Raw genomic sequence first — 144,179 nt, 5'->3', positions numbered from 1 at the left:
GTGACAATTGTAAACATTGAAACTGTCAAAGTAAAAGATGTTTTTGATACTACTACTTAGAACATCAATCCCCTTATAGAGGAAGATTTGAAAATGATACTTGTCTAGTCCACTCTCCAGTCCAAATTATGTCACAACCCTATATTGATGAAATATAGAAGAAAAAATCTATAACTGTAGGGGAGGAAACAAAAGAAACATCTATAATCACTCCTCAAGTCACAAGTGTACAACCTTCACAACCCATTGTTGTATATCAAAGGAAGGAGACAATATGTTGTATTTTCAGTACACTGATGTAAGGCACTCAAGTCTCAGAAAATGCACAAGAAGCTGAAAAGACAAGGTTGAGACAGTTGGAGTAAACAAGGTTGAAACACTAGGTAATTATGGGACTCAAGGTCAAATAATCCAAATAGATGTACCTGCAACTTTAGCACAAGAGCAAGGTACAACTAAAACCACAGAGACAAAAAAGGACAAGCTTGAAGAGACTATTTTGACACCTAAGCCAAAGAAGTTAGTAGCAATCTAAGCACTAGTGAGATTACTAGAATTTGGTACTCCTTCTAGTCAAACTCTTCAGAAGCTGAGCACAAATGCTTCACCATTACAATTCTTAGTGCTAAGTCTTAGCTCATCTAAGGCAAAAGAGGTAACTAATTATGGAGATATCAGCCTAGATAAAGAGATTGTATTGCAAAAATTTGATTATGCAACAATAACAATTGAGCAAATGGGTATACTACAAGAAGCCCTAGCAAAGAAGAAACATCAAGAACCGCTCAGAAGGGAGCATAGATAGAAGAAATCTTTGATTGATATCAATTTTTTTTTCTTAGATGCATTTAGTCTTCCTGTAGACACCTAAATTTGATTACACTGCTTTGGTAATCCTATTTAGTTATCTCTAAAGGCATCATTAATTAAATTCTTATTTAATTAATCCTTTGCCATCCCCTAGCTGATTAATTTAATTAATCATCTATAGTCCTAATTGATAAATCAAATAACCTATTATTTATCAATTAATCCTATTCTTCTATCTAATTCCAAAATCCCCATTTATCAAATAAATCTATTTGATAAATAAAGCCCTCAAGTCTAAAATCCCCTAACTTATTCATAAACCCCCTTTTTAGCCTAATCCACCCCATCCACCCATAATAACTAAGCTTAGCCACTAACTCACCCACCCTCATGACTGCCATCCACTTGTAAATCTCTAACATCCCTACTCTAATCCTAAACCCAAGCCTACTCCACCCCCTAATGTTGTCACATTCCCTAAGTAAGCTTAAGACTTTCCTAAGCTAAGAAAAGTCAACAATCTCAACTCCCTCCAAAATATCCCAACCAACCAACAATGAATGCTCTTAAAAAAGCCATAAAGACTCTTACAAGCTCTTACAAGCCATAATGAAGGATCTTTGTGAAGATATTATCCCTTGAAGGGTCACTCCCTGATTGGTGCTAAACAAGCACAATCCATGTGCTCACTTTTGAGTGCATCCTAGCCCTCCTTAAGCTTTCAACTTTCCTTCCATCTTAGCCCTCCATCCCTCAAGCCCCTAGCCTATAAATTTAATCCCCTCCCAAGCCATTTCATCACAATCTTGGAGCTAAAGTTATAATGCCCTTTTGAGAGCCAAAAGCCATCAACCATACCCTTATGATTCCAAATTGAGAGCTCACAAAGCTACCAATTTGTCATTTTCCATCTCCATTGAAGCTAGTTTTTGAGAACCTTGAGCATACATCCTAATCCATTAGACTCATCCCCAAATCAAGTGATCATTCTCATTGGGAGAGCCATTCCATGGCTCATATTCTCATTTAAGGGTTTCACTTTGTCTCTCATATATGTTATCGTTTTTTATGCTAGTTAATGCTTTTTTTTTTGAATAGATTAGTATTACTTGCTTACATATTTTTCATATACACTTCCTACTCCAAATGAAACCAAGCCAATCATTGAACAATTGACCAATATAGTGGAAAGAGTAAGTGATAGAGACCTAGATGCTAATGTCAAACTATTAGAATGATTTGAAAAGAAGTTTCAAAACAAGGTAAATGAGAAGATATCTAGTGATATTGCACTAACATAGGTTGTATTAGAGACTAAGATGGATAGTGTGAAGAAGGTACTAGAGAACATTTTCTCTCTATACACCAAATTGTGTAATCCTACACTCTTCACACAACAGATAAGGAATCACATCCTGATTTTGGAGAGCCAAATGTAGTCCTTTGGTGCAACATTGTCCATGTCTCCAACTCAAAGTGAGAAACACTTTAGGACCCTATTGCAATCCCAAATTCAGTTAGCATCATTACAAGCAAATGAAGCCAACATAGGGGCTAAACTAGTCAACATCCAAGAGACATTGATTCCTCACATGGATATTTTACACAAGGAACTAGGTTATGCATAAAGACTTATGAAGAAAGACCCCAATCATTCTACATTAGATGGCTTAGTCCACCTTGTTGTTGAGTTGGCCCTCCAAATTAAGTCTTTGGAGGTAGCTTGTGATAATTGGGATGCAAATCTTAAAATTATACTTGAGGTCCATAAATCATTTTTGGACAAATACACTATTAGTGTATAACTCATTGACATTAGTGTCAAAAAGGGGAAGTAAGAGAAACGAGAGTAATGGTAGTAAGATTCATGGTGGAGCAAGCAGAACAAAGAGATATCTATCTAAGAGGGAGTAAGAATAGAGAAAGAGTATCAACTGATGCAAATCTACTCAGTAGGAGAAAGATTTTGATACAGAGTACAATATAGAATAGATCAAAGAACTCAAGGGGAGTTACATATCAAACAACTTAGGGGGAGTTATGAAAACTTGAGGTACAGGTCACATGTCGCAAAATTTTGACATTTTGAAATTTTGTATAGAAGTAAAATAGACATCTATGTTATGCTCGTAAGAATAAGATCATTAATGTATGACCAAGTGTTTTTGACACTCATGTCAAAGGGGGAGATTGTTAATCTCATATTAGTTTTGACAAGTGAGTTCCTATACACTTAAGTCATTTACTTAGTTCATCCTAAACAAAGTAAAATATGCCAAGTACAACATATAAGTAAGAGCATGCCAAGTAAAAAGTGAGTGCTAAGTCACTCATGTGCGAGTCACTCAAGTGTCGAGTAGTTAGTATGTGTTGAGTGATTTAGAAACCAAGCAAGTACTACATGCTAAGTCATTCAATTGCCAAGTGATAGCGTTGAAGTCTTAGTTAGTGCCGAGCATGAGGGACTTCAAAAGTTGAGTAACATATTTTTGTCATAGTTGTTTGTATTGGCACAAACTACTATATAAACCAAATTTTGGGCCAATTTAAGGATTGAATTATGATATTGATGGGGACACAACCCAAGAACAAAATGGACAGAACAGAAAAAGGGAAATTGTATTGACTAAAAAATAAACTAGTACATTCAGTATAGAGAAAATAAACTTCAAAACATGCCCTAAGGGCTTACAATAGCATGAATCTGGAGATAATTTCTCCTTTCAGCACCTCCTCTCAAACTCCACTCTGAACTGCCTTTTACAATGCTAGGAATCTCCTTAAATAGACCCCAGAGGGTTAAGGACTAGGAGTACATTCTAGAAAGTGCTAGCAGACATCCACCGACCAAATAGAAGGTTCGAGAAGCTATGTTAGAAGTCGGTGCAAATCTAGAAGAATCCAGAAATGGTAACCAAACTTCCAGGAGGCATAACTTTTGAACCGTAGCTCCAATTGATGAACCATTTACATTTTTGGAAAGCTCTCGAAGTGCTCTATAGTTCTATGGACCAGCTTCACTTGTCCCCCATTTTTTGGCCCTTTTCAATGTCATTTAATGCCCCTAACTTGACTTTGAAGCATTCTTAGGAGGTCTCCAAAACCTGAAAAACTACAATAACTTTCAAACTGTGGGGCCTTTTGACCTGATTCTTTTTCTGGAATGCTCTAAATTAAAATTACATTCATCTAGCCAATTTAAACCTCCTAGTTCACCAAAATCATGGCCCAATTACATGGTCCTATTTTTTTGGGATTTTCTAGTTCACTGATAGTGGAACTGTGAGAGTTGGAACCTTTAAATGGGTATCCAAAAATGAAGACACATGAAACATAAACTAAGTCTAAGTACATTTTTTTGGTGACACAGGATTGCCCTTATACCTCTGGATGCTCCTGCATCAGACACCCAGGGTAGATTGAAAAGTGATCTTGTCACTTTATGAGTGGTAGAGGAAATCCCAAATGGAAAACCTCAGCTGTTGAAATCCAAGTTGAGTCCTCGATCGGTCGTCCTTTCCATTTGACCAAGTACTCTTCATACTGCCTATTTCTGGTACTCCTACCCACACAATGATCTAAAATGTCTTCTATCTCCTCCTTCTTAGAAGCAGGAATTGGACATGGTTCTAACACCAGCTCCTCATCTACACCATCATCATGATACTCTGTTAAATCTGCAATGTTAAAAATGGGAGAAATGTGAATACCATTTGGCAGCTCCATCTGATATGCATTTCCTGAGTCATGTTTCTTCAAAACTTTGCAGGGGCCAAATTTTCTCATTTTCAGCTTGTTGTAAGTACCGGTTGGAAATCTTTCTTTTTGTAAGTGCACCATGACTAGATCTCCTACTTGGAATTCCTTATGTCTTCTCCTTTGATCAGCCCTAGCTTTATACTCTTGATTCATCTTGGTAATGTGTGCTTGAAACTCCTCATGTAGACGCTTGATATGTTCAGCAAATTCCTCAGCTTCAACACTTGTCCTCTCCCCTTGTTCTATCTTCCTCAATTCTGGTGCAGTCCTTGGGCTATTCCCATATACAATTTGGAATGGTGATTTTCCAGTACTCCTATTTATAGAGTTATTGTAAGCAAAATCTGCTTGTGGTAGAATCAAATCCTATCCCTTGGGCTTATCCCCAACTAAACATCTTAGCAAATTGCCTAGACTTCTGTTTACCACTTCTGTTTGGCCATCAGTCTACGGGTGATGCGTGGAACTGAATTTTAGGTCTGTTCTCAACTTCTTCCACAATGTCCTCCAGAAATACCCCACAAATTTAGTATCTCTGTCAGAAACTATACTCCTTGGGAGACCATGTAGTCTCACCACCTCTCAAAAGAACAAGTCTGCAATATGGACAACATCATGAGTTTTGTGGCATGGAATGAAATGTGCCATTTTGGAGAACCTATCAACCACAACAAATACTGAGTCATTACCCCTTTGTGTCCTTGGCAATCCAAGAACAAAATTCATACTTATGTCCTCCCATGGCCTTGGTGGAACAGGCAATGGCTGATATAGGCCAGTATTGTGACTAAACCCCTTGGCAACTTGACAAACCTGGCAACTCTGTACAAACTTCTTCACATCCTGTAAAATTTGAGGCCAAAAATAATGTTCTCTAAGAATGGAAATGGTCTTATATTGACCAAAATGTCCTTCCATCCCTCCACTGTGTTTCTCCTTAATCAAATTTTCCCTCATGGAACTCCTTGGAATGCACAATTGACTACCTTTGATCAACATGCCATCTTGAATCAAATAGTCTAACCACTTGGTTCTATCTACAACAACAGGTTCTTTACAAGCTTTCCATGCTTCAACAAAATAAGGATCCTCAGGGTACAAATTCTTGAGTTCATCAAACCCAACTACTTCAACCTGCATTACTGTAAGCAACAACTGTCTCCTACTTAGTGCATCTGCAACCCTGTTAGATTTTCCACTTCTATGCTTCAACACAAATGTATAGCTCTGCAAGAACTCTACCCACTTCATATGCCTCTGATTCAATTTACCTTGGCTATTTAGGTACTGTAATGCCTGATGATCAGTATACAAAAAAAATTTCTTTGGCAATAAATAATGCCTCCATTTCTTTAAGGCCTGAACTATTGCATAGAACTCTTGATCATAAACATAATACTTCTTCTTTGCATCATTCAATTTTTCACTAAAATATGCAATAGGCTTACCTTCTTGGCTTAATATAGCCCCAATAGTCCTTCCACTAGCATCACAATCCACCTAGAAAACCTTTCTAAAATCTCGAAGTGCCAACACGGGTTGTTTTGTTACCTTCTTCTTTAGCAATTCAAAACTTCTCACAGCTACTGCAGTCCATTTGAACTCTTTTCTATCCCCTCTTATTGTATCAGTTAGGGGTGCACATATGCCACTGAAATTCTTAATAAACTTCCTATAAAAACTAACCAGACCATGAAATGATCTTACCTCAGTAGCAGACCTTGGAGTAGGCCATTCCAAGATGGTGTTTACCTTCTTTGGATCCATTTTGAGACCTTCGAGTGATATAACAAACCCCAAATAGACTAACTCCCTTTTTGCAAAGATACACTTCTTCAGATTAATTAACAGTTTCTCTTCCCTTAGCCTTTCTAGGACACTACAAATATGCAGTAAATGTTCTTCCAAAGTCTTGCTGAAAATTAAAATATCATCCAAATAGACAATAACAAATTTTCCCAAGAACTTCTTAAGTACCTCATTCATGAGCCGCATGAAGGTGCTTGGGGCGTTCGTCAATCCAAAGGGCATGACTAACCACTCATAAAGACCCTCCTTGGTCTTGAAGGCTATTTTCCACTCATCTCCTTCTCGAATTTGTATCTGATGATAGCCACTCTTGAGATCTATCTTTGTGAAATACTGAGCTCCACTCAGGCAGTCCATAAGATCATCCATCCTTGGCAAAGGAAACCAGTACTTGATGGTTATCCTATTTATAGCTCAAGAATCTGTACACATCCTCCACTCTCCATCCTTCTTTGGTGCGAGTACTGTAGGTACTACACATGGACTAAGGCTCTCTCGAATCAAGCCCTTCCTCAACAGCTCCTAAACCTGTCTATTTAGCTCCTCTATTTCAGTAGGAGTCATCCTGTGAGTAGCCTTGTTAGGAAAACTAGCTCCTGGAATCAGATCTATTTGATGACTGATTTTCCTTACTAGTGGAAATCCATCAGGAACATTATCAGAGATAATATCTCCAAACTCCCCTAGTAAATCTGAAACTTCAAGTGGTATTTCACTACTACCTTCTTTATCTTTCCTAGGAATCAAAGCATAGCACATATGCTGATGTTTCATGCCATCTAAAAACTTCCTTTCATCAACAAGACAAATCCTAGCATTGCTACATACCTTTTCACCTTCCTTTTTCATGGGCTTCAATTTGTGGTGAAATCCATCCTTTGTTAGAGAGTATGTGTTTGCATGTCCATCATTTACTGCATGTCTATCAAACTGCCATGGTCTACCCAACAATAGATTGCAAACATCCATCGAAATAACATCACAGAGAACTTCATCATGGTAACTCCCAATTTTGAATTTCATTAAACATTGTTCACTTACCAGGACCTTATGATCATCTTTTACCCAAGCAATCCGATAGGCCTGGGGATGTTTCTCCCTTTTGAGCTTCAACTTAGAGACCATCTCTTCTGATACCAAGTTATCAGTGCTACCACCATCAATGATCACGTCACAACATTTATCCTTACACTTAGATCTGGTATGGAACAAACTCCTCCATTGTCCTGGTTCAATCTCACCACTTAGTAGCAATCTTTCATTTACCAAGGTCTCTCCTCTTTTTGCATCCTCTGAATGTGATGATTGTGCATCCTCATCCACATGATCAACCCTAGCTTGGCCCTCAGCTCTCCTATCTGTCCTTCCTTGTCATTGAGGTCATTCAAAGGCACGATGACATTCTTCATTGCAATGGAAATAGGTACCACGAAAGCCTCCTCTTCCTTGTCCACGTCCTCTACCTCTTCCTCTCTGATTTCCAAAGTCTTGATCATGGGAGCGGTTGAAACCCTCATTCTTTTGGTTCCTGCTAGTACTCACATCTTCATTTTTCTTTTGGGTTTCATTGCGATCTCTAGATGATCTACCGCTTCCCCTTCCTCCTTGACTGCGCCCTCTTTGTCTTCCTTTAAACCTTTTATTCAGCTTCTCTTCAACTTGTAGGGCAAACTAGTATGCCTCTTCAATGCTGGTCATTCTTACCAGACTTAATTCCTCTTGGATGCTAGGTCGCAACCCACTGATATAACGAGCAACCTTCTCCTTATTTGCTTCTGCATGCCCTGCTCTAATTAAGAGTCAATAAAATTCCTCTATATATTCTTGGACTGATCTTCTTGCTTGCTTTAACCCATGCATCTTTTTAAACAAATCAAGCTCATAGTCCATAGGAATGAACTGCTTCTTCAATTTGTCCACCATGCGATCCCATCTTGTGATCTTCTCCTTTCCTCTTCTATTTCTTTCTAATTGGACCTCTTGCCACCAGATTTTGCCATGGCCTTTGCAAACTTAACCCTATCCGTGTCCCTGATATCCTCATACTCAAAGTATTTTTCCAGTTCATTGCTCTAATCGATCAACTCATCTGGTTTCAGATTTCCTGAAAATACACCTACTTCAATTGTAGGTCTTTTTCCAAACTTAGTAATGGCCCTAAAAAGCCTTTCCTCTGCATGATTTATAACTTCCCCATCAAATTCCCCTTATGGTCCCATTTCATCTTCTTCGTTGTCATCATCACTTTCATCACCTGCGGCCACAGTTGCCACTCTACGGAGCTCCTCCGGCAATGCTTGTACCTGCCTTTGGAGGGCTCTAACCTCCTCAAGATTAATAGCTCTAGCTCTTCCACCATGCTCTCTTCATGGAGGCATCTTCTTAACTCAAACCCACAACCACACAGTCATGGTTCAAACTACCTCACAGTCGGCACTCTGTCTACACACTCAGGAAAATCAGCTCTGATACCACTTGATGGGGACACAACCCAACAACAGAATGGACACAACAGAAAAAGGAAAATTGTATTGATTGAAAAATAAGCTAGTACATTCAATATAGAGAAAATAAACTTCAAAACATGCCCTAAGGGCTTACAATAGCATGAATCTAGAGATAATTTCTCCTTTCAGTACCTCCTCTCAAACTCCACTCCGAACTACCTTTTACAATGCTAGGAATCTCCTTAAATAGACCCCAGAGGGTTAAGGACTAGGAGTACATTCTAGAAATTGCTAGCAGGCATCCACCGACCAAATAGAAGGTTCCAAAAGCTGCATTAGAAGTCGGTGCAAATCTAGAAGAATCCAAAAACGGTAACCAAACTTTCGGGAGGCATAACTTTTGAACCGTAGCTCTGATTGATGAACTGTTTACATTTTTGGAAAGCTCTCGAAGTGCTCTATAGCCCTATGGATGATCTTCACTTGTCCCCCATTTTTGGCCCTTTTTTAGGTCATTTAATGCCCCTGACCTAACTTTGAAGCATTTTTAAGAGGTCTCCAAAACCTGAAAAACTGCAATAACTTTCAAACCATGGGGCCTTTTGACCTGATTCTTTTTTTGGAATGCTCTAAATTACAATTACATTCATCTAGCCAATTTACACCTTCTAGTTCACCAAAATGATGGCCCAATTACATGCTCCTATTTTTTTGAGATTTTTTAGTTCACTGATAGTGGAACTATGAGAGTTGAAACCTTTAAATGGGTATCCAAAAATGAAAACACATGAAACAAAAACTAAGTCTAAGTACATTTTTTTGGTGACACAGGATTGCCCTTATACCTCTGGATGCTCCTGCATCAGATATTTTGTTGATAAGGATGAATCTTAATGAGAATCTCGATGTATTACATGCATCCAATCAGGTATAGGGAAGGTTTAAGCAACAATATAGATGAATTGAAATCATTGATTCATACCTAACCCTAAGTCACCTAGTTCTTCTTAAGGAGGACAAACCCTAAAATTTTTATGAATGATCAAAGAGAAGAGAGTTTTCATGTGCAAACAAGACATTCATGGTGACTAAGGTATTATGATCTAAATTACATTGCACAATCAATTAAAGGAGAACAAAGGAAGGAAATAGTGAACAACATAGAGATATTTGATCAAGAAGGATCAAGTACACAACAAGATAGAGGTAATCTAACATCAAGCAATAGAGTGCTAATTGTAGGATCAATGATGAGACATTCTAATAGGTGAACCAGTCAAATCTCTTAACAGAGTAGTCCTAACAGACTGTATTAAAATCCTCTAACAAGATGCTTGCTTAATTTCTAGTTGAAGTCCTTTAACTAGACACACTTCTAACAAGGTGTTAAAAATCCTTAATAGGGTAAGACCTAACAATTTTTGTAAGCTTTTAATAGGGTAGATCTTTCACAAGGTAAATCATGTTTCATGATCAAACATTGTATCCTTCATTAGATACACTTTATTATTGTAGTAGTGAAGATTTGTGGGTGTCATCCCCACCATAGTTTTACCTTCTCATTGGAGGGTTTCTAGGTAATCAATTCTTGTGTCATATATGTGTGAATGCTTACTTGTTTACATATTTTAGATGTATATTCTTTAGATGGCATTTTAATTTACTTGTTAATTTGTGAGATGGATGTATGGTGAATATTTTTATGGGTTAAATTTTAAAGCATTGATTCACCCTCCCTCTTAAAGTTTACCTTTCCTATTATAATTTCAACACTTTTATGTTGCATTGGGATGCATACTACATGCATCCTCTCAAGCTTGTTTTTGGTTGAGTGTTATTTTTCTTGTGTTCTCATTTAGCCATTGTGTTATGATCTTCATGATGGTGGTGCACCACACATGAGCACATGTGTGTGCATTTGTTGGGTGACTTGCAAGGCCTAAACTTTCAATTGTATTTTGGTAGAGTTATGTTCATTTGGGTTTAGGTTGAGAATATGCATACCTTCAGGCACTCATCATTGGATGAGTATGGGTAGGGTAGGGTAGCATGGAGGGGGCTTCTTTCTTGTAGCCCAGTGACTATTATGTCTAGAGGGTTGGCATGAAGAAGTTCTAACAAAGTGATAACTAAATAAATTAACTAGGTAATAAAAGGATAGAGTGTGAGAGCCTTCTATTGGGGAGCTAAATCCACATGATATTTAGCTTGGGCTACCTGATGCCAAGAGATTTATCCTCTCATGTGTCCCTACATACTTACCAATTTAGTGTCTGACCAGGACCTCTTGTACTTGAATTATCTCATGATCTTGGTTTCAGTCATCTTTACTATCTAGCGTGAATGTTAGCCATTTATGTTTTTTTTATGTGTGTTTTTGGTTAGATCATTATCTACATTAGCATAGTGGGAGTGAACCTATGGATTTTATGTGGTTGGGAGGAATAGCTACCTATACCACTATTGGAGACCAGTGTATAGAGAGAGTCTATTATTCCAGTGCAACCAAAGCTTCATGTTTGAATTGGTATACTTGAGATTCTAGATTATGCTTCCTTGTGATTTATTCTTTCATTGGAATGCTTGATTATCATGTTTACATGATGTAAGTCTATTTGACACATTCTTATATTATGATTTTTAGCATATGATTAGATGATGTGGTTTACTTAGTTAGAGTATCTATTGCTTTACTAGATTAGCATGTTAGATTTCCTTGTTCTTATGATGCTATTACATTTTAGTAGTGAAGCCCTCATAAGAAAGCTTCGACTATGTTGGTGTTTGAAAATGTTACCTATTTCCAATTACCCTGATGAGAACAAGATGCATCTAGGGGCAGCTAACTCCCATTATCAACCCATCCATTCAGACACCAGGCCAACTATAAGGCTATACTCCTTCTGCACTTTCGGCTCTGCAAAACCTACGCGGGTGGACCTATAGATTCTTTATATGGTACCGGTTGTCAAAGCATACACTGAATCTAATGCAAAGCAGATAGAAACCCTTATTTCTCCTAATAACTTATGAAATAACGTATATCTGCAGTAGCTAGATGCAAAACAATGAAATTCATAAGCTGAGTGAGGGCATTCTTTTTAGAGCTCTTCAACATGAAAGGGAAATTCATTTGATTAAAGATGTTGATTCAACAAAACTTCAAAAATGCAACAGTATAACCAGTGATCCTATAACTGATCAGTGCCTACTCCATTGGGCAATTCCATGAATTCAAAACATACATCTGTGACATCAGGGTGTATCTCATATACCCAGACATCAGATCTATCCAACCACCTTGTGATTCAGACATCAGTGTTCATTTAGGTCTCATTCTCACAAAATATCCTTCTCAAACAACCAGTAACCTTGTTTAAACATATTGAGCATTTACTTGGCCCTTTGGTCCAACAGCAAAATACATCAAACATACAACCTGAAAGGGATGCAAATGGGTCTCAAATCTTTGTTCCAAAACCACATAAGACTTACAGATTGCTGAGACAGGAGACAAGAACCAAAACAAAAGTAGTGAAATTGTTGCTCATATGTATTCCTTTCCTTGAAACTATACATTCAGATGCATAAAATTAAAACATGAAACAACCTAATATCTCATAACTATCTATATTATCTCTACAATGCTGTTCACATGAGAGTTCTGCTGAAGAAAATGGTGTCACAGTCATGGAAACATGTCAAACTACTGGAACCAATGGTCTCACAGTGCAAAAACTGGAATCCCCAATGGTATCACAGCAATGAACTTTTCCTTCCCAAAAACTGGAACCCCTAAAAAGTGAAGAAAGAAAGAAAGATATAGCAAGAAATGAATTCCCGGATCTGATATGCAATTGCCAGGTGTCCACTTGAAATCCAATCCTCTATAACTGAAAAATCTCTTTCTTCCCTCTCTCTATCAACTGGCAGATCAAATCTTCATCATTATACCTCTCAAAGGCATCAAAATATCTGAAAAAGTAATGATGAAAAGATGCAACTGATTCTTGATGCATTCATGGTAAGAAGTGAAAAACTAGTTACAATGTGATTTCAAGAAGCCAAGGAAACAACCTCAAATTGATTTTCTTGACCTTAAGATTGCAACTAACCCCTAAAACCATTCTCTAACCAATCTTAATTATCACTGAAGAACTCAGCCTGTTCTGTCGCCAATGCCTTTGATTTCACAAATTGTCCTATAACTTGAACCAAGAAGCACCTGTGCAAAAAGAAACTCCAGATTTGGAAAGTTCAGGTTCTCCCGGTTCCAACGGTATATTGGAGTGCCTAATTCGGTTAAAAATTTCCCCAGATATGGTCGTTTGAAAATTAGGCCTCTGTTTATGTCTCTATGACAATATTTCACAAATATATGAACTTTCAAAAGTTAAAACTATATCAGAAGTTCAAACTTTATTTAAAAAAAAAAAAGTCCATGTCAGTTTCTTGGCAAAATAATTTTAAAATGAAAATTTTAAAATCATTTTATTTTTTCTAGCCTCTTTAATTTCGGGTCAACTCCAGGTTTGACCAATGCCACGTGTCACTTTCTGATTGGTTGTTGACTCTTGCCGGATTCCTGAGTTTTCCGACGACCTCGCTATGTCGCTAGCCGGATTTTTCAAGATTTTTCGGCAAGCGACATAGCGACCTGCCGGATTTTTGACTTTTTCGGCCGTCTATAAGCTGCTGACGTCATCATTTGGGCATGCATTTTCTTTCAAAATTTACTTCACTCCTTCTAGCTGACTGGGACCCACGTGCACCTACCTTGCCTTTTCAAAATGCTTTGTCTTGTTGACACTATATGTTTGGGTGCAAAAGCATATAAAGACTAAAAATACTTCCCACTTGCTCAATGTGGGATAATGTTCTTCAATGGTTCTTGCTCTTTGTGTTTGCTGTGATTGCTAAATGCATGAGTTTTCTTATTTCAAACATGAAACTCCATCTTGCTGGTCGTTTTTGCTATGAATCTACACACTTTTCATTGTAATGGTCATTTCTTATGCACATGGTCATTTAAAATGCTGCTACTCCCTTCAAAAACATGGCTGCACCTTTAGAGAAGCCATGGGCTTGAAAAATGGGGGTTCTTTGATTCCTTTTTTATGCACATATGGTCTTTTATTGATTGCTTGCTGCAAAAACGTGAATCACATGCTACCTTGAGCTTTGTTTCACCAACAAATTTGTTCATTTCTCTAAAAAACGTGGATGCTTCTTCCTCTGTGGATGTTTGCTGCTGTCCTCTTTGTTTTCTCCAGACATGGAGCACATCTTCTATGTTGAAAACTACCTCTCAGCTGCAACTTTCAAATTGAGACTACAATGTGGGAGAGAGCAACCTTTATGCAATCTTTTCCTTAATTCAATGTGCAAACTCACAACAAAAGGCTTCATTGTGCTCGTGGATTTTAATTGATGTGGAAATTTCTTGATTAATACTGTCTTTTGAAATTGCCGGCAAATCAGCATCATATTGTGATCCTCTAAACCTCTTTAATGGAACACTTTCCAAATTCTCTCTTTCTTGAATTTTCACATGCTTCTTGTATTTTGCTTTTAAGAAACCATTTCCACCATTTACTTTGTCATAAGATTGAATCATATGCATAATGATCATCAATTCATTATTTTAAACTCACTTTTAATCAATTATACAAATTGTGAATTAGTGTCTGGAGGCCTGCCGGTTGTAATTAAAACTTGATCCAATCAAGTTACCAAGCCACGAAAATCGGCATGAGTGTTCAATCCTGCATACTCTATCACACTGCAAATTTTCCACCCATGATGGATTCCCAGTCAAGAGATTCTAATTGCCGAACATCCATACTTCAATTATTCTGCAGGCAAACAATGTTAAAAAACATAAACTGGGCTCGGGTTCGGCATTATAAACTGGGTTATTGATCACTTGGGGTTTTGAAAACTAGGATATAAGTTCTTTGCCATGAAGAGAATATAATTCCATGTTTTGGGCTCATGAAGAATCACAGGGCACATTTGGCGAATTTCCGAAAATAGGCACTTGGAAATTTTAACTGGCAAATGTGTCCAAAAGTGATTTTTGGCAAATGTACGGACATAAGAAAGTATGCAAATGGATTCATCATGACTTAAGAACTGGCATACTTCAAGGATTTCTAGGACACAACACAATGGTGCAATCCATTTAGGCTAGCCAATCACACGATCAAAGTTATAACATGCCGAACAGGGGTACGGATCAATCTGGATACCGTAGCCGTAACAAAACAATGCAAACTGGGTTTTTGATCATGTTAGCAAACTGATCAAATGGATTTGACATGATCTCAAAATTGGAACATATGAAGTGTCTTACCCCTAGAACACAATGCAAAAAGGATTTTTTCATTTGGGTCAACTGGGTCAAAGACATGATTGGTTGAACAGGGCTTCCCAGAATTGTGATCAACTAGTTAAATGCACAAAACAGTAAATGACCAACTTTGCGGGGTGCAAAACCTAGTCAAACGGATTCGAAAAGACTTGAAAATTGAAACATAGGTTCTTTGTTATACACACTAAACATCCCCAAAGTGACTAGTCATGACACAGTCCTGGGTAAAAGATATTCAGATGCAAACTAGGCCTCTGATCGCTATTTGACACTTGGTAGAATTGCAAATTTTGACACTAGCTCAAAATGGGACTTCACAGAATGATTCGGGATGGCAAAATAACATTGTGGATCATATGCATATGTCAAATGAAAGGTGTTAAGCCACTCAAACACCATCTAGGCCTCAAGCTACCAACTGACCACATGCATAAAAGGCACTTTAGGACATGATTTTCCAAAATTTTCAAAATGTGACTAAAAATGAAGCATGCAATTTTTAGTCCCAACAGACTATCTGGTTGGCAATTTGGGATGTTACACATGAGGGATGGCTAGGACCTTCAAGGTGTCATGCCTGACCACTACTTTGGTTAATTTCATATTAAGACTTTAATATTACAAGTATTTATTTGATGTTACATTCTATTATCTGTTGAATTTGGTTGAGGATGTCCAAGGGATGTGTATTGTGGTTGAAGTTTTATTAGAAGTTAGCATGATAAATGTTTAACAAAACAATATAGATACGTTTAAATAAAACATGGTGCGTGCCTTTGGAATTTAGAAATTTTGAGTGATGTATGATTAAAAGGATTGATTTAATATATATTATTGAGGATAACATATTCATTTGTTATTTTATGTTCATAGTTGTATATCCTTGTAACAGAGAGTTTATTTATTTCATTAGGTAAATACATTATTTTAACTAGTTTTGATTTTATAACATTAAATCTTTTGAATATATTTATAAAAATTATTTACCTTAAGTATGCTTGCTTATGTTATTGAGAATTTGGATACCCTAACAATATTAATTTACACTATGGTGTATTGAGAGCGAATATGAAGCCCACGACTTTTATAATACTTTCAAGCTGATTATCATGTAAGAAAAAGTTTGGCAAATATGTGTTAAGGATTTATATCCCTAATCTCTATGGTTTCACATGCTCTAGTAATAAAGAGTTCTGCATTGTTTTGATCATGCCATATAATGTGGCAGAAGAAGAGGAAGCCGTATGCATGACTCTGTGTTGTTGCAGATGCATTCATTACTTTTTTTGTTGAACTTTTATAGCACTTAAGGTTTTAGTCGGCTCGTATAGCTGGTAAGGGGTTTTGTTTGTTGTTATGGAAAGGAAATTTATCCATTTTTTTCTCTGTTCTGTTGCACATCTGTAAGTTAATGCCAAGATATTGGCATCATGAAGGGGTTTTGTTTGAAGGAGTTATGAGCATATGAGACTGAGCAAGATGGGGTTTCTCAGCAAAAGTTTTGGTTGATATTGTTTGAATCATCTGCATTACTCCATTTCGAGGATGTATTTGAGTTGGTTGTGTTGGCAGCGTGGTATTTGTTTTGGATTCGTAGCCTTGACAAGTAACCTGTAGCAGAGTTCTGTTAGTCTACTATGATTTGGTAGGGGGCTTTTCTTTTCCCTAATCTATCTTATTTTGTATGGGTTATCTTGAAATTCGTAAATAATGCTATTGTTGAAAATGATAAAAGTTGACACCCAAGCATGGGTGTATGCAAGGTTCAACACGATGATGCTAAGTTTTGCATATATCCATACTTGAGTGTGGGTATAGTGTTTTCTCTTTGATAACATTGAACACATTTGGGGTTTTGTTTTATAATGTGGAATTTGTATCAATGTATTAGGATCCATATTTATCAAGTTGATCTCTGTGAGAATCATGCCTCTGTGATTAGTAATACTATTGTGCTATCAAAGTATTGCATTTGGTTTTTGGGCATAGATGAAATAGAGTAAATAAGCTTGGGTTTGAACGTTCTGTTAGTCAGGTTGTAAATAAGTTATGTTCACAGTCAATTACCCTGATGAATATACGAACTAGGGTAGGGTATGTTAATAAAAAAGTTTTGGGAAAACTTTGGTTTGAATAGTAAGTTAAAAATTAAATAGTCTTCTCATATTCACCAGTAGATTCATTTTATTGTATAAAGGAAAATATATTTGGCTTTTCATCCAACAAGTCGCAGGTAATCTTTGTGCAGTAGCTTTGTTGCGAAATTAAACCTGCATTGTAACAAATAGTTATGCATGGATCTTAAACAAGGTTGAATCAACATTATATCAGTATAGTTTGACATGCTTATTGAACTGCTGAAAAATTTCTTATAGAACAGCTGACACCCTGTTTGAAATACAATTTGGTTTGAATTCCTTAATAGTTGCACAGGGTAAGTTAGTATGCTAATCTTGAGTTAGAAATTATATTTGGCAATTTGGAAATAAGTTTATTTGAATATATGGTATCATTGATTATGTTCTTTTTGTTTAAAAGAATTGATAGAGCTTATACCAAACGGTAAACTGAATGTTGTGGAAATCTGTTATGATGTATAAATTTAATTTGTTATGAAGTTCTTTTAGACATACCAATATATATATATATATATATATATATATATATATATATATATATATATATATATATATATATATATATATATATATTATGCTTTTTGAGATGAAAATTTTATAAATTAGAAGATATTATTCTAATGATGTTATTCTATCCATTACTGAAATGAAAAATTGTTTTCAAATAAAGGAAGGATTATGATGTATGATGATATAATTTATTTTAAATAGAAGTATCATATTTATTTTGGTTCTAATATCCTAGTCTATTCAACAATAAGTTAAGATGATTATTTCAGTAGGAAGATGTGTTATAGTATTAAGATTTCATAAATACCATTAAGTTGAGTTAGCAGTTTAATGGTTATTACGCCATCTTGGTATTATAAGATTTGTTCCTATTGCTATAATGATCTAAATTTACCTTTGAAAGATGTCAGAATAAGATAGGTTGCAAATGGATTAAAAAATGTAGTATCATGTGGTATACGAATTTGATACCTTATGCATGTGCATTCTTAGTAAATCTATTTGATGTGTGTTTTAAGAAAAGTCGTAATGAGCATATATCGGGGTGGCTGAATCTGGTTAATTCTTTTCAGTTATTTAATTCAGTGATAACATTAAAATGAATTGGGTGGGTTAATTTCAAATTATAAGTTAATTGGCCTACCTATGACTTAAACCCATATGATTAAGTACGGACAATAAGGCAAGTCTCTATTACGTCGTATGACGAGTATAATAGAGAGTACCACTATGAGAAATCTAAGGGCATACCAAACATGGATGCAGAATCTTGGTACCATAGTGATGACACCTCAATACATATATGAATCATTACAAGATTTTCTTAGTGCGAGTTTAATTTTTGCAATGATAAGTAAATGTTACTTCTTGCATAGTAATTTTTGGAACTGCATTATGTTAAGTAGTTCTGATATTTGTAGTATGTTTATGTATATGTAAATCTTAACATTTATGCAGGTGGTTGACATTTTTTTTAACTTAGTGTGTACTGAGCCCTCCCCTTCTTTTGTTGTGTTGCATTTCTATATGTTTTACAAGTGCTTTGAGTCAATTAACAAGTAGCTAAAGATGACTATTGAAGTTATTCCTTGAATCAGTATTTAATCTCTAGTAGGGTTCATATGTTGGACATTAGTGATTAATAATGATGTTGTACTTCATTATTGTACTGATCTCAAAATGTATTCGCATCATTATATATATATATATATATATATATATATATTTGACGATATCTACTTGTATTTGTATTTGATGAGTTGTTGTTAAAAAAAATACGTTCATTATTCTTGGTCTTTGTTTTCTTATCTTTTGGTTATGCTTAGTGTAGCATTACACAAGGTCTCATAATGTTATTATGGTTTTTAGGAACCACACAAGAGTTTAGTTATTTTTGTACATAGCAATGTTTCTTTCAGTACATTTTCTTATACTGCTAGGGTTTATATGGTTAGTTGTATTTTTGTCTTGCTACTCTTGTGTTCAATTGTCCAAGCCTTGACTTGTGGATCTGGTACTCCCCAGATGTGGAGATTCTAAATCTCTATTTTATCCCTTTGAATATTCTTGAGATGTTTCTTTCTTGGGTGACAGTGTTCTAGCATTAGGCGATACTTATAAAGTGTCGCACACCTAAAGGAGAAAAATTGTATGATACTAGAAATTATCACATGCCTTTAGGGAAAATTTCATATGATATTGAAAAGTATCACACATGACCTTAGAAACTCTATCACCCTTATCCTAAAAGTATTGCACAACCATTGGAAAATGTCATACAATACTAGAAAGTATCGCCTATGCTATATGAAAGTATTGATTAGGTTTGTGAGAAAACCTACTTGGGTGACCAATAGACACTTTCCAACTTGATTGAAAGGTTTTGAGAGGTGATTGGGATACCCATTGAGAAGTTCTTGAACCCTAGTGTTTGACCTTTTGAATTTGGGATGTTTTGGATTCAAATGCATTTTGTGACTTTTGTAGTTTGTCATTTCTAGTTAGTAGTGGCATTTGGAGATCCATTGGTGTTGGATGTTTTTTTAGTCTTCCATTTTGATCTTTGTGATACTTGTATGTTGATTTCCATGTGCATCCATACTTGTTTTAAATTTTTTTTATCTTGGCTTATATTTATCCTTGTTCTAAGGATCTTTGGGTGGGGAATTATAGATTACATCAAGAAGCTAAAAGATCAAATTGAAACTTTAAGAACTAAAAGGAAATAACTATTTGATCAAATTAAAGATTTAGATTTAGATATCAAATTAAATAAGGAAGATCTGAAAGATAAAATGTCATGCCCAAACTACGAGGGCAAAAACACACAAATTTTTTATTTATTTAATAATAATAATAATAATAAGGTTCTCGAAGGTTTAAGAATTTGATTCGCAAGAATGCATCTACTATGTTCATCTTAAGATTAAGCTTGTGGGAAGAAATACATGATAAAGTTAAATCCTTGTTATTAAATTTATATCAACATTTGATTCGTTAATTACATTGATATTACCACAATGTATCAAGATTATTCTAATATCGATCGATGGAATATAAGTACAACTATTTCAACTATAACTAAACCCAATTTTAAAACTAAGTATAATTAAATTGATGATCCATTGAAAAAATGATGATAATGATAATAAAATACATAGCTACAAATTGAGTTAGCTAGAATATAAACTAAATTTACTAAGACAATTTATAATTGCAACATAACCAATAACTTTTTCCTTACCAATGAACATTAGGGTTACACTAATTAAACCTTTACTAACCACCAAATTTTAAATCTAAATTTATTTGGAATAAAAATTTTCAAAGGTAATAACAATATAATTAATTTTACTATGTTTTAAAGACTTTAGTCCAAAGTCTAATCTCACTTAAGAAGAATGCATACAATAGAATTAAACTTGTTATCGGTTATACTATCTATATTTTAATTCATAATATTCCCCAACATACCTATAACAATCTTATTTATTAATTTATCCTTTACAATTAATAAATAAATACTAAAATCAATTTAATAATCTATAAGTTAGTTAAAAACTTCATTTAAAACTATTACCAAATTCAAGTTCAACATTAAAATGCAATATAGAGATCCATCTAATTTAACTCACAATATTATAACACTAGTTAATGTAACACTAAAATTGTTTAAAAAAAAAAAAAAAAAAAAACTCTAATTCTAAATTAAAACCTTTAACTTAGGACTACTTTAATATTTAAACAATAAACACACTAATGAGTACTAACACCTAAACTAACAATTATAATCTAAATATAGGTTTTAAAGTAATCCTTAATTCAAAATATAACAATCTAAACTTTATTAACAAAAACTAAACTATCTTAACTATAAGATTTCTATGATACTAAGCTAACTAACAAACTATACCCAATACTAAACTTACTAACCTAAACATAATATACTAACTATAAATTACATACTAAAACATCCTAAATTAACCAAACTTAATATGGAAGAAAGACAATGTACAAGAAGTCTAATTAATATCTTAGAATCTCATCAAATTTATAAAGTGATTAAAATCTAATTAATAAATTAAAAGTATCTAATCTAAACTAACCATAAAAATTCTACCCACAAAACAATAACACTACCTATACATACCCACACCCCCCCCCCCCACTATCCTAGACCAAGTGGGCTAGCTACCCACGTCTCCCCCACATCCCAATGGGCAGTGCACTGCCCTAGGTCTATAGTATGCAGACCTGTCCCCCTCAAAAGCCTTGTGTGAGTGAGGAGAATGGAGTCAGCGGTTGGGAGAAGAAGTGAAGGCATTATTGCCTTTTGCAATAATTTTCTTTTAAAAAAAATGTAAATCTAATAGGACCAATTGCAAATTAATAAACCAATAGATTTAATTATCCATTTGACCCACAATGCAAGAATTGATTTAATTTCAATAATCATGAAACTAAATTCTCCATTCAAAATATGATTTTCTTGTTTTCAACATATAATGAAACATGAAGTTTTTGCCTAATTGAATCAACAACATTTCCATCCTATTTTTGATGTGCATTCATCTAATTGAAGATTTCTCGATTAAATCTCATGATAAACAAACATACTCAATCTCCATTTTTTATTTGCAAACCTGATTCAAAGGCTCAGCCAAGAAAGAACCAGGAAGAGAACTCGGCTTCGTTGCCATTACAACAAAGTTTGAAATACAAATTACATAGGATTTTAATCTCAAATTACAACAATTTAATTAAATTTCCTTCATGACCCTCATCAAGGGTTCCGTAACAATTTTTGCAACACATTTCTAAGAATTGTGGAGAGAACAAAATCTGATCAGGTGACCACAAGCATGACCAAGAATAGGTCAAACATGCATATTCATACAATAGGATTCACAATGAATCAACATTAGGGAAAGGTAGATTCTTCCAACCAGGAGAAGTCAAGCACAACACCAAACAAATGCCCAATCGGGGCTATAAACCAAGAACTTCCATTCTTCCATTTCAGCATACCATAATCATACAAGGTTTGTGCTGACAGGTAGGGGCCCATAACACCCTACCCTTTCTCCCTCTTCTCATCCTGAGAAGAGACTCTACACTAGTTGGAGTCCAACTAAACAAACCTTTCCCAAAATTGGTCACTTCTGCCCTATCCAAGGGTGAGTAATACCAAAACACCCATGCAAGAAAATCTCAAAATTTCAAACATAAACATGAGAAGAAATCATCCAAAATAACATGGTTTTCAAATCTTCCCAACATACCCACAAACATACAAACATTCAAACAACAATAAGGTAACATAAGCATGAAACAAGAATGAAATCTAAACAAGGGAGATGACAATTCCTACCTTCACAAAGAGGTAATGGCAATGAACAAGTTTGAGTAGAGCTTTCCCCTTCCTTGCTCCAATCTTCCAAGACTCCTCTCTAAATGTAGAGATTGGGTAACAAACCCAACTAGTCCAAGAAGGGCCTCTAAATAAGCCTCAACTCAACCACCAAAGGGATTGATAACTTCTCCCACCTACTTACAATTCTAGAAACTCCTAACTCAACCCTCACTATGGTTAAACACTAAGTGGAGGTGGGGTGATGAAACTCATGGTAGCCATAGTCAATTTTCGCACAAAGGCAAAAAGAGACTTTTTGAGTGACCTCAAAAGTCAATAAAAGGGGCTTAGGGGTTGGAAAATACCCCCAACCCATACCCATACCCCTTGGGTACAAATATTCCATGTTTTAAAGCCTTAGGAATAGGTTTAGAGCCAAACAAAAGCTAGGAATAAAATAGGACCATCTAACAACTCTAACAATGTAGATCAAGCACTAATTCAGATTAGGGATGACTAAACTCGATTAAGGACCCAATTAGCAAAAGGATACTAACTTAATCCGACTTAGGTCCAAAGTTTACATAGCTAACCCTAATCAAAAAACTAAGGAACATAAACAATTCATGTGTGTCAAGTGACACCATAAGAACATAGTTACGAACATAACATTTATTGATCATAGAAAGATACATACATACATCTCACAATACAATACTTGAATTACATACAACAAGGTTTCCAAAATTAGCACATAGAGATCAATTTTGTTCCTCTGTTAATTTTCTCGGCTAAAATATCTGCACACTCATTGCACACATTAGTAGTCCCATAAAATGACATGTACATATATACATACGTATCAGAAATTCACATAAATTCAAACATACATCAATTAGGGTTTCTTCAATCCTACTTAATTCTTAACCATTTAAAATCTCTTAAATCAAAGTATCAATCTTACATTTATTGATTTCATCAACATACATATACATAAAACATTAAATGATAAACATCAAATATCTGAAAATAACATCACACAACATCAAAATAATATAATATGTTCAAGTATCTAATAATGTCTCGACATCTCGAGTCGTGAGTATCAAAATGATAAAGTAATGTAACAACTAAGGCTACGAAGGGTCGGGGCGAGGCCTCACATAAAATTACTAAATTAAGCATTCAACTTACCAAGGTGAAGTTAGAACTCAATGATTCAAAAATTAAATACAAAGAATATGAGAAATCCAATAACATTGTGAAAGGATAACTTGTTGAAACCAAGCTATATCTTGATAAATTATATTCAAATAAAACTAAAATTGATGAGCAGTTAATGACACATAAACCTAAAGGAGATATGATAGGTATTGGATACATTGAAGGATAATCTTTTAAGAAGTTAGAGATAATAGTTGAACATGAACCTAAAGAAGAACCTTATAAACTAGAAGTTCAAATTGAGCAACCTAGAGAACAAAGGACATTATTCAAAGATAGATGTTATACATGCAATAAGTATGGACACATGAAGAAGGATCAAAAAGGTAATTTGGATGCAAAACCCCTTGTTATTATTTTGATTACTTTATTTAAGGATACAAATCACATGAATGCAAAAAGCTTGATTAGAGATCTAGTGTGAGAACAAATGAAAGAGATAACATGATAATAAATGTAACAACTTTGGATAGATTGCCAAATATTTGAGCTTGCAAGTTATTCAATTTGTGCCAAGGTATGAACATTTAGTTATTAAATATCACATTTGTAATAATTTGGGACATATAACTATATTCCATAGATTCAATGTATTTTTGAATTCAACGAGGACACCTAAAGTTAGAATAAACAATTATATTAGAGGAAGAAATGCAAGCACTAAAAGATCAAAATATGAGTGCATATATAAGACATTTGTGAGAGAAGGGTGTCTTGAAAACACAAATATATAGAAAGAAAAAGGACATGAATGTGCAAAGAATAAGATGGATGTAGTGCTTGGTATTGAACCTTCCACTTTTAATTAAATAACTATCATAGATATAAGAGGAGCACTTCACTAAAAAAATATTTGACACTGAAATCAATGAGATAAAGTATGCAAAGTTAACTAAATGTATGATAGACATTATAGATCCTTCATATAAGTTCATAGTTGTGAATTCAAAGAATTAGAAAATTGTTGTGACTTTGGCATGTTTTGTGAGTTCTATCAACTTTTTGTACTTGCACAATATACATTTAATGCTTATGAGTTTAACAAACAATTTAACTACAAAATTGGAGTTATTCATCACAACTTGAGCTATTTGAGATCACATAGAGCACTGAGCAAGGAAGAAGAGAGATTTGGAAGCACTGGTGATGATTTTAGTTGATGCCCTAGCAAGATTGATATAAGGTATTTTACATTCAATGAATTTGTTGTAAGCACTTAATTGGAGTTACTTTTGAAGCTAGTATATAATGGATAAGGCTCAATTATACAATGTCAAAGAGAGACCTAGGTATCTATTTAAGAAGAACCCAAGAAGTACCCTACTAGTCTATTTTTGCAAACCCTAGAAGAAGTCTTACATGTTGAGCACATTAAAACTTACATACATTGCAAGCTGAAAACTATTGGTTGTTGGCTCCCAATTTAACAAGATCGGAACTACCTTATGGAATGAAAAATATACTAGGGAATATCTAATTCCCATGACAAGAACACATTAACCAAACTAAGGACCAAATAATAAGGTAACAATCCTTCTACTCTTCAGACTTTGCAAGGCCTAGGCAAGTAAATCTTGGATTCACATAAACATGAGTAGTGCTAAACATATTCTAGAATTCAAACAAAGAAGAAAATACCTCAATTATTCTATACTTATGCAATACAATAGGTATGCTATAACTAGTTGCAAAACCTATGAATTCACAACTAAGTGATGATTTAATTTCAACTCTTAAACATAAAGGGACATAAATTTTTGATAATTTGAAGATTTCAGCAAGAACCACAACCCAAACAACAAAGAAAATGTAGATACTATAGCTATGATCAATTCTTTATCCATGAGGGTATGGAATCATGAGAAACCAAGTCATTGTACTATGAATTTATGAAATAAGTTCATATCTATGAGATGAAGCCTTGCAACACATCACAATAGTCAATCTAACTAAACCTACTTATCAAATCCCTATGCAATACTAACAAATCACTAATTTCCAACAAGAAGATAAACCAATTTCTTAGATTGAAGCATGAAAGAAAAATGGGTATCTCATAGGAAGACAATGAGAAAAATTAAAAATTTCTTCATTTCATTTTCAAAACTCAACTAATTTACACATTGGAGAGATCCAAACCAAAATGTATTTTCATTGAAAATCTAGCTACTCCTGATTTCAATGACAAGAAAATCAAAGATTCAAAACCTAAAAATACATGACAATAGATCTAACATGTTTTCTCCACAGGAAACTATACATATGCTGTTCAATACAAGGAAAATGATAGAATCATAGTAATGGAGACTTTGTTAGATTGTGGTGACTAATGAGGGAAGTACTATACATACTCCATAATTCCTTGTCAGGGTGCTGTATAATTTTTTTTTGGGTCGTATTTTATTGAGATTTTGGACTAACATGTAATTATTAATTGTAACCCTAAAAGGGTAAAAATACTTGTATAAAAGGGCTTAGGGTTAGGGATTTTTTCATAGTTGTGATGCAAAAATTGGTTCTTGCAGCAATATTGAGTTGTAAGGGATTACAAATTGTAATTAGCTTGTAATTACTAGATCATAATAATATCAAACTTGTTCTTTAGTGGATGTAGCCTAGGGATTGGGTGAACCATGTTACATCTTGGTGTCTTGCGTTCTTTTCTATGTGATCTATTATTTTCTGATATTGGTTATATTTGCATGTAATTGTTATTTTTGTTCGTGGTTTAATCCTAAAAAGTGGTATTAGAGTGAGGTTGTTTTTTAGTTATTCTCTATAGGAAAGTCTCACAGTTGAGTGGGAGTGATGGCAGACGAGGGTAAGCTGAGGGTTGATAGGTTTAATGGGTAGAACTTTTAGTTATGGAAGATGTAAATGGAAGACTATCTTTATTAGAAGGATTTATGGAAGCCATTGGAAGGCAAAGCCAAGAATCAAAGATCTATGTCAAATGATGAATGTATCTTTTAGATAGAAAGGAACTTGGAAGCATTCAATTATGCTTAGCACCATCAATGGCATTTAATATTACAAAATAAAAGACAACAGAAGAGTTGATACAAACCCTAGCGAAACTGTATGAAAAGCCCTCCACTTCAAGCAAGGTATTTTTTATGAAGCATTTATTTAATATGAAAATGGAAAAAGGTGGATCTATTAAGGACCATTTAAATGAGTTTAATTCTATTACTAGTCAATTATCTTCTATGGGTATCAATTTTGATGAAGAAATTAGGGCTCTCTTGCTTTTTTGTTCTTTTCTTGAAAGCTGGAATGGCTTGGTAACAACTATGAGTAATTATGTTCCCAGATCTAGTAACCTAAAATATGATGATGTGATTAGTGTTATTTTGAGTGAGGAAACATGTAGAAAATCCTCAGGTGGATCTACATTTGGAAGTGCTTTGAATGCACAAAGTTGAGGTAGAAAAACTGAGAGAGGAAGTAATTCTAAAAATTGTGGGAAATCAAGGGGAAAGTCAAAGGGGAGGAGGTCTCAATCGAGAGGACTGAATGACTGCTGGTACTATGGGAAACTAGGGCACAAAAAGAAAGATTGTTGGAATCAAAAATAAAATAAAAGAGATAAACTAGATGGAGATAAGGAGGCAAATATTTTAAGTAACAAATTCGAATAGGATACTTTGCTTCTATCTTTAGAAAGTGTTGATGATTCATGGGTTTTAGATTTGGGTGCTTCATTTCATGCTACACCTCATAGAGGTTATTTCATTGATTATGTCCAAGGGGATTTTGGACTTGTTTATTTGAGGGAAAATTAACCCTATTAGATTGTTAGAAAGGGAAAAGTTAAGATTAAGTTGCATAATGGGAATCATTGGCTACTACATGAGGTAAGACATGTTCTAAGGCTGAGTAGAAATTTAATTTTAGCAAGTTAACTCGGTGATGAGGGTTGTGTAGTTACTTTTACTGATAAAAATTGGAAGGTTACAAAAAGTTCCCTTGTAGTAGCAAAAGGTGTGAAAGTAGATACCTTATATCTTTGTACAAGTCAAATTGTTCCTTCTACTTTAATTATTTTAGAGAAAAATAAATGTTCAGGAATAGTTGTTGTAGTTGAGCAAGGAGAACAAATAGCTACTGTAAATTGTGCTACAACATTGTGGCACAAAAAAAATGGGCACATGAGTGATAAAGGTATGAAAGTACTTCATTCAAAGAAAGTTCTACTAGGTTTAAAATGTGTTAATATGGATTTCTATGAAAGTTGTGTGTATGGAAAACAAAAGAGAGTGAGTTTTGTAAAGACTAGGAAGGAAAACAAACAGGAGAAATTAGAGCTTGTGCATACCAATGTATAGGGACCATCTTAGGTATTTTTCCTTTGAGGCTCTCATTATTATGTTACATTTATTGATGATGCAACTAGAAAGGTATGGATTTATTTTCTTAGACAAAAATCTGATGTATTTCAAACTTTTAAGAAATGAAAATGCTTGGTTGAAAATTAGATTGGAAAGAAATTAAAATGTCTTAGATTTGATAATGGAGGTGAGTATTGCAGTCATGACTTTGAAAATTATTGCTCCACTAATGGTATTCATAAACAAAAAACTATTTCAAGGACTCCATAGGAAAACAGAGTGGCTGAATGCATGAACAAGACTATAATGGAGTGTGCATGGAGCATGAGGTTGCATACTGGGTTGCCCTTACACATGTGGGTGGAGGCTATTAATACTATTGTATATTTGATTAATAGAGGTCCCTCTACTCCTTTGGGTTGTGGTATTCTAGAGGAAGTATGGACTGGTAAGAAGGTGAGTTATTCTTTTCTCAAAACCTTTGGTTGTGAAGCATTTGCTCACATAGATTAAAAAAATAGAACCACGCTAGAAGCTAAGTCAAGAAATGTGTATTTGTTGGACATGGTATTAATGAATTTGGTTATAGGCTTTGGGATTTTGAAAATCATAAAATTGTAAGAAGCAGTGATGTCAATTCAATGAGAAAGTGTTGTACAACAATTTGTTGCAGCAACATGAAAAGAAAGAAGATGATTATGTAGTGATAAATGATACTCCAAAAGATGATGTTTTGGCCATTCCTCATGATGTACAACAACAACACCAACACCAAAAAATACCACACACACTAGTGAATGTTAGATGCTCAACAAAGTAGATTAGACCTTCAAAATGATTTTCTCCCTATTTGTATTCTATTTTATTTAAATATGTTGGTCAACCTAAATGTTATGATGAAGCTATGTAGGTGGATACTAAGATTTAGTGGGAGTTTGCAATGAAAGAAGAAATGGACTCTTTGCTAAAGAATAAGACATGGGATTTATGCAAGTTGCCTGCAAGTAAGAGGGATTTATAGAATAAGTGGGTTTATAGGTTAAAAGAAGAGGATGAAGGTATGAAAAGATTTAATGCCAAGTTACTTGTAAAAGGATTTTCACAGAAAAAGAGCATTCATTTTGATGAGATATTTTCTTCTATTGTTAAGGTGACTTCTATCTATACTATTTTAAGTATTGTGGCTACTGAAGATTTTCATTTAGAGTAGTTTGATGTTAAAAAAAACTTCCTTCATGGTGATTTGAATGAAGAGATATATATGGCTCACCCATAGGGATTTGAGGTAAAAGGTAAGGATAACTTAGTGTGCAAATTGAATAAAATTTTATACGGCTTGAAACAAGCACTTCAGCAATAGTATTTGAAATTTGATAGTTTCATGTATGAGCATGGATGTTGCAGGTGTCATTTAGATCATTGTGTTTATTTTAAAAGGTTGAATGATGATAGCTAAATTATTTTATGCTTATATGTTGATGATATGCTTGTAGTTGGGTCTAACATGGATCATATTAAGGTGCTAAAATTCTAGTTAGCACATGCATTTTCTATGAAGGATTTAGGGGTAGCAAGACAAAATTCTTGGTATGAAGATTTGTAGAGATAGGAAGAACAGAACATTGATGCTATCTCAGGATGATTATGTGGAGAAGTTGTTGTAACATTTCTCTATGGAGAATGCTAAAGTTGTTAGCACACTTTTACCTAGTCTTTTGAAGTTGACTAAGGAGATGTGTCCCAAGACACAAGAAGAGGAAGATAAGATGTATAAGGTACCCTAGGCTTTAGCTATAGGAAGCTTGATATATGCTATGGTATTTACCAGGCCAGATATTGCACATGAAGTGGGAGTTGTTAGCAAGTATATGAGTCATCTTGGAATTGAACATTGGAATGCAATCAAATGGATTCTTAGATATTTGAGAGAAACATCCAATAAGTGTTTACACTTTGGGGGCTCTACTATTGATTTATAGGGCTATGTTGACTCAGATTTGGCAGGGGATATTTATATCAAGTAGAGTACTACATGTTATGTCTTTATTATTGGTGGGGCAGCCATGACCTAGGTTTTTAGGTTATAGAAGATTCATGTTCTATCCACTATAGAGGCAGAGTATGTTACTACTACAGAGGAAACCAAGGAGATGATATGGCTTTAGTTCTTCTTAGAAGAATTGGGACATCCTTAGAAGGATAATTATTTATTTATAGATAGTTAGATTGTCATTCATCTTGCAAAGAATTTAGCTCTGCATTCTAAAACAAATCAGATATAGTTGTGGTACCATTTCATTCAATCCATTTTGGAGGATGGATACTTAAAGCTAGACAAGATACATACAGATGAAAATCTAGTGGATATGTTTACCAAGTTAGTGACAAGGGAGAAGCTAAATTCCTCTTCATCTTTGGTTGGTCTTCTAGACTAAACATGAATAAAAGAACAATAGGGTCTAGGGTGGTTTGATCCAATGGGAGTCTCATGGAGTAGCAATATAGCTATAGGATTAGTTTTCAAGTGGGAGATTATTGTTTAGTGTAGAGCCTGATCAGTCCACAAGTAGGAGATTGTTAGATTGTGGTGATTGATCAGGGAAGTATTATACATACTCCATAATTCCTCACTGGGGTTCGAGCCCTATTTTATCAAGATTTTGAGCTAACATATAATTATTAATTGTAACCCTAAAGTGGTAAAAATACTTGTATAAAAGGGCTTATGGTTAGGGATTGTTTCGTAGTTGTGATGTGAAAATTGGTTCTTGTGGTAGTATTGAGTTATAAGGGATTACAGATTATAATCAGGTTGTAATTACTAGATCAAAATAATATTGGACTTTCTATTTGGTGGACATAGCCCAGGGATTGGGTGAACCATGTTAAATCTTGGTGTCTTGTGTTCTTTTTTGTGTGATCTACTATTTTATGATATTAGTTATATTGCATGTAATTGTTATTTATGTCCATGGTTTAATCCTAATAGTCTTGTCCAATCAGTTGGAACCAAACCTAGATAAAGAAAGAAAAAAAAATGTAGTAAAGAAGAGAATCCCATATCCAATTTGATGATGCCATGTGTCCACTTCATTTTCCATCCACTTCTAAAGAAAATCCTTTCTCCTCTCTCCCCAACTAAAATTGGATCAAATCTCATCATTTGGTTGCAACAACTTGACAAAATATCTCCAAAATGATGAGAAATACAAAAGAAGAGAAAAATATGCTCCTAAAACCCCAACAAAAATGTCCATCAAAGTGTTGGAATAGAAAAATAATGCTGCTAAAATACTCCTCACCAAGTTTGGCCAATACTTAGATGGGGGATTTGCAAACTTAAATCTCTTACTACCACAAAGATGCCATATAAAAAGCTAAGAGAAAATAGTTGAAAAATGCTGTTGCTAAACAAGCCTAAGAATATCTCTTTACCATTAAGAAATGCACTCATTTTATCAACAAAAATGAAAAGTTCATTCTGAGAGCTTTTCAATGATATATGATAATGATATACTTTCTCACTAGTTGAAGTAGAAACCCCTCTTTGGAAAACACACAATGAAGAAAATGCAGGGCCCTTCACATTCTAAAACTTTCATCTTGTTCTATAGTTAAAATTTTTATAATAAGAACACATTCTATTTAAGAATTGATGGCAACCTAATTGGTCCAAAATTTTAAATGGAAGCCCCCACTTACTTTTCTTCTAATTTTAATAATTCTTTTCACATTTTGGATGTGTGCTCACCTTATGACAAGATTATTTTATATAGGGTTTTAAACTTTAGTTTTCCATCCAAACTACTCAGGTGGTCAATCATTTTGATTTCTATGTGGAAATATGAGATTGGCTCACAGATTCATCACCACCACCTCACTACACAATCATCATTCCTCCAAGACCACTCCATGTCATCACCACAAGAAACTTTCTCATTCACCTTCAAATCATTGTCATTGACACATCATCATGTTCCTAATGAGTGACTATTGGGCTCACTTGTTCCCTATATGAGACTTGGTGTCAGTCTCCTGAAGCTACCACATGCCATTCACTAGTTTGTCACACTTGCCACCTAAGATGCCATTGGGTGCTCATTGGTTGCATGTATGAGACTTGGTGACCTCTCATATTTTTTCATGTTTGACACACCATTTTGTGAGAATGCGTGATTAAGCCATGTATGAATTTTGCTCTTTCACCACTACTAGGACCCACCTTCCATATAGTGGGAAATTACATTTCCACATTATTTTTATAAAATCTCAGAATAATCCATGATTGGGCAATGTCATTTTCTCATCTAGTCCTCTTCACTTTACCTCTAGATGTGCAATTAATTAATCAAAAATTTAGTATTTGTCAGCGCCAAAGCAACCTTCTAGGGTCCTATCACCACATTTTGTTTGCCCCGCAAAATTTCAAAATTCAAATGTTACCCCGCCCAACGATCGCCTCCCTAATTAGTAATATTTTAATACCAATGGAAATATTGAAAAATACCAAGTTCCAAACCTTATAACATATTTTGTGCAGCCCGTAAGCTCTCTGCTATCAGATCAAAGGAGACCAACGGATGGCACCATCGCGCTATGGAAAAGATGCACGATATTTATGATAGCGAGATGATGCCCTGATGACATGTTGCCATGGTGTGTCCACATTCAGCGAGCAGGTTACAATGAAGGGCGGGTTGGAAAAGTTCTGCAGTGCCGTAGGCACTATGTCATTATTGCGTGTTGGCTGAGAAATCTTCATAGCGACATAGTGCCTGACGGAAAGGTCTAGCAGTGGACAGGTCACGTCACTGGGAAAGTTAGCGACGGGCAGTTAGTTTCACGATGGAACGAAAAGTCCAAAAGGCAGCAAGGCACCATGTCGCCATCAGAAAACTCATGAGTTTTTCGATAGCGACATAGCACCTAGCTGGCCGAAGGTTATTTCTATGGTGAGTCCTAGTGTCAGCGGCAAGGTTCATGGCAATGGAAGAGATCAACAGTGAGAGCTTCAGGCAAGTGGTTGGGTCCCATTTTATACCTCATCTGCCCAGTTGGTGGAGTCTGATGCCATGGTGGCAAATCAAAGGGAGCCACATGCAAGAGAGAGGATATGTCATCAGTTGGGCGCTATGGTGCTATGGGAATTTGACCTCAATTTTTTTTATAGCGACATGGTGCCTAGTGAACATGTGGCCGCTCCATGGGGTCAAGTCTTGAGTCTACTAGGGTGGTGCTTCATTGGACCAATGATGAACTGCCACATATGCCAAGTCAAAACACAGAAGTGTCATCGAACCAGATCTTCAACGCGGCTAGCGTAGTCAAGGGTTAAGTCCTCCACCGTCAGATTTGCAAAGATCAAGGGCAGGCACCATTGCGCTATGACAAATTGCTCGGGAGATAACATTGGTGACATAGTGCTCAGGTGCCATGTGTCCCAGTGGGACCATATTTTCATGCAGCCAGTGCAATAAAGAGGGGCAAATTGTTCATGGCCGTCAGATCAAGTCAGATTGACGGCAGGCACCATCGCGCTATGGGAAAGTTGCATGAGATTTACAATAGCGAGTTGACGCCTAGTGGGCATGTGTCCTCATGGGACCAGGTCTTGCCAAAGAATGTATGCTAAAGATGGCCAGGTGTCATTCGAGCATGGTGCAGTTGTTGAGGTGGTGCTAGGTATGAGGGGCCCAGGGTAAGAAGCAAGTACGACACATGACGAGTCTTCACAATCATCAGATCTACAAAGATCAACAGACGACGATGTATCACTATGAAGAAGCTGCACGATGTATATGTTGGCGACATAGCGCCCTGATGACACGTGTCTCACTGGATCGATCAAGATTGACGGTCGATGACTGGCAGTTAGTGTAACCATCACATTTAGTATTAATATTTGAAGGGTGGCGCTGTTAGTTCAATAAAGGTGGTCAATTGCAGGAGGACTTCCAGTATTATCTCTTTCAGCCATCAATGTGCATGCGCATCCATCTTGCCCCTCATTGGTGTATTGTTGATATCTGTGGCTTGCATACTGTATCTATTTTTGACCTATTGGATAATATATAAGTGAAATCCTCCCTTTCCTTATGTTATTTAGTATGGTTTCCTAATCTGTATATGGTTATTGATCAACACAAGTCTGGGTGTGTATGTATTTTGAATGTTATCTTAGTTTTGTAGTGCATATATGGGCAGAAATGAAGTCTAAATACTCTATTTTGGTGCATCACCTCCTTCGATTAGACTAGGTGGATTTGCTTTTTTGCTCTTCTTCTCCCTTTTCCTTTCCAAGAGTAGATAGGTGTGCCCTGATAGTAAGAGGAAGCCGGCCTTCTCCGGAGACTCAACCTCGCAGTTCAAGTCCCACAGCTTGGAGGTTGTTTCCATGTTTCACTAGGTTGTCCTTGCGCATAGGCCTTGGACAAGGGTGCAAACCTAAGTGATGACAGTTTTTGGAATGCCTGGTGGGACACTTTTTTCCTAACAAATTTAAAGTCTACTAGTGTTAAGAAGAAAGAATTTCTAGAGATTAATGCTGAAGAGGTAGTGCCGGCTTTAGTATTCAAGCCTTCAAGAGGCTGATCCTTCAAAGTACTTGGCGACTCTGAACATCAACAAATCTGGTTCCAGGCCAAAGTTTCAGAAATTCATGCCCAAAGCTGAAATAAGGGCGTCTTCTAGAGGTAAATTTCAATATCAAAAGCTTTCTCTTTCGAATCTTAGAAGGAGGACTAGAACTTCATTATCACCAATTAGGGGTGTAATAACAGTTAATATACCTGTAAGATCTGTCTCTACTCCTGCTGTTTCTCGAACTCAGCCTAGATTGCCATCAACACTCATCAATAGAACACTTGTTTGCATGGAACAACCAAGAGTTCATGGGTTTCCCACCTTTAATGGTGGAATTTCTCTATTGTTAGCCCAAAGACATGATATACCAGTATCTGCACTAAAAAGTATACTTGATTTTACTGGTGAAACTTCCATCTCCCCTTTAGAGCATATCCAAGAAGTAGCAAATGTCTATAATATTCATGGTATCATAGAGGATGATGTTGCTATTAGACTTCTAGCCTCTTCTTTAAAAGGAAAAGCATTATAGTGGTATAGAGGCTTAGCTCATGGTTCTATAACTGATTGGGATGGACTAGGAGCAGGACTATGCAAACATTTTGAGGATAAGAGTGACCATTTGTCACTTTTAGAGCAGCTGACTACAATTAAAAGAGCCCCCCATGAATGTATGACTGATTTTAATTATAGATTTTAAAAGACATGGGATAGAATATCCACTACAGTGAAACCTACACTTGGTAATGCCTTCTTACATTACCTTAGAGCTTTTAATAGCGATATTGCTACTACGATCCAAACTATGGGAGGAGATACCTTGCCTAATGCTTATGAGATAGCCATAAAACCTGAGAACATCTTGATACAAGGAGGAAAATTGGCTCCAAGGCCCCCTATGCCTTTCTTTCCTGATGTTCCCAACCACCAACCAGCAATGACCCCTCTTCCTACAACTTCTCCATCACAAGCCCTTACTCTAGTTCCTCAAGCTTCCACATCCTCAAATGGGATAGATGAACTCAAAGAGATGCTCCAAGGTCTAGTGCTAAATATAGATAAGAGAGGGAAGACCTTGGATAAAAAATTGCAAGAGCAGGGGAGGGAGTTGAAGGACCAAGGGAAAAGATTAGAGGATAGTCTCTCTATGATAGAAAAAATGAGTAAGAAAGTGGTGGCCTTAGAAAGACAGCAAGCTCAAGGTGGCAAGCCTCCCCAATTGCAATATCAAGCTCCAAATGGTGGTAGGTCTCCTAATCAGTGGAATAGCTCTTTTGATTAGGGTAGGAAAAATAGTCATGCTTCTGCTTCAAGCTCAAATCAGAACAGAGCTATAGTCCCTCAAAATAACTTGGCCCAAGATCAAGATTTCTATCCTTCCTGCAACTATTCTTATACCTATTGCATGTGCTAGAAGGCAGAATCTTATTTGCCCCTAACTAACTAAGAACCTGTAGCAAAGCAATCATACAAGAAGGATCATCCCAAGGAGGCCTCATATATTCAAGGACGTGATGATTTCTCTTTCATGAATCATTAGATTGGGGAGCATTGTAATGTAAACCAGGATTCCGTTGCTCATAACACAAGAAGTAAGAAGAGAGCTATGGAATATGCTGCCCCTCCTTCTCCTAAGTAGGCCTCAACTTCAAGTGCTACACCTCATGTGCATGCAGAAAATGAACAAACAAGTACTTCACAGCAGAAAAAGCAAGATTCTAGAAAGAAAGATGCAAGTGATCCTTATGTTGCCCCATCTCAACCTCTTATAAGTGCAGCCCCCAAAGTTTCTACCAAAGTTCCTAGTACACCATTTAGTGTGGTAGAGAAAATGAAGAAGACCAATGTGAATATTTCTATGTGGGATGCTGTTGCTACCATACCAATGTAGAAGAGGATGCTGCAGCAAAAATTAGAGAAGATTGAACCCAAGGATCAGCCATCTACCATGGAGAGTTCCACAAGTCTAGTACAACCGGCAGGGGATCTGGAGACAAGTAAAAAGGTTAGACCTCCTCCATTCTATATTTCTCTGATTATAGGGGGCAAATTAGTCCACAATTGCATGATAGATTCAGGGGCTAGTAGCTCAGTAATGCCTAGGTATGTTGTTGATGCTTTAGGAATGAAATATGAGCCCATTGTTAGGGATGTGTTACAATTAGATGGTAGTACTGTCAAAACTGTAGGCATCCTTAGGAACATGGAGATGGCCCTACATGCATGCCTTGGTTGCACTATGATTCAAGACATATCTATTGTTGAAGTCAAGCCCTATTTTGCTATCTGTCTTTCAAGAGACTTCACTGCTCAAATTGGTGGATTCATATCTGCTAATTGGTCATATATGTCATTTAAGACTAGATATGGAGCCAATGCCTCAATCAGAGCAGAACCTCAAGCCCTTCATCACACTAAATCTTATAACCCCAATCCCATCAACATGAATTGCCCTATTCTAGAGATGGATGAAAATGACATAGTAAATGAGCCTACCACTTCCATAGTGGAGATTCCTGATTTCTTCTTGGATGAGTGGGCTAATGCATATCAGTTTGAGTCTATGTTAGAGACTCTTGAGACAGGTCTTAGTACATGGAATATGGAGTATGTACTTTGATGGCTCAAGGAATAGAAATGGATTAGGGGCTGGTGTTATGCTGATCTCTCCTGCACAAATAAGATACTACTTCTCCTTTAGGCTCCAATTCAGTTGCACCAATAATGTGGCCGAGTATGAATCTTTGATTCAAGGTCCCTTACTTGCCCAAAAGAGAGGAATTCAAGCCTTGAGAGTATATGGGGATAGTGAGTTGGTAGTTAATCAAGTGAGAAACTAGAATATCACCAAAAATGGCCTACTCAAGTCTTACAAACACAGAGTCTGGGATTTTCTTGAGGGCTTCAATGCATTTAATATTTAGAGCATTCCTAGGAAAGAAAATAAACATGCTGATAGACTTACAGCAGTGGGTGCATCTTATGATGTACCAGGGAATCTTGAGGAAGAGAAGAAGTAACAAATAAGGTTGGTAGTGAGGCCTACCATCCCTAACAACAACACTCATTGGCAGGTGTTTGATTCTGATGAGAAAATTGTGAGTTTCTTGTAGAATGAGGCATAATTCTTAGATAGAAACTAATCAAGACTGCAAGATCAGTATGGTGATCAGATCATTCATCTTAGTTCTAACAAGTTGCCCAAGGGTCTCATTACCTTGGAGAGTGTCTTTAATCCTGATGATCAAACAAGAGGCAAAAGAATGAGTCTAGCTGCAAAAAAGGATGATTATGCCCCAATTACAATTGCTGATGGAAAATTTCTGAATATGGGGAAGGTATGTTCTGAAACTGAGCAAGAAAACTTCATCCATCTATGTCAAGAATTTAATTATGTATTTGCTTGGACATATGATGATTTAAAAGGGTTTGACCCTAGTTTGTTTCAACATACCATAGATTTAATTAATAAGGCCAAACCAGTGAGGCAAAAATAGAGACCAGTGAATCCTAAGATTGAACCTCTAATGAGAAAAGAACTATCCAAGTTGATTGAGGCTAATATAATATTTCCTATCAAACACTCATCATGGGTAGCTAACCTTGTCCTTGTAAGGAAGAAAAATGGAGAAATTAGAATATATGTGGACTTTAGAGACCTCAATCAGACTTCTCTTAAAGATCAACATCCTCTCCCTTCCATGGAGAAAATTCTATCCAAGGTCAGTGGGTCAAGGAGATTCTCTTTTCTTGATGGATTCTCTGGTTATAATCAAGTGTTGGTTAAATAATCTGACAGGCATAAGACAACATTTACTACTAAATGGGGTACCTATGCTTATTGCAAGATTCCATTTGGGCTAACAAATGTAGGTGCCACATTCCAAAAGGCAATGGAGATGGCCTTTAAAAAATTAATTGGCAAATTTGTCTTAGTATACCTTGATGATATAACTGTATATTCAAAGAAAGTAGAAGATCATTTTGATCATCTAAGATAGGTATTTCTAAGATGTAGAGAGTTTGGGGTTTCCCTTAACCTAGCCAAGTGCGCCTTTGCTACAAGCCAAGGAAAATTATTGGGACACATTGTATCTAAGGATGGGCTGACCATTGATCCAGAAAGAACAAAGGCAATACTTGCCTTTCCTCTTCCTAAACACAAGAAGGGGCTGCAAAGTTTCCTTGGTAGAATAAATTTTGTAAGAAGGTTTATTCCTAATCTTACTATCATGGTGAAACCTCTTACAGCTATGCTTAAGAAAGGTATGGTCTTCTCATGGACCAAGGAAGGGAAGGAGAGTTTTGAAGAGATCAAGGCAGCCATAGCCTCAGCCCCTACTCTCATGAATCCAAATTTTGAGAAAGATTTCATCCTCTACACTATAGGTGGTGAGTCAAGTATCTCTGCTATCTTGACTCAAACAAATGAAAAGGATGAGGAGTAGCCCATAGCTTTCTTTAGTGAAGGGCTCAAGGAATATGAAGATAAGTATAGCTTTTTTGAGAAGCAGGCCCTTGCGGTCATTAGAGCCTTGAAGAAATTCAAACACCTCTTATCCCACAATAAGATCCATTTCTTGGTGCCCCATGCCAGTGTAAAAGACTTCCTGTTAAGAAAAGATATTAGTGAGAAGAGAGCTGGATGGATCACTAGGGTAATGGAATATGATGTTGATATTCAGATTACCAAGCTGGTAAGGGGAAGAGGATTGTGCAAAGAAATTTTATCAAACCACGATTTAGATGAAGAGGCTGCTATGGTAATAATAGAGTAGCAGGAGGTAAGAAACATTGATGGTCCAAGGAACTGGATAAATGATATGAAGAGCTTCTTATCAGGGAATGGATACCCTCAGGGATTGGACAGAACCAAAAGGAGACAATATAGAATGCAGTCTATTCCCTATGTTGTAATTGATGGTATCCTATTTAGGAGGGATTTTAATGGGATCCTATTGAGATGCATTGAAGAGGATTAGGTTGAAAGGATGATTAAGGAACTTCATGATGGCCCTGATGGTGGCCATTTCTCTGCAAGAACAACTGCCATGAAGAACATGAGGGCTGGTTATTATTGGCCATCTCTGTTCCATGATTGTTATAGATATGTGAGAAAATGTGAGAAATGTGCTTTCTTTTCAGACTAACAAAGGCTTGCAGATCTCCTCCTTCATCCTATTCAGGTGAATCAACCCTTTACCCAGTGGGGGTTGGATTTTATAGGCCCCATTAATCCTCCATCTAGTGCAGGTCATAAATGGATTTTGGCTACTACTGATTATTTCACTAGATGGATAGAGACAGTTTCTTTGAAGGATGCCACATTACCATCAGTTGTTAAATTCCTTGATGTAATTATATCTAGATTTGGTGCTCCTTCTACTATCATTTCGGACAATGACAAGTCTTTTGTTGGAAGCCAGATTTGTGCATGGGCAATGAATCATAATATCTAACTGAGCACATCATCAAATTACTATCCCGAGGGTAATGGTTTGGCCGAGTCTTCCAACAAGAATCTAATCAGGATCATGAAGAGGACAATAGAAGACAATCAGAGGGTCTAGCATAAGAAATTAAGAACTGCTCTATGGGCCGATAGGATAACACCCAAGAGATCTATTGGAAGCCAGACTCCTGATCTCATTGGAATTCCCATCCTTGGAGTTGGCTCATAAGCTGGAATTGATTGAAGATAATGCCATGTCAGTAAGAATGGCAGAGCTGATTGAATTAGAAGAAAAGAGAAATAAGGCTATGCAAACCCTAGAGACACATCAGTAGTACATGAAGAAGAATTTTGATAAGAAGGCTAGGGTTAAGACCTTCAGAGAAGGAGATTTAGTTCTAAAGTGGGATTCAGATAGAGAAAAACCAGGAAGACAGTCCAAATTTGATGCACTATGGAGCGGCCCCTATCTGATTGCTAGTTGCAAATAGGCTAATGCATTTTAGTTAAGCAGGCTAAATGGAGAGATTTTTCCCATTCCAGTCAATGGGATCTATCTAAAGCCCTATTTCTAAAGATTTGAGAATCCATGTACATAAGTAGTCTAGTTCTTTCTATTGTTTCCTGCTTTTCAATAAGTGCGCATACACATGGTTCTCTCTTTGAGTTGCTAGCTTCTAAAGTTTTGACACTTTTGAGGTTACAGAGGCAGAGCTAGGGTTTTCAATGTTTTTTTTTCCTCGTAGAAGGTTAGGGTTTTTTGTAGTTCTTAGATTTGTACCTTCCAGATCCATTTTTTGACTCCATAGCCCAATGGATGTTTTCGCAGGCACTGGTCTAATCCATAGCAGGCTTGCATCCCCTGTGAGTCGCCAGAATGTTACCACATTTTGTTTGCCCCGCAAAATTTCAAAATTCAAATGTTACCCTGCCCAACAGTCACCTCCCCAATTAGTAATATTTTAATACCCATGGAAATATTGAAAAATACCAAGTTTTGAACCTTATAACATATTTTGTGTAGCCCGTAAGCTCTCTGCCATTAGATCAAAGGAGACCAACGGATGGCACCATCACACTATGGAAAAGATGCACAATATTTACGATAGCAAGATGGTGCCCTGATGAGACGTTGCCATGGTGAGTCCACATTCAGCAAGCAGGTTACAATGAAGGGTGGGTTGGAAAAGTTTTGCGGCACCGTAGGTGCTATGTCACTCTGCGTGTTGATTAGGAAATCTTCATAGCAACATAGCGCCCGACGAAAAGGTCTAGCGGTGGGCAGGTCGTGTCACTGGAAAAGTTAGCGATGGGCGGTTAGTTTCACGATGGGCCAAAAAGTCCAGAAGGGGGCAAGGCACGATGTTGCCATCGAAAAGCTCATGAGTTTTTCGATAGCAACATAGCACCCGCCCGGCCGGAGGCTATTTCTACGGTGAGTCCTCGTGTCAGCGGCAAGGTTCGCAGCAATGGAAGAGATCAACGATGAGAGCTTCAGGCAAGTGGTTGGGTCCCATTTCATACCTCATCTACCTAGTTGGTAGAGTTCAGTGCCATGGTGGCGAATTGGAGGGAGCCACATGCAAGAGAGAGGACATGTCATCAATTGGGCGCTATGGCGCTATGGGAATTTGACCTCAATTTTTTTCATAGTGACATGGCACCTAGTTGACACGTAGCCACTCCATGGGGTCAAGTCTTGAGTCTGCCAGGGTGGTGCTTTGTTGGACCAATGAGGAATTGCCACATATGCCAAGTCAGAATATAGATGTGTCGTGGGACCAGATGTTCAACATTGCCAGTGCAGTCAAGGGTTAAGTCCTCCATCGTCAGATCTATAGAGATCAAGGGTAGGTGCCATCACGCTATGAGAAACTACTCGAGAGATAACATTGGCGACATACTGCTTGGGTGCCATGTGTCCTAGTGGGACCATATTTTCATGCAACCAGTGTAGTAAAGAGGGGCAGGTCGGCGACAGGTGCCATCGTGCTATGGGGAAGTTGCACGAGATTTACAATAGCGAGTTGGCGCCTAGTGGACGCGTGTCCTTGTGGGACCAGGTCTTGCTAAAGAATATACACTAAAGATGGCCAGGTGTCATTCGAGCATGGTGCGGTTGCTGAGGTGGCGCCAGGTATGAGGGGCCCAGGGTAAGAAGAAAGTATGACACATGATGAATCTTCATGATTGTCAGATCTGTAGAGATCAATGGACAACATCGTATTGCTATGAAGAAGCTGCATAATGTTTATGTTGGCGACATAGCACCCTGATGACATGTGTCTCACTGGCCTGATCGAGATTGACGGTTGATGATTGGCAGTTAGTATAACCATCATAGTTAGTATTAATATTTGAAGGGTGGCGCCGTTAGTTCAATAAAGGTGGTCAACCACGAGAGGACTTCCAGGGTGGCAAAAAAATAAAGAGTATCATTGGCCCACATGGCCCAGCTGGCTTGTATAGCCTGGTTGACTGTTTGACTTTGACAGATTCATGAGACCAGGAATGATAAGAGATCAAAGTTTTGCCACGAATATGATCGTGTGATTAATTACCACCAACTTAGAATGAATACCAGGTCCAGAAAGACACTCCATACATCTAGTCAATCTATCTACTATGTTAAGAAATGTTGTGGCACCATTTTTGTCTTCTCTAGGCTCTCTCTCAGAGAAATATCAGATATTTCTTGGTATGTAAACCATTTTCAAATCAAATCTTTGATTGGATTCCTAGGGTGAGAAGTTAATGCTAGTAGGTGAGAAGTAAATGTAATGCAAAAATCCTCAGTTATGCTTGAACTATAAAGGCAATTTTGTGATCTTTTTCTAGGGTCGACTCTTTTTTATTTCTTTTCTACTACTTGTAGATCTGCAGTGTAAAATTCCCTTTATCTTTGAGCTATATAACATTTTGTATCATCTATTTCAGCCATCAATGTGCATGCGCATCCATCTTGCCTCTCATTGGTGTATTGTTGAGATTTGTGGCTTGCATACTGTATCTATTTTTGACCTATTGGATAATATATAAGTGAAATCCTCCCTTTCCTTGTGTTATTTAGTATGGTTTCCTGATCTGTATGTGGTTATTAATCAACACAAGTCTAGATGTGTATGTCTTTTGAATGTTATCTTGGTTTTGTGGTGCATATATGGGCAGAAATGAAGTCTAAATACTCTATTTTGGTGCATCACCTCCTTAGATTAGACTAGGTGGATTTGCTTTTGTGCTCTTCTTCTCCCTTTTCCTTTCCAATAGTAGATAGGTGTGCCCTGATAGTAAGAGGAAGCTGACCTTCTCTGGAGACTCAACCTCGTAGTTCAAGTCCCACAGCTTGGAGGTTGTTTCCATGTTTCACTAGGTTGTCCTTGCGCATAGGCCTTGGACAAGGGTGCAAACCTAAGTGACGACAGGTCCACATGAAAGCACATTTTTTGTGACACTTAACCATCACGTGTTTGTGTATAAATACATTGGAAGAGAAACCTGCAAAACCAATTTGGGATAAATGATTCTACCTTTCTCTAAAAATTATATACCCATGAACACCTAAGAATTCCTTATTACCACTCCCAATTGTCAAGCTCTTTCATTTTATCACTTATCTATATAGCTTTATCATTATAATTGTGCCTAGAGTCCTCAACTAGAAGTGGATCCCATTTATTCATACCTCTACAAATGATCAGTTTCCATATAATGTTAAACAAAATTACTCTGATAGAAATCAAACTTTATGAATCCCCTGTGATGAGCATGTTCAATGGTATACAAGAAATCAACATTATTCTTGTATAACCCACACATGAGACTTTGTAAAATGTTAAGGTCAACAGAAACAAATCCATTTTTCTTTTTGCATTTTTAGGCTAAAGAAATATCATTTCATACTAATGAGAGGGTTCACCTTTTATCACATCTCCCATACACCCCATTCTGAAGTTGATATAACATCCTCTCACATCACACATATTAGAATTTATAAAGGCTAAATGACCTCTAGAAAATTAGGGGGGGCATATGTTATTTTGTGGACATCTCCCACATGGATGATATTCCCTTTTCCCTTTTTGGCTATGTGAGCATTTGACACTTGGGCAGGCTGCTTTACAATATGGAAGACAATTGAAATGATCCTTTTGTCTTATCATGTTTACATGGGTAGATTGGAAAAATAAATTAATAATGGATGTTCTATTTCTTTATATATTTCCACTTGGGCACAAATGAAACATCCCCCTTTAAAACAATCCTTATCACACAAAGATCTCGTTGCACCACTTTGGGCGTTCAACTTTCTCAGACAACTATTATAATGGAAACACAATTTCCATTCATATTTAGGTTTCATTCGATTGTTAAAAGATCATAACACATTATCTCATGAGAAAGGGTTTAGACAAAAACTTCCTAAGAAAAACCAATGATGAAGTGGTCCTCACCATGTGCAAGTCATGAGACCTCCTTGGTATGCTCAATTCCATACTTTATTATTCACTGTGTGCATAATCTCACATGCCCATTGGCTCTTGAATAATGATGTGTGCATGCTAAAAAACTTTGTTTACATGACCAAAATGATTTCATCCTTTTGATTCAAACACACCATTATTCTTAGACATCATCTCTAGCATTCTAATGAAATCAGTTAGGCCCTACAATGGGTCTAGCTAAACAAACTTTTTGTTTTCAAACACCTAAACTGTCAAACTAATCCACTTATCTCATCTCATTGATTGGACTCAAAATTAGCCATTGGTTGATAAATTAGAACTCATTAATTCTTACCTTTTTTGAAAAAGTGTCACTTTTGTGTTAGCAAGCCCTAAAACTGGTGTTATAAACTAACAAGATCACCTAACTTGACCCTGTTGTTCATCACACCTATTCTTTTTTCTACAAAGATTCATTCTAAAAATTCTCATCTCATGAAAACACTTTGGTCAAAATATTTTAATAGAATATTTGCATTTGGATTTGACTTCAAAAACTAGTCAAATGGTCACTTAGGGAAATTAAATTTTGGACATAATATTAATTTGATATGGAGAGTATGAGGCTGAAATTTGGGATAATTAAATATAACTAGATGCATTTGGTAGGCTTCCAAAGTTTGCTTCCAAAAATTGAAGAATTGGGTAGAATGGTGAAAGAAGGATTTTAGCAAATGGAATGCACCTAGAAAAGTGTGCATATAGAGTTGTGAGAACTTGAAAATTGACACACTTGAAGTATTTTTTGTATAGAACATAGGAGTGAAATTATTGTGGGTGTAATTGTCATGGATTCAAAGTTACAACATCTCAAATAGGCCTCCTGACCAATCTAAAAATATGATTATTAGTAAAAATTTAGATATTGCAAACATAATCACGTTTGAAAATTGATCGAATAGATTTGTCACAAGTTCAAACCAAGAAAATAGGAAGTTTTTGACCTCTAGAATGTAATGGTGAAGAAAATTTCACATTTTGGTCAACTTGGTGAAAAATTATAGTCGGTCAAAGAAGACTTCTTGGATTTCTAAACAAAGTGCAGCAACAAGACAACATATAAACATCTAACTTTGGGAAACTCACAACTCTACAAAAATATGTTGAAATAACTTGAAATTTGAAAACATAAGTTCTTTTCTATGCATGCTAAACATTCTCAAAGTGGTAGGTGCAAGATATTCAAATGCAAACTAGCCCACTGAACACTATTTGATACTTACACAAAAATATAGATTTGACAAGTGCTCTAAATGATATAAAAAATTTAAACAAAAAACTTGATATGCATATATATACTAAATGCAAGACAACAAATACTTGAAGCATATCATAGGATTCAAAATGGAAACCTAATACTTAGGCACAAAAAACATTTATAGGGGTACTCTTAGCAAAGTTTTCAAATATGGTACTCAAAATTCTTTCACACTTTTGAGTCTCAACAGTGGCTCTATCAGGGGATGCATGCCGCATGTGGGCATGACAAGAATTCAATATCACTTGGTAGAGAAAACCATACCATGAACTCTATTCAAAACATTTTATTGAAAGCAAGAAACACCTACTTCTAACTATACAAATGATGGCCCTATGTAGTGCCTCTCCCAGTTAACTTTTGTAAGTCATCCTGATGGATGCAACTTTATTGATCTCTCCTTGAGAAGGGATCATGTTTGGGACTATGAGTAGTCTACACCATTGAGGTGATCAGAGTTATGTTACTATATTAGTTTCTTTGATTATGCTTATGGCTAATTTATGAGATTATGATGCTATTTATGGTTCACTGAGGTTTGTGCCAGTAGTTACCAGGATTGATGTGGTATCATGATGTTGTTTCATAATTACCTTGAGACATGTACAAAGATTGCACCATGTACTATTACCATGCTACATTGGAATAGGTTCCTATAGTAGTGGTTAGTCATATTTATGACTGTGTTCTCTTATGTGTTGTGCCTTTCCATGCTATTTAAGAAACCATTATCAAATGCTTAAATAATTAGAAATGGATTGTCCATGTTGGTTTCATTGGTTTTGTGTTGTGGATATTCACTTTGTTATGTTTTGATCTAAGAGAAATGTTAGAAATGCTTTAGAGTAACTAGGGGGGTGAATTAGTTATTCAAAGTCTAAATGTCCTAATAAACTTTTTCACCAAGTAAAGTGAGCTCATTAAACTATTCATCCATTCAAGCTTTAATTTTCCTACTTTAGCAAGTTACTATAAAATCAACATACAAGAAATACACATGAAGAATCAACACATAACACAGTGATTTACTGGAAAACCAATTTGGGAAAAACCACTAGTAACATGCTACTCAATTCTCACTCTTCTGAAGTGATGCCCTATGAAAGGCTTGCCTTATTAAAGGCTACAACACTATGAGGCCTCACCCTAACCCATCATAGCATAGTGATACATTATTATTATTTTGATACTCATGACTTGAGATGTCGAGATATTAATGGATAGTTGAACATATTATATTATTTCATGTTGTGTGATGTTTACTTTCAGATATTTGAGTTCATCATTTAATGATTTATGAACATGTATGTGGGTGAAGTAATTAAATGAAAGATTTAACACTTTGATTACATAATGGTAATGATTAAGAATATGAGTAGGAAGAGAGAAACCCTGATTGATTGATAGATGTATGTTTTAATTTATGTGACTTCCTAATATGTATATACATATGTGTATGTGATTTTGTGGGACTATTTATGTGTGCAATGAGTGTGAAGGATATTTTAGCTCAGAAACTCGATGGAGGAACGAAACTGATCCCTATGTGTTATTTTTGGAAACCTTGTTGTTCGTAACTTAATTTTAGTGTGAGATGTATGAATGTATCTTTCTGTGATTAGTAAATGTTAATGTTTTGTAACTATGTTCTTTAGTGTCACTTGACACTCATGAATTTGCATATGCATTCCAGCATGCTAGTTAGGGTTAACTGTGTAACCTTTGGACCTAATTCGAATTAAGTTAGTGTCATTTTTGCTAATTTATTTTTAATCGAGTTTAGTTACGTTAATTCGAATTAGTGCTTAATCTGCATTTTGTGAGTTGTTAGATGGTCCTAAATATTCCTAGCATTTGTTTGGTCCCAAATCAATTCATAAGGCCTTAAATCATGAAACCTTAATACCCAAGGGGTATGGGTATGGGTTTGGGGCATTTTCCACCCCCTAAGCCCCTTTTGTTGACTTTTGAGGTCACTCAAAAAGTCTATTTTTTCCTTTGTGCGAAAATTGAAAGTGGTTACCATGAGTTGCATAACCTCAACTCCACTTAGAGGTTAACCTTAGGTTTGTTTGAGTTAGAAACTTCTAGATTTTTAGGTGAGTGGGGGAAGTTATGGCCCTTTTTGGTGGTTGAGTTTGTATCTTATTTAGAGGCCCTTTTTGGAGTAGTTTTGGTTGTTACCCAATCTCTATTTTTATAGAGGAGTCTTGGAAGATTGAAGGCAAGGAAGGAAAAGCTCTTCTCAAAATTGTTCATTTTACCATAACCTCTTTGTGAAGGTAGGAGTTCTTCATCTCCTTTGTTCAGATTGTTACTGCTTGTTTCATCCTTATGCTATTGGGATTTTTTATTGGTATTCTTGTATGTATGTTGGGTATGTTTGGGAAGGATTGAAACTATGTTTTCTTGAGTGCTTTTCTTTCATGTTTTTGTTTGAATTTCAAAGTTTTCTTGTATGGGTGTTTTGGCATTACTCACCCTTGGATAGGGCATAAGTGGCCAATTTTGGGAAAGGTATTCATTTGGACTCCAACAGTGTAGAGTCTCTTCTCAATATGAGAAGAGGGAGAGAGGGTAGGGTGTTATGGGCCCCTACCTATCAGCACAAACCTCATATGAGTTTTGGCATGTAAAAAATAAAGAACAGAAGTTCTTGAGTTATAGCCCCGATTGGGCACCTATTTTGGTGTTGTGTCTGACATCTCCTATTGGAAAAATCCACCTTTCCCTAGTTTTGATTCAATGTTGAATCTTGTTGTGAAAACCTAGTATGGATATGAATGTTTGATTCTGTCTCCTTGTTATGCTTGTTTGTCTCCTGGTTAGATTTCATTCCCTTCACGATCTTAGCAATGTATTGCAAAAAATGATATGGATCCCTTGATAAGGATCATGAAGGAAATTTAATTGGATTGTTGTAATTTTGGGATTGGAATCCTAGGTAAATTTTATTTAAAAACTTTTTTGTAATGGTAACGACGTCGAGTTTTCTTCTTGGTTCTTTCTCGGTGGAGCCTTTGAATCAGGTTGCCAATAAAATAGTGATTGAGTATTATTGCTTCTCATGAGTTTTTTTTTTTGTATTTTTTGGTTATATGGATGCATATCAAAAATAAGATGAATTGATGATGTTCAAATTAGGCAAAATTCAAGTTTCATATATGTTGAAATGAAAATTATGTTATGAACGTAGGTTCAGTTTTGTGATTATTGAAAATAAAACAATTCTTGCATTGTTGTTAAAATGGATCATTCAAATTCTTGGTTTATTTAGATTGTAACAAGTCCTATTGGATTTATTTAAAAAAAAAATATAATCCCCTTGGCTAATAAACCAACTTGAAAATCTGTACTTAGAAAAATAAAGAATTCAAAAAAAAAAATTGTCCCAAGAGAGTAAAAACTCTTTGGTTTTTGTATGGGAAAAAAATTAATTCCCCCTTTGGTAATAGAGAATCTTTAAAGATTCCCCTATATATTCTTGTTGAATAATATAAATAAATTATCAAATGGATGAATGAATATAAAATAAATAATATCAATCAAAAAAAAAAAAAAAACATATAAAACTAACTAATATCTATTTTCTACCAAATAAACTTTTGCATTAACTTCTCCTTACCTTGGTGCCAACTCATGATATGGGCTTGAGAGAGTTTTAAAAACAAAGTCAATACTATCATTTATTGGGTGACATCACCCTTGTACATCCCATAGAATTTCATAGCCTTTCAAGATCATGTAGTTTGACATGATTAAGGGAAAGTTGTTTAAATCTTGTTGAAGTCTGATAATGTGTATGGAGGTGCATGTAATTGTTTTATGTGTATGCAAACTGCCTTGTTTAAACTTTGGTCGCCCACCTTGGAAACTGCATTGAATTCATTTAATCCTATCCCCATTGTCCTTGGGTTTCTCTCCTTGGAAGTTTCATGGGTTTTAAAGTGGGGCACGCCTACCAAAGTGCACCTAGTTAGTGCTTGGGTAGCACATCCCAGTCTTGTCTGCTTGTGGTAGGAAGTAGGGTGTAGGAAGGAGGGTGTAGGGTATAGCATAGGGCGGCGTGGGTTAGTGGTAGGTATGGTTTATGTTTGAGTTAATTTAATTAAGTTTAGAGTTTAGTATTATGTTAATTTTTAATTTAATTTAGTTTAAGATTTAGTTAGATTTAATTTAGGTTAGTGTTAATGCTAGGTTAGTATTAATGATAGGATAGTTAGTATTTAGTTTAGTTGATTTGATTATTTAATTGTAAGGTTAGTTATAAATTTTGATTAGTTAGAACTTATGATAGTTAATTTTGATAGTTTAGTTTTTATTTAAAGTTTTTAAATTTGATTAACATCAATGTTTAAATGATTAAATTGTTCTATAGTCAAATATTGATTGATAGTTAAGTGTTTATTGAGTAAGTATATATATGTTTGTTTTTCTTTTTATTATATTGTTAGTAAGTATTAAAATTTTAAAATCTTAGTAGATTTAATGATCGAGTAATAGATTTATGACATTTGATTTATTTTTATTTCCTAGTTATATTTAATTTATATTGTTAATAAAAAAAAAATCAAAATATCATTGTAACCTTAAGGGAAATAACGAAATCAAAAGTTGATAGCAATTTAATAATGAATAAGTAACTATAGAAATGGATTTCTTCTCATAATTATAAACTTAAGATGTATGTAGTAAAACTATTCTAGCAATTGCAAATTCAACTCTTAAACTTTAGTGAACCTTATTATTATTAATTTGATTTATTTTTATTTTTTGTGTTTTTTCCCTTGAATTTTGGGCATGACAAACACACTGTTAAATGTGACCTAGTTAAAGGATTTAACTACTCTGTTAGAAGTGGGCCTAGTTAGAGGACTTTAGAACATTCACTTAGAATGCCACCCTGTTAAAGGATTTACAAATGGTTGTTAAACAAACCTAAGTCCATAGGATTTTACCCTAACTGGTACAATTGTTAGAGAGTAACAACAAGGGCTTTTGACCCGATACAACTCACAACTTAACTTGCAAATTTTAGATCTTTGTTCAGCTCTCAACATTGCCTAGCTATCAATCTTTGTAGCTTTGATATCTTGTCCCCCTTTCAAAATTTATCTCCTTGAGTTTTCATGCTTGATGTACCAGTGCAATCTCCTATATGGCCACTTATCAAAGCAAAGTCTCTATGCTCTATTCTTCCTTTTCGACGCCTTCTCCTTAACACCCTTCAAAAACTTTAACCCAACGAATCTTGCTTCTTGACCTATGACTCCTTAAATAAAAGTTTGGAAAACTTTTCTTGCTCTTAATCTTCCCACTTTTAGTTTTAGATTCAATGGATTAGATAGGATTCAATGAATCCACCTCATATCTTTTTCCTTCTAGAAACATCTTGAAGAATCTTCCTAAATTTTCCCAAAATAGTTTACCTAAAATTTTGTGCATCCAGCTCATCATCCTTATCCTCCATCTGGTTCAAAAAATTTAAGGTAACAAACTTGTTAGCTCCAATCTGTTGAATCTTTGACTTTTCAAATAACGCAGCAGCTTAGCACTATTTAAATTTTGGTGCTTGACACATACTATGTTACTTGGCACCAACTACATTTTATTGATGCTCAACACCTACTGTGGATTCACTTGGCATCCACTAAGTTTTTTTTTCTGATGCTCAACATCTATTATGTGCTTGGCACCTAAACTTGCTCGGGTCCTTCTATATCACTTAGCACATACTAGATTTTTCATTTTCTTAACACTAATTGAAAATCTACTCTGCATGAACTAGCTTGCTTGACATTTACTAATGAACTTAGTCAAGCTTTATAGATAGCCTTATTACAACTTATTCTTCTAGAGTTTCTAGGTGTAGCCAACCTTTATATCTTCAAGTATATTATCAATAAATCATTTTATCATTGTCTTAATTGATCCTTATACTTCATTACAAAACCATAACTCAACCTTTCCTTTAGGTGCTTTTGTTAGATCTTGTTGATTAAATCCTCTTCATCAATCAACTAAGTGATAGTACTTGGATCTTATAAGAAATTTTCATTCTAGAAAATAGTAGGTTTGATATTAGTGACAAAAAAATGATTGAAAACATTTTTTATCAACAATATCCCTCTTTGCAAACAATTTTCTTTCTTCAATAATGATCTTTCCAGCTAGATTCCAACAATTGATGGCAAACCAAATTGATCAACCAAGTTATCAAAATGCTAACTAGGTTAAAATAGTTAAACAAATGCCAAAAATAAATTTTGTTACCATTATTGTTTTCATCAGTTTTTACATCTTCCTCTTTGCTAATACATTGTCTTCTCTTTTCTTTTTGCTCTACTCTCTCTGCTTGATGCTTGTCTACATTATTTTCTCTCTTTGAGATGTTGTTTCCTTTCTCTTTCCTTTCTACTATTTATTCTCCCTCTAATCAATTCTTGTATGACTCCCTCTTTTCTGTAGCTTACCACTTTGATCAATTCTGCTCTTCTTAACTACTATTTCTTTCTCTTACTATTTGTTCCTTTAAATGTGCCATTTCTCCCTCTGCACATTATTTCTTCCTTTGTATGCATTGATAAGTTTCTACTATTTGATATCAATTACTTCTTCCTTTGTCCATTTGATTCTATAGATTTGATTAGTTTTTTCTATTTCTCCCTCTTTGACAACAATGCTAAAGACATATTATTTCAACATCTTATCATGTACGTGTAGCATTTGTAGGAACTCCAATTTCTCCCTCTGTCACCTTACTTGTGACTTGTATAGAACTTTAGTACTTTGATTACTTCAGGAAAAATCCTAAAGTAAGTATCCTCTGCATCAATTTATATTATTTCAACAATCAGCTCATTTGATGCATGATAGTTTTGTTGTTGCTCAAATAGCCTTGAATAGGGGTATCATTCCTAACTTACCTCTAAGATACTCAAATGCATCTTTAGGTAATGCTTTTTTGAAGATGTCAGCAATTTGTTCCTTTCAATTGACATATTCCATCCTCACTTGCTTGTCTTACACCAATTCTCTTACATAGTGATACCTAATTGCAATATGCTTCATTTTGGCATGCATCATAGGATTATTTGATATGTTGATGGCACTTGTGTTATCACAATAGAGTATCATAGGTTCAATCATCTCTTCCTTCATACCTTGCAAAAAATGTTTGATCCATACAATATTTGTGTAGTTGATAGAAATAATAACATATTTAGCTTTTGCTATGGGCTGTGAGGTACAACTTTTCTTTTTGCTAGTCCAAGTGAATAATATTTTACCTAAGAAAAGTGCTCCTCCACTAATGCTTTTTCTGTCATCAATATTACCTCCCCAATCTACATTAGTGTAGGCTTTCAACTCAAACGTTTCACTCTTCTTGTAATATAAGCCAAAGTCATCTGTTCCTTTTAGGTACCTCAGTATCTTTTTTATTGCCATAAGATGATTTTCTCTTGGATTTGTAAAAAATCTTACCACTATTCCAATAGCTAATGCAATTTCTAGTCTACTATGCACCACATACTACAACTTTCCAATCATTGATCTATACAGTGTTTGATTCACTTTGGTTGACTCATCATTCTTAGATAAATTATGTCCTATTACCATTGGTGTACTGACTAGTTTTGAATCTTCTAAGCCAAATGTCTTGAGTATTTCCTTGATATATTTTGATTGGGTCACAAATATGCCATGTTTCATTTGATGTACTTGAAATCTAACAAAGAATTTGATTTTTCCAAACATTGACATCTCAAACTCATGTTTCATTTGATCAAAAAAATCTTTGCATAGGGCATCTTTTCCTCCAAATATTATATCATCAACAAAGATTTTAGATATCAAAATATCTTTACCTTTTTTTTCTTTGACATATAGGTTGTTGTTGTCATTTATTGTCTCAAATCCTATCTTCACAAAATATTTGTGTAGTCTCTCATACCATGCTCTAGGTGCTTGCTTCAAACCATAGAGTGCTTTATGTAGTTTGCAAACCATTTCTTTCTTGTTGTCATCAAAAAATCCCTTTGGTTGTTCTATGTAGACTTCTTCTTCTAGTATGCCATTCAAAAAAGTAGACTTTACATCCATTTGGTAGACCTTAAAACCTTTATAGGTAGTATATGCAAGTAGTGTTCTTACTCCTTCCATCCTTGCAATAGGGGCAAATGTTTCCCCATAGTCTAGTCTTTCTTCTTGTGCATAACTTTTGCAGACTAGTCTGGCCTTATTTCTTGTGATCTCACTATTCTCACCTAGCTTGTTCCTAAACACCCATTTGGTACCAACTACATTTTTATCAGCTAGTCTTTGAACTAAGGTCTAGGTTTTATTCCTCTCTATCTGATCTATTTCTTCTTCCATAGATTTATGCTAATAATCATCTTGTAGTGCCTCTTTCACTATTTGGGTTCAATCTTTCTCAACATACATGATTCATTCCTTAGTCTATTCCTTGTCATTGGTCTAGCTTCCTTACCATAAATAATTTGTTTAGCAAGGTGATATCTTCTCACATACTTGGATAGTCTTGGTTCTATCCTTCTTTTCATGTTTGTTCTTTCATCTTCAAAGTCACTATGTACATCTCTTTTAGGTATTTCATCATCTCTTTCATCTGTACTAATTTCAAAATTAGAATATGCATTATCTTCATTCTACAACTTGACTTCTAAATGCAACTTGGCATTCACTAGTTGTGACTTAGATTATACTAAAATTTGTTGTTGATTTCCAACTTGATTGGCAGCTTCATCTTTAGCAGGCATTCCTTAATAGAAGTATACAAAGGATTTGTATTCTTCTAATTTCTTAGTTACATTAACCTACACTTCTCCATGCTCATTAAAATTTACATTTTCACTCTCCACAATCTTGTTAGTGTTAGTATTCAAACACTTATATGCTTTACTTCTAGTGGAGTATCCAAAGAATATACCTTCATCACTTTTTGAATAAAACTTTCCATATCTGGTATCTTTAAGAATATAGCATCTACAACCAAATACTTTGAAATTTTTTACATTTGGTGAGTGACCATACCATAATTCAAAAGGTGTTGCATTTGTAGCTTTCTTGACTTGTAATCAATTTAGGGTGTAGATAGTTGTACTTACAACTTCTCTCTAGAATTTTAGTGCAACATTCTTCTCCATCATTAGTGTTCTAGCACAGTCTATTACTAACCTATTCCTTCTTTTTGCAATGCCATTTTGAGATGGAGTTCTTGGTGCTAATGTCTACCTTTTGATTCCTTTTTCATTGCAAAATGTCTCAAATACTTTTGATGTAAACTATTGGTGTTTTAAAATGCTGGAGGGTTTTAAATTATCCTAATGAGAATATGACATGTCTAGTGATAACTAACTCCCATCTACAATACATCATTTTAGACACTGAGCCAACTATAAGGTTTAACCCTTCTTCTACTTTAGGCTCTGCAAGACCTAGGTGGGTAGACCTCAGATTCAATCAATATCGTACCAGTGCAAAACATATCCCTAAATCTAAAAAAGTAGATAAAAACCCCTTATATCTCATAATAACTCATGAAATGACACAAATATATAGTAGCTAAATGTAAATCTATGAATCTCATAAGCTGAGTGAGGGTTAAACTGTTCTAGCTCTTCAATATAAAATTCTAAAGATGATTTGAGTTTGATTTACTTTTATGCGGGTGGGGAAAGTGGATGAAAACTAGGTATGAACAACAAACTTATGATCCTACAACAAATTAGTGCCTCATCCATTGGGCAATTCATGAATCTCCCTCATGCGCTTTGAATATCTAGAACACAATTCTCATGCCAAGACTCCAGATCTATCCATGTACCTTGTAAATTGGATATCAATGTTCAATTTAAATCTCATTCTCACCTGATATCCTCCTCAATAAACCTGCCACCCTATGGAATCTCTAAAGCATTTACATAATTCATTGAATTACAAGCAACAATGAAGCAACATACAACATTAAGGGACTGCAACTATGATTTAGGCTCTTTGTCAAAGACCATAAAACATCATAGCTCAACTGAGAAAGGAGACAAGATTTAAACTGAAACTAAACACTTGTTCCTTGTATTAATTTCATTGAAATAATACATAAAAATGCATGAAATTAACTCACAAAGAACCTAATAAACCAGACTATTCAATGAACAAATGTTGTCATATAAGAGAGAAAATGGCGGGAATGAGAAGCTAATGGGATGGTAAGGGGGTATGATAGCCAAAGCAAAGCTTCATGGTCTAGAACTAGCACATCCCAATTCTTCCATTCAGAATTCATTAATTCTAGGGCTAGTTCTACTATCTTCATACTAGAGAAACTTTCAAATATTTTTCAACCCCTACAAAAGAGAAGAATAAAGTATAAATGTCAAGAGGGAAATTCTTGGATTCAACTTGCAATTGACATGTGTCCCCTTTGAATTCCTTCCTAAAAAACTAAAAAAGCCTCTCTCTACCTTCTCTCTATAACTGCATATCTAATCCCATCATTTGGCCTCTACAAGATAGAAATATCTAAAAAAATCATCATGAAAGAATGTAACTGATTTTTAATGCCAAAGTCAATTCATGGTAAAAGGTGAAAATCAGTTCAATGTGACTTCTAGAATGCAAGAAAATTATAAATGATGATTTTCTCCACATTTAGACCCCAACAAGACTTTAGAATTTCCCTCTAACAAACTTTGATGCTTAATGATGAAAAACACTTGTTTTGTTGAGAATGCCCCAAAATCTACAAATTGACCTATAGCATGAACCGGTGAACACCTGTACAAAAACCAACTTTAGATTTAGAAAATTCATCTAGTTTCAATTTTGGTGGTATATTGGAGCACCCATTTTGGTTTAAAAATGCCCCTGTTATGGCTTCTGAAGTTGAAGTTCTCAATCAGAGGTTCTCATTAAAAATTGCAAAAAATTATCCTTATATATATAGTTTCAAACTATATGATAAATCAAATTTTATTTAAAAAATCTACCCCTGTACGTGAAAAATTTGAGAAAAATAAAATTTTATTTGAGACCTTTAAAATTTCTCAGCCTTTCAATTTGGGTCAAAGCTAGTTTGACCATCCTTGACAAGTGGTGAGTTTTGATTGGTTTTGACTTGCATAGCTGGGTGCCACATGTCACCATGTTATTGGTCCTACTCGCCACCACGTCAGCATGCCATGTCATGGTCACTATGTCGCTATGTTAACTGGCATGCAACTTTACCTTAATGACATAGCAACATCTGTTGGATTTGCCACATGGCACAATTTGGTTCATCATTGTAAACTAATCAGCACGTCATAGCTTGCCTTGGAATTTGTGCCACGTGGCATCTCATGGTTGGATCAATCATTGCCATGTCATCATCTTGTCACTGCATTCACTATCTGGCTGCTACTTGTCATTCAACAACTCACTGACACCCCCACATCACTACCACATAGGACCCATACTATCTTGCCAAATTTTGAAGTTTTTTAGCAATTGGCTACGTTGCTAGCCAAAAAACCTAGAATTTTCTAGCTAGCGAGGTAGCAACTAACCAGATTTTTGACTTTCCCAGCATCTTGAATCTATTGTTGTCATCGATTTGTGCATGCATTTTTGTTCAAAATATGTTCTCTAACATCCTCTAGCTATCTTCACATCTGACGTGTGCCCAGGGCCCACTTTATAACTCTCAGCTTCCAAAAGCCTCCATTTTCACTTCACGTTACGTGATGAGTTGTATTACATTTTAAAAACTCTAAATACGCCTCACAAGAAATGTGGGATTTATGTCTGTAAATGTTTTTTCCTTACTCTTTGATTGTAATTTTTTTAATTTTTCGTGGCTTTTCTTTTTTCATGGTGTGGGCCACTCTTTAACATGTCTACCCTTACCTCTTTCCATGTGGGTGTCTTTAAAATGCTAGAATTCCTCTTTTCTTGGCATCTTCCATTGAGCGTATTGGACCTCAACTTTTTGTTTTCAAAAGGTTTCTTTGTTTGCTCATGGCGTGAACAATTTTTATTTCCTGTCTTTAAAATGGCACCTTCATTTTCTTGGACTGGCATATGGAGCCCCTTTCTAAACTGTGGTCTACCCTTGCTTTCTTCCTGACATGAGCTCCTTCCTTGGTTGCTCTTTCTATTGTGGACACTTTTGGTAAATCTTCTATGCTTGCATGTTTCTCTTTTTCACATGCGTTGACTGTTGTTACAAAAGATGCCCATGTTCACAAAACATGGATGCCCCTCCTTATTTTGGCATGAGGCTCCTCATATATATGCCATGGCTTTCCTGCTACATGCATTTCTTTGGCCAGCTCCTTGCTTTAATACGTGGGAGTCCCTGCTTATGCTGTCCCTTTGTTTGTTGGGTGTGGTAGTTTGAATTGCATGTGGAGGTTTTCTATAATGCATGATATGCTTTTCTTGCAATGGGTTCCTTGCATGAGCCTGTAGGTTGTTCTTTCTAACATGGCAGGAGGCTTGTTTTTGGCATATTCTATCTTTGATTACCATCCTTCCCTTGCATCATGGGTTGCCTCATGCTAGCCAGTAGCTTTATCTACTACATGGGCCTTTCCAAATTCCAAGGCTACCCCCTTTTTATTGCATGGAGAGTTTTTATTTAATGTCTAGCCCCTGCTCTTTGTTTTGCAGGCCTTCTCCCTTTTTAAAAATAAAATAGAGATCTCCATTTGCACAAGAATCTTTGTTGTAATCTCTTTTATCAATGCCATAGGGTTCTTGAAGATGCCTCCTCTTGAGTACCTTTCTTTATGTGCGGATTCTATTCTTTATTAGCCGTGGTAAGCAAAACCATGGCATCCACAATTCATCTTACATACCAGAATCACTATTAAAAATCCTAGGAAGCAAAACCACAGCCTCCAACAATTCATAAGTTAGTGATAGGAAGTCATATGAACAATCAATACTGCATCTTTGAGTATATGAGCTGCTCAAAGTCTTGGTTGATAATCTTTGGTTTGCCTTTCATGTGGACCAATGCGTGTTTTTTTTTATTACATGTTGTGGCTATATTAAACCCACGATTTACCAAATCTAAACTTTTGGGCATTCTCTCTGTACCCATATTCAGTGAATTTTCATTTTCCTCGAGGGCAGGCATAGGATTTAGCGATTCCTCCACATTCTATTTTCATACTGGGTTGCACATATTTTACTCAATGGTTGTCATTCTATTGGAAAAATACTTTGAGCCTAAGCAAAGATCAATACTTATATTAAGCTCCAAGTTATTTAAAACTTTGGAATCCCTTTCATCATGCTCAAAGATTTCTTTTACTATCCTTGTGAATTAGAAAACCATACAGTTGACTTTGATCTACAAAACTTTGCATTCTCATTTAGATGATGTAATAATCAAGTATATCATATTATTATTATTCAAACATCCTCCATTTCCAATCCATATCTCAACATCCTGATGAAATTAGTTTGGCCCAAAAGTGGGTTTGGCTAATTTTTTTTTCATTTTTGGGCACCTGACAATTGTATCTGATCTATTGCTCATCTCAGACTAATTAGAATCAAAATTGAGCATTGAACCATCAATTAAAACTCACTTTAATACTGATCTACAAATTGTCAAATTGGTGCCAAAAGGTGAATTGACTAGCCTTAAAAATTGTTCCAAACTTCTGACCAAGCCTTGAAAATTGGCACACTGATTCTCTGTCCACATACTCCTACCCTATCAAATTTTGTCTCATGAAAAATTTAGGGTCAAAAGATATTGACCAAAAAAGTTGACCACTCATAATTACCTGCAAGCAAACCCATTAGAAAACAATAAATTGGGTTTGGAATCTACTCTAAAAACTAGGCAAATGAGCACTTAGGAAAACAAAACTTGGGGCATTGGTTCTTTGTCATGAGGACATTATGGATTTGTGATTTGGGCTCATGATGAATAATTGGGTGCAAATAGTGAGTGGTCAAAGTAGGTTAGTTGGATTTGCATGACTAGAAACAATGACAAGATAACAATTTTTGCAAATGGAAATAACCTCGAAAAGTGTGCATAAAGATTCATCATGACTTACAAATTGACACACTTGGAGGACAATACAGTGGTACAATCTATTTGACTTGACCTATCATAGATCAAGAGATATAACATCATGAATAGGGCTACTAAACAATCTGCAAATACTGACACTAGTAAAACTTTAGAAATTACGTTTGGAATTGCATTTGAAAACTAATCAAATGGATTCGTCATAAGCTGAAACTTGAAACATAACAAGTCTCTGATGTTTCTAATGTAACACAATAGGAATTTCAATATTTTGGTCAACTGGTCAAAATTTATAACACGTCAAATAGGGCTTCCAAAAAATTTGCACAATTACACAAAAGCATGAAATAGTAACTAACCAACTTTGAGGGATTCAAAACCTAATCAAACAAACTTGAAAGGACTCAAAATTTGAAACATAAGTTCTTGGGTATGGAAAATAGATATTCCCAAAGTGGAAAATCACAAAATATTTTTGGGTGCAAGATATTTAGATGCAAACAAGGCCTCCTATCGCTGTTTAACACTTTGGTGAAAAATGTAGATTTGACATTTGCTCAAAACAGGACTTTGCCAAATGACTCAGAACAACAGTTTATCATCGTAGAACATGTGGATGGGCTAAATGAAAAGTGTTAGAAACATCAAACACCTCAAGGGTCTCAAAGGTACAACTGGGTACACATGCATTTATGGGGCTTGATTTGACTCAAAATTCCAAATAAAAGCTCAAAATGAGAACTCAATTTTGAGTGCCAACATAAAATCTCCTCCTATGTCTGATCTTAGGCACTTCAAACTCTTTCCTATTTCCTTCTCAACTCTGGCCAAATACCACTTGAACATTTGAAATGCATTAGATTTTTTCTTTAAGAACATGGCAGTCATCATCCTAGAGTAGTCATCCATAAATAGCATTATGTATCTATCTCCTTGGTAGCTTTGCACTTCTATTGGGCCACATAAATCAGTATGCACTAAGTCAAGTACTTCTTTGAAAGTGTATGTTTTGCTTTTGAAACTTGACTTGGTCATCTTTCCTAGTTGATGTTGTTTGCACATTGTATTTTTAGGCTTTTTCAGCTTAGGCAAACCTCCAACTTTCTTCACTTTGCTGATGCTAATCAGATTATCATAGTTGACATGACATAGCCCTCTATGCCATAACCACACATCATCAAATCTAACAACAAAACATGATGCATCTTCCATAGCTAGGTAAAACAAATTACTCCTAGTTTGTTCTCCTTTTCCTATCAGATTTCCATTAGTGTCATAGATTTTGGCAGCTTTGTTTCCAAATTCTACTTTGCATCCTACATTGCCTAATTGTGACACACATAGCAAATCGTAGTTCAAAACTTCAATATAGTATGCATTATCACATGAACTTTTCTCTATAAGTTTAATTGAACTTTTTCCTTTGATTAAACATGGAGCATTATTTCCAAATCTAACACTATTTCCAACATACTGAGTAAAGGTAACAAACTTACTTTTGTCTCCTGTCATGTGATGTAAGCATCCACTGTCTATAATCCATTTGTCATTTTTGTTCACATAGATTACTAGTGTTGTTGCTTCATCTTCATCTGATTCATCCTTCATGGCTGCATAGACTACCTCGTCATCTTTTTCATCAGAATCCTCTTTTTCAATAATTTAGCACTTTTTGCCTTTGTCTTTGTAATATCTACTATCATCTCTTCTGTTCTTGTTCTTATTTCCTTCTTTGAAGTTCTTTTTCTATGTGCATCTTGCAGAAATATGTCCTACTTCATTGCAATTAAAACAAATGATAGGAAGCTTACCTTTGAATTTATCTTGGCCTTTGTGAAATCTTCTAGTAAGTAGTGCTTCTAATTGTTCCACATCTTCTTCATCTGTGCTGCTATCATTGGATGCATACTTTACCTTTTTCTTCTTCTTCTTCTTTGATTTCACCTCTTCAGTATCTTTCAATGATATCTTGGCCTTGAAAGTAGATTCAATATTCTCAGGTCTATAGTTATCAAATTTGGACAACTCAAATGCAGTAAGTCTTCCTACTATTCCTTCAAAAGTTAGTGTGTTTCCTAGCACACATCTTAATTCTTGTATGGCTAAAACTCTAATAGCATTGATGGAGAGCAAGGTTCTTAAGAATTTTCTATTGATAGTATCATCATCTAAATGACCACCCAAACTTCTTATTGCACTTACTACTTCTTTCATTATAGAGGCATATTGACCAGCATTCTCACCTTCCTCCATTTTCATGTCATCAAACTTTCCTCTGAGGCTTTCTCTTTTCTCTTTGAAGATTCTAATCTCCTCCATAGATATCAGTCAAGGCTTTCCACATATTGAATATAGAGTTACATCCCTTGATGTCATCAAATCCAACATAGTTGAGGGTAGAGGAAATCTACAACATTGCATTATTATGCTCCTTCTTTTTCTTCATTTCTTCTATAGTGGGTATAGCTCGATCAACATGTTTCACTTCAATTGAGGTTTATTCATGATCAATTATTGATCCAAGATATAGCTTCATTAACCTTTGCCATGCAGTGAAGTTATCTCTGTTGAGCTTGGGAACTTCTCTCTTGGACATCTTGATCTTCTTGCTTCTAGTACCTTTAAACCAAATCAACAGATGGCTCTAATACCAATTATTAGAAATTCTTTAGAATAACTAAGAGGGGGGGGATTGGGGGGGTGAATTAGTTATTCAAGGTCTAAATATCCTAATAAAATTTTTCACCAAGTAAAGTGAGCCCATTAAACTGTTCATCCATTCAAGCTTAAACTTTCCTACTTTAGCAAGTTACTATAAAATTAACATGCAAGAAAAACACATAAAGAATCAATAAATAACATGGTGATTTATGTGGAAACCCAATTTGGGAAAAACTACTAGTAACATGCTACTCAATTCTAAATCTTCTAAAGTGATGCCCTATAAAAGGCTTGCCTTGTTAAATGCTACAACACACTGTTAAATGTGACCTGGTTAAAGAATTTAACCACCCTATTAGAAGTGGGCCTAGTTAGAGCACTTTAAAACATTCACTTGGAATGCCACCCTATTAAAGGATTTATAAATGGCTATTAAACCAACCTAAGTTCGTAGGATTTTACTCTAACTGATACAATTGTTAGAGAGTAACAACAAGGGCTTTTGACCTGATACAACTCACAACTTAACTTGTAGATTTTAGATCTCTATTTAGCTCTCAATATTTCCTGGCCTTCAGTCTCTACAACTTAGATAGCTTGTCCTCCTTTCAAGCTTTGTCTCCTTGAGTCTTCATGCTCGATGCACCAATGCAATCTTCTATATGGTCACTTATCAAAGAAGAGTCTGTGTGCTCTATTCTTCCTTCTTGGTGCCTTCTCCTTGACACCCTTCAACAACTTCGACCCAATATCTCTTGCTTCTTGACCTATGACTCCTTAAATAGAAGTCTAGAAAACTTTTCCTATTCTTAATCTTCTTGTTTTTAATTTTAGATAGAATGTATTAGGTAGGATTCAATGAATCTACCCCATATCTTGTTCCTTCTAGAAACATCATGAAGAATCCTCTTGAATTCACCCAAAAATGATTTACCTAAAATTCTGTCTCTAGCCAATCATCCTTATCCTCCATTTGGTTCACAAATTTCAAGGTGACAAACTTGTTAGCTTAGATTTGGTGAATCTTTGACTTTTTAAAGAATGCAATAACTCGAAACTATTGAAATTTTGGTGCTTGACACATACTGTGTTACTTAGCACCAACTACATTTTACTGATGCTCAACACCTACTATGGATTCACTTGACATCCACTAAATTTTTTTTTGATGCTCGACACCTATTACTTGCTTGGCACCTGAACTTGCTCAGCTCCTTCTGTATCACTTGGCACACACTAGATTTTTCATTTTCTCAACACTTACTAAAAATATGCTTAGCATGAACTAGCTTGCTTAGCATCCACTAATGAACTTAGTCAAGCTTTATATACAACCTTGTTACAACTTATTCTTCCAGAGTTTCTAGATGTAGCCAACCTGTGTATCTTCAAGTATATTATCAATACATCATTTTATCATTGTCTTAACTGATCCTTATACTTCATTACAAGACCATAATTCGACCTTTCCTTTAGGTTCATTTGTTACATCTTGTTGATTAAATCCTCTTCATCAATCAACTAAGTCATAGTACTTGGATCTTATAAGAAATTGTCATTCTAGCAAATAGAAAGTTTGACATTAGTGATAAAACAATGATTGAAAACATTCTTTATAAAAAATCTCCCTCTTTACAAACAATCTTCTTTGTTCAATAATGATATTTTCAATTAGATTCCAACAAGATATTTATTACTTATGTTATGTTTTACATTTGAGAGATCTTGAGGGTCAGATGTTATACTTTTATTTTCATATCATAAATGTTAGATTACTATGTTGTTTAGTTGATCATATTGCATGATGATGCCATTTTGAGATGATAGTGTGTTTTATGATAATATCTAGCTATCTGGTATTTGGACATATCCCTTGTTATGTTATGTGATGGATTTAATGCTATGGTTATTTACTTCATTCCTGTGTTGTTATGCTTTATGTGAATGTGAGTAATGTAAATGGATTATTTTAGTATAATTAAATAAATGGTTAAATTAGGTGATTTAATGCATTTATTGCTTCAACTATATTATTATATGCAATTGCACTTGATCATTTTGTTTAGTGTGTAGGATTTATATCCTCAGTAGTGACACATGGAGTTAGTGATTCAACCATTCATATTTTATCAATGTCATCCTTGTATGGTTGGCGTATCCTCATTTTAATTGTTTAATTAAACTTTTCATTGATTATTAAATCTAAACTCATTTGCATTATATGATTAGATCAGAAAGCATGTCTATGCATTTAGAGGTTTGCATTGTCATGCAAGTTGTGAAAAAAATTTCTTTATTTTTGGGTTTTTGGGCTTTTAATTGATTTATTTTAATTTTGGAAACTTTTACATAGATGAATTCCTATTACTATGAATATTCTATTTTCATTTGGGTCAATTTGGGATTTAACTGGGTTGGTTGGTTATTTTCCTTAATTGATTATTCACTAAAAAAGTGAATAAGTATCCAAAAAAGAATTTAGTTCCTCACTTCTCACTTTTGAATTAAAAAGTTGGAGAGTAAAACCCAAAATCCTCTACATGAGGATTTACTATTTTGTTTTTTGTGAGAGCTATGGGTGTGGGATTGTGATAAGATTGAGCTCGTTTGATCTAGCTTTGAGAGACTTTGGATTGCCACAATTTTGGGCTACTTTTGCGAGGTTTTTATTTTATGATTTAGATTCCCATTTTGCCCTTTTGGCTGTGAGGTAGGGCTCTCCCATTTTATTATTTTTGCTTCATTTTAGTTTCTATTTTTGGTAGTCATTTGTTGGGAGGCTGAGAACTAGTGTTCCCTTCCATTTTTGTTTGTTGGTTCTTCTTAGTTAGATAGGTATGAACATTTTACCTATTTTTAGAATGGGGGTTTGGGGTTTTATGCCATTATGCTAGCCATTTTTGCATACAGTATCTGAACCCAAATTTTATTGAATTTTTATGGTTTTTGTTCCCAAAGACCAAATGAGTTTTAATTTTGAAGTTTTTTAGTTTTGGAAATTTTTATCTCATTTTGCATGCTGCCTTGTTTTCTTAGCTTTTCTTGGCATGAGTTTGGTTGTGGACTTGGATCATCTATTTGGATATCAAATAGACCATTGTTTCACTTTTATGTTTGCATTGGGATGCCTGTCGCATTTGTACTCTTGACCTTGTATTTAGTTGAGTGATTTTATACCTAGTGTTATTATTTCTTTTAGACCCTTGTTATTTTTTTATGGACACTAGGATTCATGTAGAATCCATACTCCCAGATTGAGGCTTGTTGAGTGAGTTCATGATGTTTGGTCTTGTTGCATCATTGGGATTCATGTAGAATCCATACTTCTAGATTGAGGTTGGTTGAGTGATTTCATGATGTATGATTTTAATTTGTGTAGAATCCATTCTCTCAAATTCGTGTTTGATTGAGTGATAGTTTCCTTGTGTTCTCATCCAATCTTTGTGTTATGATCTTTGCGATGGTGGTGCACAACACATGAGTATGTGCGCATACAGTTGTAGAGTGAATTGTGAGTCCTAACTTTTTGTGAAATTTCTAGAAGCTATGATCATATGGGGTTAGGTTGGGAATATGCATACCTATGGGAACTCATCCCTGGATGAGCATGGGTAGGGTAGGGTAGCATATGGAGGGGGCTTCTATCTCTAAAGCCTGATGCCTATTTCTTGAGGGTTAGCATGAAGAAGTTTTAATTAAGTGATAACTAAATAAAATGTTGAGTGGTAATAAAAATTAAGAGAATAGAATGTGTGTGTGGGGCCCTCTATTGAGGAGTTGAAATGCATGATCTGAGCTTGGGCATGTCAATGCCAAGTGACTCTTCATGATGTCAACCCCTACTTAGAAGCCCATTGAGTGTCTGACCAGGACCTATAGTTTATTCATTATCTTTGTCCTTGGTTTCAGTCATCATACTATTTGGTTTGTATGTAAGCCATGGATGTTGTACTTTATGTGTGTTTATGGTTGGATCATTATCTTAATCAGCATGGTGAGAGTGGACTTATAGGTTCCACATGGTTGGGAGGTGTAGCTACCTATACTACTACTAAAGACTAGTATACAAAGATGGTCTTTTGTCCCAGTGTGACCATGGTTGGATGTTTTCACTTAGTACTTTGGGTTTTGGAGTATACTTTCTTGTGATTTATGCTTTCATTAGAATGCTTGTATATCATGTTTAGATGATGTTACTTAATGATGCATTTCCTTATTATGATGATTAGAATATGATAGATGATGTTATCTAGTTTTGTAGGATTATCTTATGCTTTACTTCTAGCATGTTAGATTTCCTTATGCTTATATTGTAGCACATTTTAATAGTGACGTACTCATTTGATAGAACTGATGATCTGGTCGGTAGTTTGAGATGTTACATGTAGGGGATGGCTAGGGCCCATGATAGTCTTATGATGTTATTATGGTTGGGAGGAACCACATACTTAGTTTGGTTGTACTATTCATTGTGATGTTATTTTTGTTTATTGCGATGTTGTTTTAGTACATTGTGATGTTCTTGCTACACTTTCCCTTCACTGCTTGTTAGATGGTTAGATTGTGTTTCCATCTTTTAGTATTGTGTTTGAGTGTTTAAGCCTCAAATTATGGATCTAGTACTCCATAGTGTGGAGGTTTTGAACTCTATTTATCTCTTTAGTTTGTCCTTAGAGTTATTTCTTGCATTCCTAGGTGACCATGTGTTAGTATGGGGTGATAAAATTTAGTGTCACATGCCCAATAGAGATCTATGGTACAATCCCTAATTTTATCGTATGTCTCTTAGAGAAATGTCATGCAATACTTTCTAGTATCACACCCCCATTAAAGTAGTGTCATATAATACTTGTAAATTATCGCACACCCCGTAGAGAAATGTTGCCCAAACCATGAAAGTGTCACATCTCTTCTTGTGAAAGGTTGTATGATACTAAAATGTATCGCCTAGTGCTGATTTAAAGTATCACTTGGTAATTGTAAAAACTGGTAATTGAAACTTAGGGGAATTCCCTTAAGCTTACAAAATCTAGGATGAAATGAAATATGGGTCCTAGCTACTAGGCCATGTTAGGTACCCATGTACATAATGATATGCAATCTCCCATAAAGTGGGGAAAGAAGAAAAACCTCATGGAAAAAACCCTCCCCCAAAAAGAGAGATAAATAGGGATGCATGGATGGATGGAGTAATTAGGACCCCCCATTATGACATACATCCAGTATATACATAAGAGAATGATGAGAAGAGGAAGAGAGACATGATAGGCTCCTCCCCAAAAGAAGAATTCCGGCCAGTGACTGCTTCAATGAAGAAGCTAATCCAAGACTACAGAATGGTGTTCCTCCCCTTAGGAAGAAACAATGCTAAGGGTACAAATTAGATGCTTCTGTTGTGTGTGGAAAGAATCCCATGGAAAAGTGATGTCTCTGAAACTTGCTCAACTAGCTGAAGAACCTATCCCAAAGAACTGTCTGTCTCTGGAACTAATGAAGAATCTTGCTACAACTATTGATCATAAGTATCCACAATCACTTCAACCAATGAGGATCAATCATGTAGAGAATGAACATGAGAGTTGGATGGATCCCTCATGATAACTGAAGAAGGTAGTTCTACATTAAGAAGAAGAGGAAAATCATGAATACTGTCCCCCAAATTTGTCACTAAACCTGTATCTAGAAGACTAGATGTACCTTTCTATTCTGGACCTATCACTATGATGATGTATGCATGTGGACTGAACTGATGAAGTGACCTCTCATTAAAACTGTTGATAGAACCCCACGTGTTTGAATCTGTTGAAGCACTATCGCTGGTGTCACTACTAGTATCCACACTATATGATGTGTGAAGAGTAGAGGACAAGCTTGGTAAACTTTCCTCAAAGTGTACATCCTTCTCCACTAATATCTGATGTGTCTTAGGATCTAGAAGTCTATATGCCTTCACACTATCTTCATAACCAATGAAGGTACAAGGCTGAGATGATTGTACCTTGCATCCCCTGGAATATCTCTTTGCCCATGTAGGACAACCAAAGACTCTAAAGTGTGTGACAATAGGTTTTCTGCCACATCATGCCTCAAAAGGAGTTTTACCATCTAAGGCTGGATGAGAAGAATGATTAAGAATGTGAGTAGCACTAGAGATTCTTTGATAACAAGGCCTTTGAAGGAGACTTGGGTACAAAATGTGAGAAAGAGTACAACCTCTTGTTATTATTCACTTTCCCCACTGCAACCAAGGAATCATCTTTAAGATTGTGCACTTTTACTAAGTCTGGAAGGAATTCAACTCTATTTCCATCTTCAAGGTGAGTGATTTGGTAGATTGATAGCAGATTTGAATTTAGGTTTGGAACATAGAGAACCTCTTGAAACTCTCCATTTTCCATCTCTATGTTTCCTTTTCTTTCAACTTCCATTTTGCTATCATTTCCCATGAAGATGTGTAGTACCTTGGACTGCTTCATTGAAGAAAAATCCTCCTTTGAAGAACCCATGTGATATGAGGCACCTAAGTCAAATATTCATTCTTTGGAAGAGTTTGTATTAGCCATGAGTGCTTGCCCTTTGCCCTTTGAATCTAAAGACAATCCTTTGTCATTGTAAGCATTAGGCAATGGAACATTATGTTTCTTCATGATGTTGATCAACTCATTAATCTTTTTGAGATAACACTCATGCTCTTCATGACCCAATTTCTTGTAATAAGCACACTTCTTCTTCTCCTTATTGTTATTCACTTTCTTTTTTGAATTTGAGGACTTGCCTTATTGATTGGATTGTGGTGTTGTCTTTTCTGCATCCTCAAATTTGCTCTTCCATTTCTTCTTACCCTTTCCTTTATTTGAATATTGTGTAGTTGAATTTTGAGAGTCCTTATTAGCCACCAATTCTTTGGATTGAGGTGTTTTGAGAATCCCCATTGATTTCAACTTCTTTTCTTCATCATTCAATAGTTTAACATATTTATCAAAAGTGACTTTCTTGTAGTCTGACCCTAAGGTAGTCTTTGAGGTGTTAAAAGAAGATACAAATGTGGAATTCTTTGATGGCCGTTTGTTATGGATAAGATAGATCAATCTATCATCTTTTATAGAGCTCCCATAATTAGTAAGCTTTGTCCTTAATTCATTCACCTTAATGATCAAATCTTGGATTGAGTCATATGACTTAGGATCTAATGATACAAGCTCATCTTTGATTTTGAACACATCCTCTTCAGACACTTTACCATAAAGGTTTTAGAGGGTGTCCCAATTTTCCTTGGATGTAGTACATTTCTTGATCTAATACATGATCTTATCATCTACCCCCAAACATATATCACCTAGGGCTTTCCTATCCATGGCTATCCAAGTTGAAATATCACTTTCTAATGCTGTATGGCCCACTAGTTTAGGAAGAGTACCATCAACATATTGTGAAACTCCATTATGCATTAAGTGATACCACATTTTGAGTGACCACGAAGCATAGTTATGAGGAGTTAATTTAGGAAACTTAAAGTTTCCGATAATGCAAAAAATGAAAGAAAAGTGCAGAAAAGAGAGAACACAACACCAAGAACACCCCCCCTTTTTACTAAATCAAGAACCCCCCCCCCCAAAATAGATGCTTTGGGAACTTTATCAGTAGTGCAATTACAATGAGCCACTTAACAAATTTAGCCTTTGTGAACTTTTGATTTTGCTTGTTACAACCTCTATATGGAGTACAAATCTAAAACTTTACAATGTGCTACAATTTTGAAGCATTACAAAGCAAAGAGAGGCCCTATTGTTGAAGTGACACTTTTGTCCATAGAACCCTATAATCTAATACTAGATTTGAATAGTAGATAACAAAATATGCACTTTCAAAAAAAATGAAACCTATTTTCAACTCCAGATTTTCCCGTACAAAGCATTTGAAGTTGTAAAATGCAGGATTATGTAGGTACAGTCACCAAAAAATGCAACTTTTGAACAATTCATGTACCAAAACTAGAAAATAGCTGTACCACTAAAAAATTTAAAAAATTCTACCCAATTTCAAAAAAAAATTGTACCTAATTTGGAGTCCGAATGTGCGAGTTATGGCCTCCTAAAGTCGGATTGCAAAAATTGAAATGAATCTGGAGAGGGGTTGCATTAGCGAATATTGGAGTTAAATTTGATGGTCATATAACCATCAAAATAGTTATAATTTGGCCTATTTTGACATCTAGATGGGCATCAAATTTCAAACATGAATTGATGATGTCAGCAAAAAGCCCCTGATGACATAGTAGACAAGCTGTCAATCCATACTATATGGATCCATACGAAGTGCACAAATTTTTTTTGGTGTGGTAGGGTGACTGGGTAGCTAACTCAATAGATTAGGTGGATGCTAACTTAGACCATGTGTCTTCTTATGTGGCAGTTGACTCAGATGGCTCTGTTTGCGTGGGCGTGTCAGATGACACAACGTGTCGGTGTTTGCTGGAGGGTAGTTGCAGATGTTGTCGGTGAGGTTTAAATCTGCAGGTCTTGGGTTATTTTATCATCACCAAAATGAATAGCGACCACTAGATTTGAAGTTTGCATTGATGAAAAAGCCTTTGAAACTGTCAAACTTCCAAAGTAATATCCCACATTTGTGGGTGGGGAAGTCTATAGGTTTTTTAAATTGTATAGTGCTCATAGAGTATGTCGAAGCATAGTCCCGCTAGAAGGGTATTGGAAATCATTCCCCAAGTTTGGATTGGCTAGTCACTAGGACAGAATCCTTTGTTGGAAATGTGTAGGTGCTTGGGCCGGTGGAAAGGGAAAATTTTATAGAGAAATTACAGAGTATGGCCCAAGAATAGCAGTACCTGCAATATGAATAAATACCCCAAGTTGCAAGTCAGGGCCTTCGAGTTTTGATTTGCAAATTTTTTTTGCCTCACGATCAACTTTCACCCTATATAGGCAAATTTATAGTTGATCTTCACTGAATCAATGCTCTGGATGCAATGGTGAGGTCAGATCTGGCTCTAGACACTCCTAATTTCTGTGGATCCTTTGGATTTGTGTCGAGGTGCTGAAGCATGAATGGTCTCGAACAACTATGTTTAGAGAATCTCCCTTAGCTTTGATACCATGTAAGAATTTGGCTTAGTCCAGAATTCACCCAAGAACTAAAGAACTCAACACAAGTACATAATAGACCAAAATAGATAGAGTATGATCAGAATGATGATATTCATTCAATATGCTAGCTTAGCCAACTTGAGAGTACACTAGAAGTGCCTATATATAGATGCTATACTATTATGTTGTTCAGTTTATCATATTTGCATGTTGATGCTATTTTGAGATGATAGTAGATCTATGATGATATCTACTTTTATGGTTTATTGGACATATTTGCTGATTATGCTATGTGATGGATTTTATGCTATGGTGATTTACTTCATTCATGTAACTTTAGGCTTTCTATGAATGTGAGTGATGTAAATGTATTAATTAGGTATTTCATACATGTTTCTTTGGCTATTATATTAAATGCAATTGCACCTGATCATGTATTTTAGTGTGCAAAATTTATATCCTTGGTAGTGGCACATGGAGATAGTGATTCAGCTATTCATATTTTACCAATGTCATCCCTATATGGTTGACGTATCCTTATTTTAATTGTTTTAATTAAAACCATTCGGTGATTGGTAAATTTGAACTCATCTACATTATGTGATTAGACCAGTGAGCATGTTTGTATATTTAGAGGTTCGCTCTGTCCTGAAAGTTACTTAGTGTTTTCTGTGATTTTGGGTGTTAAATATTTTTGGGTTTAATTTCTAGTAGTTTTTCCTTAGGTGAATTATCACTACAGAGAATAACCTATTTTTGTTTGAGTTGATTTAGAGTCTAGCTACTATAGTTGGTTGTTTGCCCTAATCGACTATTTACTCAAAAAGTGAATAAGTGTTGAAAGAGGAATTTAATTCCTCACTTTTTCTATTTTGGGATTTTAGAATTTGGAGAGCATTTCCAAAATCCTCTTCTGAAGGATTTGTCTTATGTTCATTTTGGGAGCTATGAGTGTGGGTTTTTTTTGCAAGATCAGTCTCGTTGGATCTGGCTCGGGGAGTTCTTACTTTGTCGATACTTTTAGTAGTTTTGGTAAGATATTTATTTTGTTCTATGAGTTTTAGTTTTGGCCCATTTTTCTATCAGGTAGGGCCTTCCCATTTTATTATTTTAGCTTCATTTTAGCTTCCATTTCTTATAGTAGTATGTTAGGAGCCTAAGAACTAGTGTTCCCCTTCATTTCTATTTGCTGGTTCTGCCTAGTTGGTTAGGTATGAATGTTTTCCCTATTTTTAGGATGATGGTTTGGGATTTTGAGCCATTATGCTAGCCATTTTTTTCATACAGTGTCTAAATTCATTTATTTTTGGATTTTCAAGATTTTTATGACCAAAGGCCAAATGGGTTTTAATTTTAGAATTTTTCCAAATTTTGGGATTTTTACCTTATTTTGTGTGCTACCCTATTTTCTTAGGTTTTCTTGGCACAATGTGGGGCATGGACCTGAATGATTCATTTAGATATCAGTTAGACCAGTGTTTCCCTTTTATGTTGCATTAGGATGCATGCTAAGTCTATCCTCCTGAGTCTATTTTTAGTTGAATGACTTTCTACGTTGTGTTCTCATCCGGTCATGTTGATCTTCAAGATGGTGGTGTGCCACACATGAGTACATACACATACATTTGTTGGGTGACTTGCAAGGCTTGATCTTCCATGGTATTTCTAGAAGTTATGATCATTAGGGTTGGGTTGGGAATTTGCATGCCTACGGGAACTCATCGTTGAATGAGCATGGGTAGGGTAGGGTAGCGTATGGAGGGGCTTCTATCCTACAACCTGGTGACTATTTCCCATTGGTTGGTAGAAGAAGTTTTAAATAAGTGATAACTAAATTAAAAAATTTGGGTGGTACTAGTTATAAGACAATAAAATGTTTGGGTTGTGTGCCTTTTGTTGAGAAGAGTTGCTACCTAGGCTATGCACCTTCTGTTGAGAAGAGTAGCTTCAAATACTAGCTTGGGCTTCTCAATTCTAAGTGACTCTCCATGATGTCAACCCCTACTTAGTAGCCCATTAAGATGTTTGACCAAGACCTGTAGTTTATGCATTATCTATGTCTTGGATTCAATCATCATACTACTTGGCATGTGTGTTAGCCATGGATGTTTTTGTGTGTTTGTGGTTGGATCTTTATCTTCATTAGCATGGTGAGTGTGGACCTATGGGTGCCACATGGTTGCGAGGCATATCTACCTATACCACTACTAGGGACTAGTGTACAGAGATGATCTTTCATCCTAGCGTGACTGTTGTTGGATGTGTTCACTTGGCATTTCAGGTTCTGGAGTATGCTTTCTGGTGATTTATGCTTTCATTGAGATGCTTGTATATCATGTTTAGATGATGTTATTATTGATGCATTTCCTTCTATGATTATTAGTAGGTGATAGGTGATGTTATCTAGTTGTAGGATTATCTTATGCTTTACTTATTGCATTTTATATTGCCTTATGCTTATGCTATAGCATTTTTTGTAGTGACATCCCTATTATGATAGTACCGCTGATCTGATCAGTGGCTTGGGATGTTATGTTTGGGGGATGGCTAGGACCCACGATTGTCTTATGATGCTATTAATAGTTGGGAGGAACTACTTAGCTTTTTTGCACTACTCATTGCGATGTTATTTCTATTTACTATAATGTTTCCCTTCTATTCTATACTTTGATGTATGATTATATGGTTAAATGTTACTTCCAAAATTTTGTCTTTTAGTTTTGATTTGAGCATTCTTGCCTCAAAAAGTGGATTTGGTACTCCTTACTGTGGAGGAACTTCGTTCTTATATTTCTTAGCTTTTTACTACTTTTCTTTCTTGCATGTTGATTTCAGATCTCACGCAAGAATGCACTTTCTCATGGAAGAATGCAAGTCTTCATGTGGCATGTTGGGTTTCTTCATGTGGCTTGGCACTTTCTTGCACCAAAACCTACACTAGTCTTAGGGTGTCTTAGTGGTATAGCTAGGCACTTCCTCATGTGAAAACACACTTCTTGGCATAAAAAGGCATTTCTTCATGCATCATGATGCACTTATTTGCATAGAATTATAGCAAAGAATGTTCATGCATGAAAAACTAGGGCTATTCAGGCTTGTCAAAGAAAAGTTCAAAAGTTGGTTTTGGACACCCTTTTAGGTTTAACACCTTCCTAGTTAAAAATAGATCTCCTAAGGGGTTTAAAATATTTCAAAAGTTGGTTTTGGACATCATTTTAGGTTTTACACTTCCTAGTTGAAAATAGATTTCTTTAGGGGTTTAAAATATATCATTTAAGTATGAGTTGACATATATTTAATTCCTTATATTTAAGATATATTTTAATATATGTGTTGAATCTTTTGAGATAGGTTCCAGACCTCTACAAGCTAAGATAAAGATTCTAGGAAATTTTAGGGCTTTAGAAATTCAAACTTAGCCAATTTTTAGGAGTCAACATTTTCATTTTAGCTTGGTTGATCTCTTATGTTTTCTTGTTTATGTTTTGGTTAGTAGTGGTGTTTGGATGATTGTCAGTCTTCCATTGTGATTGTTGTGATCTGTGTATGTTGTCATGTGCACTTACACTTGTTTTTAAAAAAAAATATCTTGCTTATATTTCATCCTTGTTCCAAGGATCTATGGGCGGGGCATTACATATTTCCTCCTCTTTACTTGAGATTACACTTGAAATCTCATCAAATTCACATTCATCACAAGACATATCATCTTTAGTGATGTTAAACTTTTCTTCCTTTACATGCACATTGTCATAAGGAGAAAAACCAGTCATGTACTTATCTTCTAGATGTTTGCATTCATCTATTTTATGAGACTATGATACCTCTTCTTCATAATCATAAGGCATATCATCATGAGAAGATTCTTCATATTCACAAATAATTTTAGCACTTTCACTATCACTGACAAAAGAATCAATATGACTAACATCTTCAAGAATAAGTGCATCATTCCTTTGTATCAATTCAAAAATATAGTAAAATCATATATGACACAAAATAATTTCTCAAAAAATTCTAGGCTTTTCCTCTCAAGATGAATGACTCAGATATCATTCTATGCACTTCTATGGACAACTTACAGGGTTGTAATATGACAAATATATGCATGGATGCTACACAAATTTACGATGAAAATTTTCAGCACCTCTAAACAAGATTTTTCTTTCTATTGTATTAAAAATATTTTAGATTCTCAAGGTTTGTCTACTAGCAAAGCCCAATACTGATTTAGGAGAATCATAGGCTTTCTTGCAATCCTACATTGTTGGAGGTATTTGGGCTAAGTGTTATGTACTCAGTCACCAAATAGTGGTGCTCGATCATTGAAGGGTCTCATTGTGGTTGAGGAACTTGGTAGATATAATTTCCTTGACACATGTTATGCTTGATAGGTGTTGGTTGCTCAAATTGTATTAGGTTGCTCAACATTCACTGCATGCTCAACATGTGTTGGTAGCTTGACATGCACTAGGATCTTGATAATACTTGGGAGTTTGCTAATTCTCGGCTTTGTCTTTCTAATGCTTGGCTTGGTCTTGCTTCATGTAGTTTCCAAGTTGTCTATAAGCTAACTTTGGGTATTTAATTTGTCTATGAGTTGACTTTCTGTGTTCAATTTTTGTTGTAGCTGACTTGTTGCTCAACATATATTTAATGTAAGGGATTTCATTTAATTTGTAATGATCTGGGCTAACTTGTGGCTGAGTTAGGTATAAGTAGTAGGTCTTGTGGAGTCTTTAAGTCATTATGATCCATCTTGGAGAAGAGGATGTGAACTTTGAAGGGCTAGTAGCTATGGCTTGAGAACTAGAGGATTGTTTGGTGGACCAAAGGGTACAAGTGTGGATTCTTCTTGGTGTTCTTATCTAGTTGTAGATCTAGACTAGCTAGGATTGGGATTGTAAATTGGATCTTGTGGGATCTTGGAGAACTATCATTGTAATTACTATTTGTATTTGGCCCTAACCTAGAAGGCTTTATAGTTAGGCATATTGCATGTAATCAATTATATCTATGAATAAAGTCTTATGATTTGGTATTAGATCTCGCATTGTTGTTGCTTTATTGTTATGTTTCCACTATGTTGTTATTTATTAGGGGATATGAAATCTCCTTTGGGGATTCTCATGCCCTTCACTAAATTAGGTGGTGTCAAAGCCTAGTTGTTCCTAAGTGTATAGATAGATTGTTGAAGCTGAGACAATTTACACCAGGACTTGAGTGATGGCTGGAAGAGAAGGTTGATCTACTAAAGTTGATTGATTTTCTAGATTTGTGGATCTATTTCTTATGGTTTATAATTTTTTTGGAAGATGCCTTCGAGAAGATTGGACTCTAGGGAAATTGGTGATTTTAGTGATGCTATGGAGGAAAGGATATCAGAGAAAACTAAAGAAGAATTCATATATGAGATTGCATTAATGGAGACTAACATGATTGCTAAGATTGTGAGTAATTTAGGTTGTGTACTTAGGAATATGGTTATGAGGAAGTTTTTGAAGACTTTAAAATTGTTGGAGGATAGAGCTGATCATGTGGAGAGACCTACTGGAACTAGGGATGGTCAGTTTTCTAAACCTAGATCTCAGTTGAAGCTGCATCATAAGATGGAGTTTTCTAATTTCTTAGTTAAATTGACTCTTGAAGACCTAATTTATTGGATTGATGAATTGAAAGACTAATTTTAGCTTGAGGATATTGAGGATCTACTTAGAGTGAGGTTGGCACAAAATAAGTTGAAAGGACATGGTGTTATTTGGTGGAAATAACTAAAAAGAGATAGAGAGGAGGAAGGTGAGATGAAGATCACTAGATGGAGGTTGATGATGACTAAAATGAAGCCTAAGTTTTATTCCCACAAATTATGAACTTGAGTTGTTTAAGAGGTTACAAAATCTAAAATAGATGGATATGACTATGAAGTATTATACTGAGGAGTTCTACAAGTTGACTATTCAATTTGGGCATAAAGAATTGTCAAAGGAAAAAGGTAGCTTGATACATTAATGGGTTGAGATTCAATTTTTAGGATGAGGTCAGTATGCTAAATATTTATTCATTTAAGGATGCTTATTAGTATTCTCTAAAGGAAGATGATAAGTTGAAGAGGAAAACTCAAGGTAATGCTAGAGGGAAGGAAAAGTAAGATAGCTTGGTAAAGGCTAAACTAAGTGTAGAAGGTGAACTAAAACCTGTTGATCAGAAGATAGGGATAGGTGGAGGTGGGTTTAGTGGTAATTTCTTTAGATGTGGTGAATAAGGACATATATCTTTTGAATGTCCTCATGGTAGGAAAGTTTCTATTGTAAATGAGGTTGTAGTCCAAGATAGTTAGCCTGAGCAAGCAGATAATTTATTAGCTCAACAAGTACTGGTTGTTCAAAAGACACTAGGTTCTTGTTAGACGACTAGCTTGTTTAGGACTTGTTGCAAGTCTGGTGGAAAAGTCTACAAGGTGATTATGGATGGTGGTAGTACTAATAACCTTGTTGTTGAGGAGATGGTTTAGAAACTTGATTTGAAGAGAATGAGACATCCTTATCCTTATAGGATTGGCCAGTTGCAAGGTGAACATGTTTTAGAGGTGAGTGAATAATACCTTGTTGATTCCTAGATTGGGAAAAATAAGTATATTATGGATATGGAAAATTGTCATGTGTTATAAAGTGTCATGTGATATTTTAGACTTTGGCAATATGATTTCATGGCTATGCATGATTGTATCAAGAATGTGTTTACTATTGTGAAAGGTTGTAGGAAGTGTTCCTTGATTCCTTTGTAGAATGAAGAGCTCAATAAGAGGAACTTGAGTATTGGTAGGTAAGTTGAGTTGAAAGATTCTAAGAGGGTTGAAGATCAACATGGAAAGAAGACCTATACCACACCTAGGATGGATGAGAGTAAGTAGAAGAAGAAAAAAGGAAAGAGTGTACAAGTTGAAAACTTAGAGGATATGTATGTGAAGAACTAGTTTGAGATTTATGTGTTGAATCCTAGAAGATGTTCTTCTAGCTATTGGGAACATCTTTTTGAACTTGGGGTGTCTGATATAGGAGCATCCTAGGCTTGCTTACAATCCTACATGGTTGGAGGTATTTTGGTTCACCAAATAATGGTACTTAGTCGTTGAAGTGCCTAGTTGTGGTCGAGGAGCTTAGTCATTGAAGAAGCTCAATAGATAGAGTTTTTTCGACACCTATTATACTTGGCAAGTGTTGGTTTCTCAACTTTTATTGGGTTTCTTGGTATTCACTATGTGCTCAACATGTTTTTGTAGCTTGACATGCACTAGGAGCTCATGAGTGCTTAGGAGTTTGCTGATGCTTGCCTAGGGTTTTTTGATGCTCATCTTGGTCTTGGTTCATGTAGGTGCCAATTTGTCTATAAGATAACTTTGGGTATTTAATTTGTGTTGTAGCCAACTTGTGGCTCAACATATATTTAATGTAAGGAATTTAATTTAATTTACAATGAACTAGGCTGAATTGTGTCTTAGTTGGGTATAAGTAGGGGGTCTTGTGGAGTCTTTAAGTCATTATGATCTATCTTGAAGAAGAGGATGCAAAATTTGAAGGGCTATTAGTTGTGGCTTGAGAACCAAAGAGTTTCTTGGTGGAATAGAGGGTACAAGTGTAGATTCTTCTTGCTATTCTTATCTAGTTGTGGATATGGACTAGCTAGGATTGGGATTGTAAGTTGGATCTTGCAAAATTGTTATTGTAATTGTTGATTGTATTTGGCCCTAACCCAAAAGGGCTTATAGCTAGGAATATTGCATGTAATTAGTTATATCTATGAATAAAGTCTTATGATTTGGTATTAGATCTTGCATTATTGTTGCTTTTTTGTTGTGTTTATGTTGTGTGGTTATTTTTTGGGGGATAGGACATTTCCTTTGGGGATTCTCCTGCCTTGTACTGTATCAAATACTTCCCTAGTAGAGTCACCATTTTGTTGGATCCTTATTTGACATGATTTGTACTACCTTATGGAATGCAAAATATACCTTGGGAATAGCTAATTCCTATGAAAAGTACACATTGACAAACCTAAGGACCAACTAACAAGGAAAAAATTCCTTCTACTCTTCAGGCTCTACAAGAACTAGGTGGGTAAACCTTGGATTCACAAAAAAAGGACCAATGATAAATATATTCTAGAATCCAAACAAAGTAGATAATACCCAAATTATTTTATTCTTATGTAATACAATAGGTATGCAGTAGCTAGTTATAAAATGCATGAATTCACAAGCTAAGTGATGGTTTACTTTTAGCTCTTAAACAAAAAGGAAAATTAATTTTTGATAATTTGGATATTTTAGCAAGAACCATGAAATAATCAACAAGAAAATAATAGATCCTCTAGCTATGATTAATTCTTTATCCACGAGGCGTGGAGTCATGAGAAACCAAGTCATTATACTATGCATTCATCAAATAACTTTAGATGTGTGAGAGGAAACCTTACAACCCATCATAATAGTCAATCTAATTGAACCTACTTATCAAATCCATGTATAATACCAAGAAATCTCCAATTTCCAATAGGCAAATTATTCAATCTCTTAGATTGAAGCATGCAAGATCTCACAAAAAGACAATAAAAGAAAGAAAAAAATGCTTTATTCATTCCCAAAAATAAATTGATTTACACATTGGAGAGATCCAAATTAGAATTTATTTTCATTGAAAATATAGCTACTCCTCATTACAATGACAAGAAACTCAAAGATTCAAAACTCACAAAGACTAAAAGGGACACCTACACAACCAATGTGGGATAAAGGATTCTACCTTTATTATATACCTATGCACCTTGATGGTTCCTTATCATTTCTCCCAATCATTAAACCCTTTCATTTTATAAATTTTCTACTTTATATTAATATTAGTGCCTAGAGTCCCCATATGGCAGTGGCTCACATTTAGTCATACCTCTGCAAATAATCAGTTTCTAAATAATGTTATAACAATAGTACTCTAATTAAAATCAAGCTTTATGAATCCCTTGGAAGGATAATATTTGGTGGTATATAAGAAATCAACACATAATTCTCATATAACCCACATATCAAACCTTGTGAAGGCTAATGGAAACATAAATGAATCATTTTCTTTTTATGTTTTAGGTTGAAGAAAAAATATTTCATACTAGAAACATGGTTCATCTTTGATAAAGCCTCCCTCACATCACACATATTAGAGTTTGTGAAGGATAGGAGGCCTCTATAAAATTAGGTGGGTCATCTATTATTTTTTGGAAAAAATTCCAAACAATTCAATTATCTCGTTTTGTTTCATAGGAAATTTGGTAAGTGAATTATAAAATAGAGGCTCCCATTGAATTCAAACCATTCATTTTAGTTCTCAATTAAAGACAATCACCACCTCTATGATTGGTTTTTAAACATTTAGAAAAATTTGCACCAAAGAAATCAATTGTAGATTCTTCTTCTAACAAAGCACACACCCTTGTGGTCATCTTGGGCACTTTTTCCAATACTAATAAAATAAATCATTACAACATCTCCCCATAATCAATGTGTTGATCTTATTTTGGTTTTGACATATGAGTCACAATGCTCTTAAGTCATTACCTAATAGTACTTAGTGCATGCTGAGCATAAGATGTTAGATAATGCATTTAGGGCAAAATATATAGTATATGCTAAGAAGACAATTAGTGTTGAGTCACTCTAGTGATGAACAAGCTAATAGATGCTAAGTGATTGAGATGCCTAGTCATTCATATGATGAATTACAACATTGAAGATATAGTGGATGCCGAGCACTAGAGGCTTCAAGTGTTGAGTAAACAATTTCGGACATAGTTGTCTATAATGGCACAAACTCCTATGTAAACCATTTTTGGACTGACTTAAGGACTTTTTTATAATTCTAGAAGATAAGAACTGTAGTGCCTACCCTCGTTCACATCTTTTCTAGACTTATTGTTGCTATTATTATCAGACTATGATGGACTAGTTTTATGTTGATGGATTAGTGGTATTGTTTTGACACTATTAGACATTATGTTATGGATTCAGTGGTTATATGATGAGATCATTTAGACTTTACATTTCATGCATACATGATTATCATTATATTGTTTTCAGTTATTATTGATGATTAGATGGATAGTTTATTATCTTATGTGCTTTATTATGGATACTTACCCCATACTTGCATGTGTATGGTGTGCGTGTTTTCATATTGTATGGCATTTTTGATGTGGTTAAGGAAGGGAGTCGTAGTCACCTGCTTAGTCGGGATCTACATGATGCACCACTTCCTGCCATTGTCTATTTAGCTTAGCATTATATATTGTATGTACATGCATGGTTTTTCTGCAGGTTGCAGGTACCGGGTATCGACTTCCCTGAATTGCTAGGATGAGCGTACCCTATTATACTACCTCAATGATAAGAGAAGGGAGATAAATTCTCAAGTCCAAATCTCAAACCCTTAAACCAATTGTCCTAGTGAGGTAGGACAAGTATCTGGATATTTTACCCACCTAATGTGTCGAATGACATGATTCATGATTTTTAACCTTTTAGACCGATTTTGAGTGATTTTCTCTATGATGGGTTTTCATATTTTATCTTGGAGATCTATGGTAAATTTTCTATTAATTAAGTCTTAATAAATAGATTTAATTAATAAATTAAATATTTGAGAGAATTAATATAAAATATCATGTTATTTGATATTTTGAATTATTGAGGAAAAATAAAATAAATAAAAGAACATTAGAAATTAAAATTAATAATAATAAAGTAATAAGTAAATAATAATAATAAAAGTTATTAAAATTAAAATGAAAGTTATAAAGATTAAAATAAAAGTTATAAATGTATATGAGCAATGTTAGTATGCTAATAGAAACCAAATTTAAATAAAAGCTTCTACAAACTAAACAAAATTCATATAAACTTCAAGATAGACTAAGATGAGCTCTCAATTGAGAATATGAGCCATTAATGGGCTCTCTCAATGAGAAGCTCTCTTGTTGAGTAGCTTTGTCTAAATAGATAGGATGTATGCTCAAGCTTTATGCTTCAAAAAGGGCTTCAAATGGAGTTGGAATTTGGGCGTGAGTGTATGGTTTTGATGTAAAATGGCTTCTCAAAATGGCATTATGACTTTACTTCATGGATTGTGTTATTTTACAAAGGGGAAGGATCCAATTTATAGGCAAGAGGCTTGAGGGATTGAGGGCTAAGATGCAAGGATGGGAAAAAGCTCATGGAGGGCTTAGATTGCATGAGAGGAGAGCACATGGATTGTGTTTCCTTACAGCCAATCAAGGAGTGACACATGTCACATGGTGAGAGTATGGAGGAAAGGGGAAGGATGAGTCAACAAAGGAGGCTCAAGGGATAAAATCTTCATAAAGACCCTCATAATGACTTGTAAGAGCAATAAAAGGGCTTGGAAGAGTCATTTATGGCCTAGTGGGCTTCATAAAATTTTATGGTTGAGATATTTTGAGGGTGATGAGAGCAATTTCGACTTGGACTTGATTAGGAGGGTTTTAAGCTTGCTTAGGCTTGTGCAAATGATTAGAGGATGGATTAGGATGGTTTAGGATTAGCTTAGGGATAGGCAAGTGGATGGCATTTAATGAGGGTGGGTGAAGGAGGAGATATTTGTTAAGTTTGGCTTGGGTTAGTAAGTCTTAACCCATTTTTAAGGAATGTGACAAGGTTAGGAGGGGATTAGGATTAGGTTTAAAGACATCTTCTAGAAGAGTCTAGACTTTGGATGAGGATAAAGACTTTCTAGAATAGTCTAGAATTTCCTAGGATGAGAATAAATTAGATTTTTAAGAAATAAATAAAATTTTATTTATTTCAAGGGTTTGGGTTGAGGAGATATTTATTAAAACTTTTTTAATAAACATGAGGATTAATATTTAATCTTAATTAAATATTTTGAGTTGGGATTAGGGGTAGGAAATGATGAGATTAGCCTTTAATCAAAATTAAAGAAGGATTAGAAGATTTTGGAAGAGGTTAGTGGTCTTAAGGAAATTGGTCAAGTTTTGGGCAAAAAATAATTTTTTTATTTATTTTGGGTTTTTTGGTCAATTTATTAATTAAATAATTAATAAATAAGAAAATAATGTTTAAATAAGATTTAAACATTTTTGGGAGGGATTCCTTAATTAAATATTTTTAATTAAGATAAAGGGATTTAATGGCATAAAAATTAATTAATTAAATAAATAAATAATTAATTAATAAATGATGATGTCATCAAGACTTTTTTAGAAAATAAAATACTTTATTTTTTAAAGGTTTTTAGGTGTCTACATTTTGCCCCTCTTTGATGTGATGCCACAAGTGGCATGGCATCAAAGATAAGAAAATAAGATGCCCAAGGCTAGAGCAGAAGAGGAGAGAATGGACTGTGAGATGCCCCCTCAAGAAGGTAGTGGGGAGAGAAAGTGAGGCTCGATGGCTTCTTGAAAAGTACAAGAATCTCGGATGAGCAAGAAAACTCAGATTGGCAAAGAGAAGGGGCTGAATTAGCTCAAACTCTCACTATGGGAGAATGATAAAGGAGAATCAGATGCAGAAGAGGAAGCAAGCTTAAGACTTTAGGGAAGGTGGAGGATGAAGGAGCAGGGTGCTATAAAAAGGAATCCAGGATAGGGAGATGGATGAGGGGATTATAAAGCTGATGCAACAGGATTTCAAAGAGTCAGATTGGTGGAAGATGGGTTTTGGAGATCCCTAGGACTAGGATTGTGGATCTCAAAAGATGAGGCTTGGTGGATTGATTTGGATTGGTGGATCCCTAAGACTAGGATTGTGGATCCCTAAAGCTAAGAGTGATGAGTGATTCAAAGAGATACTGATGCATAAGCTGGGGTAAGAGAGACGAATGCTGGATATGGATGGGGGATAATGGAGATGAAGGAAAACCATTGAAGCTTTTTGAGCGGGGGGAATACTTCAAAGAGAAGTACCACCATGTAGTTGAGCACTAGATCTGCTATAGGACTATTGGTTAATTGCCAAGGTTACCAAGAACATCAAGGCCTTTTCACCAACTGTCTAGAGGACTGACGAACTGACTCAAAACAAACACGCAAGGATTGCCCTAGTATCACACATGAATCCCAGAGGAAGCAGTGTGAAAATGACACTAGGTAACCCACAAGCAGAAAAGAAAACAAGCAAAAAACATGATCAAGACCTTACGCTCTGATTGCCCCATTCGCAGTATACCATGATATGGAAGATTGTGGTAACCTTGAGGAGGGAACAAAGAGATTGCTTGGAAAAGATACTTCAAGACCCAAAAGGGAAGATCCCAAATCAAAAGAAAGTGAAAATCCAAAAGAGAGTTGTTTGCCAACGAGATGGGTAGGACAAGGTACTAACGGACCAAGATCAGACATGAGGAAAGCTATATCCTGCAAGGACCTATTGGAGAGCACCAAAGCTGGTGGATTTGGATGAGTGATGCATCTGGCAAGCTAAACTAAGAAAGATAACACTTTGGTGACAGGAAATCTAGCTAAAAGATGCGTTGGAATAGCTAACCAAGATGTGTGATGGGTGCAAGATGCTGATCAAGGATGAACTGACATGAACGCTGGATAGATACAATGGTACTAAGCTAAAGAGGATGTACAAGCTGATGGACCAAGATATGTTACAAATGTACAAGTTTGTTCATGTTTTGGTTTTTGTGAGATGGAAATGTTTGTTAAGGATGGGATGTCTATAATAGGTGATAGGTGGATAGGTAGATGGTTTGCGAAAAGCTTAAGTGAAAATGGGGTTTTGTGTGTGCACGTGATAGTATACAAGCTAGGATACAAGATTATTTATAGGCTGGAATATGGTAGAAACCTTGGACAAGATTCAGATAGACAAGGTATGGTACAAGATTTACAAGGTATAATACAAGCTTTGGTACAAGATTTACAAGCTGTACAGGAGGTATTTACAAGCTTCATCAGATTTTGGATATTTGGTTGGAACACCAAGGGAACAAGCAAGTGTGTCTTATGGGATGGTGGGTGAATGGATGAGGGATAGGATAGTGATAGATAATGGATTAGTCTTAGTACACAAGGCACTTGAATTACCAGGTTTTCACCAAGGTGCCTATCCAAGGCGCTTGAATTGCCAAGTTTTCACCGTTGGACACTTATTTCTCTTTACTATTTTTTTGTACTTTTGTATTTTTCAAAAGCTAGGTATACCAAGGATCTTCAAGCATAGAACTTCTTGAGATGAATGATGTTAGTAGGATCATTTAAGAGTTCTCCTTCTGGTGTAGTCAACTGATAGGCTCTGGAGCCAAAGGAAGCAGTGACAACATAAGGAACAAGCCATGTAGATTCAAACTTGTCTTTCTTTTCTCGATCTGCTTGAACTTTCATGTTTTCTTTAAGGACCATGTCACCTGGCTGAAAGTGTTGTGGAAGCACCTTCTTGTTGAAATTCCTTTTGAGACAAGTTTGATAGACTGTGAGATGATCATAGTCTTGTTGTCGCTTCTCGTCTAAGAGATCTAGCTGGGTGAGCCGAGCTACTCTATATTCTTCATCTGATATTTGCCCTTGCAAAGATATGTGCAAGGAGGGAAGTTCAACCTCTATAGGTAGTACCGCTTTGGCACCATAGACTAGGGAGTATGGAGTTGTGCCTGTGGATGTATGGAAGGAAGTTTGATAGGCCCATACGGCTGGATTTATTTGTAGGTGCCAATCACGCCCAGAATCATTGACAACTTTCTTTAGGATTTTGAGGAGGGTTTTGTTAGTTGCCTCTGCCTGGCCGTTACCTTGTGGGAAATATGGGCTAGAAAAGTAGTGATGGATGCAGAGGGAAGTGCATAATTCTTCCATGTTGAGATTTTCAAAGTTACCTCCGTGGTCGATGAAGATGGTGGATGGGATGCCAAAGCAGCAAACAATGTGGTACAAGATGAACTTGGAGTCTTGAACTCCTGTAGCTAAGACTAGGGGGACTGCTTCCACCCATTTAGTGAAATAGTTTGTAGCTATTATTATCCACTTATGTCCATCAGATGAGAGGGGTGTGATAGTTCCAACTAGATCAAGGCCCCAACAAGCGAAAGGCCAAGGTGGTGCAATAGGCTGTAGATCCTGTGCTAGAGCGTGCACAAGATTTGCATGTTGCTAACATGGGAGACACTTTTTGACAAAGTCACAGGAATCTTCTTCAATGGTAGGCAAATATTAGCCTTCTCTAAGGATTTGTCACACTAGGACAATACCACTCATGTGGGCACTGCAAAGTCCAGAGTGTACTTCCTTTAACACCATCACGGCCTCATTTTGGTGTAAACATTGAGAGAGAGTATCATGATAACCCCAACGATATAGGGTATTGGCTATGATAACATAGTGGGATGATTTTCGGATGAGGTTCTGGCGTTGGGTACGTGTGAGGTGAGGGGATATGATACCATCGTTAAGGTAAGGTGAATCTCATGGTACCAAGGGGATTGGGGACCAACCAAGATACAAACACGATTTGAATCCTCATTCGCATAGGCGGGTGTGAGGAGCTGATCCACTAAAAACTCATACTATGTAGCTGCTTGGGGAATTTCCAAGAGCGAGCCTATAGTAGCCATAGCATCTGCTGCTTTGTTCTGTATTTGAGGCACTTATGTAAACAGAAGCTTTGTAAAATGTTGGGTTAGCTGATCAACTAGCTCTTTGTAGGGTAATAGCTTTTCATCTTTGGTTTGATATTCATTTAGAGCTTGCTTGATGATGAGCTGAGAATCACCAAAGATTTGTAGATCAGCAATGTTCCATTCTGCAACTATCTTTAATCCTGCTATGAGGGCCTCATATTCAGCTATATTGTTGGTGCTAGGGAATTGTAGCTTGAAGGCTTTTGGAATGTAATCTCCTTGAGGTGTGACCAACAATATTCCTGCCCCTGATCCATGAGATGTGTATGAGCCATCAAAATAAAGTTTCCATGGGGGTTGTTCTTCAATTAGATAGATATGCTCATCTGGAAATTCTGTGATCAACAAATAAGCATCTATTAAAGGTGCATCAGCTAGGTGATCTGCTATAGCTTTCCCTTTGATTGCCTTTCTATCCACATACTGGATGTCAAATTCACTAAGGAGCATAACCCATTTGGCCAAACGGCCTGTAAGTGCTGTTCTAGAGAGCATATACTTGAGAGGGTCAATCTTGGAGACTAGTTGGATGGTATGACTTAGCATGTAATGGCAAAGCTTTTGAGTTGAGAAAATAACTGCCAAACAAGCTTTTTCCATAGGAGTGTAATTGAGTTCATAACCAACTAGGGTTCTACTGATGTAGTAGATGGCTCTTTCTCTATTGTAGTCATCAAGCTATGCTAGAAGTGCCCCTAGAGCAGTAGGTGTTGCTGATATGTACAAAATTAGGGGACGACCAGGAACTGGTGGAACCAAGATAGGGGGATTGATGAGATACTGCTTGAGATGGTCGAAGCTGCGCTGACATAAAGGATCCCACTTGAAGTTCTCATCCTTCTTCAGTAAATGTGAAAATGGTGTACACTTATTTGCAAGCTGGGAGATGAAGTGCCGAACAAATTGGAGCTTTCCTTGAAGAGAGCAAAGTTGTCGCAGTGTCTGGGGAGGAGGCATATCTAAGATAGCCTTGACCTTCTTGGGGTCGATCTCTATACCTCGTTAGAAACTATGAAGCCTAGAAGCTTTCCAGATGTGACCCCAAAGACACATTTCTTGGGATTCAGCATGAGATGATATTTGGCTAACCTATAAAAGACTTTCTCTAGGTCAGCAAGATGATCCATGAAGGTATGAGACTTGACCAAGATATCATCCACATAATCCTCCAAAATGCTATGGATGAGATCATGAAAAATGGTTGTCATAGCTCTTTGATAGGTAGCCCCAGCATTCTTTAGGCCAAAAGGGATCATGTTGTAGCAAAAGGTTCCCCAAGGGGTAGTGAATGCTATCTTATGTTGATCCTCTTCTGCAATCTTGATTTGATTATACCTAGAAAATCCATCCATGAGGGACAAAATTTCATGTCTAGCTGTAAGATCTACAATCATATCTATGTTGGGCAAGGGAAAATCATCTTTTGGACAAGCTTTGTTAAGATCTCTGAAATCAGTGCAGATTCTGATGTCACCAGAAGGCTTAGTGATGGGGACCATGTTGGAGATCCACTCTGAATAGTCGATAGGTCGGATAACCTTAGCAGCTAACATTCTTTCTAATTCAGCTTTGACCAATAATGCCACCTTGGGGTGCATTTTTCTAAGCTTTTGTTTGACGGGCTTGATCTTTGGATCGACTGCAAGATGATGAACTACAAGCTTTGGCTCAAGCCCTAGCATGTCCTGATATGACCATGCAAATTGACCAATGTTTTCTCTTAAGACTTCAAAGAGGAGATCAGCTTGGTCTTGTGATAGGGATGCAACAATGTGAACAAGTCTGGGGATCTTTGAAGAACCAATGTTGACTTCTCGAGTATCCTCAATTAGAATAGAAGACACCTCTGGTCGATTATCTTGAGGAGGCAATGCTAAATCCTCATGTTCTTCTTGTGGCTCTGGATTTTCTTGCTGAGGGGTTCTCTTCATTGCCTTAGCTAGTCTCAGATTCACCTTAGTTCCAATTTTGGGTGTATCGGAACTAGGTTGGGGATTTTCTCCAAAATACCCCTTGGGATCTAGCTTGTAGATATAGGCAGAATCTGGCTTTATTTTCTTGTGAGGAGTTTCAGCTCCCATGAATCTTAGAAGTGTCTCCTCTGATGTGAACTCATCGATGTGTATGACACTTGGTTGGTCCCAATCTATGAGTTGTGGATGGGTGAGTGGTAGGTCAATGAGGTGGATGGATAGTTCTTGGAGAACAGAGTCTCCGAGGGAGATTTGGTCTAGGATATCGTCGTAGGCTCTCTTTTCAACTTCCTCAGGAATGTCTTTGATTTCGACAAGGTTTCAGTGAATGTTCAAAAAAGCGTGACCGTTCTCATTGGTGCCCCCAGTTGTGGGTATGCCAAAGCCAAGACCTGACTTCGATTCCCACTTGTGTGTGTCAATGGGGCACTGCATGCCTCTTTCTTCTAGTCCTAGACCACCACCTTGATAGTTCCATTTTTCAGTGATGAGCTTATGTTCTTGGGGATACTTTTGGCTGAAGTGATCAAGGCGTGCTTGATTTCTTTGAGGTGCATCCTTATGTAACCATTTTTTGATATCTGGAGTGAGCTCCTCATGAAGAGGGATTTTCGAGGATACAAAGGTTGTTGGGCCAAATTATCTGTATCGAGGAGGTGGAATCTCCTTAGCTTTGTGATATGTCAGTCATCCATGGGCATGTGGATCAAGTGGGAGTGCCCCGATAGCAAATGCATCCGACAGACTATACTCTCCACAACCTTTGTTATTGATCTTCACGGTAGATAGGGTAGATGCAAGGATGGTTTTTGGGTCATTATAAGTGTGGGATGAGCTGGTGATGGATGTGCCGATATCAATTCCAGGGCAATGGTTTGTATATGAAGCTTCAACCGCATTGCAGTAAGCAAAGGGCTCTAGATCGGCATGGATAGTTACCTCAGTGCCTTAATGCAAAAATTTGACACACTGATGGTAAGTGGATGGAACAACTTTCATGGCATGAATCCATGGGCGACCGAGGAGGATGTTAAATGGTAGTTTTAGATTAATAACATGGCAAAGTGTCTCTTGGATGACTGGCCCAACCTTGATTGGCAGCAAAATAGTTCCTTCTGTGGTTCTTTCCAAGTTGTCATAAGCTTTGATGGTGATAACCTCACTGATGATATCTGCCTCAGTATACCCAGCTTGTTTTATGAATTTTAGAGTGAAAATATTCAAGGCTGATCCATTATCTATCATTACTCTTTTCACAGCAAAGTTGGATACCATGATGGCTATGCGAAGTGGAAGGGTGTGATCTGGCTCGACCACGGGTATGTCGGTGGGTTTGAATGATAGGGCACATGAGGATGAGAGGTGTCCAACAAGATTATGAAAATCAGTAGCATTGATATCAGAAGGGACACGAGATTCTATGAGAGCAATGTCAAGGATGTTCTTGTACACAGGACTAGTGCGAAGAAGGTCTAAAATGGAGATTTGGGCTGGCATGTTCCCAAGGTGTTCCAAGATATTGTACTGGCTTTTTGATGGAGCTGATGGTGCTGGTGGAATGGGTGGGCCTATGATGTTAAATCGTGCTCTTCGAGTGGTGACTGCACACTCATTGTTTGGTCCTTGGATATTGATAACATTGACAGAAGGCTCTTTTTTGGATATACAACCTATAAGGCTAACATAGTCTATATAGGATGAAGTGTGGTCATTGTTCTTCCCATGTTGTTGGTTTGGCTGAGGGTTGTTGGTGTTGTTGTTGTTGGTTTGGATATGTGCTTTTCCAGGATTTTGGTTGTGGTGTGGAGGAAAAGCATTTTGATAGATCTATTAGCCTGCATTGGGAGAGGTTTGGGCACCAACAGTGATTTCCTTTTGATCAATGAGGTCCTGCACATAGTCTTTCAGTTTCATGCATCTGAGGGTAGTGTGACCTTTTACCCTATGAAATTTGCAGTACTCATTATCTTTGTACCATGCATCTTTGGATTGGCTTGGATCAATTTGCTGGGTAGGAGGAAATTTGATGAGGTTTTCCTTGACTAATTTCTCAAAAATGACATCCAATGGCTCACCAAGGGGTGTATAGTTTCTAGGTGTAGGTTGGAATCTAGGCTTTTGTCCTACAGCTACATTGATGGCATTAGCTTGATTGCTAGACCCTTGAAAGTTGGGTCTTGGATTGTGGTTTTGATAGCTTTGGTGATTATGCTGTTGGTAATTGATAGCTTGTTGATTGTTTGGTTGATATGGTGGGTTGGACAGGTTTTGAGAAGGACCAACAATATTCACATGTCTGGTGTCAGTGATGCCATCTGTTGCAACGTGCTTGTTTTTGTTCCAATACCTAGACTTGTCATTGGAATGTGATTGATTTTGGTTGGCTTCCTTGTAAATCTTGACCACACCATATTTAATGAGTCCTTGCTTAAGGATCATTCCTTTCTCTTTGATATCTTTGTAGGTCTGCAAACAGTTCATGGTCATGTGGTGAGCCAAGCTAGGATGGGCATTATCAATAAACATTTTCACCACATGGCGCTCTGGCAAGGTGCATGATATGCGGGTGGTAAGGGTTTTCCATCTTTGCAGGTGTTTAGCAAGGCTTTCTCCACCTTTTTTCTTAGTGTGGACAAGGTCAACTATTGATAGCTCTGTTTCAACAAGATGGGCATATTGGGCTACGAATGCCTCAGATAATTCAGCAAAGTTTTTAATTGTGCCATAGGGGATTCTATAAAACCATTCAAGAGCTGGTCCAGCCAAGCTTTTGGGAAAAAGGCGCAAGAGGAAGACATCATTGTATGCTACGTCCTGGTAGTGCATGTAAAATTCTTTGATATGTGTGAAAGGGTCTCCTTTTCCTCTGAATTTGTCAAATTTGTGTACCTCAAAGTGTTTGAGAAATGGTGTCATGTTAATGGCTCTGTCAAATGGGTAAGGACACACATTCTCAAACTTGAATGTCTTCAGATCATTCCCTTCTTGGATGGCTTTTAGAGCTATCTTCATTTTCTCCCATTCTAAATTGATAGGTGATGGCTGGGGTGCCCCCAATGTAGGAGTGCCTTGAGGTAGGTATGTGCTGGATGGAGCCACTGAATATGGATGGCTGTGAGGGATTTGCTAATAGGGATTGTACATTGTTTGGGCAGCTACATGGTGGATGACAGGTTGCTGAGGGGTAGGTGGCGCATATTGCTGCATGTGCTACGAGGCTTGCTGTTGATATGGGATTTGAGGTTGGGATTGAGGAACATAAGCTGACTATGGGATAAATGGATTGCTTTGTGGAGGTAAGGTATAAGATGGTTGTGAGGCTTGGGGAAAGGATCGGGGGGCTTGTGGGGTTTGACCAATATATGTGGGTTGTGCTCCCATTTGGGATGGTATCTGCAAATAATTGGTGGTTGGATGGGGTGGTGGATTACCTCCTAGAAGTGGCATTGAAAAGAAGTTGTTAATTGGAGGTAATGGATTAGTTGGTGGTGGAGGTGGTGGGAATTGAAAGCTTGGGAATGGAACTGATGGGGTTTGATAGCTTTGTGGTTGGATTTGGAAGCTTGGTAGAGTGGTGGCAGGGGCTGGGGTCACTTGGGAGCTTGGTAGAAAATTGGTAGTAGCTTGTGGGATTTGATAGCTTTGTGGAGTGAGGGTAGTAGCTTGTAGATTTGTGGCTAATGGTATTGAGCTCCCAAGACCTAATGGAAATGATGGGATTGTGCTTTGGGATGCGATGAACAAGCTGGGGGTAATGAAAGGTTGATTACTTGGCCCCATGGGTGGCATCCCTATTGTATATTGTTGAGGTTGGCTAAAGATGCTAGCACTGATTTGGGAGATGGGTGGATTTGGAAGGCTGGGTTGGGGAGCAGCAACAACAATAGTGAAGGGGGTGAATGGTGAGATGTTTTGGGTAAAGGGGGTTTGGAGCAGAGAGGTATGAACCAAGGATGGAGTGGTGGTGGCTGGGTTGGCTTGCGGCATGGATATTTCAACTTGGGTGGATGATGGTATGTTTGGGTCTGTTGGATCATATGGATTGGCTGGAGGCTCTTCTTTTGGCATATATTGAGGATAATTTGGATAATAAGAGCCTATGGGTGGTGGTAGCTACCCAAACAATGGGTGAGATGGATCTGATAATGGAGGGGGTCTTTCAAAGTCAAAGGTTCCTACATTGTCCCTTCGAAAATTAGCCATGATTGTCTCTTTGTTCTTGTCTATAATGGCATTTACCAATACTGCATTTCCTGGTTGGTTCATGAAAGCTTCAATGTCAGTAGATGATGGCATAACTTTCTCTGGGGTGGCCAAGTCTTAAGGGGGGTGAGGCTGTTTGATCCAAATGATAGGGCTCCATTGTTTCTTTCTTCTTGGCTAAGCGAGTGACGGGCGGCATGAAAAATGCTCCTAGGGATAAGATTCAATAATGCCAATGGATGCAACAGGGGGAAGGCTTCTCTATGCAAATGATTTCCTAGGTTAAGGCAAAGCTATATGACAAAACCTAAGGAGGATTGGGTTGGAGATTCTAACTTCAAAGATATGCTGCCAAAGCATGAAAGGTCTGCTTTCCTATGTGCAAGCTTGGTGGTGATTGTGTCAACTTAAGGATAGATTGATGATCCTTTAGGAAGAACATGAGATTGACCACTTGTGGATCCCAACCTTTAGCTCAAGGTGATGAGGGATAACAAGTGACAAAGCTGGATTACCCTAGAAAAAGCTCTATCAAAGGGATAACCTTGGTGAGATTGATGGATTTGGAAGATTTTAGGAGTGGAAAAGTTTTTGGCAAAAGTGACAACAATTTTGAAGGCTTGGATGTGAGGTTTTGATTGCTGGCTAGATGGTTTGATTCTAAATGAGATGAATGAGCTAATAATGCTTAAGGGGATAACCTAAGATGGCTAACTTTTCTACAAAGATGACTCTCAAGTGAAGCTTATCCAAGAAGATGTGGAAAAACAAGAGTGTCTAATCATAGAAATCATGCCTAGTTGGTAAGGCATAAGTAGGATTAACTCCTAGATGTTGGCTAAATTTGATGTTGCGCTCTAACTAGGCCTCTTGAAGTGCTTCGTCGGTAGCTTTGTCCTCTGCTTTGTGGAGTTTGGCAATTTGTGGGCTTGGTGTTATTTCTTTTCTCTTGGCTGAAAGTTCTTGGTATGCTAGAGATGGTTTGAGTTTAACTTTGTGGAACTTCTGTTTAGGTTTGGGTTGCTCTGACATCAATTCCTGAATCTGCTTGGCTTTGAGAGATCTTGGTTGTTTTTCTTCAACTCGTTCAACTTCTGGAATAGGCAGTGACTATGCTAAGTATGCCCTAAGCTAGGATTGACCAAGTTTGGAAAACATTCATTCAACAAATAAAAGATCAAGCAATAGATAGAAACAACCAGATAGAAGTTTTTGATTCTCAGAAAGTGATACTTGCACCAAGGAGTGTGTATGTTCTACAAATGTTTCGATCAGTCACCTCAAACACATTAACATCCTAAATGGTTGTCTACAAGGCTGACAGTTGGTTTAGCTAAGGAGTCCTCAATATACCAAAGGTACGTGAGGCCCAAATCTATAGATGAGACCAAAAAGATGTCACACATCCGAGAGGAGCGGTAACCCACTTCTCCTCTTTCACTTCTCAAGGGTATAAAGTTCCTTGAGGCTTAGCCTGAGTGACAAAATATTGATCCCAAGAGAGGTGTCTTTTGATTCACCTCCCGATTCTTATACTCCGCCAGAACACTAGAGTTGAGGTCGTCCAAGGGGTGATGAAATCCCCAAGAAGGCCTCCTAAAAAGAAATAAGGTTTTGGATCCTAATCTTATGCACCCAAGATGGCCTCAAAAGATGACAAGGGGAGAGAAGACTTGGATGACCTTAGGCTAAAAAACACGCTTGTTCTTTTACCAACTGACTCTTATGTGTGCTAATCTAGACTTTGCAAGCACTCATGTTTAAGAGACAATGTTCAATTCCAACTTGAAGCGCCAACAAAAGTAAATCGATCGAAGAATGCAAACAATAAGAAGAGTTAGGGTCAACAAAAGAAAACTCACACGCCCGGAGGCCCTCCACATCAAGTATCGATTAATTTTCTTTAAGGCATTCAAGATTGAGGGTGAGTTTGTTTTAAGCCCAAAACAAAAGTGTGTGAGATTCGATTTCAAGCGCGCGCCCAGAGGCTCTCCACGTCAGTTGTTGTTCAATTTTAGTGCCCAAACTTGAAGTGTGATCAATTTAATCTAGAGTTTTGATCATTTAAAATTTTTGATAAAGTTAAAGCAAACATTCAAAGACCAAGTGAGTGAGTTAGATTGTGGAACATTTAACACCTTTTTCAAGTAGACCCATCCCCATAAATGGCGCTGAGATTGCAACCAATGGTTAATATTTGATGGGTGATTCGAAAAGAGGTGAGTCCAAGGAACTACTCAAATTGATTTTTTCAAATTTGTATTTAACTTAACAAAGTTTCTTAAATGTCCAAAAATCAAACTTTACCTAGATTGCATGTGGAAAAGAGATTTGTTTTGTTCAATTTTTAGAAGCTCCAAATGAAGTGTTTGATATTGCAATGGTTAATTGATCCTTGGCATTCAAGATTGGATTTGTTGTTTTAATCATGCATTCAAGGAAAATTTGATTTTAATCCATGGTATTCAAGAGTGTGTTTAGCAACATGCATTCAAAGACAAGTGATTAAACATTCAAGTTTTTTCCTTTGGGCATTCAAGATTGAGATTTTGTGTGTTGTTTTAAGAACTTTGAAGTGTTTTGTTTTAACCTTAGATCATTCAAGATTGTTTTGGACTCAAAAGTGAAAATGACTCTTTGGACTTTGGTTTTCATTCAAGATTTTGTGTTCTAGTTTGCATATTTTAAGCCCGAAAATGATATTCCTAGATTGTTTTGATGCATGAAAAACCTAAGAAACATTTAAGATTTTGTAACAAGACATTTGTTTGGAAAAAATAACAAAGTTTTTAGGACAATTTTTGGCAACCATTTAGGACTCTTAGTTTTCATGAGATTTTTAAAAGAACTTTAAAATATTTGCAAATGAGGTTCATTTTATCCTTGATTGATGCTTTGAGTTTGATTTAGATTTTAGTGTGCACTTAGTGTTGATTTTAAACCTTTTGAAATGGAAACTTGAAGTTCTTTTTAAATTCTCAAAAATGAAGTGTTCCTAATTTTTCATGAATGCATCTAAAACCTTGATGTTGCAAGGATGCAAATGATTAGATTGGTTTAGTTTCACTTGTTAAAAGATTTTTTTTTTTTTTGCAAATTTTTAATTTTTCAATGGATTTAAGTATGATTTGGGGGTTCATTTTAAGCACTAAAAAGAAGTGTGTATGATTTTGCTTCCTTAAAAAAAAAATGGCCAAGATCTCCCACAAGAAGAAGAAGAAGAAGTAGATGGAATAAGAAGAATATAGACAAGAAGAGGAAGAAGAATTTCAAGTTCTTTGTCCACCTATAAGCTTGAAAAATCTGCAAACACTATGAGATACATTATGAGTTCCTTTGTCTTCTTCATGCTCATGTGGACCTACAAAACCAATTTATACAATCCTACCAATCACAAAAACAAGCAAAATTAGCCAAAATCAGCAAATGACATACAAAACTTGACTAAAAAAGCTAATGAAGATGACCCATGCGGGGTCCCACCGAGCATGCCAAAATGTATATGAGCAATGCTAGTATGCTAATAGAAACCAAATTTAAATAAAAGCTTCTACAAACTAAACCAAATTTATATAAACTTCAAGATAGACTAAGATGAGCTCTCAATTGAGAATATGAGCCATTAATGGGCTCTCTCAATGAGAAGCTCTCTTGTTGAGTAGCTTTGTCTAAATAGATAGGATGTATGCTCAAGCTTTATGCTTCAAAAAGGGCTTCAAATGGAGTTGGAATTTGGGTGTGAGTGTATGGTTTTGATGTAAAATGGCTTCTCAAAATGGCATTATGACTTTACTTCATGGATTGTGTTATTTTTCAAAGGGGAAGGATCCAATTTATAGGCAAGAGGCTTGAGGGATTGAGGGCTAAGATGCAAGGATGGGAAAAAGCTCATGGAGGGCTCAGATTGCATGAGAGGAGAGCACATGGATTGTGTTTCCTTAGAGCCAATCAAGGAGTGAGACATGTTACATGGTGAGAGGATGGAGGAAAGGGGAAGGATGAGTCAACAAAAGAGGCTCAAGGGATAAAATCTTCATAAAGACCCTCATAATGACTTGTAAGAGCAATAAAAGGGCTTGGAAGAGTCATTTATGGCCTAGTGGGCTTCATAAAATTTTATGGTTGAGATATTTTGAGGGTGATGAGAGCAATTTCGACTTGGATTTGATTAGGAGGGTTTTAAGCTTGCTTAGGCTTGTGCAAATGATTAGAGGATGGATTAGGATGGTTTAGGATTAGCTTAGGGATAGGCAAGTGGATGGCATTTAATGAGGGTGGGTGAAGGAGGAGATATTTTTTAACTTTGGCTTGGGTTAGTAAGTCTTAACCCATTTTTAAGGAACGTGACAAGGTTAGGAGGGGATTAGGATTAGGTTTAAAGACATCTTCTAGAAGAGTCTAGACTTTGGATGAGGATAAAGACTTTCTAGAATAGTCTAGAATTTCTTAGGATGAGGATAAATTAGATTTTTAAGAAATAAATAAAATTTTATTTATTTCAAGGGTTTGGGTTGAGGAGATATTTATTAAAACTTTTTTAATAAACACGAGGATTAATATTTAATCTTAATTAAATATTTTGAGTTGGGATTAGGGGTAGGAAATGATGGGATTAGCCTTTAATCAAAATTAAAGAAGGATTAGAAGATTTTGGAAGAGGTTAGTGGTCTTAAGGAAATTGGTCAAGTTTTGGGCAAAAAATAAATTTTTTATTTATTTTGAATTTTTTGGTCAATTTATTAATTAAATAATTAATAAATAAGGAAATAATGTTTAAATAAGATTTAAACATTTTTGGGAGGGATTCCTTAATTAAATATTTTTAATTAAGATAAAGGGATTTAATGGCATAAAAATTAATTAATTAATTAATTAAATAATTAATTAATAAATGATGATGTCATTAGGACTTTTTCAGAAAATAAAAATACTTTATTTTCTAAAGGTTTTTAGGTGTCTACAATAAATATTTAAATAGAAATTATATAAAAAGCGAATTGGAGTTATAAGCTTGCATGGGAGTTAACGCACTTTTCTATTTCTCATGTGTCAACAACACGGGGGTTAGTGCATCAATTAAGCACATGGTGTCTACAACCCTATGGCTCATCTTGAAGGTTGGAAAAGACCCATGCTTAGTTGGTGATACCTTTCAGCTGTTTCTAGAAGCATTCTAGATGTTTCCTGAAAGCTCTTTATATTCAGGCATTCATAGAGGCTTAGGGATAGCGGTTGGAGTGCAAATTGGAGCATTGGAGGACTCGAGAACTCTGAAGAAGGGAGGAGCTTGCTCTGTGGGTTTCTGAGGAAGAGCGAATTAGCATTAGAATCCAGGTAGATTCTTGTGATTTTACTTATGCTATTTTTACATCATGCATTCCTTGTCTTCTTCGTGTCTTCCATATATTTTCTGAGGAATTTCATAATTATTGTGCATTCTGAATAATGGTAGTTAAAATTTATTTGAGAATCTTTATATACATAGATATGAAAAGAATACGGGGGCTAGGGTTGAATTGTAGCCAAAATTCATTAGGAAATTATTGAGAAAATTTAGAAAGTAAATATTTATAGGAAACTCATAAAATTATATATATATATATATATATATATATTCTTTGTGAAAAAATATATATATAATTCAGATCTACATTTTTGCATATAAATATATACTGTATAAAGTTTTGTGTATATTTATATATATATATATATATATATATATATATATATATATATATATATATAAACACACACATATATATACATATATATTTATATATATATACATATATATTTATATACATACATATGTATGTATGTATATATATATATATAATTAATTGGAAAGCCAAGCGAATTATCGCAGTAAAAACTCATTAAAACGCATTGCGATTGCGTTTGGAAAACGTTATTAAAAAATGTTTCTTTAAAAATATACATATGCATATGAGGGTGGGACGGAATATCCCAACCCCGACCACCGTACGCTATAGGTTTGGGGATGCAGAGTACCTGTGCGATCGCAAGGTACCTGTGGCTCACAGGCTGCCCGCATTACGGCGACACATTTTTTATATAGCCCGCATTGTATTTGTATAATGTGCAGTTTGATTATACATTGTTTTATAAATTCATTTTAATGAATTTCGTTTATGTTATGTAATTCATTTTTTTATAAATATTGTTATGATAATTATATATGTATATGTATTTATATATATATATATGTATTAATATAAATATAAATATATATATAAGTATATATATATATATTATTATTAATAAATAATTGATATATTATTTGATGTTTGGAATTTAAAGAGGAATTCTTTAATACAAGATATTTTACAATGGTGAGCAATATAGATTCAATATAATCTTTAATTTGGAAAGATGAATATGGGAAGAATTTCAATTAGTATTTTTTTTAAAATGATGGGGGTCTAAATGGAAATATAAGAGACATTTAGAACATCTAGAAAACTGAGTTTAACGGTAGAAACTTTTACGAAAACACTTGGGCTAGGTTAAACGTGAAGTTTCTCCACTTGATAATTGAATTGGGAACGTAAACCGAGACTTTTGCATTTAAATTCAAATTTGAAATTTAGCAAAACCAAAACATGTGTTTGCATTGTGTATTCTTTATGATATTGTTTTGAGTTTTGGGTTGACTAGTGTTGACCAGTATAGGATGTCTACCAGAGGCTTGGGAGTTATGTGATTGTGATGTCATGATGATGTTTTAATCTCGATCTTTATAAACCCAACCATGGTTATGTGATGGAATGCTCTATGTATTGTTTGTAATTATTGATTGTTATAGTTGAGATTCTTATGTATGAGATACTTGACTTAACCATTATTTTTTGATGCAGGAGCATCTTGCATGGGAAAATTAAATTATTAGAAAAAAAAAAAAGAAAAAAAAAAGGGAAAAAAAAAGAAAAAATTGCGGAGGAGAGAGAAAGTGACGAAAATAGAAGAAAAAATAATTTAAAAATAAAATAAGAGAAAAAAGAGAAAAGATGAATTTCTATTTTCGAGGTGCATGGGTGGCATAAAAAGAAAAATAATAAAAATAGTTGTCATTCCATTAATCGAGGTGTATAGGTGGCAATTTAGAAGATTGTGGAAAGTTCCTTGAATCATGTATTTAATATTTGTTGGGTGCTTAGTTGTATTTGGAGTGGGAATTTAATATTTATTTAAAAGTAGTTGTATTTACCTTTTATCTCACATTGGTTGTGTTTGTAATGTCTTGGGTTAGAAGTGCCTATTTAAGCAAGGCTTATTATCATTTGTAATCAAGTTGGAGAAATAGAAGCTTTTCAAGTGTAAGCTCTTCAAGTAGAAGCTCTTCGAATGTAAACTCTCTTAAGGAAGTTTGAGAAGTAGAAGTTTGGGGAAGTAGAAGCTCTTAGTAACCAAATATCTCTTATATTGTAAGAATTTGAAGTCCTTTCATTTGGAGGATATTGTAATGAATTTCAAGTATTAATGGATGCTTTTATGAAGCATTTTTGCCATCTCTTTATCTCCATATTGTTGCATTTTTGGTTGTGAGTTGGTATGGGTGGTGCTAGCCCATCATCAGTGGTATCAGAGCGGGTTTTCCTGAGTATGTAGACAGAGCACCGAATGTGAGGCAGTTTGCACCAGGACCTTGAGTTGGGTGAAGTTTGTCAAGAAGTTTTTGATTGTGTAGATAGATTGCCGACTGTGAGGCAGTTTGCACAAGGTTCTTGTGTTGGATGAGATTTGTCTTTTGAAGACTTGATTATGGAGAAGAGAAAGAAGAAGATGAATTTTGTGATTGGATGGATTCTAAGGATTCCTCGACTTGAGAAATTTAGAGCAAGAAATCAACAATCATTGCTAGTTGATTTGCAGAAGCAAGTGAATGAATTAGAAGCTAAGTTGCGAAAACAAAGAGCATGTCACCAGAAAAGAGATGTTGATAATTTCTTGGATGTGGAAAAGGAAGATGATCCAGTGGAAGAGCAAGTAGATGAAGAGAAAATTATTTGTGAACCAGAAGTTGAAGAAGATGAAAGAGAAGAGGAAGAGCACGACGATGAAAAAATTTAGGAACTTGAGATAGATCAAGATGGTTTGAAGATTGCAGCAATGGAGGAAAAGTATAGTGCCTTCATTGGAGATCAAGCAAGTGGAGTAGTTACGTGCATTATTGATGACATAAAAGAGGCAAGCAAAGATGAGGATGTCAAAGAGGTAAATTCTTATAAATCATGGGATGTTGCCTTTGATATGAGTTTAAAAGATATTAATGATGGTTTGCATGAGGATCTTGTTCGTGATGTATGGTATGCAAAGGAAGATTGGTATGGTGTTGCTGGATTTATTACAGGTGTGATTAATTCAACAAGATTGGATGAAGATGAGAGTTGTACTTGGATAGAGTTCATTGCAAAGGAGAAATTTCAGCATCGGATACTTGTTCCAGCTATGTGTTGGAGGAAGAGGAAAAAAATCTGTCAACAGTGGCTACTTCATTTTGTGAATCCATATTCATGAAATTTTTTCTACCATGGGAGTTGGATGCAGGAGCATCATGCATCAGCAAAAAAAAAATGTGGAAGATTTGCATGTTGGTTTTCTTGTCCCTATTGAGGTGGAAGCTTGTGGTGAAGATGAAGATGGTTCTATATCTCTCTTTTGACATCAAAGTGTGGGACACACTTTTCTATCTACCAAGGGAGTCTGATGCAGGAGCATCTTGCATGAGAAAATTAAATTATTAGAAAAAAAAAAAAAGAGAAAAAAAAAGGGAAAAAAAAAATTAAAAAAATTGTGGAGGAGAGAGAAAGTGACGAAAATAGAAGGAAAAATAATTTAAAAATAAAATAAGAGAAAAAGGAGAAACGAAGAATTTCTATTTTCGAGGTGCATGGGTGGCATAAAAAGAAAAATAATAAAAATAGTTGTCATTCCATTAATCGAGGTGTATAGGTGGCAATTTAGAAGATTGTGGAAAGTTTCTTGAATCATGTATTTAATATTTGTTGGGTGCTTAGTTGTATTTGGGGTGGGAATTTAATATTTATTTAAAAGTAGTTGTATTTACCTTTTATCCCACATTGGTTGTATTTGTAATGTCTTGGGTTAGAAGTGCCTATTTAAGCAAGGCTTATTATCATTTGTAATCAAGTTGGAGAAATAGAAGCTTTTCAAGTGTAAGCTCTTCAAGTAGAAGCTCTTCGAATGTAATCTCTCTTAAGGAATCTTGAGAAGTAGAATTTTGGGGAAGTAGAAGCTCTTAGTAAGCAAATATCTCTTATATTGTAAGAATTTGAAGTCCTTTCATTTGGAGGATATTGTAATGAATTTCAAGTATTAATGGATGCTTTTATGAAGCATTTTTGCCATCTCTTTATCTCCATATTGTTGCATTTTTGGTTGTGAGTTGGTACGGGTGGTGCTGGCCCGTCATCATTTTTGGTCATCGATTAGTTATCCTTGGTTATTTTCTAGTCGCCATGATGGGACTGTGATGTGGATTTATTTTTGATGATGTCATGATGTGACATGTTTGACTCAACCATTTTTGGAGTCTTCGATTAGTATGATATATATATATATATATATATATATATATATATATATATATATATATATATATATATATATATATATATATATATATATATATATATCGGTTATTGAGATCCATTGGATACTTTGATTATCAATGATACTTCAGTTACCAATAGAGAGCTGTTGTGTTCATGATTTTCTATGGATGTTTGCTCATGGAGATTTGATGCTTTTATGCATATTTGATGATTTTATTATGGATTATCTTTTGTGATTTTGAGATTTATGATTCCATGAGCATTAGGGTAAGATATCTTCATGTAGTGATGGGAAGTGGCTTGCAATGGGGGCCGGGGCCCTAAGAGGCTACTAAGGTAACTCATTATAAGTTGGATTAATAAGTGATAACATTCACACCTAATACTAACTGAATGAACCTAAAAAGATCAGAGTTTTGTTCTCGCCCATGCCTTGAGTGCTTGTACAGGCTAGGATGGGAGTAGTGAGATGCATGGTTGTGACCTTGCATTTCGTAGTATGCCTCGTCAGTATGAGAGGATACTAGTGGCTGCATGAAATTAGTATGGACCCGTGGAATTTAGCTAACTGCCAGGGTAACTTGTATGTGATAATTGCGATGACACTTTCCCACTTGCATAGTAGGTTCCTACATGTCATTGTGTGCCTTTGGAATTAGATGTCAAATTTTGTGTTTTGAACCTTTGAGTTAGTATACTTTTAGGATTCCTAGGCTTATGGAGATTTGTGCTATGTGAATTTGATAGCCTATTTGGGACTTGAGATTATCTTCTCAGCATGGTGGGAGTGGACCACTTAGGTACCACGCAGTCAGGTGGTAGTGTATTTTCCACTCTTATCATTTTGAGTTTCATTGAGACATCGTGGCTGATGCGTCCTTCATGATGGTGGATATGTATCCTTTTTCATTGATGATTAGCATATGTTAGATGTTGTTATCTTATGTTAGATTACTTTCTACATATGATGTTATATATGTTAGGAGTGACATTCCTACTATGTAATATCGATGATCTCTTCGGTAATTTGGAATGTTACACACAGAGGGATGGCTAGGATCCATGATGGTCTAATGATGCTATTAATGGTTAGGAGGAACTGTGCACTTAGTTTATTATGTTTGATCTTTATGATGGATGTATATGTTTTCTATGATGATGTATCATGTGTACCATGTGATTGACTCTACTTTGATGTATCATGGATTAGAATAGAATGATGTACCTTACTCTATGTATGTATATTCTTTTGAGCTTGTCATACCCTATGACATGTACAGTGGATGATTGAGTATTTGAAATGTAATGTATAAACATTGGACTTATAATTATTGTTTCATGTGGATGTTGTTCTAGAAGGATTCATGTATGTAATTCAACATTAAGAGATCTTAAGGAATGTAATCTGTTATGCATGTTATGTTTAATTTCAAATGGACATTGCTATTGCTTCCATTATTGTGCATAATTTATACGTGGTGTTTACTTTCATGAAAAAAAAATGCTGCTATACTTAGTGAAATTCTAGGTTAATTCTTTGGATCCCTTGGCGGGGCATTACAAGAACAAATATACATTGAGGATCCCTATGTGACATGCAACCAATAAGATAAAGTGATGATTTAAGTGAAAAAATGGGTGAATCATAGTCATTGATTCCTACATAACCTTAGGTCACATAAGTCTTTTTAAAGAAGGAAAACCCTAAAATAGTTTATGTGTGAAGGGAAAGTTTTGGATGCACAGAAAAAGCATTTATGGTGACTAAGGAGATGTGAAAGGATTGAATTGTAGAACTAGCTATAGAGAATAGAGGAAAGCAAAGAGAGGAAAAAACTGATACATCTAATCAAGAGTATTAGGTATACATTAGGGAAGAGGAGATCTGATATCTAGTAGAGAGGTGCTAACCGAAGGATCAAGGCTAAAACATTCTAATAGGTGAATCAGTGAAAATATCTTAACTGAGTAATCCTAACAATATTTTAAAAATTCTTTAATAGGGTGTTTACTTTATTTTAAGTTAAAGTCTTTTAACCAGACACACTTTTAATAGGGTGTTGAAATCCTTTAACAAGGTGAGACCTAACAATCTTTGTAAGCCTTTAAAAGGGAAAACCTTTAACAGGGTAGATCATAGTTTATGATCAAACTTATTGTAACCTTAATTGGATACACTTTACAACTATAGTAATGAAGATTTGTGGGTGTCATCCCCACCCTAATTTTACCTTCTCATTGGAGGGTTTTTGGGTAGCAAAATATCTTGTGTCATATGTGTTAATTGTTTCATGCTATGGGTGAATATGTTTAGTTTGGTATTTTAGTTTACATGAAAATTGTGAGATGAATGTGTGGTGAATGTGTTAATGGTTAGAGTTTTGAAGTACCAATTCACTCCCCTCTTAGAGTTTAATTTCCCTATTGTTAATTCCAACAATTGGTATCAGAGCCTTGTTCTCTGGAAAGGGAAGCTTTGCAACTTTGAGGAAAGATCTTGAAGATGGAAGTCTACAAGTTGGGTAGAGTCATTGAGAACTAGAGTATTGAAATCTAGCTTTCCCTACACCAACTCAATGAAGAAATAGATGAGTTGAAGTACTCATTAAAGAGAAGCAAAGAGATAGCTATTGAGGAAAATGAAACACATTACCAAGAGGAAGAGACTACTAAATTATTTATAGATGGAAACTCAAGTGAGTTTGATGCAACAATTGTATATCTAATGGGAAAGAGTGGCACCCTAAATGAAGAGGTTAGAAATCTTAAAATAGAACAAGAAGTCCAATCAGTATTGCTATTTGAGGTGACTGAGCAGAAAAAATAAAGTTGAGGAAGATAAAATCATGATTGAAGATGAAAAAAGGACACTAACCAACAAATTGGAAGAGAAGAAATTAGAGGTACAAAGGATTACTAATGTGTAACTGGAAACAATGAATCAAGTGATGATTTCCAATTATGAATCAAATGAAAAGGACATTGAGTTCACAACCATGAAGTTATAGAATGAAAATCTGAGGAATGAACTAAGAAGAGAAAAAGAATTTGTTGAAAGTTTTGACAAACCTAGTAAAGCCATCAAATACTTTAAGAAATTGATGAGATCTCTTAGATCTAAAAATGATACTACTAGATTGGGATAGACTAGTACCGAGGAAGGAAAATCATCTAAAAGTGGTGAAAAAAGAAACAATAAAAGTATGAACTACAAACCTACTTGTCATAATTGTGGAAAATTAGGTCATACAACAAATGTTTGTAGCAACAACAAAGCAAATTAGAACCCTAAGTAGAAGTTCAAGGGTTACTGTCATAAGTTCAAAAAGAAAGGACGTAAGGCACATGAATGCAAGACGAATATTTCAAACACATAAATATTTGAAAGATGCTGCCACAATTTTTATAAGTATGGACATAAAGCACATGAATGCAAATATAATGCCAAGTGGACATCAAATAAGTAGACAAAGTACAACCCAATGGAAAATCCTACAATTTTGGATAATAATGTTGGAAATATGGAAGGAGTAACTAAGAGGGGGGGTGAATCAGTTCCACTAAAATAAATCCTAGATCCCTTAGATGTCAATAATAAATTTAGACTAAGAAAATCGATTACTATTGTTACTCGGTAAACACATAGAAAATGTTGTCTGTCAGTGAATGCAGAATGTGAATTACTTTTAGTAGATCTTAGAAAATTAACAGTAACTAATTTGCAAGCATAAGAAAATGAACACATGAGACACCAAGATTTAACATGGAAACTCAATTTGAGAAAAACCACCAATGTAACTAGTTACTCTTTTCACTCTTTTGAAGTGAGCCCTATTAGGAGCCAACCTTGTTAACAATTACAAAACACACTGTTAGGTGTGACTCTATTAGAGGATTTAATCCTACTAGTAGTGACCTTGCAAGAGGTCTTAAAAAAATTCAATGGAATTTCCACCTTGTTAAAGGATTTACAACTAGCTATTAAACCAACTCTATTAAGAGATTTTAGATTACTGCTACAATGGTTAGAGAGTAACAATGAAAAGACCTAATTGTGATGAAATGAGATTTCTAAATCTATATCTCTTTTCTACTTAACCTTGATCCTTCCTAATCAAATATTAATTTTCTACTTCACAAGGATACCTACTTATCCTTCAAGTTCACTCCCTCTCTTTTCTTCTCAAATCAATCAACACACTTGCACACACTAGAAGTCTCAACTTGACCTTTTATTTATACCTTCCAAATTGTCAAGTTGGCTCAAATTTAAATTACAATAACTAATATTCATCATCATAGTTGGATAGAATCAATACATAAAGTAATTAAGCCTCATATGCCAAAATAAGAAAAATCCTTCGTAAGCCGAGCTTGCTGTGTAGAAACTATCTTTGGAATGATTTCCTATGTTAACCAATAGAGGCTCGGTTAACACTGCAAACATGTAGAAATCCTTTGGCAACTGAGTAAACTTGATGAATACTAACTCCATCCAACTTTCCCTTCATTAACCAAGTGAGCTCAGTTAACACTCTTTTTTTCCTAAATTTCTTCAATGCCTGAGTGAGCTCGGTAGACATTGTCATCTATTCAGAGTAAACTAGTGAATGCTTGGTAGACAAGGATAACTATCTTCACTAACCAAGTGAGCTCGTTAAGTACTATCTATCAATTGATATGCCATTTTTGTAACATCAAAGACAACACACAATTAATCAATTATGTCCAACATACAACAAATTATATAGTTGTTACTATTGTCAAGAGTATGGACATGTTCTCGATAATTGCATTAGAACACATTTCAGAAGTGATTACAATAGATGGTTGAGTCAAACTACATACTTTACTTGTTTGAAGATTGGTCACATTAGTAGAAACTATCCAACAAGGTGAAAAACACCAAGAAATGAATTCAATAAAGGAAAAGAGAAGGTTGATATTGAGAAAGTCAAAGTTTAGATTGAATAACAAGTCTTGTATGGTAGTAGATTTAGGCTACAAGATAGTGAAGAAGGACCACACTTATGACCTTGCTAAGTTGCAACTCTAACAATTATTATAAAACTTGGAGGCCATAAGAAAGAAAAAGGGTGCACAATGCAAATTTGGTTCACTACTAGTTTTTGTATTCTTTTATGTGCAAAACATATTTCCTTCACTTGGAAAAGCTTCTTGGAAGACCAACACATCTATTGTATTTCAAATTGGAGAATTCATAGAGTAAAACATGGATAACTTTGAGTTAGTAATGACAAGTTTATTTTGAGGACTTTAAGAAGTCTATGAAAGAAAGACTAAGGATTCTAGTATCACTAGTGGAGAAATACTATAATGATGTTTTATTTCTAGTTTATGCTAATCATACATATGTAAAAGCAACTATTCCAAGGGTTAGATGGCTTAGGCCATTGCGTTATGAAATCAATATGGATGAGGCATCTGCATCCATCATAGCTTTATTGGTAGAAGAAATAGACAAGAGTGCAACCTCATTAGGAAATTATGAGGAAGAAAAGTCAAAAATCAAAATTGAATTGAAGAAAACTTCTGTGGTAAGAAAGAAAAATAGGCTTGTGAAGAAGCTTAAAGAAAGATTTGGTGAAGGGGAAGAATAAGAAGAAGAAGATGATGAGGATGATGAAGAAGATCAACCAGCCCAAGTCTCACTTGCACTTACAAAAGGTTAAGGAGATGACCAAGAAGAAGTAGAACATGATGAAGGTTCTAAGGAAGAAGAAGCCAGGGAAGCACCTAAACCAATAGAAAAGAAGAAGAAGAAAGCTTAGGAGCCAACAGTGAGTGAACCAAAGAAAGTTGTGAAACCTTCATAACAGAACCCAATAGTACCTATTATTGTGATGTAGAGCCTAATTAGAATTGGAGGTTTATTTAACATGGTTTTCTCCCCATAATATTTCTATCAAGGTTTGGGGTAGCACCCCTGTGGGGTCAAGGGGAAATGCAGCTAAAGCCAAAAATGACCTTGTACTATAAAAAGTTTTGGCTACTATTTTTTCTTAATGGACAACTTATTCTATCCCTAATTTGTAAGTGGTAAAAAGCTTGTATAAAAAGGCTTAGGGTTAGGGATTTCATAATGCAATGGTGATATTGTAGCTTCTTGTGGTAATATAAAATTTTAAGGGATTGTGGATTAGAATTACTAGATAATAATAATTTTGGACTTGCTATTGGTGGATGTAGCTCAGGGATTGGGTGAACCACATTATATCTTGGTGTTTTGTGTTCTCTTATGTGCAATCTATTATTTTCTAATATTGGTTATATTTGTATGTAATTATTATTTTTGTCTAAGGTTAAACCTAACAAGTGGTATTAGAGCTAGATGGTCATCATTTTTTTTAAAGCTTAGACTATCATCATTTTTTATATATATAGCTAGACCATCATCTTTTTTTAAAGTGATACTCTATAGGAAGGTCTCACGTTTGAGTGGGAGAAATGGAAAATGAGGGTAAGCTAAAGGTGGAAAAGTTTAATGGGTAGAACTTTCAATTATGGAAGATGCAAATTGAGGACTATCTTTATTAAAAGGACTTATGGAAGCCATTAGAAGGAAAATCCAAGAATAGGGAACTATGACATACGAGGACTAGGAGATTTTAGACAAAAGGAACTTGCAAGCATTTGATTATGCTTGGCACCATCAGTGACATTTAATATTACAAAAGCAGAGATGACAAAAGAGTTGATGCAAACCCCAACGGAACTATATGAAAATCCCTCTTCTTCAAACAAGGTATTTCTCACAAAGCATTTATTTAATATGAATATGACAAAAGGTGGATCTATTGTGGATCATTTAAATGAGTTTAATACTATTATTAGTTAGTTATCTTCTATGGGTATTAATTATGATGAAGAAATTAGAGTTCTCTTGATTTTGTGTTCTTTGTTTGAAAGTTGGAGTGACTTGATAATGGTTGTGAGTAATTCTATTTCTGGATCTAATATCCTAAAATTTTATGATATAATCAATGTTATTTTGAGTGAGAGAACTCATAGGAAAACCTTAGATGGATTTACATTAGGAAGCACTTTGAATGCACAAAGAAGAGGAAGAATGATTGAGATAGGAAATAATTTCAAAAACTATGGGAAATCAAGAGGAAAGTCAAAGAGGAAGAGGTTCCAATCTAGAGGACCAAGAGATTGCTACTATTGTGGTAAACTAGGGCATAAGAAGAAAGATTGTTGGACTTGAAAGAAAAATTAAGGAGATAAACTAGGAGGGAACTAGGATGAAAATGTGGTAAATAACAAATCCAAAGAGGATGCTTTTCTTCTTTCTTTAGAAATTATTGATGATTCATGGGTTTTAGATTTTGGTGCTTCATTTCATGCTACACTTCATAGAGGTTATTTTATTGATTATGTCCAAGGGGATTTTGGGCTTGTTTATGTAGGGGATAATGAACTCTATTAGATTATTGGAAAGGGAAAAGTTAAGATTGAGTTGAAAAATGGGAATCATTGGCTACTACATGAGGTAATACATGTTTCAAGGCTGAGTAAAAATTTAATTTTGGCAAGGCAACTCAATGATGAGGGTTGTGTAGTTACTTATAATGATAAAAATTGGAAGGTTTCAAAAGGTTCTCTCATAGTAGCAAAAGGTGTGAAAATAGATACCTTATATCTTTGTATAGGTCATACTATTACTTCTGGTTTGATTTTTTTAGAGGAAAATAAATGTTCAAGAATAATTGCTACAATTGAGTAGGGAGAGCAAATAGTTGATGTAGATTCTAATACAACACTATGGTATAATAGACTTGGGCACATGAGTGAGAAGGTATGAAAATAATTCATTCAAATAAAGTTTTACAAGGTCTAAAATGTGTTAATATGATTTTTTTGTGAAAGTTGTGTGTATGAAAATAAAAGAAAGTGAGTTTTGTGAAGATTGGGAAGGAAAAGAAAAGAGAGAGATTAAAATTTGTGTATACAGATGTATGGGGACTAGCACATGTATCTTCCCTTGGTGGCTATCAATATTATGTTACATTTATTGATGATGCAACTAGAAAAGTATGAGTTTATTTCCTTAGATAGAAATCTGATGTATTTTAAACTTTTAAGAAATGGAAATGCTTGGTTGAAAATGAGACTAGTAAAAAATTAAAATGTCTCAGATATGATAATGGTGGTGAGTATTATAGTCATGAATTTGAAGATTATTTCTCCAATAATGATATTCATAGATAAAAATTTATTCCAAGGAATCCATAGGAAAATAGAGTGGCTGAATGCATGAATAAGACTATAATGGAGTATGCAAGAAGCATGAGGTTGTATGCAGGGTTGCCCTTAAATATGTGGGCAAAGGCTATTAATACTACTATATATTTGATTAACAAATATCCCTCTACTCCTTTTGGTTGTGGTATTCCCAAGGAAACATGGACTGGTAAGAAGGTGAGTTATTCTTTTCTCAAAACCTTCAATTGTGAAGCATTTGCTCATATAGATTCTGATAATAAAACCAAGCTAGAAGTTAAGTCAAAGAAATGTGTATTTGTTGGTTATGGCATTAATGAATTTGGTTCTAGGTTTTAGGATTTTGCAAATCATAAAATTGTAAGAAGTAGGGATGTCATAGTCAATGAGAAAGTGTTGTACACAGATTTTTTGTAGCAACATGAGATGAAATAAGATGATTATGTAGTGCTAGATGATACTCCAAAAGTTGATGTTCCAACAATTCCTCATGATTTGCAACAACCACAACAATAAATACCACACACCCCAGTGAATGTTAGAGAGTCAACAAGGATAAGTAGACACCTAGAAATATTTTTTACTTCCTTGTATTCTATTTTACTTACTAATGCTAGTAAACTTGAATGTTATGATGAAGCTATGCAGGTGGATACAGAGATTCAATACAAGTCTACAATGAAAGACAAAATAGACTCTATGCTAAAAAATAAGACATGGGATTTATGCAAGTTGATTATAAGTAAAAGGGATTTATAGAATAAATTGGTTTATAGATTCAAAGAAGAGGATGGAGGTAAGAAAATATTTAAAGCCAAGTTATTTGTAAAAGGATTTGCACAAAAAAAGACATTGATTTTGATGAGATATTCTCTCCTATTTTAAAATGACTTGTATTCTCACTATTTTAAGTATTATGGCTACTAAAGATTTTCATTTGGAGAAGCTTGATGTTAAAATAGCCCTTCTTCATGGTGATTTGGATAAAGAAATATATATGGCATAGCCATAGGGATTTGATGTCAAAGGTAAGGATAAATTAATTTGTAGATTGAAGAAAAGTTTATATGGCTTGAAGCAAACACCTCGGCAATGGTATGTAAAATTTGATAGCTTTATGCATGAGCATGGATATAGTAGGTGTCATTTTGATATTGTGTTTATTTTAAGTAGTTGGATGATGATAGCTACATTATTTTATGTTTATATGTTGGCGATATACTTGTAGTTGGGTCTAACATGGATCACATTAAGGGGTTAAAAGAATAGTCAGCACATTCATTTTCTATGAAGGATTTGGGTGAAGAAAAACAAATCATTGGTATGAAGATTCACAGAGATAGGAAGAAAAAGAAATTGACATTATTTCAGGTTGATTATATTGTGAAGGTGTTGCAACACTTATCTATGGAGAATGCTAAAGATTTCAACACATCTTTACTTGGTCATTTGAAGTTGACTAAGGAGATGTGTCCCAAGACATAAGAAGAGGAGGATAAGATGTCCAAGGTACCTTGTGCTTTAGCTATAGGAAGATTGATGTATGCTATGGTATGTATAAGGCTAGATATTTCACATGCAGTGGGAGTTGTTAGCAAGTATACATGAGTCATCCAAGAATTGAGCATTGGAATGTAGTTAAATGGATTCTCATATATTTGAGAGGTACATCTAGTAAGTGTTTACACTTTGGGGGCTCTACTATTGATTTATAGAGCTATGTTGACTCAGATTTGGTAGGAGATATCGATACCAGGTAGAGTACTATAGGTTATGTATTTAATATTGGTGAAGCAACTGTGAGTAGGGTTTCTAGGTTATAGAAGGTTAATGCTTTATCCACTACAGAGGTAGAGTATGTTGCTACTATAGAGGAAACCAAGCAGATGATATGACTTAAGTTCTTCATGGAAGAATTGGGACACCCATAGAGGGATAACTATTGGTTCAGAGATAGCTAGAGTGTGATTCATCTTGCAAAAACTTTAGCTCTATATTCAAAGACAAAGCACATATAGTTATGGTACCATTTCTTTCAGTCAATTTTGGATGATAATCTAGTAGATATGTTTACCAAGGTAGTAACAAAGGAGAAGCTGAACTCCTCTTTAGCTTTGATTGTTCTTCTTGACTAAACAAAATAAAAGAACAATAGAGTCAAAGGTGGTTTGATATTCCAGTGGGAGCTATAGGTTTAGTAGTGCTATGATTAGTATCCAAGTGGGAAGTTATTGTTGTGGAGTCTGATCAATCTCCAAGTGGGAGATTGTTGTGATGTGGAGCCTAGTCAGACTTGGAGGTTTTATTTAGCATGGTTTTCTCCATATATTATTTCTATGGGAGTTTGGGGGCAATGCCCCCAAGATGGGGTCAAGGAGTAGTGCCCTTGTGAGGTCTTGGGAGTAGCACCCTAGATGCACTCCCTATTGTAGTATAGGGTAGGGTCAAGGGGAAATGACCCCATGGGGTTTTTGGGGGGTAGGGACCCCAAAGCCAAAAATAACCTTATATTGTAAAAGGCACTGTCTGCTATTTTTTCTTATTGGATAACTTATTCTAGCCCTAAATTTGTAAGTGGTAAAAGCTTGTATAAAAAGGCTTAGGGTTAGGGATTTCACAATGTAATAGTGCTATTGTAGCTTCTTCTAGTGGTATTGAGTTGTAAGGGATTGTAGATTGTAATGACTGGATAATAATAATATTGGACTTGTTGTTGGTGGATGTAGCCCAGAGATTGAGTGAACCACATTAAATCTTGATGTCTTGTGTTCTCTTATGTGTGATCTATTATTTTTTGATATTGGTTATATTTGCATGTAACTATTATTTTTGTCTAAGGTTAACCCTACCACCTATTACTAGGACTAGCACAAGGAAAACTACAAGAAGACATAATAAGTTGAGAAGCCTAAAGGCAAAAGAGCTATTGCTAGTATAAAGGAGGATGAGCCTGAGAAGAAACATAGGAGAAAGTTTATAGCTCCAGCCAAGTCAAATGAGGAGAGGAAAAAATTGGATGGCAACAATGAATTCCAAGTGGTAATCCATAGTGCCTCTTCTAATTTAGACAACTTGTGTGACAACATCAAGAATAATGCAGATTTATAAGGGTTCAGACATGTAGACTTTGATAAACTTGGAACGTTAGTCATAAATAAATTGGAAGAGTTTGTATATGAGATATGGCCACATTTAAGGCCACTCATATTGAGATTTACATCTCATTACCCAAAATTATATATGATAGAGTTGAGTAGAAGTGGCAATGCAATTTAACAATTGAAAGATAGATAAGGGAGACTACTCTAGAAAGAGTCATGCCAAATTTGGATAAGTCAACAATGAATAAGGCCATAAAAAAATATAAAAGGAGATTTACTTCAAAATATAGAGCTTTCTATATCTTATGAAATAATATTGAGGAGGTTGTTAAACATAGTACCTAGATATGGAAAGTCATCTATGGGCTGACAACATAAAAGATAAGTGAAAAAGTACCTAAGGAAGTTGGTGAAGAAAAATATGATCAAGAAGTAGTAGAGACTACTAAGGATGTATTTGTCAAGGATGGACATGAGGGATTCACATAGAAGGAGAGATGAAGAGGATACAACTGAAGTTGAGCAACATGATGAACAAAATGTACCTAAGGTACATATGTCAAGTGCAAGTCCCCCTCATGTGGATCAAGCAAGTGAATAGGACAATAAGATAAAGGATTTTTCTAATAACATAGTGCATAAAATAAATCTTTTGATAAAGGATGACTTGAAAATGATATTAAAAGGTTCCACCATGGCAATACAATTATGCTTAAATCCTATATTGGTTAGAATAGATAAAATTGAAAAGGCTAGAATGAAAATAGTAGGGGAAAAGAAAATAGACACATCTATTATACCCCCATAGGTAAATATTACAATAGACAAAAGTGAAAGAATAGAAAAAAAAGGTTTTTATAACACTAGTTGCATTACCTTTTGTGCCAATCATTTCCCATAAGAAATCCTTACTCACAATTTAGAAGGATGGAATAGAAACAAGACTAGGTCAGGAAACAAGTCTTGCACCCATATCATAGATACAAGGTGAAGAAGAAATCAAAGAGAAGAAGAAGGATATGATAGAAGAGTCAGTTTTTACTATGAAACTAGAGGAAAAAATAACAATTCAGACATTGGTTACCCTACCAATCTTTGCATCTCCTATTCCTAGTCAAACTCTTCATAGGCCAAGCGTAGATGCTACGCCATTACAATCATCAAGGCCTAGTCCTAAAACATCTAAGATTGGAGAAGGTATATCTTATGGAGATGTAAACTTTGATGAGGTGATTGAACTTCCAAAGTTTGATCTTATAATAATCACCATTGAAGAAATGAGCATATTGTAGGAAGCTCTAGCAAGAAAGAAGCACCAAGGTTACTTAGTAGTGAGCATAAGTAAATACAAGCTCTACATGACATCAAAGAAATATTTCTTGATGCATTTAGCTCACAACACTTAATGAGGAAAAACCTATTATTGAGCAATTGATGAATATAGTTGATAAGATTAGTGATGTGGACTTGGATACAAATACTAAACTTCTAGAGTTTTCTAAGAAAAATTTTCAAACAAAGGTCAATGAAAATATTTCTAGTGCCATTGCACTATGACAAGTTGAGTTAGCAACTAAGATAGAGAGTGTAAAGGCATTAGAGAATATATTTTATCTATACACAAGACTTTGTGATGTGAATTTATTCACACAAGGATTTTAGAGGGTGATTGAATAGCTACGAGGAGACCTAAAAACAATAGGTAACATTCTTAAGTTGTCTCCTAGTTAGAGCCAAGCTCTTTTTCAAAGATTGTTATCCACTCAAGATTAGCTAGCTACATTACATGCACAATATGCAAACATTCAGGCTACCTTGATAAGTATTAATCCATGTTGACCCATCACATGAGCTGTTTTACAAGGAACTACACTTTTTTGAAATATTTATGAAGAAATATTCTCATCTTTCCACTCATGATGGCTTAGTAGACCTTACTGTTGAGCTAGATGTTCAATTTCAATCTCTACAGGTAGTGTGCAATAATTGGGATGCAACACTCAAGATTATAATAGAGGTCCATAATTTTTTTTGGACAAACAAACTATTAGTGTACCACCCATCACATAAATGTCAAAAAAGGGGGATATTGAAAAAAGGGACATTGAGACAAAAAGGAGAGAATAAACAAAGGGGGAGTAAATGCAGAAATAGAGGAAGACAACAATTCAACAAATTTACTCAATAGGACTATCAAATTTAGATACAACAAAGAAAAATCAACTTAGGGGGAGTTATGAATTTTTGAGGTATGAATGGTAAGTCATCAATTTTTGCAAAATTTTGACATTTTCAAATTTTGTATGCGAGCTAAGTAAATAATATAGACTATTTGAGTTATGCTCATAAGTTAAGGTTATATATGCATGAAAAAGTGTTTTTGCCACTCATGTCAAAGGGGGATTTTTTTTATCTCACTTTGGTTTTGACACATGAGTCACAATACACTTAAGTCATTATTTAACAATACTTAGTGCATGCTAAGCAAGTAGTGTATGTTGAGCATAAGATGTCAGATAATGAATGTTGAGAAAAATATATAGTATGTGCCAAGCACCAATATATGCCAAGTAGATAGTTAGTATCAAGTCAATCCAATGAAAAGAAAGCTAATACATGTTGAGTAAATTTAGATACCAAGTGAATAGTGGATGCTGAGTCATTCAGAGGCTAAATTACAACATTGAAGATATAGTGGATGCCAAGCACCAGAGGCTAAATTACAACATTGAAGATATAGTGGATGCTGAGCACCAGAGGCTTCAAGTGCTAAGTAAATAGTTTTAGACATAGTTGTTTGTAATGACACAAACTCTTATGTAATCCATTTTTGGGTGACTTAAGGATTATTTTACGATTCTAGAAGATTAAAAAAAATCCATATTGAGGATCTATATACTGTACATCCAACCAATTTGATAAAGGGATGATTATGCAACAAAATGGGTGAATCACAATCATTGATTCCTACCTAACCTTAGGTCACCTAAGTCTTTTTAAAGATGGAAAACTCTAAAAGAGTTTGTGTGTGAAGGGAGAGGTTTACATGCATAGACAAAACATTCATGGTGATTAAGGAGATGTGAAAGGATTGAATTGTAGAATCAGTTAGAGAGAACATAAGAAAGTAGAGAGAGGATAAAAGTGGTACATTTGATCAGGAGGATAGTGTATACATTAGGAAAGAGGAGATTTGATATCTAGTAGAGAGGTGCTAATTGAATGATCAAGGTTGAAAAATTCTAACAGGTGAATCAGTGAAAATCTCTTAATCAAGTAGTCCTAGAAGGCTTTTGCAAATTCTTTATTAGGGTGCTTACTTTATTGTAAGTTAAAGTCCTTTAACTAGACACACTTTTAGTAGGATGTTGAAATCGTTTAATAGGGTGAGACCTAACAATCTTTGTAAGCCTTTAACAGGGAAAACCTTTCATAGGGTAGATTATAGTTTATGATCAAAATTAATGTAACCTTAAATGGATGCACTTTACAAAAATAGTAGTAAAGATTTGTAGGTGTCATCCCCACCCCAGTTTTACCTTCTCTTTGAAGGGTTTCTGGGTAACCAAATATCTTATGTCATATGTGTTAATTGTACCATGCTATGGATGAATATGTTTAGTTTGGTATTTTAGTTTACATGCAAATTGTAAGATGAATGTGTCATAAATGTTTCAATGGTTAGAGTTTTGAAGTATTGATTCAATGCCCCCCTCTCAGAGTTTAGTTTCCCTATTATTTATTCCAACACATTATTGATCATATTCTTCAAAGTCACATGTAAGATATTTGAAAAATCCATTTTCTCCCATGTATTTTCATGCATGCATGCCAAGCTAATGGAAACGTTTTATATTGTTAATAGAACACATTCATATTTAAAGACTGATTTGTGTTTCTCCATATCTCACCACTTCTTAAAGATGTCACACAAAATCTTACACATGACTAATATTCCCTTTTTCCTTTTTGGCTACTTGATCATTTGACACTTGGTTGGACTTCTCTACATTATGGAAGATAATTAAAATAATCCCATTGTATTCTCATATTCACGTGTGTAGATTAGGAAATGAAATTAATAAATGGATGCTCTACTTCTTTTTATATTTGCACTTGGACACAATTGAGACACCCCCCACTTAAGCATTCAACTTTTTTAGGCAATAATTATAATGAAAACATAAAATTTCCATTCACATTCACATTTCTTTTGATTTATGAAAATATCATGATACATTATCTCATGATAAATGGTTTAGAAAGCATCTTACTAAGAAAAAAATGATGAAGTGGTCCTCACCATGTGTGAGCACTGAGACCTCCATGCATAATCTCACACACCCATTTTCTCTTGAATAATGATTTTTGTATAATTGAAAACCCTTTTTACATGACCAAAATGATTTTATCCTTTTTGATTTAAACACACACCATTACTCTTGACATCATCTCCAACATTCTGATGAAACTAGTCAGGCCCCACACCGAATCTAGTTTTTTTTTTTTTTTTTTTTTCATTTTCAAAAAATTGAACTATCAAAATGATCCATTAATATCATTTAATTAAGTGGACTCAAAATTGATCACTCTTTCATAAATTAAAACTCATTTCTTACCTTTTCTGAAAAAGTGTCAGTTTTGTGTTACCAGGCCTTGAAACTAGCTACTTGATCTAACCCTATTGTTCAGCACACTTGCTCTTTGTTTCATAGAGAACCAATCTAAAATTTCTTAGCTCATGATGATAATTTGGTCAAAATAATTTAATCTATGAAGTTGCACATTTAAAACTTTTTTTGCACCCAAACAAGTAAGAAATAGAAAGTTGCATTAAAATTTGACTTCAGAAACCAGTCAAACAATCTCGTAGGGATATGAAACTTAGGGCATAGAATCACTTTCATATGGTTATTATGAGCATAAAATTTGGTCTTGTAAAAAACAACTAGACATATTTGGAAGGCTTTCAAAGTTGGGTCCCAAAAATTGTAGAATTAGGAAGCATGGTAAAATAGGGATTTTAGCAAATGGAATGTACCTAGAAAAGTATACAAATAAAGTCATGAGAACTTGGGAATTGGCATACTTGAAGTATTTTTAGTATAGAAAACAAGGAAAAAATATGGTTAGGAATAGATATCATGGATTCAAAGTTATAACTTTCCAAACAAGCCTCTTGATCAATCTGCAAATATGATTACTAGTAAAACTTTAGAAATTGCAAAAGAAATCATGCTTGAAAACTAATCAAATGGATTCATCACAAAATCAAATATAGAACATAGGAATTAATTAACCTCTAGAATGAAATAATAAAATAAATTTCACATTTTGATTTATTGGGTCAAATTTATAGTTGGTCAAACATGACTTCTTAGATTTCTAAACAAAGTACAACAATAGGACTGTTGGAAATATAAGAGTAATTTAGAGGGGAGGGATGAATTAGTTACCACTAAAATAAATCCTAGATAACTTAGATGTTAGTACAGAATGTAAATTTCACTAAAAATACTGATGCTCAACAAACATATAGGCACTCAATTTTCACTAGTAAATGTTGTAACTCAGTAAGCACTAAAATAACAATTGTAACTCGACAAATGCTCAACATGAAAATATTATGCTATTTTCTATGATTAACCTTACTTAACTTAGTTGCATACACATGAAATAAATATCATGAACACAAGTGACACCAAGATTTAATGTAGAAACCCAATTTGGGAAAAACCACCAAATGCAACTAGTTACTGATTTTCACTCTTTTGAAGTGAGCCCTGTTAGGAGCCATCCTTGTTAAAGGTTATAAAGTAAACTGTTAGGTGTGACCCTATTAGATGATTTAATAACCTATTAGGAGTGGCCTTGTTAGAGGTCTTTAGATACAACATGTACACTTAGATCAACAACAATATGTACACTTAGATCCATAATAGTAGTAGCATATAAATCTATAATAGCAATAGTATGTATATTCATTTCTCCAACAACATATAAATCAATAATATCATCAAAATCTACATCATTAGTATCATCCATATCCTTCAACATCTTAATAGCAACATATAAGTTTAGATCCATATCAACAAAAACAACATCATGTAAATCCACCCCAAAAACATCTCTAAGACCCTGAACCATGTTACTAGTAAGTAAATTGGTCTTCTTACCATGAGGAAAATGTAGATCAACAACATCCATAATAAAATGAACATATAACTCCAAATTAGTAATGACAAAAATAGATAATTCCTTAATCACATCGATTTCAACATTAACGTCATCTTGAAAAATAGAAACTTCTAATTCCTTACCAACATAAGGGAAATATTTGTCTTCAACAATCTCACTATGCGCAAAATGATGCCCTATAATTTCCATGTCAAATCTATCCATCTGCCCATGAGAACCAAAAGATACTTCATCAATTTCACAAAAATCATCATTCACTTCTAAAAAATTTCTTCTTCTCTTCATAATCTCTTTAATTGGCCAAAAAACCTTCTTTATAATCCTTAGATGTGAACTCAAATCATACTCTTATAGATCATCAATCCTTTCATGCAAATCATCCCAAAAAGAATAATACTCATTGGTCTCAATATCATCAAGATGTCTTCCACAATCTTGTGCTAACTCAATAGATTATACTCTGGCTACAAGTTTCCTCAACATGTTGAATAATTATGAATCCACATCTCTCCTTCCATGAACCATCTTTCACATACAAACAATGATCAAACAGTGAGTCCTATGCAAGTGTAGGCCAAATCCATAGATTTTCCACCCTACACCAAATTCACCAATAAGCAAGGACTTTTGAAATTAAAATATTCTCAAATAAAATTCACCAAACCAAGCTCCTAATACAAACTACCTCACACATTGATGATCTTATTGCACACTAAGGAACAACTGAGCTTTGATACCACCTAATGCAGTGCAAACCTAGATGTACCCCAAAACAAGGTGATCTAAAAACCAAAAAACAAATACATAGTAGAAAGTGAACAAGAGGAACAAGATTCATATCCACAGAGACAATATTTCATATATTCAAATCAAGGATTTTACATCCAACATGCCTAGCTATACAACCTTTTAGGTTATGAACATTACAAAGAAGAATACATCTTTTAAAGAAGAACATATCTCTAGACTCAAATGTGAACTTCTATCTCCAAGCTACTCCACGCTAAGACTCCTCAACTAAAATGACTTCTTCATGGCTCCAAAATTATGATTAAGACTCTACCCAAGATCATATTAAATACTTGCATGGCCACAAGTTAACCTATTAAAAAATTACTAAATAAACAAACCCTTATGTTAAATGCATAACCAAGTCATAAGTTGGCTCTCAAAAAATATTAAATATCCATCACAAAATTAAATATGCACAAGGTTAGGCCAAACTAGAACTAGACATAGAAAACTTGGTGAAAGAAGGATCAAGAAAAATACTGGCACTCAACACATAAATGAACACTCAAAACCAATAGGAACACTCAACACATGAAGAAACACTTGATCAATACTGGATAGCTCGGTCAACAATGCAACTTGACAATCACTGCAACATGGCAGATGTTGCAACTTTGCAAAAACTACATGCTTGGCTAACACTGCAATTGACCCACTCAACACTTAAAGGATCACTAGGTTGATATTGGAAGAATAAATGGGATAACATGCTAACTAGTATGTTAACACAATGTAAAAAAACTTCAACTTGGCTGATACTAAAAATTTACTGGCACTCGACAATTGCTATAACTAGGTAGCAACCAATAGAATTAGTGCTATAACACAACAACTGAGATGCTCCTACATCACATAGCTTTTTATACCATAACCAAATTTCTTCTACTTAAGGAATGAAACATGAACTTTTACTAAGATCTAGATAGAATAGATTGCCTTTTTTTTGGTTACTAGACCCAACCAAATTTCCTTTTCCATCTAGCAGCTTGGCCTTCCCATTCATGAATTCTACCTTAAATCAAAAGTTAATCAATTATGCCACACTCAATAGATTATGCTTTATTCCTTCAACCCAATAAGAATTATCACATTTAATTTCATTAGTTAGTGATTTACAAGCTTTTCCCTTTATACAACATGGTTCATTGTTTCCAAATCTCACACTTCCACCATCACAATGTTCCATATGTTCAAACTTTTTTTTTCATGAGTCATATGATGTTAGGAACCACTATCAATAATTCATGTATCATTTTTTCTAACATGAGAGATAAGTGCCATTTTATCTCCTTTATCATCAAATTCATCTGTTACAACAATATATACCATTTCATCATCTTCACTACTATCTAAATCTTTAGCCATAAAACAAGATTTCTTACCTTTGTCCTTGTAGTCCTTGAAGTTTTTGAAATCCTTCTTTCCTTTGTACTTTCTATGCTTCAACTTTGTCTTCTCTACTTGGACATCTTATAGCAATGTGTCCAACTTCTTTACAAGAGAAATAGATCAAAGGAATTTTACCTTCTTGCAAGTAATGCCTCAATAGTTTAAAGATTACTGTCAGAACTGTCTTCCTCTTCACTTACTGATTGTTTGGATTTTGAATTTTTAGCTTTCTTCTTAAGTGATAACTTATCTTCAAATGTAGACTTAAGATTTCTAGAACTAGGAACATAATTATCATAGTTGTCCAGCTCAAATGTTGTCAATCTTTTGACTACTACATCTAATGATATATCATTCTTTGGACTACATATCATTTCTTGAATTGCTAATACTCTACTTTAATATATGGGAAGAAGTGTTTTGAAAAACTTACTTACTATTGTTTCATCTTCAATCTTTCCTCCTAAAGCTTTGATTGCACAAACACTAGCTTTGATTCTGTCACTATATTTTGTAATGCTCTCATCTTCTCTCATCTTTATTTGATCAAATTATCCTCTAAGACTTTCAGATTTAGCTCTTCTTACATTGTCATCTCCTCCATAGATGGATTTTATCTTGATCCACATTTCATGAGTAGTTTCAAAATCTTTGACTTCATCAAATTCAACATAGTTGAGAGATGAAGCAATATTAATTATCATAATTTTATGACTCTTTTTTCTGTAATTTCTCCAACAATCATAGTTCTAGAAGTTTTTGTATATTTGGTGTCTAGATAATTTATCCTTGAATCTCTAATGGTTTCTAAGTGGATCCTCATGATTTATTTCTATTCCTTGAAGTTATCTTTGTTCAACTTTGGGATCTCTTTTGTAAGACATCCAAATCTTTAGCTTAGCTCCTTGAAACCTTCTCTGCTAGCACCAAGAAGATCAGATACCAATTTTTGGAAATATAAGAGGAATAACTGATAGGGGAGGGGTGAATAAATTACCACTAAAATAAATCCCAAATACCTTATATGTCAATACAAAACATAAACTTCACTAAAAATACTAATGCTCGGGAAACACACAGGCACTTGATTTACACTAGTAAATGTTGTAACTCAGTAAGCACTAAAATAACAACTATAACTCAACAAATGATTAATATTAAAATATTAAAATATTTTCTATTATTAACCTTGCTTAACTTAGTTGCATACACATGAAATAAATAGCATGAATACAAGTGACACCAAGATTTAACATGGAAACCCAATTTGGGAAAAACCACCAATTGCAACTAGTTTTCTCTCTTTTGAAGTGAGTCTTGTTAGGAGCCAACCTATAAGAGGTTACAAACACTCTTAGGTGTCACCCTGTTAGAGGATTTAATCACCCTATTAGGAGTGGCCTTGTTAGAGGTATTTTGACACTTGAATCTAGAAATGCCACTTTGTTAGAGGATTTATAAATAGCTGTTAAGACAACTCTATTAAGAGATTTAGATCACTACTTCAATGGTTAGAGAGTAACAATGAGATGACCTAATTTTTTATGTAACTAAATTTTTGATTACATATCTCAATTGTATCTTGTATACTTGGTCCTTTTTGATCAAATATATCTTTGTAGCTCCACAAGGATATTTTTCTTATCTTTCAAATTCATTTCCTCTAAGCATCTTTAAATATTCTATTCACTTGCACACATTCAATCCTTAATTTGGTCTTATATTTATATCATACACATTGTCAATTTAGCTTGAATACAACTTAGAATAATTAATATTCATTTCTTTAGTCAGCTAGAACTAACAAACAAATCCATTGAACTCAATATGCCAAAATAAGAAAATCCTTCGTTAGCCAACCCTGCTCAGTAGACACTAACTCAAAAATGATTTTCCTATGTTAACCAAGTGAACTTGGTTAATGCTACATCTTCAAAAATTTCCTTTGGTAACTGAATGAGCTTGGCTAACACTGGCTTCATCCATTTTTTTCTTCATTAACTAAGTGAGCTTGATTAACATTCAATCTTTTACGAACTTCTCTTTGTCACCCGAGTGAACTCGGTAGACATTGTCTTCTAAACTTGGAAAAATTTGGAATTTTTAGAAGACACATGAAATTGTCTTCATCACCCAAGTGAGCTTGGCATACACTAGTCCAAATATATGACATTTTGTGTAACATCAAAGATAATACACAATTAACTAATTATTTTCAACAAGGAAAAAAAATTAATAATTAATTTTGGGAAACTCAAAACCCTATCAAAATATTTCAGAATGACTTGATATAGAAAACAAGTGTTTTGATATGCATGCTAAACATTCTCAAAGTGGAAGGTCCTAAAAGTTTACCGAGTGTAAGATTTTGAAATGTAAAATAGTCCTCCAAACACTATTTGACACTTAGACAAAAATATAGATTTGAAAGTGCACTATATGAAATCTTTCAAAATGATTAAAAACTTCAAACTAACAACTTGAGATGCATGCATATACCAAATGAAAGACAATGAACACCCAAAACATACCATAGGACTCAAAATGATAACCCGATACTTAGGCACAATTTTTTTTTTATGTGGGTACTCTTAGCAAAGTTTTCAAATATGGTACTCAAAATCCTTTCACATTTTTTATCCCCAACACTAGTGGTGAAGATATAAGGTCAGACTTGGATAAAATTTATAATTTAAACAAAACATTAAAACTTGAATTTTCACATGTTAAAAAATAAATCTTATAGTATGTTGATTAGGAGGAGTTTGAAGAGAATGTTTATATTAGGATTTTACTTAGAAAAAATCATGACTATATTCCTTTAGATAGGAGAGAAAACTACAATAATCACAAAAGAACTAATTCACTTAGTAACTAGACTTGATAATGTTGGTATATGAAAAATGATTAAGAAAGAGGTTGAGAAGAACAATAGAACTAAATGGGATAGGAGAGCTATGACTCTATCATATATTAGGAAAATTGATGTAAGGATAGTTTCTTAAATTTTTAGATACAAGATGTATTGCAACACTAGGCGTATTTTAGTTTCAGTAGGAGTGATACAAACTTCTTATAAGATGGTTGTTGCAAAGAAAAACTTTGATATTTGTGAAATCTTGAGAAAATAGTTGTTTTAAAATTTGAGAAGGATCAAGCATGAAAAATACCAACCCTTTAGATTTGGATCACTGATATTACAATATTTCTTTCTTATAATGCATATGTTTCTTAATATGCATCCAAATGCATAGACAAATGATGAATGTATAATGAATTTTATCACTGAACATTATAATATGTAGTACATAAGTGATATAACATATGAGTTTTTTTGGAATATTGAAAGGATTTAAAAAGTAAATGAAACAATGATTTAGAATTTCTATATTAGTTGTGGAGAAGTATGCAAAGATAGTATGCTTTATGGTTGAAAAAGACACAACTTGCATGGAAGTAGTGGACCCTAGAGAGATATTAATCCACCCAATGAGATATGAAGTGGATAAGGAAACACTTGAGAGATATAAATATGTAATTATTACACCACCCAAGGACAAGGATTGTGGGAGATGGGGCACATAAAAATAGAAATCAAGTCAAGTTAGAGAGAAATTATACAAGGGAACTAGGAAGAAGAAAGTGGAAAAGATAGTTGAAAATATTGCTACCAAAGAAGGTATTACTAAAGAGGAGTGGGTAGAAATAAAAGAATAAAGAAAAGTTCCCACTAGAATATGTTGATCTCTAGTCCTTGTTTCCTATTAGTATCCAACACTTAGTCATTTTCTTGACAATGTTGGTCAGTCATCACTATGATCGAGCCATCCAATAAAGGTCAAGCTACATGGACTTGTTTATATTTTAGTACATACTAAACAAGTCAAAGGTTTCCAAGAACCATATTATAGACCAAGTCAGAGTATATTTCAAGGGAGCCAGTACATTTTGAGTATATAGAAGTTGAGGGACAACATGAATATTAGTTATGACTGAGCTTCAGATATTTAATTGCTGACTAAACTAGTTTTGGCATATGTGTTTGTAATGGAACAAACATTTATGTAAACCATTTTTGGCTGAATTTTATGTGATATTTTTGGATATAAGAGATAACTAAGGAGATAATTATGAAATTTTCAAAGGACATCAATCCCTAGGAAGGAAGAGTAACCAATCAAAAAAGAGAAGTACTAAGTGGAAAAAGAATTAAAACTAGATCATTGATTATGATCTAGAAACTTTCCCTATTGTCTATTTAAGAAGGGATAAAACTCTAAATTAGTGTGTGAAGGAAGATTGTGAATGTGAGAAAAAGACCAAGGACAAAGTGAGGAAGAATAAGTTTGATCAAGTGAATAGACAAATCAACCTAGCAGTGAAGAGAAGAATAGAGAAAATCAGATAAGGAGATCATATTTAGACATTAAAGAGAGGGTATTTTTAATCATCTTTAAAAGAAAACTGAAGGATCAAGTACTGAGGCATTTTAAGTAGTGTATCAAGGAAAATATCTTAACAAAATTATTTTAATAGACCTAGTTGAATCTCCTAACAATGTACTTACTTCATTGTAAGTTTAAATCCTTTTATCAAGGTAGAATTAACAATCTTGTAATGCTTCTAATAGAGAAGACCCCTCATAGGGTAGATCATCAGAATTGATCAACATTTTAGCCCTAGCGGGTGAATTATTACTACAATAGTGAAGAATTATGGGTGTCATCCCCACCCTAGTTTTACCTTCACCTTGGAGGGTTTCTAGGTAACCAAAATCTTTGTGTTGTGTTTATATTTTCATGTTGATGGATATCATGCATAGTTTGATTTATTTGAGTTTTACATTGCATGGTTATATAGTATATGATTTAGATATCAAATGAATTAGGAGTGAATCTAGTTAATTTATTATTATATTGAAGAAGTACAAATTTTTATAGATCCCAATTCACCCCCTACTATCAGTATCTTATTTCCCAATAAGACTTCCAACAATTGGTATAAGAGCTAAGTTCTCTTTGAATAAGTCTAATAGCTTGAGAGTTTAGATGATGTAAATTAAGGCATACAAATTCGGAAAGATTATTGAGAACTAGGTGATTGACATCTAGATCATGTTGTAAAAAAATAAATTAACAAGAGAAGAATTGAGGAAGTCCTTAAAGAGAAGGAAACAAATGGCCATAAAAAAAAATAACACACTTTATCAAGAAATAGACACCAAAGGATTGTTTGAAAATGGGAATTCTAGTAAAACTAATGCACAAATATTAGACCTCTTAGAGAAAAACAACATTCTTAATGAAGAAGTTAGAGGATTGAAGAGAGAACATGAAATCCAATTAGTTAGGCTATGTGAAGAGACTGAACAAAAGAAGAAAGTTGAAGAAGATAAAGTCATGACTAAAGAAGACAAAATACAAATGGCTATCAAAATTGAAGAAAGGACATGTGATGTGCAAAAGCTCACAAATACCTAGTTAGACACGATTAATCAATTGTTATTTTAAAACCAAGAACTAATGAGAAAGGGCATGGAGATTGAAAATATGAGATCACAAAGAGAAAAACTAAGAAATGATATATGATTTGAGAAAAAATTAATGAAGAGGATGAACAAAATAGTGAAGCTATAAGATACTTTGAAGAATTGATGAGGTCACCAAGATCACCCAGTGATACTATTGGATTAGGACATATCAAGCACTATTCATCTACTAAAGAAGGTGAAACATCTAAGAGTGGAGAGTAAATAAATGAAAAACCTAAAGGAAAACCTACATGTCATCATTATGGCAAGGTAGGACAAAACACATATTTAGAGAAAGGCTAGTAAGACAAATCCTAAACCTAAGTTTATTGGTAACTATTTTAATTGAAATAAATAAGGACACTGAGCACATTAATTTAGGATAAAGGCAAGTGAAGTATCTATTGCACATAGATTTAAAGGACATTGATACATCTATAAAAAATATGGACATAAAGCTCAAGAATGTAGATCGAAGACAAAATCCAATTGGACACTTAAGAAGCAAACACATGCACATAATAAAGGTAACTCTTACAATTTGGTTTATAATACATGGTATAATTTTCATTATTGTAGAGAATATGGTCACATTCTAGAAAATTGCATTAGGACACATTTTAGAGACAATTATAAGAAATGGTTAAATGAAAGATTAGTTTGTTTTAGTTGTCACAAGGTTGGACATATTAGTAAAAACTTTAGGACCTAAGCACTAGCATCAAACAATGAACACAACATTGAAAAATGACAAGTTAGCATAGAAAAAACAAAGAAAGATGAATCAAACCAAGAAAAAGAAAGTAGAAGGTGAAATTATTAAATCTAGAAAAGCTGAGATCACCTAATCCAGGGATCAAGTGATCACACCACATCTAACTAACAAGAGTAGGTATGTAAGAAATTGTATGTTGGAAGTTTTATTGGGAAACAAGATACTAAGAGAGTGGGGGGGGGGGGGGGGGGGTGATTGAATCAAGATCTATAAAACTTTAGCTTCCCAAAAAAAATAGTAGATTGACTAAATTCATTCCTAATCCATCTCATATCTCATGTCTTAGATCATATATCATATAATCATGAATTGTCAAACTGAAAGGAAATTGACTATGCATGTCATGCATGAAAATACATAATGTAAATGTTTTGGTAACCCAAAAAACCTCCAAGGTGAAGGCAAAAATAGGGTGGGGATGACACTCATAAATATTTAGTACTACTATTAGTTTGTGGTGATTGATCATGCCTTATTTAGATAGGCATGTTGTAACTCTAAAGTGAGAATATATTATATAAGATAGCTTAGGGTTAGGGATTGTGGTAATGTGATGTATAATGAGATAGGTTGTTCTTGTGGTAGTATTGAGCTTTAATGGTTTGTATAGTAACCAATAGGTAATAAGAAAGGTTGGATGACTGTGTAGATGGATGTAGCCCAGGTTTTGGGTGAACCATGTGAAATCTATGTTCTTATGGTTTTCTTCTTTTGTTTCTACATTTAATTGTTTATTCGTATATTGTTTCAAATCTATCAAATCCTAAAAATTGCAACAATTTTTTTTTTCCTAATAGGGCTATAATTTCATCACTTCTAATGATCTTACCCTATGAGGGGTTTTCTTGGTTAAAATAAATACAACACTATTGAGTCTAACTTGATAAGGATTTAAAGTTACAATGAAGTAATCACTTTCTTAGGAGAGATAACAAGGTTTGTTAAAACCATTGTAGTAAGGGATTTTCCCTAATACATTGGTTAGAATATTTTAGTACATGATACTTTGGTTTTATCTATGAAGCTTATTATAGATCTTCTCTCTTCAATGTTTATCTAATCTCCTTATCTAATTTTCTCTGTTCTTCCCTTCACTACTTAGTTTCTCTGTCTAATCTCTCTATCAAAGTTATCCTTCCTTTCTCTAATCCTTAGTCTCTTCTACACATTCATGATCTTCATTCATATCCCTTCATACTCCCTCTCTCACATGTATTGATTTATGGTTTGAACCCTTCTTAAATAGATAATAGTGGAAGGTTCTAGATCAAGATCAATGATTTAGAATTCATTCTTTTTCTATTTAACCCTTTTAATTTTTTGATTGGTTAATCTTCCTTTATTAGGATTAATGCCTTTTGAAAAAATGTGTAATTTTCTCCTTAGCTATCTCTACAATCCATAAATATCATATAGAAGTCAGGTAAAATGATTTACATAAGTTTTTGTGCCTCCATTGCAAACACATATGCCAAAACTAGTTTACTTGGCAATTGAATGTCCTAACGCTTGGTCCTAACTAATATTCATTCTATCTCTTAGCTTCTATAGGCTTGATATATACTAACTCACTTGGCATAAGTTATCTTTGCATCACTCAGTCTACATATATTTCACTCAACATGTGTAGTAGCCCAATCTCTACTGGGGTACTCGAAAAACTTTGACTTGTTTGACATGTAGTGAAATATAAAAAAGCCTATGTAGCCTAGCCTTCTCTAGATCACTCATTCATAGTGATGACCAACCAACACTGCCTAAGAAATGACTAAGTGTTGGACAATAATAGGAAACAAGGCTTATAGATAAAAATTGTACATTTGAAATAAAAAATTACATATCAGTTCCTAACAAGAAATATGATTTAAAAGTCTATATACACATAAATCAAGATGCACAAGGAGAGATCTGAAGGAAGAATAGAGAAAAATAATTTGTATTCATAATAGATGATGAGTATTAGTGTTATAGTCTATAGTGATTAAGCGATGTCATATGAATTGAGCATTCATACAAAACCAAGGTAATATATTGAGCAAGTCAACTAGTAATGATTGAGTATTGAAAGGAAAGAAGCACAAACTCAATGTTATATGAAGGCCAAGACAATTGTAATGCACCTACCTTAGTAAAATGCATTTATTATAGATCCAATTTGATAGATTAAAGAAAGATATATATATATATATATATATATATATATATATATATATATATATATATATATATATATATATATATATATATATATATATATATATATATATATATATATATATATATATATATATATATATATATATATATATATATATATATATATATATATATATATATATATATATATATATATATATATATATATATATATATATATATATATATATATATATCCAATTTTGATGATCATTTTTCATTTACCAAGCAATTCTAGTGCACATAGCTGATTCAAAGGCAATTAAGGCAATTCTAGTGAAAGAATAAGTGAACCATAGTGTGCCATCAGAAAGATTTGAAGAACTAAGCAAGTAAGGGTTATAGTGTCAAGTTAAGTTGTTTTTAAGTTATTGAAGTGAAATTTTTTAAACTCTAGTCTTGATATGTCATCCACTGCATCTATATTTGGGAAAGAGATGTTGAGGGAAAGTAACACACAGATTGTGAGAAATGATCAATGTCCTACACCCAAATTCACAATGTACCCTAACATTGTGATGACTAGAGATTCTTCAGGTGCCCTACCATCAATCTCACCTATTAGAAATAGGGAATACTAAGAAAAGTGGGGCGGGGGGTTGGTAAATCAATATTTTACAAACTTTAGCCCAAAACTAAATATTGTTAATTACCTTATAACTTGCAAATGAAAGTAAACTAACAATGTTGATTATTAAACATAACCGTCCATAGAGAGAACTCATAACACTATATTTTTTTAACTAGGGAAAATCTAGCCAAGGGAAAACCTCGATGGGGATGGTACCCACAAAATGATCCACTAAACAAAAGTATCTTGTTAAGAATATTGACCCTATTAGGATTCTATTACATATATATAGTATCTTAGTTCTTGTTAGAGGGCTAGGCCCTATTTGAAGACTCAACCCTATTAGGAGTTGGTATGTACAGTTACAAAATGTATGCAAGATGAGCCTACTTACCAAACATGCAATTATATGATATAGATAATTGATGCAAAAGAGATAGATACAAAAACCACCATGTTGTTGATATCTTCAATAACTAATCTTTCCTTTACTGATCTTTGCATACCTTCGATCATACATCATAATTTGCATCAATATAGTTCACATTTTAGTTTGTATATCACAAACAACTTACACACTACTTCACATAATACAATCTTTCCTTTATAACTTTACATTTTACAAAATCTGTCTAGTTGGCCTTCAATATTTCACATGCTTGGAAAAATAAAAATTTAATTCTTTTTCTCTTAAGGTTAACATCAAGTATGTAATCCCTAATTATTTAAATAATTATTTCATAAATAAAATAATTATTTAACCCATAATTACCCAATTACTGATATGCTCTATTATTCTCTATATACTACCTTTATTGGCATTTAATTAATAACTCATTCCATACTATCTATACTAACTTACACATGTACATACATCATCTTGAAATATCGTACTATCTATCCTTAACTGTGCATGTGCCAATAATTACTCTATCATATGTACACATCAAAACTTCCTTTGTTCTCCTGAATAGCTATATGATACTTAGACAATTTTCCATGTCTAACTATGGAATCTTCATAAGGACATAGTGACTCCTTTACATAAGGTAAATGTTTCCATAAATGAAAAGTCCAACAATATACTAACTTATCTTACTTAGAGATATTGGAAACACCAGCTAGAGTCTTAATGGTTCATGATGTTTGATCATGCTACATGTGCAAGATTGTATAAATTAAAGACTATAAATTATGAACTACTTATGACAAGATATGTGATTATGGAATACATAAAGATGAAAATAAGATTTTTTTTGAGAAAGGGATTACTTATTCCCTAGAATTTCCTAAGATTTCAAGGTTATACTGAGCCAAGTATAGAACATGTAATTTTTGATGGAAGACTAGAAAAGATCAATAAAGAAATCATTCACTTAGTTACTAGTTATCCTACACTAGATAGAGTGAAGACAATGAGGTGTGCAACAAGAAATGTCATCAAGGATTAGATAAAGGCCAAGTGGAATAGCCGAGGAATGTCTATTGATGACATTGAAGATCTTGCTATTGATTTTGCAATGCATGTGATTGTACACAAACTATATTAGTCAAGCTAACTGAACAACCTAAGTTATAAAATTGTAAAGAAAGATCACAATTATGACCTAGCCAAGCTACAAAAAAAATAACTATCAAAAAATATTGGAGTAATTCAAAAAGTTAAGAAAACTTTGTGTAAGTTTGGACCTCTATATATTTTTCTATGTGCATAATTCATTTCCCACTATGGAGATAGTTGCATGGGATAGAAATAGACTAGTCACTAAGAAAATTAATGTTTTCATTGAACAATTAGGTTAAAATTTTGAAACTATAATGGATAAATATTTTTATGGGTTCAAAGGTAAAATGAAGAACCAAATAAGGATCCCACAATTGATGATGGATCACTACTATGAAGACATTTGTTTTATGGTAGATAAAAATTTCACCTATGCACAAGTAGTGTTACCCAAGGTTGCATGGTTAAGGCTAATGTAATATGAAGTGAACGTGGACAAAATAAATATAGTAGTTATTGCTTTGTTATTTGAAGAGATAAACAATAAAGTCTAGCCCTTCGACAATTATGAGTTAGTGAAGATTAGAATTTTGATGCAAACCAAAGTGCCCAAAATAGAAAAAAATGAAAGAAGATGATAGTGGATCTTGAGGGAAAGCTTGGAAAAGGATGATTGCCAATAATAGAGGGAAAAGGTGAAGATGAAGAATCTGATGAAGAAGGAGAAGAAGAAGATATAGAATCAAATAGAAAAGAGTTAGTTATTACTAAGCCCAAGGCAATAAAACAAAACAAAATGTTGATCCTAAAGTAAAGAAGGACCAAAATAATAATGTGAAGAAGGCACTTACACCTCCTAAAACTAAGCCAAAGAGAATGATAATAACAATGTCCAAGGAAGAAAAGCCCCTAGCTACTAAATCAAAGAAAAGTCTAGCTAAGAGAAAACAAACTAAAGGGACCAAGTGGAGCCTACCAAAGAGGCCATGAAGAAAATTAGTTGTCACAACTAATGAGGAGGATGAAGAGGAGAAAACTAAGTCTCGTGATTCAAAAAAGTTAAAAATTTTATGTAGACTACCTCCCATGCCAATTGATCAAGTATGTGAAAACATTCAAAACATAATTGGTATAGAAGGTTTCAAGAAAATAAAGTATGATTCTTTAAATAAATATGATCAAGAAAATGTTGATCTTAGTTTGGTTTTGACAATTGAGTGTCAACACACTTAATAAATTTACGTAGTTAATGCCAAACTAGTAATGCATGTCAAGTATAATATGTAAATACAAGACTATGTGAAGTTGCAATGAGTACTGAGTCACTCATGTGCCCAACAGATAGACCATGTCAAGTGATTCAAGTCTTGAGTGAATAGTAGATGATGAGCAGTTTAGATACTGAGTCAGAAACAAAATTATATTATGTGCCAAGCATCAATAACTTCAAGTGCCAAGTAACATAGATTGGACACATTTGTTTGTGATTGCACAAACAACTATGTAAACCATTTTCAAGCTGACATAAGGTTAGATTTCAATTCTTTGGAGATAAGGATGAATCTATTTGCAAAATCCCTATGTATTTGCATGTAGCCAATTGATGTAGAAGCATTTAGAGGTATAAGGGCAATCCTCTGTCACCCAAAAAAAATGTACTTAGACTTAAATTTTGTTTCATGTGTTTTCATTTCTGGATACCCATTTGGGTCAAATAAAAGTTCCAACTCTCACAGTTCAACTATCAGTGTTATAGGTTAGAGTATTTGAACACCTTGGGATACATGTAAATGCTAGAAAAATAGGAGTATGTAATTGAGCCATAATTTTTGTAAATTAGAGGGTGTAAATTGGCCGAATGAATGTAATTGTAATTTAGGGCATTGTAGAAAAAGAATCAGGTCAAAAGGCCCCACGATTTCAAAGTTATCGTAGTTTTTCAATTTTTTGAGACATCCTAAGAATGCTTCAAAGTTAGGTTAGGGGCATTAAATGACCTTGAACAGGGCCAAAAAATTAGGGATGAGCGAAGCTGGTCCCTAGAGCTATAGAGCACTTTGAGAGCTCTTCAAAAATGTAAACAGTTCGTTAATCAGAGCTATAGTTCAAAAGTTATGCCTCCCAAAAGTTCAGTTACCATTTTTGGAATCTTCTAATTTAGTGCCAACTTCTAATGTGACTTTTGGAGCCTTCTATTTGGTCGGTGGATGCCAACTAGCACTTTCTAGAATGTATTCCTAATCCATAACCCTTCGGGGTCTATTTAAGAACATTTTTGGCATTGTAAAAGGCAGTTCGGAGTGGAGTTTGAGAGAAGGTATTGGGAGAAGAATTTATCTCCAGATTTATGCTATTGTAAGCCCATAAGGCATGTTTTGGAGTCTGTTTCTCTGCACTAAGTGTACTAGCATATTTTCACAGTTAATAAAATTTTCCCTTTCCTATTGTGTCCATTCTATGCTTGGGTTGTGTCCCCATCACCAACCAAAAAAAGGAAGGATTAAGAAACGAAGCATACGAAAATTATTATATCCGATCAAAGAGGATGAGGAAGGACACTATATGGATTTGATCTTTAATCAGGAAACCAGAACCAATCATAAGATCTATGCTAAAACATCCTAACAGGTCATTTTAGTTAAATCTCCTACGTGGAGTAGTCCTAATAGGTTCTAGTAAATCCTTTAATAGGGATGACATTCCAAGTGGATGATCATAATTCCTTTAACTAGGCACATGTCTAATCGGGTGTTGAAATCCTCTAACAAAGTGGGACTTAACAATCTTTGTAAGCCTTTAATAGGGCATGCCTTTCATAGGGTAGATCACATTTCATGGTCAAACCATTGCAACCTTAATTGGGTACACTTTATTGCTATAGGAGTAAAGATTTGTGGGTATCATCCCTAGCCTAGTTTTACTTTCTCATTTGGAGGGTTTGTGGGTAATCATATTTTGTGTTAAGTGTTTGTGTTTGATTATATTCTTAGATGATTTAGATGTATGTGTTTTACATGTTATTTTCAGTTCACATATTACATGCATCTAATGAATGGTGAAAGTTTTAATAGCTGAAGTTTGAACTTCTAATTCACCCATCCTCTCTCAAAAGTATATGTTTCCCATTTGTAATTCCAATAGAAAAGATAGAGAAGGCCATGCTAGACATGATGGAAAATTAAAATATACATCTATTTAATTAAGAAAGGTTATTCCTAAGGATTTATATAACAAATTAGATGCAAAGTGGAAGTGGGAATTATCCACTGAAAAAAAAATAAGAGAGAGAACATTGGCCCAAACTATGCTTGACTTAGTGAAGACATATATATCTCTCTTTCCCTAAGACAATTTGCAAATAAATTCATGCCAAAAGTAAGGGAATATATTAAATTATTAAAAATAAAGAAGATGAAGTAGAGAAATAAAGAACTTTTTTATGGAAGAGAGCTTTTGGATTGCTTGTTCCATCAACAAAAGAGAAAAAGGAGGAATAGGACAGAGACAATATAGACTTAGAAAGTCAAAATGATGATGAACTTAACATACTAGAAGAAGAAGTAAGGAACTCAGTAGAGGGGAGTAAACAACAAGATGTTTTCATTATAGAGGATGTCTTTGATTCATAACCATACAATTAGAACATATTAAGTAAGGTGTTAGTGTTTCAAAACTATTAAGCAACAAGGTACTTGATACCAAGATTCTGAGAATAAATTTTGGTCTAAAAGTTAGCTACCTCCCATATTGAACTAAGAAATCATCAGATCGAGATCCAAATTTAATAGAATCACAGAGATTCTATACTCTTTAAGCTCTAAAAATCTTAGGTAGGTGTACCTTAGGTATAAAAGGCTTGATACTTTATATTTTCTTCACACTTCACTCATTCACTGATATTCTTTCATCACACTTATCCCCTATAGCAAATATTAGTCATTTTTCTTCTTGGTTTCATAGATAATTCTTGGCTATAGTAAGACAAATAGTTAAACTCTTCATACAACAAACTAAAAATTGATTTGATTTTAAATTTTTGTTTCATACAACTCCATGCTTTCTTCAACATTTAATTGAATAAATGATCAATGCCCTATCCATTGGAATTTAGAGTCTATCCAGCAATTTTGACCTAATTAATTGCCTTCCAATCAATTATAGCAATAATTAACCCTAAACCCCATTCTTATGAATATCCTTCTTATATGACTAGAAACCCTATCATTTTATTGAAGCATTTACTTAATTCCTTAAATTAAAAGCAAAACAAATTGATATACAACCTATCCTAGTTACATTAAATTTCATAAACCTTGCTCACATAACCTCAAGATAACAAACACATAACAATGGAGACATAATTTAGAGAAAATAGATATGGTAGAACATTCCCTTTGTATTAATTCTCCTTGAAAATTATACAACACTAATGTAAACTCAAAAATACTTCAAGGCATGACAACTTCTCATTCAATATGTTCCTGTATTCTTAGATTTACAAATGAATGCATCACAAAATTAACTCTAAAGACTCACTGGACCAAATGCAAGACTAACATAACACTAAAATTCACATAATATTCAGACTCTTACTCTAGCCTTGGGATCTCATTTATATAGCATGAGATGCAACAAGCTATGGGATGCGAGGGAAAAATAAGACTATCCTTAAGACAAAAATATTTTACAAACAAAAGATCACTGTATCAAAAATATTTGGTTTATGCTTTCTTACTTTACAATAAAATGTCTTTATCAATGATCTTTTTGGGGTGGGACCACTTCTGTTGTAACCATTTGTTGCTGAACTACTTTGTATAATGATTGGTCCATTTGTAGCCATTTCCCTTCTAACTATGGGACAATCTAATTTACACATGAAGTGTCAGGCTCTGATACCTAGAAATTCATAACAATTCATTGCTCTCCCTCTAGATCATCATGAATTGTCATGCCCATAGTTACAATTGGTTGTTCTTTTGTGGAATCATTGATTTGAACAACTATCTCCTTTTTTCTAGTTATTTTCTCTTCTTTCCTTTCTTTTGGTGCATTAGTTGTCTGTAACTCATGTGGGTTCACACCATCTTCATTAGTTTCTTCAGATATCAACTAATTTTCTTGAGCAAGATCTAACATCAACTTGTTGAAAACTGAATCATCTAGCCAATTGAAACTTAATATCTCCTACTATTTCTTTAGGATATCTTCTCTTGATTTCTCAATTTCATCAAAATCCCTTTTGAAAGAATCAAAGAAAATCTAAACCTACACAACTTCCTTGGTTGTCTTGGTGAACAATATATGATCTTTTTCATTTATGAATTTATTTAATCTAATGCATATCAGACCATCCAACTTCTTAGCCCATTCTTCTTTATCCTTCAATTTATCTACAAGCTTAAGTGAATGAGGGAAAATCCCAAAACTCTTACCAAGATATTTTGAAAAACAATTGATGATTCTCTTTTATAGTGCAATTCTCTTATTATCAAAGTTAGAAAGGCCATTAGTCATATCAATAATCTTTTATACTTGTTCACAAGAAAGACTAATAATTGAATGACATAGACTATTTTTCAGCTTATTCTACACATTCATTAATTTTGACAATTGCTCATAAAATGCAGGCCAACCTATCTTGTCCACTAGATACATAATTGTATCACTTATTTTTTTTTCATACTAAACATCCAATTCCACATGCATTTCCCATAATTTGTTCTTTTCTTCCTCAAGCTCTTCAGTTGTGTACAATTGGGGTTTTCGTGGGGTAGTTGGTATTTCTATAATTGAGGTTGTTTTGAAAGGTGGCACTAGGGGACCAAGATAAACTTAATTATTAGTTTACTTGATTCTTCTCCTACTTTTCTTTTTCCCAATTGTCTCTCCATTTGAGCAATCATGCCTTCCATTTGGTGTATTCTATACCCTCTTTCTTTATATGCCTCTAGCACCTTTTCAAATTTAGCATTCAATTGTAGGAATTTATTTTGGTCTTTAGCTATAACCATAGCTCCAAATTTTACTATTTATTTAGTCATCTAAGAAACCTTTTCACTATCTAATTCATCCACTCTATAAACCATGAGACTACCTATGTGTTTAGAATCTGAAACTTCTTGAATCCTGGCTTTGTATCTTTTTTGGATGGACCACATCACCAAGGCTTAATGGTCATCACTATAATTTAACCCCTTATGGGCTTGTAAAAGTTCTTCCTTAGTCTTAAACTAGGTGTATTTTTCCTTCCTCACTATGTGAAAGATCATTGCATTGACAATACCCTATTTTGGTAGTAGCATGACTCCTGGGTCTCTTAATAGTTGTCTTCCCACTTTAGGGGTTATCTATGCAAAATCCTTAATGAGGCTAGCTTTGACCTCTTCTTCAATTTTAGAGCCCTACCTACTAGGTTGCTCTATTTTAAGTATCTTTCATCTTGCTTCAAAACTATTGATATTACTTCTCCACAAAAATTGGGTAAATGCCATGGATTTCACAAAACTCTGATTATTTAAGAATTTTTTAGAAGCCTTTTCCACTAGATCATCTATTTATTTACCTCTAAAATCTTCCACAATGAGAGCTAATGTTGGCATAGGGGGCTCTTCAGACACTCCTTCTTCGATGCTTGTTGTGGTAACAATAATATCCTTCTTACCTCCCATTTTTAAAAAATATTATCTTAAAGAATCTTCATCATTTATATGGAGTGGAGTTTAGGTGGGAGAATATTCTTCAACCTAGAAGAGGATCATTGTTCTAATTTTTGCTTCTTTTTAGAAGGCTCAGTAGGTGGACTTTCTAAAAGTTATCTTTTATAAAGAGGTACACGCAATACACTCTTTGCTACCACATACCCAACTCTTCTTTGTAATGTATATTGGCTTGGGTGTTGACATTATAGTCATGTTTGTTATTAGTGACATACACTTATTTATATTGTAAGTATCTATCAAGCATATTGAATAGTTAACAAAGTTAACCAAGCATTTCAGTCTCTATCAAGTCCTACAGTAGCTTTCAAATCCAAGAAATAGTATTCAGTTTGCACTGAGCAGTTTCTACTATGATTATGATCAGTAGTGTAAACCAAGCTTCATATGGGTTACTGAGTTCCTCAGTGCAAACTAAGTTGTGTAGTGCTTACCAAGCTCATAGTTATAGTGATGTGAATCTAGTGTTGACCAAGCTACTCAATATTAACCAAGTGATAGCATTTACCAAGCTATGTAGTCAGAATAAAGTGACTTGGTTTATATGCTAAGTTTTATAGTATTCACCAAGTCATCAATGCAGACTGAGTTCAGACTACTTGAAGTGATCAGTATGGACCAAAATTCTATGTCTATTGAATGCATGACGATGCCAACCTTTGATAGTGGATATTGAGTATCAAAACCTCATTGAGTTAGTCTTTAAAACCTGAGTTCCTACAGTTGGGTTGAATTTGTGTATTTTGGGTAAACTTGTATTATAGCCAACTTTTTTGATTTCTAAATTGGATTGGTATATATTTAATGTATTGTATCACATCCAAGATAGAATATGGAAGTAAGAGAACAAGAAAAGAAAGGTAGAAGTGAAAAATACAAGGCTACAATAGTATAAGGAGAAACAAAGATTTATCTATCACAACAAGGTGATCATTACACTCAAAATAATCTTATTTAGCAAATGAAGTTGTAGATCAAAGATTAGCCACCATTTCATCCTAACAAGTGGATCAACTAAATCCTTTCACAAGGTAGACTTAACTATCTTTTGTAAATCTCTTTACCAAGAGCATACTTCATTGTATGTTTGTAAATCCTTTTGCAAGGTGGACCTAGCAATCCTTATTGCTCCTAGTAGGGAGGATCATTAAAAGTGATCATTATAAGCCTTAACAAGCCAACTTTATTTTTTAGTACTAGGGATTGTGGGTATCATCCCCACCCTAGTTTTACTTTCTATTTGGAATGTTTTTAGGTCACCAAATTGTGTGTCAAAGTCTTATGAATATTTTATTGCTTTCAGTTATTTCTACATTCAATTAGATCAGAATACATATGAAGGATTAATTTCTAGTAAAGGATTAAAATTTTATTGGTTATTGATTCACCCCTCCTCTCTCAATAACTTAGCCTATCATATATATTTCCCACATTGGGTTTATAATTAATTTACTAGCCAACCTATTTTCTACCTTAGTGGCCTTGTCTGGATAAGTTTGGGTGAAGATCTCTTTCTTTTCATTTAAATTTTGCATGATCCCAACAAAATTATCCATAATCATATCTATCTTTGCACCCCATAATTTTCTATTAGCAAGGGGGGGATCATAATCTGGCTCAAAGGCATTTATAAACTCAAGAACCTTCCTATACACTATCCACTTCTCCTTTCTAACCTCTTGTTCTTGTGATGAAAACCTATTTCTAACCATATCTTTAGGAAAATAAGCAATGTGATTCTAGGATTTAGCTTGTGTTCTTTTCTTGAATATTTCATAAAAACCTTTCAAGTCTATAAAGTGAGAATGAGATTGGGCCATCTGATATTTATCTAAAAACTTCTCTATATGTCTCCATCCGTTCTTGACAAAAAACAAAATTATGAATGACAATAATTTGAAGAAAGTATGTACCTTTGGATTTTCCCAATAATTCTCTTTCTTCTAGAAAACATATCTACTATAGGAGTTTAGTAATCCCTACCTTTAAAGGCACTTGATATGATAGCACATGTGGTTTTCCCAAAAAATCATACAATCTAGATATTGTGGAAACTACATATGGGATGATATCTCCGCAATTATGACTTACCTTCAATCCTTTTACATAATTGTTTGGTTTGATCAATTCTAATAATGATTGAGGTATTCTAGGATTATCTCCAACTAGTAAAATCCTAATCTTGGAGGCAAAATATCTATTAAATCTTACAAAACTAGCATCTATGACCACCCATGTCATATCAACACTCTATAGTTGGATTGGTAATTTCTCTCCATCCCTCTCCAATTTAAACTTCATTTCTTTAGAGATGAAGGTAACTCCTTTATAAAAACATACATACAATAACATGGAGTACCAACATAATGGTTGATCAACTTTAGCCTTAGCTATACCCATTGAACCATTATGAATTTCTTTTGCCAAAAGAGTAGCAAAATAAAAAATAGAACTCATGTCATATTGAAGTGTTTGAGAAATAATGAAAATAATGGATCCTAGAATGTGATCTTGTTCATCTATTCCAAAAATTTTGCAAAGAGAGAAGTATAGTGCTTGAGCCCTAGGATTAAAGAATTTTCTTAGAAATTGCTCTAGGGTAGAAGTAGTTAGTACTGGTATTGAAGTAATCTTGAAAAAATGCTCCTGTAATGGTCCTCCCCTTAGGTGTAACCTCTGTGCATCATACCTTGTTTGCATTTCTTCCATATCAATCCTCTCATGCACTTCATTATTAGGGTTTAATTTGAAAACCTCCCTAATTAACTCTGGTGAAACCCTAAAAAGAGTATTGCCAACATGATTTTTATTGGATTATATTTCTTTGACATTATTGGATTATATTTCTTTGACATCATTGCAAGAAGGTCATCATCAAAGAAAACACTTGGGACAATTAACTTACCAATGTCAAATTCCCATACATTATTCAAAGGAGTGTCAAGTTTTCTTTTTGCAAACCACTTACAAAATAGCTCTAAACCCCAAAATGAATGTCTCAACATCCTTCAACCAACTTAATTTTTTGTAGAACCCCTTGCTGACCAATAACCAAGGGTTCTTTGGTATCAATTCTTTTCCCATAGAGAATTCATTTGTAGATTGTGTCATTTGTTCTAGGAAATCATCATGTACAACCCTTGATAGGTAATCTACTTTCCCTGAGAAATCCCTTCATGGGGGCATATTGAATATATTATCTTACTATGATTGTGATTTCTCAATTAACCAAAAGTGTTGGTACTTACTTGATTTTCCAGTTTGTTTCACTAAAAATCCATTAGTAACAATTCACAACTCTTTAGAAAATGCACTCTGAGCTTTGAATATTTTTTCTCTCTTATAATTTTGTAACCTTGGTTTTTAATAATGAGAAAATTAGAAACATTATGGAAAATTTTCTCTTGCACAAAGTTGCATTAATCAGAATTAATGCTTCTAATAGTCATATTCAGGCTACACCACAAAATTTGAAACTCAGTTGTTGATCTACATCACATTGAATGATTAATATTTAAAACAAAAAGGGTTCACTACCCTTTTTGAAATAGACCATGTGTCACAAAGTCACTTCTCTAATTTCTCTAAAGTTTGATCAATTCCATAATGTGGGTAAGTGCCCATCATCGATCTCCAAATGATCGACAATCAAAAAAATTTCACATTATTAATGTATTTACTTTAAGATTTCTATCCCATTGAGCCAACTCATTATCCACCTTCATATACACGTAATACACTTTATAAAATTAAAACAAGATAAATGGTATGAAATACATCTTAGCATTACCTGGTATCCTTCAATACAATTAACCCCAC

The sequence above is a fragment of the Cupressus sempervirens genome, chromosome 11 (assembly GCF_028749045.1).
Source record: "Cupressus sempervirens isolate cs-2001-9-10 chromosome 11, ASM2874904v1, whole genome shotgun sequence".
Taxonomy (NCBI): Eukaryota; Viridiplantae; Streptophyta; class Pinopsida; order Cupressales; family Cupressaceae; genus Cupressus; species Cupressus sempervirens.
This window is presented reverse-complemented; position numbering follows the sequence as displayed.